The sequence below is a fragment of the Pan paniscus genome, chromosome 15 (genome assembly GCF_029289425.2).
Source record: "Pan paniscus chromosome 15, NHGRI_mPanPan1-v2.0_pri, whole genome shotgun sequence".
NCBI lineage: Eukaryota > Metazoa > Chordata > Mammalia > Primates > Hominidae > Pan > Pan paniscus.
Window position 1 is genome coordinate 105,379,272 of NC_073264.2, and position 142,547 is coordinate 105,521,818.

Genomic DNA, 142,547 nt, shown 5'->3' on the forward strand with positions numbered 1-142,547 from the left:
CTCTGGGTCTGGATTCCACGTCCATAAATATTTCGCCCCCGCCCCCCAGGAGGCCCAGCCTGCGGCGGTGGCTGCTTCCCCGAGACTCGAGCACGAGTGTGTGTGGGGCCAGCACTAGCCAGGAAGGAGGTGGCTACTGAACTGATGACAGCTGGTCCCTCTGATATATGGAGGCTCTGGGCTTGGGGATTATTCCGCCTGTGGATTTATTGCCCTTCCGGAAGGCAGCCCGATGGGCCTGTGGGCTTGGCCTCAAGGAATGTTTGGCTTTGGGGTGAGAGGGCTTGGAGGGGGATGGGCTTGCTCCTTTGGGGGCCAGGCTCATTCCCTCGGAAGCAGGACAGCCCCGAGGCCTCCCCAGGGTCCTCTTTTGGGATAAGCTCCCTTTGTCTTTGAGGACATGGGAAGACCCCGAGAGGGAGCTGTCGCGAGCTGCCGACAAAAGCCCACTTTACACTCATCAGCTCGGCGGGAGCTCTGCGTGTGGTCCAAAGCCGTGTCCCCTCTGTGGCGGGCGGCATGGCGGGGGCAGCTGGGGCCCCTCTATCCTCCCGCGGCTGCACGTGCTTCCCTGCGAAAAGCAGGGTGAAGCGGCGTCTCGGGGCCAGGACCCTGCTCTGTAGCGGGGGGGGGGGGTCCTCCAGAGGGAGAGGAGGAAGGAGAGGGCGTTGGGCTGAGGGGATTGGAATCTGGGGTCACAGGGCTCTGCCAGGGCTCCTTCGCCAGCCACCTGCCCCGGCTGGGAACTCAGCCACCCTGTGTCTCTGTTCCCATCTGTATCTGGGGACTGCAGAAACTGCCTCCTAGGAAGTCAGGAACATGGGGCACACTGGGGGCCCTTTGAGTTCCCCTCTGCCCTGCTGGCTCTCGGCCCATCCTGACTCTCCCCACCGGAGCTCCTGGAGCCGACCCTGCATGGGCCCCACCCAACTCTCTCAGGCTCGGACCTGCTGATGACTCTCCACGCTCAGGACCCACCGTCTCCGCAGGCCATCTGTGTACCCTGCATCTGCACAGGTGCCCTCCCCAGGTCCCCAGAACTCCTGCCTCTCAGGCCGGGCTGCCCCGGGGAAGGGAGCACAGCCAGGAACCAGGTCTGCAAATGAAACGCTGGTCAGAGCCTCCCTACCAGGCGACGTGGTGGGCGGCGTGCAGGCTCCCTGGGCTCTTAGGCACCCCCGGTGGCATTGACAGCTGGGGAGAGAGGTGGTCTCAAGGACTATGGAGTCCTTCCTGAAAGTCTCTGCTCCTACGCAGCGGAAACAAGTGAGACTGGGAGTCAGCCCATGGCGAGGAGCTGGGGTGGGGGAACATGGGGACCCGAGACCCAGGCAAAGGCCACCAGTGCTCCCCAGGCGTGTAGCCTGAGCCTTTGGCCCCCAGAAGGGGGTGTGGTGGGGGCACCCCCTGGGCAAACCTGCAGCATAGAACAGCACAGCGGGCCGGGGCCCGGGCAGGTGGATGTGGAGAGGTGTTCTGGAGGGTCTCGGATGCTATGAAGAGATGAGAGGCGTTCAGACGCCATGAAGAGGGGGGATGCCGCCCTGTGGGTGGAGGGTGGTCTGGAAGGCCCCAGGCTGAGGGGCAGCCCTGGTGGGTGTGGGCTGGGGAAGCCTCCGGGCAGTGGCTGGCCTGGTGCCCTTGAGCTGCTCTACCCCTCATGGTACCAGGACCCTTGGCGCCCAGATGTGCTGGGAGCCTGCACCCTGCGGAGGGGGGCCAGGCCCCTCCTCCCTGCTTTGTCCTCTGCAGCCACCTTGGGCCGCCACCCTCTGACCTGCTGGGGGGTTGTCTCTATGCGTCATCTGGGTGGCCTGAGCCCGGCTCTGATGACTTCACATGGAGCCACCTGCCAACAGAGACATTGGCAAAGCAGCTGCTCTGGGACCTGACAGAAAAGATAAAAATGATGGAATGTTTGTTCTCTGACATGGAAAACCAGGCTCCCACATTTAGGGCAATTGGAGAAAGATCTTCCTGCTCACCTCGGAGCACAGGTGAAAGACCTGCTCTCCTGCACACCTGCTGCTCCCTGGGCCAGGCACAGCCACCTCCCGTCTTCTGATGGTGCTGTGGCTGTGGCCTGGCTCTGCCTGCATGGAGCGTTGTGCGAGTTAGGGGGTCTCTATGGTGTCAGGGAGCTTCGGGCTCCCCTGGGCTCTGTGCACAGGCCTCTGGGTGGGGCTGGCAGGACAAAAGGAGAGGAAGAAATCGAAGTTAGTCTCAAACTGCTAGACCACAGATCCCATGGGTGGGTCATTCAATGTGGTGAGGGACGGTAGGTGGTGTGACCAAGGCCATCACGCAGGGGCACCTGAGGGTGGGAACATGCGGCCAGCCTGTCCCTCAGGCCTGCCTGGGGTCCTCAACCCAGCATGGGTCAGGGAGTGCTGGCCTGCAGCCCAAGAGACGGGGACTCCACTCCTGGCCTTCTGCGTCTTTGCTTGGAAGGCTCTTATGGCTTTGTGGCCCATCCCCAAGTGCCAGCTCCTTGGGTACAGCCTCCTGTGTCAGGGTCAGTGTGGGGTCATGGCACAGGGCTGCCCTGAAGGGTGCAGAGGAGACCAAAGCCACAAGCTGGGTCTCTTGAGGGCAGCTGCCTCTCGGACCCTTCAAAATGGGTTGGGCCCTGACCCTGGTCTTGGACCAACCCTGCCCCTCCCTGCCAAGGTATAGATGGAGGTGTCAGGGACTTGGAGGCCAGCGTCTTCTCCCCAACTCCCCGCTGTTGGAGGCCCCCAACAGACTCCCTCAGTTTTCTTGCTAAGGCCTCTGCCACGCGGGGTGGTGGCTGTGCACCCTACAGCATGTGCCCTGTACAAGCCCCTCTGGTCCCCTGCTGTGGCCTTCACCGTTGGCCAAGTTCCTGCTCTGGGTCACTCTGCTGATAGCTGAGGGGGCAGGGTGTGAGGGCGTGGTCCACTCCCAGACCCCTACTCTCCCCAAAGCCCCTCCCTGACCCTGCCCTCCCGCCTCTGCAGGCAGCCTGCCGCCCCTGCCCCCACCCCAGCTGCCTCCTCCTTTCTCTGGCAACCTCCTGCCTGGGGTGTCCTGGAACTGCAGCCAGGGGGACCAGGTGACCTTGGACACGGCGTAGCTGCCTGGGCCACCCCCTTTCCTTGGTAATTTGCGGAGACTCCGGAGGGAGCATGAGCAGCTGAGTGCTGGGGGAGGGGGCTTTCCTCTTCCTGTCTGTCATGTCCAGCCTGTGAAGAGCACGCTGGCTGAGCTGGCGAGAGGGGTGGGGGCGTCCTGGCGCTGCTTCTGCACCCACTGTCACTGTCCCGGCCCTCGCTGAGTGTCCCCGGACCCGTGGGCCCGCGTCTATGCCAGGCCTTGGGGAGTCCTCCAGCCTCGGAGCCTCTTCCCGTTCTCAGACCTCAGTGCGAGGAGGAAATCGGGTGAGTTGAGGTTAATGTTTCCATTAAACCTGGATGGATTTTCCCTGCGTGGATGGAGCTGTTACGCACCAGGGCTCCGAGCAGCATGGACGGGGCCCCAGTGCAGCCACGCTCCCGAACGAATGCCCTCCTGGGACGGCCCGGCTGCCTGCCCGCCCCGTGCCTCCGCCTGCCTGCCCCCTGTGCCTCTGCCGCCAGGCCTCGCCCTCCCTCCTCTCCTCTCTTGTGAATAAAGGGCCTCAACCCCACGTACCCCATGTGCTGAGGGTCCCGCTATACTTAAACTGTAGTTAAAGCAAAAACAAACAAACAAAAACAAAAAAAACATGCAAAACCCCTGTGGCAACAGCTTGTCCCGTGCATATCATCTCCACTAATCCATGTCTCCTGCTCGGGGTCCTGCGGTTTCCAGGCCTGTATCTGCGGGTACTTATTTTCCATTTCCTCCCGAGAGTTTAGCCTGCTAATGAGATTTTGGTGTCTGGTATCTTGGCACATGTCTCCAAAGAGATTTATGGGGCTTCCCTCTCCTGGCCCCTCACTTGTCCTTGGCAGGAAACTCAAGGGGTTCGATGTAATCTGCTCCAGGGCCCTGGGGAAGGGGCAGAATGTGCTGGAAGGCAGATCTGGGTGGGGTCTGCGGCCAGAAGCTGGATGTCTGCTGTGGAGGAGCCAGGCTGGTGGCGTGTAGTCTGTGGTGGCCCTGGGATAACCAGAGAGGGGTGTGGGTGTGGGTCGCCTAGACACTGGCCACCTTGGAGCCAGTCTACAGACTTGGTGTCTCCGCCAGCGCCAGTGATCTGAGCCGAGCGCCCCCTGCTGGTGTTTGGGCTTCCCAGTCCCACTTCACAGTGGGGGCTCCCGGCTCAGACCCACCCATCCATGCCACAGCACTCAGCCTCTGCTCAGGGGCTGGATCCGGCCGGGACCTTGGGTGCTCGGGGGCCCCATGCTCTCCAGGGACAGGGACCTTCGGCTCCACCTGCTGCCTCAGGTGGTCTCATCCATGTGGCTTCAGCCCATTTTCCAGGCAGGGGACAGAGCAGCAGTGACCACAGGGCTGTACAGACACCTGGGGCAGAAGGAGCTGTGGGCCCCTGCCTGGTCCAGAGGTTTCCAGGCCGCAAGCCGGTCCCTGGCTGCTGAACACCGGCTGGGCTCGGCCTGGGTGGAGGAGAGACCACAAGGCTTGGGTCAGGGAGGGCCTGACCTTGCTGTGACCTTGGGCACGTCTCCCTACTCTCAACAGAGTGGGGCTAAGAGCAGTGCTGTCCTTGGTGGGATGGAGGGAAGATGCCTCCCAGGGGGGTGTTGCCGACCCATGGTGGGTAGATGCCCACCATCACCCCAGCTGCATTTCCTCCTGGGATCTGGGGCTGCTCAGAGTGAAGGCGGGTGTGGTCCCAGGGGGTTGCTCGGAGTGAAGGCGGGTGTGACTCCCGGGGGCAGCTCGGAGTGAAGGCAGGAGTGACTCCCCGGGGCAGCTCAGAGTGAAGGCGGGTGTCACTGCCGGGGGGCTGCTCAGAGTGAAGGCGGGTGTGACTCCCGGGGGCTGCTCTGAGTGAAGGCGGGTGTGACTCCCGGGGGCTGCTCAGAGTGAAGGCAGGTGTGGCTCCCGGGGGCTGCTCAGAGTGAAGGCTGGTGTGACTCCCGGGGGCTGCTCTGAGTGAAGGCGGGTGTGACTCCCGGGGGCAGCTCGGAGTGAAGGCAGGAGTGACTCCCCGGGGCAGCTCAGAGTGAAGGCGGGTGTCACTGCCGGGGGGCTGCTCAGAGTGAAGGCGGGTGTGACCCCCGGGGGCTGCTCTGAGTGAAGGCAGGTGTGACTCCCAGGGGCTGCTCAGAGTGAAGGTAGGTGTGACTCCCCCGGGGGCTGCTCTGAGTGAAGGTAGGTGTGACTCCCCGGGGGCTGCTCTGAGTGAAGGCAGGTGTGGCTCCCCAGGGGCTGCTGTGAGTGAAGGTAGGTGTGACTCCCCAGGGGCTGCTGTGAGTGAAGGTAGGTGTGACTCCCCAGGGGCTGCTGTGAGTGAAGGCGGGTGTGACTCCCCAGGGGCTGCTGTGAGTGAAGGTAGGTGTGACTCCCCAGGGGCTGCTGTGAGTGAAGGCGGGTGTGACTCCCCAGGGGCTGCTGTGAGTGAAGGTGGGTGTGACTCCCCAGGGGCTGCTCTGAGTGAAGGTGAATGTGACTCCCTGGGGCTGCTCAGAGTGAAGGCAGGTGTGGCTCCCAGGGGCTGCTGGGATTGGAGGCGGGTGTGACTCCCGGGGGCTGCTTTGAGTGAAGGTGAGTGTGACTCCCAGGGACTACTCAGAGTGAAGGCAGGTGTGACTCCCGGGGGCTGCTCAGAGTGAAGGCAGGTGTGACTCCCGGGGGCTGCTCAGAGTGAAGGTGGGTGTGACTCCTGGGGGTGCTCAGAGTGAAGGTGGGTGTGGCTCCCAGGGGCTGCTCAGAGTGAAGGCAGGTGTGGCTCCCAGGGGCTGCTCTGAGTGAAGGCAGGTGTGGCTCCCAGGGGCTGCTTAGAGTGAAGACAGGTGTGGCTCCCTGGGGCTGCTCAGAGTGAAGGCAGGTGTGGCTCCCTGGGGCTGCTCAGAGTGAAGGTGGGTGTGGCTCCCAGGGGCTGCTTAGAGTGAAGACAGGTGTGGCTCCCTGGGGCTGCTCTGAGTGAAGGTGGGTGTGGCTCCCGGGGGCTGCTCAGAGTGAAGGTGGGTGTGGCTCCCGCGGGCTGCTCAGAGTGAAGGTGGTTGTGACTCCCGGGGCTGCTCAGAGTGAAGGTGGGTGTGACTCCCGGGGGCTGCTCAGAGTGAAGGTGGGTGTGACTTGCTTCAGATCTCATTGACATAGATCTTAGGCAAGTGGTTTTCATTCTCTGGAGCCAGTTTTCTTACCTGGGAATTGGGTTAAATCCCGGTGGCCTTGGGCTGTGGTGGAAGTTAGACAGGACAGCCACATGCCACACACTTGATAGATGTGTCACTGATGGTCACTGGTGGGTTATGTGGGGCTACTCCTCTGCCTCTGACTCTAGGATCCCGTTAGTTGTTTACCAAAGTAGCATGTCCACCAGGGTGCTTCCGGGTATACGGCTTGCTTCCAACTCTCTCACTGATATTTTAGGTCTGCTAATACTTGGAGAAATCTTTTGGTGTGAATTATTCTCAGCAGCTGCAGGGCACCCTGGTTCACTTTCCCGTTTCTCAAGCTCCAACGGCGCCCGACACTGTTTCCTGGAGAGGAAGCTGATGTGCCTTTAGGTGGACGCCTGTGTGAGGCCAGCCCGGGCCGAGCTGGAACTACCAGCCTTCCGCGGGCACACGTGCCTGGCCTGCCTCGCCTCAGCAAACACACGATAAATCCCTTTCCCCAGGCCGCCTGCTCCCACTTCCCAGATAGCCGGGCTGTTTCTCACATTTATGTTTCATTTTGTCTGGCTAATATTGTCTTAGATAAATTAGGGAGAGCAGATTAGTGTTTGATTTAGTGGTAGGAACTCTGATGAGCCTAACGTTTCGTTCTAGTGGTGCTGGGGATGGGATGAGGGTCCCTGGTTCCTCATAGCCCTTGTGGTGGTGGCTCCTGAACCAGGAGGGGTCATTTGCATGGGCCCAGGCTCTCAGGGCAGACCCAGCAGGTCTCCCTGGCCGCTGGTACAGTGGTCAGATGAGATAGCCCCTGTGGGTCCTGGGGGCACAGAGGTGCCACAGTGAGCCAGCCTGGCCCCTTGCTAGCAATAGGCTTGTGCTAGAAGAAAGACAGAACTGACCTGCAGGTGTCAGCAGCTGAGCCTCCTTGTCCTCCCTCCTCTGCACGCTTTCCTGTGCCGGTGTTATTAAGGGGGCCAGGCCAGGAAGTGCTAAATTAGTTATGAGATGCAGGGCTCCAGGGATTCAATGGGGTTGTGTCCTCGCTTCCTGTGCATTTCCTGTGTGCTGGGCATGGCCCAGAGAGACTCACAGACAGACGCCTGCCCTGGAGACTCCCAGGCTGCAGTGGCCAGAGAAGGATCCCAGGGGTCTTATGCATGTGCAACTTTGGGGGGTCTTCTTTAAGAAAGAAAATTTAAAAATAGAAATATCTAATTGGTTCTAGGCCTTGCAAGAACCCATGTCAGTGGGGGCTTTGCAGCTGAGCTTTCGTTAGGGGCTGGATAAATTGCCCCATGTAGGGCCGTCAGCCTGATGAGACCATCACTGTCTCCAGGGATGGGGACTCGCAGGTTAACAGTGACAGAAACTCTCACAGTAGCTGGGGCTGAAGGATTTGCTGGATGAGACCTGGGCATCCTGTGGAATCTAAGGATGGTTGGATCCCCAGGATGGGAGGCAGCTGGGATTTAGGGGCCACCAGGGCCAGGGCCCAGAGGTCTCCTTCCCAGGTCAGGCCTCAGCTCTCTCACTGGTTTGTTCCACGTGTGGCAAATGTGTGGCTGGAGGCTCCCCAATTTTGCACCTTACACCTCTGGCCACCAGAGATAAATTGACTTTTGTTTCCTAGTTCAAGTTCCAGTAACCCTGGAAAAGTGCTGTGATTGGCCCAGCCTGAATCAGGTGGCTCCCTTAGGATAACTCAACTGGGGCCAGGGCAGTGGGGTCACAGTGTACTAACCTAGCAGGTTTGCAATAGCTGTGGGGTGGAGAACAGGAAGTAGTTCCTGGAAAGGGGTAAGTCATACTGATCTCCTTTCTGACTAAGCCAAGGCTACTGTGGGGGCTCAGAGGAAGGTGTGACTTAACTCTGCTTTGAGAACAATGGACAGTTTCGTAGAGGTTGGGCCATTTGGGCTGAGTCTTGCAGTATCAATAGGAATTCACTAGGCAGAGCTGGAGACTAAGGTGACTCTAGGGGGAGGCATGGAGAGGTAGAATTGCTTGGGAAGAATAACTTGTTCAAGGTGATTGGAGCGTAGACTTTGGTGGTGGCAGGAGGGTGGAGTGAATGGGTGGGAAGCTGGGTACGAGGTGGAAAGGCCTTGGACTTGACTCTAGAAATACTAGGAAGCCACCAGAGGGCTTGAGCAGAGGTGACGTGACCAGATCCTTCCTGTGTTCCTGTGAGGATGGGTAGACAGAGCCCCCTGGGAGCTCACAGAGGTGGAGTACCTTGCCCAAGGTGGTGAGAGGGGACACCCGCAGCCTGGGTCCCAGTGCAGCCCTTGTTCCCATGGGTCCAGATTCCTGAGCCTCACCCACCCCTCCCTCACCACTGCCACCTGGCCAGTAGCCACAGGTGGCTTCCAGAGCACTCTCTTACCGTCCCCCGGGGTTTTCTGGGTACTGACCTTCTCTCTCTCACTTGGGATACCCACCCCTATCAGGGAAATCAGGGGAGGCACTATTGTCTCCTTTACAGAGGAGTAAACTGAGGCTGGGTTAACATTACTTGCTCAAGTCACTCAGCTGAGACGGCAGTGCTGGGATTTGAACCCAGCTCTGCCTGGCTTCTGAGCCTGAGCTGACTTCAGTGCCCGGCCCCCAGATCTGCACACCAGGGTGCCCCAACTGCCTGGTGAGTGGCCAGGCCAGAGGGAAGCAGGGAGCAGGGTGGGCCCAAGGCGAGGCTCAGCGAGAAGGCAGGAGCAGTAGCCGTGGGGCAGCACTTGGGGTATGTGGGCCATGGGGAAATGGGCACCAGGGGTAGAGCCCCTTTGGGGGGCTGTGGAGGGGGAGCAGCGGGGAGTGCAAGGGGATGTGACACAAGCCCCTTCTGAGGGAGGACTTGGTGGCCGGTTGCTCTTGAGTGGTGCCTGCCTCAAGGCCTGGGCTGTGTCCTGCCCTCCTGCTGCCCCGGCCACCTCTGACAGACCCTGCTAACTGTGGTCAGCCTGGCAGGGCTGGCATGGCAGAGCAGGCCTGTGGTGCCACCCTGACCTGGCAACTGTGGTCCTTATCCTGGGTCAGGAGCCGTCCCCGCCCCAGGCCCACGCTTTCCATCTGCCGGGGACCCTGCCCAGGAGGGGCACATGTAATGCTAGCCTTGTTGTGCATGGCGGCTCCTGGCTGAGGCCTTGACTGAACTTGCATCTACATTTAGACTGAAATGCACCGAGAGGCTGGGCCTGCTGTGTCCCAGGGGCTGCGGACGGGGTGTCCATCCTGCCTGGGTAGGATGCATCTGCAGGGTGCCTCCCACCACACGCTAAAGTGGGGTCATCACCCCTGGGTGGCCTGGGTCACCAAGATGCTACCCCACCGAGCCTGATGGGATGCCTGAGCTCCAAGCCTGCCCCCTCACAGGGGAGATGATGGCCCCACGAAGGCCCCCCCCGGGTGCTTGTGGTGGCCGCTCACTCAGTCTCTCTCTCCAAAGCGGCCTGCCCGTCCGCGAAGTCACTTAGCTGGGATCTAATCGGGTTTCACAGGGGCATAAATTACTCGGCTAGAGGTTGTTCCTGTGGTGTTTCCACCCCGGGCCTGTTATTTACACACCGTGCGGTAATGTAGTCATGGCCTTGGGTGCGCAGTATTTATGGTGTTTGATCGGCTTCCAGCCCAGGCCGCCTGTCCAGGAACATTTGGTGAGATGTTGTGCAGAGCCGCTGGGGACCTCTGCCACAGGCGGGCATCAATCTACCTGGAGCTCCTGCGGCAGCCCTGCAGAGCCTCAAAAGGGCAGGGCGGGCCTGTGGTGCCACCCTGAGCTGGTCACTGTCTGCAGATGGCAGCTCTAGGAGTGATGGCTGAGGACGAACAAGGGTGTGAACTGTCACTGACATTTCCATGGGGCGTGGACGTGACACATGCCGAATGCCATACCTGGCTGTGGACAGTCGCACCGTTAAAGGCAGCAGCGCTAACTGCCGTGTCTGCTAGGCTCAGTGGGAGATCCTTTGTTTTATTCTCTCCGTGAGTGCTTGTAGCAGCCCTGCAAGGTAGGTGTCCCTGATGGGAAACTGAGGCTCAGTCACTGCAGGTGACTTCCCAAAGGAACACAGCCTGGGAGCTCCATGTGGCAGCTTCCTCTGGCTCTTACAAGGGGAAGGATGAGCTCCCGTTGGTTGCTGGGGTCCCGCCCCTTTGCCTTCATGTCTGTGATGGTGGAAATGCTTCATAAGGAGTGTAAGGTGGTTTTTGTTCCTGACCCAGAGAGATCTGATCACGGTAATTCTGTATCTGCTTGCCTATATTTATCCCCCAAGTCCGGCTGGTGACAGGGAAGCAGATGATCAGTGCCAGGCCTGATAAATTGGACCCAGGGCTGAGGCGGGAGAGAAACCTTGTTTTATTGTTGAAGACAAAGCCGTCGGGCAGGAGGCATATGTTGTGTTGGAGCCCTCGCTGCGACGGAGGCCCTGGGCTTCAGAGCAATCAGGGCTTTCACGAGCACCCCCCACCCACTACCTACGTGGGTGGCAAGGACCCCCATTAGCCCGGCTGGCTGTGGGGGAGGGGCTGACAGAATGTCAGTGGGGTGGAGGGGAGAGGAGGTGATCAATGAGGACTTATTGACTTGCATCTTTCCCCACGACTTGATTAAGACCACTATGGAGATGAGGCCTGAGGAGGGGGCTGGGGCCAGAGCCCCGGGCCAGTGTGGCTTAGGGGATCTTTTATGTTTGGAGGGCAGGAAGGGAACAGAGAGCCACCGGCTTTGTCAGATGCCTGAAGAGTATTGATCCATATTAGAAATGATAATGAGCCAATTCTGCTGGGCTGGGAGGCCTTAACCATTTCATTGCTTACAAGGCTGTCCTGGTGGGGATGTTGGAGGAGGCTCAGCCTCTAGCTGCTCCTCACCATGTTTCTCCTCGCTCAGGTCTGCAGCTTCCCAGGCCACGACCTGAGTCCACTGATGGTCCTGGAGGTCTGGCCAGAGGGGCAAGGGCAGCAAAGGAGAGGAACACAGGACTGGGAACGGGAGCCTGGTTCTGGGATTGGCTAGACCCTGCGGGGTTTGCCAAGCACCTGGTGGGTGCCTGACATTCTGCGCATCTCCTCGGGCACCTCTAAGGTGGTCAGGATGACCCTTACTGCTATAATGACAGATGAGATGAAGGCATGGAGGCTCATAGTTGCCAAGAGGCCAGGCCTCTGCCCGCCCCTCCAGCACTCTGGGACGTGATGCTGCCCCTCAGACCTGCCACTTGCTGATGGAGCTTTGACTTCTGTTGAGTCATTTACCCCTCTGGGACCCACTTTCCTCATCTGTAAAATGACAACCACAACAGGCTTGCCGAGATAATTCAGAGAACAATGACAAGGGCTCATACAGTCCAGCCCTGCACCAGCACTTGGTGGTGGGGCCTGGCCTGAGCCTAAAGCTTGACTCTAGCTCTGTGTCCACTTTAGTGAACATTTAAAGTTGAGGAGTCTGAGTTTGCTCCTCCATGGAGGGAGGACATGCGATTCATCTTTCTAAATGGTTGTGAGAATCAAATGAGTCTATGCATGGGGAGTACCTAACGTGTAGTTGGTGGTTAACAGAAGATGGCTGTCATCATTGTCATTGTCACCATCACCATAATCATCATTATCACCATCACAACACCCTCACCACCATCATCATTACCATCATCATCATCACTATCACATCATCACCATCATTACCATCATCATTACCATCATCACTATTACACACCATCATCAACATCATCCCCACTGTCATCATCACCATCACCACCATCATCATCACCATCACCACCATCACCATCAACATCACCATCATCACCATCACCATCACCATCATCACCATCACCACTATCATCACCATCACCACCATCATCATCACCATCAACATCATCACCATCACCACCATCACCATCAACATCACCATCATCACCATCACCATCACCACCATCACCATCACCATCAACATCACCATCATCACCATCATCACCATCACCACCATCACCACCATCATCACCACCATCATCACCATCATCACCATCATCACCACCATCATCACCACCATCATCACCATCATCATCACCATCACCATCAACATCACCATCACCACCATCACCATCAACATCACCATCATCACCATCACCATCACCACCATCATCACCACCATCACCACCACCATCATCACCATCACCATCAACATCATCATCACCATCACCACCATCACCATCACCATCAACATCACCATCATCACCATCACCACCATCACCACCATCATCACCACCATCACCACCATCATCACCATCATCATCACCATCACCACCATCATCATCATCACCATCACACTCCATCATCAACATCATCACCATCATCGCCATCACCACCATCACCATTACCATCACCATCACCATAACGCTCCATCATCAACATCACCACCATCATCACCATTGCCATTACACTCCATCACCAACATCACCACCATCACCATCACCACCATCATCACCACCATCACCACCACCATCATCACCATCACCATTACACTCCATCATCAACATCATCATCACCACCATCATCACCATGACCATCACCCCATCATCACCATCACCATCATCACCATTGCCATCATCATCACCATCATCATTACACTCCATCATCACCACCACCATCATCATGACCATCACCATTACACTCTATCATCACCATCACCATTACACTCCATCATCACCACCATCATCATCATCACCATCACACTCCATCATCAACATCATCACCATCACCACCATCATCACCATCACCACCATCACCATTACCATCACCATAACACTCCATCATCAACATCACCACCATCATCACCATCGCCATTACACTCCATCATCAACATCACCACCATCACCATCACCACCACCATCATCACCATCACCATTACACTCCATCATCAACATCATCATCACCATCACCACCATCATCATCACCATGACCATCACCCCATCATCATCATCACCATCATCATCACCATCACCATTACACTCCATCATCACCACCACCATCATCATCACCATCACCATTACACTCCATCATCACCACCATCACCACCATCATCACTATTGCATCATCATCACCACCACCATCATTACCATTACACACCATCATCAGCATATCACCACCATCATTACCATCATCTTCATCACCATTATCATCACCATCACATCATCATTATAGCTATACCATCACTGTTATCAGCATTACTATCACATCATCATCACCATCATCGCCATCATCACCATCATCATCATTGCCATCATTATCATCACCATCATCACCATGACTATCATATAACCATCATTATAATCACTATCACTGTCATCATCATCATTATCACCATCACATCATTACCATCACATCACCATCATCACCATCATCATCATGGTCATTGTCATCATTATTATCATCCCTGTCATTGTCATCATCTCTTCATTATCATCAACTTGGCAGAGATTGTGGTTTTGTTCCCATCCCAGAGAGATCTGAAGATGCTAATTCCATCCTTGCCTCTATTTATCCCCCAAGTCCGACCTGCAAGGGAGGCTGCTAATCTGGCTGCTGAGTATGCCAGATCCATGGGATCCATGGATCAAGTGTCTCAACCCCCTGGGATCCATGCACTGGCATTTGTCTGTGGAGTCCAGTGGTAGGTCTTCCCACTACCAGGACACCAGGCTGGGTAGGCAGGCAGCATGGGGAAAGCTTGAGGGTCAAGGCTGTGAAGCTGTGGTGACTGATGTGGGGTCTGCTGATGGGGAGGGGGTGCTTGTGCAGGTGGTATGGGGCTTACTCTACTGCTGCTCCCCAGGAGTAGGAGGAGGGGCTCCAGCTTAGGATGACATATTTGGCTGCTTTCTACACAAAGAAGATGCCTTTGTTCAAGCTCAGGCTGGTGCTGGAGAGAGCATCATCCTGACCTGGGCACAGCTAGGGAACATCTCTTCTGGGGTATCATCTTATGAACATTAGAGGCTTTGACTTGGGCAGGACTGGGTTTTAGTTCCATCCTGACCCTGACTTGCTGATATGGTTTGGCTGTGTCCCCACCCAAGTCTCATCTTGAATTGTAGTTCCCATAATCCCCACACAGGAGGTAATTGAATCATAGGGGTGATGATTTTATAAGGGTCTTCGCCCCTTTTCTTGGCTCTCATTATCTCTCCTGCTGCCCTATGAAGAGGTGCCTTTTGCCATAATTATAAGTTTCCTGAGGGCTCCCCAGCCCTGCAGAACTGTGAGTCCATTAAACCTCTTTCTTTTATAAGTTACCCAGTCTTGGGCAGTTCTTTATAGCAGTATGAGAATGGACTAATACAATAAATTTGTACTGAGAGTGGGGTGCTGCTATAAAGATATCCAAAAATGTGGTAACAGGCAGAACTGGGTAACAGGCAGAGGTTGGAACAGTTTGGAGGTCTCAGAAGAAGACAGGAAGATGTGGGAAAGTTTAGAACTTCCTAGAGACTTGTCGAATGGCTTTGACCAAGTTGCTAATAGTGATATGGACAATAAAGTCCAGATGATGGTCTCAGATGGAGACGAGAAACTTGTTGGTAACTGGAGTAAAGGTCACTCTTGCTATGTTTTAGCAAAGAAACTGGAAGCTTTTTGCTCCTGCCCTAGAGATCTGTGGAACTTTGAACTTGAGAGAGATGATTTAGGGTATGTGACAGAAGAAATTTCTAAGCAGCAAAGCATTCGAGAGGTGACAGAGCATAAAAGTTTGGAAAATTTGCAGCCTGATGATGCAGCAGAAAAGAAAAACCCATGTTCTGGGGAGAAATTCAAGCTGCAGAAATTTACATAAGTAATGAGGAGCCAAATGTTAATCACAAAGACAATGGGGAAAATGTCTCCAGGTCATGTCAGAAGTCTTCACAGCAGCCCCTCCCATCACAGGCCTGGAGGCTTTGGAGGAAAAAATGGTCTTTTTGGCCAGGTGCAGGGCCTTGCTGCTTCATGTAGTTTTGGGACTTGATGCCCTGCATTCCAGCCATGGCTAAAAGGGGACAACATACAGCTCAAGCTGTTGCTTCAGAGGGTGCAAGCTCCAAGCCTTGGCAGCTTCCGTGTGGTGTTGAGCCTGCAGGTGCACAAAAGTCAATAATTGAGGTTTGGGAACCTCCGCCTAGATTTCAGAGGATGTATGGAAATGCCTGAATGTCCAGACATAAGTCTGTTGCAGGGGTGGAGCCCTTGCAGAGAACCTCTGCTAGGGCAGTGTGGAAGGGAAATGTGGGGTTGGAGCCCTCACACAGAGTCCCCACTGGGGCACTGCCCAGTGGAGCTGTGAGAAGAGGACCACTGTCCTCCAGACCCCAGAATGGTAGATCCACCAACAGCTCAGCTTGCACTGTGCCTGGAAAAGCTGCACAGCCCATGAAAGCAGCCAGTATGGGGGCTGTACCCTGCAAAGCAGCAGAGGTGGAGCTTCTCAAGGCTGTGGGAGCCCACTTCTTGCATCAACGTGACCTGGATGTGAGACATAGAGTCAAAGGAGACTGTTTTGGAACTTTAAGATTTAATGACTGCCCTATTGGATTTCAGACTTCATGGGGCCTGTAGTCCCTTCCTTTTGGCCAATTTCTCCCATTTGGAATGGGTGTATTTACCCAATGCCTGTAGCCCCATTGTATTTAGGAAGTAACTAACTTGCTCTTCATTTTACAGGCTAACAGGTAGAAGGGACTTGCCTTGTCTCAGATGAGACTTTGGACTTGGACTTTTGGGTTAATGCTGGAATGAGCTAAGACTTTGGGGGGACTGTTGAGAAGGCATGATTGCTTTTTAAATGTGAGGACATGAGTTTTGGAAGGGGCCAGGGCAGAATGATATGGTTTGGCTGTGTCCCCACCCAAATCTCACCTTGAATTATATTTCCCATAATCCCCACATATTTTGAGAAGGACCTGGTGGGAGGTAATTGAATCATGGGGGTGATGGTTTTATAAGGGGATTTTCCCCCCTTTGCTCAGCATTCATTCTCTCTCCTTCCACCCTGTGAAGAGGTGCCTTCCACCATGATTGTAAATTTCCTGAGGCCTCCCCAGCCCTGTGGAACTGCGAGTCAATTAAACCTCTGTAAATTACCCAGTCTTGGGTATTTCTTAATAGCAACGTGAGAGTGGACTAATACACTTGCCCTCACTCCACATCTTGCCATTCAGCAAGTCCCTAGGATGTCGACACAGCACTGCGCCTTCTCTGTTGCAGGGCCTGCCCTTCCTTCCTTCCTTCCTTCCTTCCTTCCTTCCTTCCTTCCTTCCTTCTTTCCTCTTTCTGTGTTAGGTTTGCAGCTCCTGTTAGCCCTTAAGTGGAGACATTGAATGGAAGGTGGATTTCTCAAGTCTGAAGCTCAGGGAGAGGCCCTTGCTAGAGGTGTGTACTTTTAGAGTCCTCAGTATGCAGCTGAAGTTTGAGCCACAGTCTTGGTGAGACCTCAAGGGAGGATGTAGACAGACAGGCGAGGAAGCCAAGTCTAGGAGCTGGAAGGAGATGAGAGGGCAACAAAAGGCCTCAGAAAGAGTGGCTGCTGAGGTGGGGGTGAGCCAGGTGAGTGTGGGGGACACCTGCAGGAGGTGGTGCTGCAAGGAGAAGAGGCCACCCACGTCACAGGCTACCCATGTCACAGGCTGTGAGAGATCAGGAGGGTGGGGCCTAAGACTGCTGGCTGGCTTGGTGGCCCTCACTGATGTGAGCCACTGGGGTCTTGGTGACCAGTGGGGTGGGGCAGGGAGGAAACAGGCTGGTGACAGTGGCTGAAGGACATGGGAGGAGTAGCTGGGACTGCGATGATGGACCATTCTTTCCAGAAGAAGAGCAAAGAAATGCGGGTAGTAGCTGAAGAGAGATGTGGGTGAGGAAGAACAGCATAAAGAAACAACTGGACATCAATAGTGGGAACAAGTAGAGGGGGAGAAACTGAAGTGCAGGAGAGGGAGGCTAATTGCTGGAGGAATAAGTGGGTTTTCCCTTCTCTCGTTTCTTCTCAAAATGTTCTTTTCACTCTTGGTTTTCAGTCTTTTGACTATAATGAGCTCAGTTGTGTGTGTGTGTGTGTGTTTATATATTCATTCTTTTTGGGGTTTGCTGATATTCTAGGATCTGTAACTGACATATTCTTCAATACTTTGAAAAATACTTGGCCATCATATCTCTGAATATTTTTTTCTGCTCTTTTACATTCTCTTTTCTTTTTTGATTCCAGTAACACATATCCCAGGCCATCTGAGACCATAGAGGCACTGTTCTGAAGTGTAGGTTTTGTAATTATTCAGATACAACAAGGGCAATAGACCAGGGGATGACCACCATTGAAATGGTTTGTTACTCACAGCTCCCAAGAGGAGGGGTCATGCCACACCATGCAGGGCCACACAGGGCAGCACCAGGGGTGGCCAAGGGGGAAGAAGGAGTGATGGAAAAGCACGGGAAGGTCCGGCCAGGCAAGCAGGCTGACAATTGGCTCGTTTCAGTCATTTTGGTGGGCTCTGGGGTACAGGTGCTGTCTCTAGTGGTCTGGTACCTGCCCTGGGGTAATCAGGGTGGGACTTGTGGCCACCCTGCTGAGTGTGAAAGCCCATAGAGGAGGTGGCATGGGTGCAGGTTCTGGATTAGCTGGTTTGCGTGTGGAAGGTGTGCCCCAGTGTTTACACTCTCTAGGAACTGACTAGGCCTGGGAGGTGGCAGAGAGCAGTTTCTCCAGGGTCAGCAGGGTCCTGGGTGTCAAAAAGATATGTTTAACACACTTATTTTTCATGTTCTAGAAATCTTCAATCTCTTTGTTCTTCAGATGACATAGAAATTTCTGTCTTTAAGCTTGCTGACTCTCCTATCTCCAATCTGTTGTTAAACCTATCCAGTGTTTAAAAAAAAATTCAGCTATTATATTTTTCAGCTCTGGAATTACCCTTTAAACCTGGGACGTATTTATAATTGCTGACATAAAGCAATTTTTCTGTTTCTTTGTTTGGCTAGTCATTTTTTATTGTAAATTAGACATTGTAAATGGTACCTTGTGGAAACTCTGGATTCTGTTATCTTCCTCTGAGAAGTGCTGATTTTTGTCCCAGTAGCCTGTGCAGATCTCGATTTTATGCTTCATTGAAACAGGTCCTGGAGGCCCATGGTGTTTCCCCAGCCTCTACCTTGGTGACGCGAAGTCCCCACACTCTGTCTCCCCTGTGGACCTGGGGGCTCAGTGTTGGCGTTTTGAGGATGTGTCTGGAGCAGGGCTCTGAGCATGGTTGTGTCTCAGCTGCCTGCTCCACCTGCCAGGCTCGCCTCCTGACTTGGGTTGGTCCTGAGCCCCACCACCTTCCAGTGCTGCTAACTGCTAAGCTCTCCGTCCTGCCTTTGCCCTGGAGAAGAGCACTTGGTCCTGCCCTCTGAATGCAAGGCCCCACCAGGGACCGTGAACCCTACACTCCCCTCCGGACCCTCTCTCTGGAATCCTGCCCCCCACATTCCTGTCCCCTCAGTGCCTGAGCTCTGGTTTCTGCCTCCTGAGCTCAGCTTGCTGCCACACCCTGCCTGGGCTCCACTCCTGCATGAGTGGTGGGGAAATTGTCCTGGGTGGAGGGCTGGGCCAACGTGGCACTCATCTCACAGGCTTTCCTTTTCTCCAGGATCACAGTCGCATGCTGCCTGCACCAACACCCGAAGACCATCACCTAGTATATTCCCCCAGCGCTGGGGTTGCTTATGGTGGGAGGAAATGCACGGGTGGCAGAGGGCAAGGGCGTGGTCATTCTGATAGACCACGGGTGCTGAGGTGGGCACAGGAGGAAGGGCGGGCAGGAGAGGAAGTGTAAAGTATCACTGGCTCAATGAGGACACGCGGTCCTGGTCGGGAGGAAGGCTGGGGGCTGGAAGTTGCAGAGGGTGGGAGTGCGGAGCGTGGCAGGTCAGCGGCCATGGAGTGGATGCTGGAGGTGGGTTTGTGGGTGATGACAGCCCAGGCTGCAGCCTCAGGAGGAGAGGACGGTCACTGGGTCAGGGGGCAGATGGACTGGCCGTCCCGTGATGCTCAGAGGCTGTGAGTACGTTGGCTGGCTGGGGTTGCCATAGCCAGTACCACAGACCGGTGGGGCAAAAGCAGAAATGAACTTTCTCACGATGTTGGAGGCGGGAAGTCTGAGGCCCTGGAATTGCAGGGCTGGTTTCCTCTCTGGCCCCGTCCTGGGCTTGCAGATGCCACCTCCTCCCTGTTCCTCAGGGTGGTGTGCCTATGTCCTAATCTACTATCAGGACACCCCTCGGATGCAAACAGGGCCACCCTCATGATCTCCCTTTAATGGAATCAGCTCTTTAAAGAGCCTATCCCCAAATACAGTCCCATTCTGAGGTCCTGGAGTTTAGGGCTCTGATATCTGAATTTTGGGAGGTGGATACCATCCTGTCCCTCCCAGCGAGTGGCCCAAAGCTGAAGCCATTGATGAGTGACTGACAAGCAGCAGCCATGGCGGAGGGACCAATCCTGAGCTGGAGCTGGGGCTGTGGGGGCCTGAAGGACTGTAGGGGTTCTGGGGAGAGCCAGATGTCAGCTGTAGCGAGAAGAGAAAGACTGCCAGATGTGCGGCTGAGGAGGAGCCAGGCTACGCCTGCCCTCGGGCCCCCGAGAGTGTGGAGGCCCCTGGCCATGCACCGGAGGAGCCTCTGATGGATGCTTCATAAGAGTGATGCCCACACTGCAGCCACCTCCGCTGCCAGGGACCCCTCCGGTGAACACGTTGGCTCCTCCTCAGGGAAGGGGCAAGTTTCGTGGCTTGACCAGAGGGCCCTAGGTGAGCAGTGCCGTGTTGTCTTCGGAGGAGTTTTCTCCTTTGGCCTCGGTTCGTCCTCTGTGTCATGGGGGTGATTGTCCCTGAACTTTCTGGCTGCTCAGGGCTGGATTTAGGCTCTGGGGAGGCCATGGGGTGTTTCTTGAAGACCGAAGCCATGCTCGAGGCTGTGACTCCTGCAAGACAGGGCCTGAGGGGAAGCCCCGGGGTGAGTGGGTCTATTTGAGGCTGGCTGGGTGTATGGGCCACTGTCTCAATCCCTTTGGCTCGAGCTGGTGATCATGAAGTGACCTCCCGTGCCTAACTTATTTTGGATGGGTCTGAAGGCCACAGCACAAGCATCAGTGTGCTGGAGGCACTGCCAGGAGGGGTGGGAGAACAAGGCTGCCCTGGGAGTCCTGGAGAGGGGCCCCAAACATGGGTGGAGGTGGCCTCTGGGCTGGCCCTGAAGGCTGCAGGGGTGGGGATGTAGTTGGCTTGTGCCCTGTGGGGGAGGGAGCTGGTGAGTCCTGGGCCAGGGCAGGGCAGGGGGCAGAGCTATGAGAAAGGAAAGCAGAAGGGGTGTGAAGAGAAAGTGAGGGGCTCGGGTGCCAAGGCCTTGGAGGTGGTGGGGCTGGGGGCAGGCGCTGCAGTTCTCAGCATGAGACGGGGGGCAGCAAGGACTCCACCTGCGCTGGCAGGCCCTGCTGCCCCTCTAGCCAGGAGGAGAATGCTTTTTCATAGGGGGAGGAAGGAGAAAAATGACTTTGGGCTCCTGGCAACTTCAGCAATCAGCTCCTTGTCAAGAAAATAAAATGCTTTTGAATGTCCAGATTAATGATTGATCAGCACAACGCGAGCCTGTTGGAAGCTTCCAGTTGGCCCACGTGGGGGTCCCCGCTGCAGGCGCTGGTAAAGTGACACCCCGTTAGTCACTTCTCTGCGTGTGCTCGGGAGAAGCCCACACACACATGCTGGTGCCTGACATGGGGTTATTTCTGTGCTGAGGAGGCAGGAAACGGCAGAGGAGGCAGCTTCCAGGGCAGGGAGCACTGGGGCGGCCTGGCCCAGGAGGGTGCTTGATGGCTGTGGGACAAGGCCCACACCAGGCCCTGGTGACGCTGGGCGAGAGCCTCTGTGTGGGCGAGGAGGCTGGGGCTGGCCAGTCCACTCGCCCAGAAATGCCAGAGGTGCCCAATGCCATGCAGCCTGGGGGATGCTTGGACCCGGAGTGATGACAGTGGCTGGTCATTTGCACCTTGAATTAAGCAGAATAAATCAAATAAGAGAACAAAGTCGATTCTTGTTTTGATGCTTATTTTATTTTTGAATGCAACACCCATACAGGAAAGGACATGCATCATAAACGTGCAACAGGATGTGTAACTTCAGAGCCCGCATCTGTGTGACTGCCATCCAGATCACCCGGTAGAGTTCCCCAGCCCCATTCTCCTCCCCCTGCACCCTTCCAGCAGAGCCCCTGCACCTGCGGTCACTCTTGCCTCCTCCTTATATGGGCAACACTTCTGTCCTAGCAACCCTAAACAAGCTGGTGTAGCTTTCCCCATCAGGGTCAGGGTGGGGGTTTATGTAAATAGAATAAAACTAGGTGATTGCTTTGTTCCTTGTTTCTTTCACCTGCTGTTTTGTCTGATGTGCAGCCAACCTTGATAACATTGCATCTTCCTGTATAGGGGTGTGAAATAATCTCAGTGTGTTGAGTTCTTGGTTTCTCTAGCTATAGTCCGTTGGCTTCCATGGCTCCACCATGTTCCGTCATGCGAACATACAACAGGCTTCTCATCCATTCTGCTGTTGGTGAACACTTGGGTGGTATCTGAATTGGCTGAGTGGCCCATGCTACTGTGAACACTCTCGCCCATGTGTCCACTTGTCCTAGGGTCCCTCCCCAGGAGCGGAATTGCCAGCTCACGAGATGTGTGCCTCTTCAACCCTTTTAGATAATGCCAATCTGTTATAGTTTCTAATTAATAGACTATTTTTTTAGTCTGGGCGCGGTGGCTCACGCCTGTAATCTCAGCACTTTGGGACACCAAGCTGGGCAGATCACCTGGGGTCAGGAGTTCAAGACCAGCCTGGCCAACATGGCGAAACCCAATCTACTAAAAACAAAACAAAAATTAGCTGGGCATAGTGGCACGTGCCTGTAATCCCAGCTACTTGGGAGGCTGAGGCAGGAGAATAGCTTGAACCTGGGAGGTGGAGGTTGCAGTGAGCCAAGATTGCGCCACTGCACTCCAGCCTGGGTGACAGAGTGAGACTCCATCTCAAAAAAAAAAGAAAAGAAAAAAAGACTATTTTTTGAGCAGTTATAGGTTTACAAAAAAAAAAATTCTTCCTTGAGGGTATCCGGGCAGCTCTAGGCTCTTTATGCTACTATTCACATTATACAGTCAGTTTGTTAAGCTCCCCATAGACACAGAACCAAGTCCTGTTGGAGTTTTGGGTGGAATATTATTGAACCAAAGCAATTCAGGAAGAACTGGCATCTTCACAGGTTGTATCTTCCAATACAGGAGCATGTTTTATCTTGTTATTTGGTGTTCCTTATTTCTGTCAATACAATTTTTAGTCTCAGATAAATTTGTTAGATATATTCCTAGATGCCCAATATTCTTTGATGCTTTTAAATTACATTTTTTTACTTGTTTGTTGATGTAGAAATACAATTTGAATTTGTTTTTCCTGTTTTTGTTTGTTTGTTTGGTTGGTTTTGTCTCCTGTTGCATTTTGGACACTGTCTTTAGATTGGTTTTCTAGTTTATTCATCTTTCTTTAGCTGTATAAAATCTGCTAATGTTAAAACTCATGCATTGGCCGGGCACGGTGGCTCACACCTGTAATCCCAGCACTTTGGGAGGCTGAGGCGGGCGGATCATGAGGTCAGGAGATCAAGACCATCCTGGCCAACACGGTGAAACCCCATCTCTACTAAAAAAAAAAAACAAAAACAAAAAATTAGCCGGGCGTGATGGCGGGTGACTGTAGTCCCAGCTACTTGGGAGGCTGAGGCAGGAGAATGGTGTGAACCTGGGAGGCGGAGCTTGCAGTGAGCCGAGATCGCGCCACTGCCCTCCAGCCTGGGCGACAGAGCCAGACTCTGTCTCAAACCACAACAACAACAACAAAAAAACTTAGGCATTGAGTTCTAATTTTTGGTTAATTTTCAGTTTTAAATATTTTTATTTGGTTCTTTTCCAAATCTTCTCTGACATGTTTTATAGTTTTCAGTCTCCTGTAGATATGTTTGAATTTTTAAATGTTTTAAACTTAGCAAGCATCGTTATTTGATGTGATCTGATCTGCTTATAATTCCAAAACCTGAAGTCTTTGTGCATCTGTTTCTATTGTCTTTTGTTTTTGCTGGCTGTTGATTGTGAATTTAATTTCATTTTGTGTGTGGTTATCTTTGTGTGCTAGAGATTGTATTTGAAAAATTGCTTGTAAGAATAATTTGAGCCTTAGGATGATAGTTCCTCTCCTCTCCTCTCCTCTCCTCTCCTCTCCCCTCCCCTCCCCTCCCCTCCCCTCCCCTCTCCTCTTCTTTTCTTTTCTTGATGAGTTTCACTTTGTTGCCCAGGCTGGAGTGTAGTGGTGTGAGCTCAGCTAACTGTAACCTCCACCTCCCGGGTTCAAGCGATTCTCCTGCCTCAGCCTCCTGAGTAGCTGGGATTACAGGCATGTGCCACCATACCCGGCTAATTTTTGTATTTTTAGTAGAGGCAGAGTTTCACCATGTTGGCCAGGCTGGTCTCCAACTCCTGACCTCAAGTATACCAAAGTCCTGGGATTACAGGCATGAGCCATGGCACCTGGCCAATAGTACCTTTCTTTAAGGATGGTGTTGGTTTGCTTTTTTCAGGTGCCTAGTGGGGCACTACCTGTCTGGAAGTATTTTACACGAAGTTTAAGCCTTGAGATTTCCTGGAGCAGGACCTCTGAAGTCACCATCACAAATGGCAGGCCCACACAAGGACTGATTTACTTCTGACTCACCCATGGCCTTCAGGCTTAGAGTTGGGGCCTTGTCAGATTCCTCTCTCTTACCAACTCTGGGCTTTGACTCTGTTGTCCCTAATGCCATGCTGATAAATAATTAATAACTGGCTCTTCATAAAAAAAAAAACAGTTTTGATCTGTAGCACCTGCCAATTCCCATGGTGTAAACACTCCTGCCATGGCTGACTTCAAGTTACCAACACAACATCACTGAGTGTGGGATTGGAAAAAGATGCCCATGGCTGGCTCTTAAGAGTCCTCTGAGCCTTGCTGGTTCTCCCTCACCTGCCATTGAGGGGGCCGATGGGTGCAACAGTCATTCCTGAGGCTGCAAAGTTCTTTAAAGCAGAAGCAGCTGACTCTTGCTTATGTTTTGCAGTACTTGCTGGGCTCTCAACTCCTCCAAGGTTTTGGCCTGGTAGTGCATTCTTTGCTTCCTGATTTGCTCTTTTCTGCTTTAAAGAAGATTGGAAAAAAAAATTTTTTTTTGAGACAGGGTCTCACTCTGTCACCTAGGCTGATCGTGGCTCACTGCATCCTCCACCTCTCAGGCTCAAGGGATCCTCCTACCTCAGCCCCCCAAGTAGCTAAGACCACAGGTGTGCGCCACCACATTAGGCTAGGTTATTTATTTATTTATTTATTTTTGTATTTTTGGTAGTAGAGACGGGGTTTCACTATATTGTCCAGGCTGGTCCTGAGCTCCTGGCCACGAGTGAGCCACCCACCTTGACCTCCCAAAGTGCTGGGATTATAGGCATGGGCCACCATGCCTGGCCAATTGAAATATTTTAATCCAGCTTTTCTAGTTGTGTTCAGTGGAAGAGTTGGTCCTAGTCACTAATCTGCTACTTATGGACAGAGACATCTCCTATTTTCTGTTGTAAGGACAGGAAAAAGCAGAAAATATAGAAAAGGAAATAAAGAGCAACCATCTCTCAAGAGTACTGCTGCCCAACAAGAACACTGCTGACATTTGGAAACTGTTTTCCGATTTGATTCTTATTGGAAAGCATAACAACCAGCCAGGGCCTGTGCTGCTGGAGCGGGCAGTTATGTGCAGGGAGACAGCTGGTTACGGCTGGCTCCTGGCCTCGACGGAGCTTCTCAGCCTCTTGGAGCCTCTGTCCCCTCAGCTGCTGAAGGAACACATCTCCTGCACTTCTCAAGTTGCTGCCGGAGCGAAGGTGACTCCAGATTCTGCAGTTTGGGCTCCGTAGCTGCTCAGCAAATGTCAGCAGGTCCAGAAGCAAGGCTCCTCAGCTGCAGAGTGAATGCAAATGTCCCCATTGTAAATGGCCATGGGGCCCAGGGCTCTGCAACCTTGGATGCCCAGGATCAGACCAGCTGTCAGCCGCTTTGGAATCTGGGTTTATGGGGGACCTGGGCCTCATAAATGTCAAAGCGTGCATTCTCGGCAGTCCAGGAGTCGGAAAACGTGTCTCTGAGGGGAGCATTCCTTCCATGCACACAGCTGCCTGGCTCACGTTTTTATCCTCGAGCCATAATTAGTCCTTTCCCCTGACCCTGAATTCCTGCCCCGGCCAGAAGCATGCTGTGGCCCTGGGGCCCGTGGCTCCTGGTGGTCAGTGCCCCTTCTGCTCTCCTGCAGCTGTGGCAGGTGGAAGAGCTGTCGGGGGTGGGAAGGGGGCTTGGAGGGATAAGGATGGGCTGGGGAGGGCTCCCGAGGCAGTGGACACTGTGGGCTCTGGGGACTGCATAGCTGTGGAGGGGGCATGTGCTGCTGGGCTCCCAGCCTCTTGGGGTCCTCTCTGTGCTAAGATAGAGCCTGTTACCCTCCCTGAGCAGGTGTGAGCAGACACCTGTCCCCTGCCCTGCATGGGAGGTGAACGGTCCACTAAGTGGGGAGGTCAGGGTCAGATCCCCGGCCTTCCCATACAGGATGACTGCTCAGGCCTAGGACTGGGTGGTCAACAGAAACCCCATCCCTGCCCATAGAGGGTGCTTCCCAGTTCACAGTGACACAGCCTGGCCTGCTCCTCTTCCAGCCACCCAAGGCAAGACACAGAGCAGGAGGCTGAGGCTGGTGTGAGGGAAAGGGGGATGCAGCAAGGGGATACCTCAACCTTGCCCGAGCTACAGACAGGTGAGGACTTCTCCCTCACCTGGTGTTTTCCACTGCATTCTGAAGAGCAGGTGACACCCACCCCAGGGTGGATCCAGGATGGATCTCTGGGTTTCCTGCCATCTACAATGACCCTCCTCATTTCCCCTGGCTAGCTGCCCCCTAGGATGGAGAATGCATCATGGTCACTGACACTTGGTGCCCTTTTCCAGCCTCAATGGCCTGGCAGAGCCAGTGGGGACATAGCAATAATGTGGGTGGCAGTAATAACAGCAGCTGAACCACCTGAGCACCATCCTGACGAGACATAGCCTGAGCTCTGTGAACAGTGAAGTCCATCTGGTCTCTCAGTGGCCTGAGAGTGGCTCTAACTATTATCCTCATTCTCTGAAGGAGGAAAACAAGGCAAGGGGATTTAAATAATTTTTAAAGGTCAGATACCTTCACAAAGGCTGAAGTGGGAGTCAGATGATAGTGTCTGGGTGGAGACCCCATACTCTTACCCTCAACTCTGAGCCATCTGCTATACAACATCTATTTGCTGAGTGGAAGGTGTGTAGCCTGAACCATGCTCACTTCTGGTCCAGAGCTCTTTCCTCAGGGCCCTGGGACATTCACGTTTAGTGTACAGTGGTATATGTATGCTGAATTCCTACATTAGGCCAGCCACATAGTCAGCACTGATTGCTAAAAGAATAACTGAATAAGGATAAATGCTTGAGGGGATGGATACCCCATTCTCCATGATGCGATTATTTCACATTCCCTGCTTGTATCAAAACATCTCATGTACCCCATAAATATATACACCTACTATGTACTCACAAAAATTAAAAATTAAAAAAGATACAAGTTAAACATCTGGCCAGTTATAATGATATGAAAAGTAATAAGGACAAAATATAAATAAAAGATTATAAGCAACAATAGCAAAAAGCATAATTGGATAAAAGGAAAAAAAAATCCCATTCCATGATGAAGAAACTAAGGTTCTAGGGAGCCAGGAAGTGGGGTCTGGGCTCCTGGCTGAGCTCTTAACCCAGAGCCCTAGCAGTTACATTTTCCACAGAAGGACAGAATGAGCACATGGGAGAGGCTTACTTGAAGTCCCCTTGCCATCAAGGGGCAAGGATGGCACCTACCTCTCTTTGGGCAGGGCCCTGATCCTGCTGGATGGGGGCTGCCAGGGCTGCTGCTGAGCAGACTCCTAGGCTGATTCCTGGACCTGATTTTCATTGATGCTGCGAAGACCTCAGCAGAGCGCCTTTGCGCCCTGATGAGATTGACACACAGCTCAAACACACTGCATCCTTGTGGGGGTGGAGGAGATGCACAGACCCTGGCAGAATGCAAGAGAAGCCTGTTTAATGTGTCGACAGGAAGTATCAACCTGCAGCAGAATTGCAATGCAGTCTGTCCTGGGAGGCCAGGGGCTGGGCAGGCGGGGCAGGCGTTTGCCTTGCCTCGTGGGCCACTCCCAGGATGACTCCTGGCCTGGCCTGGATGAAGGTTTTGGCCAGCGTTGAGGCTGTTTCCCAATGCAGAGATCGCTCTGACACAGGCCAGCATTGCCTCGGAGGTGGCCCAGAGCTGGGCGGGAGGGAGACAGGCAGATAGCAGGGAAGAATGAGCCATCTCTGTCCCCTCAGCTGGGGTGCCCAGATTCAGAGGTCTTATGGTGTTGGCTGCCTTCCTGGACCTGCTCCTGGTTGGGCTCAGAGACTGGTCCAGGGAAGGGCCTACACAACACTCTACAGTGCAAGAGATGCCGTCTTGGCCCTGGGGCCTTTGAGAGTCCACCCCTCCAGAGGAGCTGGGGCCACAGGGTGCCCTGGCCGGGGAGTCAGGAGGCCTGCAGTGCCAGGGCCCTCTTGCTGGCTGTGGGGTGTGTGCCACTGTGAGCGAGCGGAAGTGTGTGCATGTGTGAGTGGGTGAGAGTGTGTGTGTTGTGCATTGGTGTGAGTGTGAGAGTGTGTGTGTCCCTGAGGAGGGGACAGATGGCTATGGGAGGGCTCCGCTCTGGACTGCAGAGCACAAGTCTGTGAGTCAGGACCTCCCGGAGCCGTGGTCCAGGGCTGTGTGCTTGGGGTGGTGAGAGGCCCTTGGCACCTCCAGTGGCTCCCAGTCCTGTATGGGTCCTGCAGCCTGTGGTGCACAGGGCAGCGGAGAATGGTCCTGGGGGCCACACGAAGCCTTGGGGAAGTGCTGCATTTCCAGGCTGCAGAGGGCTTTGGGGTGCTGACTGCTGAACGAGGGGCTCCCTGCACTGCGGTCACCCTGCGGCAGTGTCGGGATGGGAGGACAGGGCCTTTGGGGGCTGCTGGGCCCTGCTCACCCTCCCTGGGCAGCCTGAGCCGGGAGGTCAGGTTGGGGGTGCTGGGCTCCCAGATTCAGCCCCAGGAGGCTTCCGGGCTGCCATGCTCACCCCGGCCCCGCCCGGAACAAGGGCTCAGAGGGAGAGTGAATGGCAGCCGCCTGGTTTGCACATAATTTGTTCTGCGGCAGAGTTGCGGCTGTTAAAAGCCTCGGTGAAAAAGCCTCTGGGAATGTGACAGCCTGAGACAGGGAAAATCAGCCCAGGGTCCCTCCTCGGGTTCACACTGCTGGAACCTCTGCAACCTGCCTGGCAATTTGGATGTCACCAAAATCTGCCCTGCGGTTGGACGCTGGTGGCTGAGGGTGAGTCCACGGGGCCTGCTGAGGAGGAGAGCGGAGCAGGGCATCATGGGCAGGGGGGTGCTGGAGAGGGCTGGGGGGCGTGTGGGGAGCAGCTGGCCCCTCTGGTGGCCCAGGGCACCTCTGGAGAGGGAGAGACCTGAATGGGGGCTCCTGTCTCCACCCAAGGCTGTGGGGAGACCAGGACTCCCCACCAGTGAGGAGGGGCCATTTTCGGAGCTGCCTGCTCTGCCAAGTGAGCTTGTGGCAGGCACAGAGTGGACAAAAAGACAAGCATCTGAGTGGTGGCTGCCCAGGCCTCCAGGCCCTGGGGGACAGCAGCTCCTTGCTCAGGAGGAAATGCTGTCCCCTCTGGGCAGGGGTGTCTGTATCTGAAGGAGTTGGGACACCTGGGCTCTGCCGGGGCTGGCGGCTGGGCTGGTTCATGCCCCTCTTGGGGGTCAGACAGTGGCAGGGCCTGCAGAGCCTGGGTGTCCTCGTGGTGCTGGCAGGTTGCAGAGGGTGGTGCATGAGTTTGCAGGAGGACCACAGCCGGCGCCCACACGGCAGACGTGGGTTCTCTCATGTCATGGCTTGAAGATGGCTCAAGGCGTGGGCAGGGCTGCTTTCTCCTGAGGCCTCTCTCCTTGGCCTACGGATGGCCACCTTCCCTCTGTGTGCGTCCCAGTCTCCTCTTCTTACAAGGACCCCAGTCAGACTGCATCAGACCCCACCCCAGTGACCTCATTCCACCTTAATAACCTCGATAAAGACCCAATCTCTAAAGGCAGTCGCACCCCGAGGGCCGCCTTCAGCATAGGAATTTGGGAAAACGTAATTCAGCCCAGGAGAGGTGGGAAGTGGGCCAGGCGCTCAGGGGCGGGGATATCCAGGAGGCCTGGCTTGACCTGGCCTTGCCGCAGGCATCGCTGGTGGGCCCTCCTCAACCTCTGCCTGCAGGCTCAGGAAGTTTGTTGTGAAGCAAACAATCCCTGCGCTCCGAAGGCGCTTCTTCAGGCCGAGATCCAAAAATCTGACCCCCAGAACCTCCAATGACCAACTCTTTTTCCTCATGATGCCACCACCATCCTCACCATTATTGTCATTGGCGTCATTGTCACCTCCATTAATTGAGCCCCTACCAGCTGCCAGGGCTGGGCAGGTTCCTTCTCACAGGTGGCCTCATACAACGCGCCAGCAGCCCTGGAGGTGGGGCAGCTGTGCCACTGCCCCATGAGAGAACAATCTGTCATGAGTGGGTTCTGCCCATGAGGACCCAGCCAAAGCGAGGTGGCCAGGATCAGGCAGGGCCAGCATCAGAGCCTCAGGCTTGGGCCTAAGCCTACCGCGGGGACCCAGGCTATCCTCTCCACAGCTCAGGCTGAGGCTGGATCTTCCTCGCTGGTGGGCACGCACGCAGGCGGGCAGGCTGAGAGATGGGTGCTGGCCTGGTCTGCCAGGAAGGGTGGCCTCAGCTGCCCGCCCCAACCCTCACCAGTGGAAGAGAGGAACGAGGAGAGGTCATGAATGACTGGAACTGCCCTCCCGTGACCTGCCAGATGACCATCCAGGTTAAATTGAGATCTGAGTTTCATAAAAGCAAATTAAATAGACATACATGTATATTTTGATAATTAAAAGTTTTGAACCAGCCATTCACTCAACGGTAGTTCTGGGGAATTTGTGCCCATGAGACCCTCCCCCTGGTGGGACAGAAGGAGCTAGGAGTGGGAGGCCAGGGGAGGCCTGTCTCCCTCATCCCCCATGTCCAGGGAAAGCTGTGTGGGCCTGGGCCAGTTCTCTGGCCCCATGGGCACCCTGTGCCTGGTGACAGCAGAGGTCCTGCTCTTGGGAGGCTCTGACCCCCCACAGCGGGGCTGCTCTGGGGGAGTGCTGGGGAGCTGCAGTGTCCGGGGAGGGAGCTGGGACCTGCTCCCTTGTGCTGGTGGTGTACCTGCCTGGCACCTCCCTGGCACCAAGCGTCTCATAGGACCCTGCAACAGTCCCGGCTGGGGATGCTGCCTGCAGGTTTCAATGGGGAAACTGAGGCTCAGAGGTGGGATGGGACCTGCCACCCTGTGTGACTGGCAGGACAGAGATGGGGCTGGATTGGGCCCCAGCATGGCTGGCCCTAAAGTCCCCTCCTTTCATGCTCTGACCATCAGGCTTTCCTCGTGGAGGTTGCTGGGGAGATGAGTGGGGCTGTTGCACAGGCCTCCCGGGTTTAGGCCACACCTGGGCAGGGACCTCCCAGCAGAGATGGTCCCCCCATTTGGTGTGGAGGGACCACATGAGCAAGGCAGGGTAGGAGGTGCATTGGGGATCTCGCGGTGTGGGGGGTGGGGCCTGCAGGGGGCGGCTGGGATGGGGAATGGGGCCGAGGCCAGGGGGTGATGGTGAGGGTGGGAGTGTGAAGTGGCAGTGCCCCCACCTGGGCAGCTGGAATGCATGGCCCTGAGCATTGGGTCCTGCATGGTCCTGCGGTGGCCTGGTGGGCCCAGGAGACCAGAAGGCCTGGGCTGATCCCTGAGGGTCTGTCTGGTGGGGGTGGCCAAGGGCACTCAGGGTCATGGTGCTGCAGAGGGGTTGTCAGAGGGCAGTGTTGGCAGGAGTTCTGAGTGAGGAGGTGAGAATGCCTGGTAAAGGTGGAGGGGGAGGGAGGGGAGGGAGAAAGAGGGGGTGAAAAGGGGGAAGGAGGGAGGGAGGATGGAGAGGGGAGGCCCAGTAGACATCCTCACCTGGGGGGCAGTGAGGGTTAGGGACCCTGCCCTGCGTGAGTGATTGGGCAGGGGATCCTGAGGGCGCTTCCAGCCCCTGCATGGTCAGGAGGTCACACGCCCACTCACCCGCTCATTCATTCATTGCGTGGTCAGGAGCTCACATGCCCACTCACCCTCTCATTCATTCATTGCGAGGTCAGGAGCTCACACGCCCACTCACCCGCTCATTCATTCATTGCGAGGTCAGGAGCTCACACGCCCACTCACCCGCTCATTCATTCATTGCGTGGTTAGGAGCTCACACGCCCACTCACCCGCTCATTCATTCATTGCGAGGTCAGGAGCTCACACGCCCACTCACCCGCTCATTCATTCATTGCGAGGTCAGGAGCTCACACGCCCACTCACCCGCTCATTCATTCATTGCGTGGTCAGGAGCTCACATGCCCACTCACCCGCTCATTCATTCATTGCGAGGTCGGGAGCTCACAGGCCCACTCACCCGCTCATTCATTCATTGAGAGGTCGGGAGCTCACACGCCCACTCACCCGCTCATTCATTCATTGCGAGGTCAGGAGCTCACACGCCCACTCACCCGCTCATTCATTCATTGCGAGGTCAGGAGCTCACACGCCCACTCACCCGCTCATTCATTCATTGCGAGGTCAGGAGCTCACACGCCCACTCACCCGCTCATTCATTCATTGCGAGGTCAGGAGCTCACTCGCCCACTCACCCGCTCATTCATTAATTTCGTGGTCAGGAGCTCACACGCCCACTCACCCGCTCATTCATTCATTGCGTGGTCAGGAGCTCACTCGCCCACTCACCCGCTCATTCATTCATTTCGTGGTCGGGAGCTCACAGGCCCACTCACCCGCTCATTCATTCATTCCTCCGCGCATCATCCATTCACCACAGTGCTCACTGTGGCCTCTGGGAGGATGCTCCCACTGTGTTGGGGGAGCCTGTGGCTGAGGAGCCCCCTCCTCAGACTTCGTCTTGCTTCCCCCAAACAGCTGCCCTGGGGCCTGCTGGGCTGGAGCCTGCAGATGGGTGTGTGGGGAGGGTGCGGGTGGGCAGGATCTCTCACGCCTATTGAGGCCCCCATGCAGGGGGTGCCGACTCCCGCCTGCCACCCACCCTTTGTCCACGGCGTTCCTGGCTGCTTTGGCTCCCTCAGCCTCCAGTCCTTTCTTCTCTTTTCACCTCCTTTTCCAATTAAGAGCCCACCCTGCCTGCCCCACAGACACCGTCAAGCCTGGCCCCATTATCCAGTCCCCTGGCGGGTGGTCTCTGCACCGTGCTGCCCTCCATACGCAGCAGCCTCTGTCTCAGGGGTCTCACTGCCCCATCGGGTGCTGCATCCTGGGGAGCGAGAGGGGCTGGTGTGACTGTGCCTGGGCCCCACACCTGGGCTCCAGCAACCCCCGCAACACCTATCCTGGCTCTGTTTGGCAACCTAAGGGTGGTGGGCCATGAGCGTCCCAGGACATCAGAATTCCAGCTCTTGGAAAAGTGCCCAGGGCATGAAATTCCCTTTAGAACACACCCTGGGCCCACTGTCCCTTTTGGGCACTCTCAGCTCCCAAGGCTGGTGGCACTCACTCCCTGCCCTCACAAAGGCTGCTGCTCCCACCTCCTGGCCATGCCTGGGGCTAGCAGCAAGTGCACTGTGGCCACAGAGCCGGGCAGTCAGGAAAGGCCAGAGTGCGGTAGCACCTGTCCCACCCGCTATTCCACAGTAGGGGAGAAACGGAGCTTGGAGGGGTTCAGATGGTGTCTTGAAGGATAGAGCAGGTTCCTATCCTTGAGGCCTCCTCCTCCTGCTTCCTGACTTCTGGGTGGACCTGACCATCTCCTCGTGTTGCAGAAAAGGGCTCTAAAGCCCAGTTGTACCACCTACCAGCCAGGGAACCTGGTGAAATAGACACTGTACAATGTCTTCCAGCCTCGTGCTTCCATTCTACAGATGGGCACCATTACATCACTAGGAGGAGTGAACCTGCCTCTGGCAAACAGGTCCGGCCTGCAGCACCCATGGCGGGTGGTTTCCTTTCCTACCCCACAGCCTCCCCTGGGGCCACTGTGTGCCCTGAAACCCCCTCCTTCCAGTGGCCCCACAGCTCCAGCTGTCTGGGCAGGCTCTCCTCTGACTCAGGTTGAGACTTGCAGCCAGGCCATGCCCTCTGCTGTGGGCACACCTGCTGGCATCACCCCTCTCACTGGGCCCAGCCACCCCTCGGCCTGGTGCCTCCTTGGACAGTGGGCATGGCTGCCCCTGGCTGCAGCTGGTGTCCTGGGGCTGGCATCCCAAAGCTCCCGCGTTCTCCAGCACCGGCGGAGAGAAAGCCCCGCTGTCCAGCCGAGTTCTGATGGAGATGGTGCCAGGCTGCTTGTGCCCTCCTCCGCCCTGGTCCTGGGGTCTCGTGGTGAAGTCAGCTGCCTTAGAAATCAGGCGGGAGCTGAGGGAGTGGAGGGCTGGGGGCCACGCCCTGAGCTTCCCTGTGTACCCGCTGACGGCTGCTCTTTAGGAGCCAGGCTGGGACTTCCAATACACCACGAGAAGCCAGCAACCTGGGCTTCGATCTGAGATCTGTTTAGAAATGTTGGCAATGAATTCAATATTTTAAAAACCAAGATGTAGTGAGGGAGGCTATGGAAAGGCTACCAGCAGGGGTTAACTGGCTGCCTGGGGTGAGATGGGGTCCAGGTGGAGGGGGTGAGAAGGGAGGGGAGCAGGGGCGGGATGGGAAGGACTCTGGTGAGGCACGCGGGTCCATCTGTGCAGAGCTGCTCGTGGAGGGGTGTGGAAGCCCACCCCATCCACTGCCCTACTGGGCCTGGGCAGTCAGGCGGTCCCCGGGAGCTGAGTGAGGGGGCTCTGAGGAGAGGGTACTCAGGACGGTTGGGGTCACCAAGCCCAGAGGAGGCTTCCAGGCAGCCAATTTCAGACTTAATTCATGCAGCCCTCTGGGGCTGACCGAGTGCCCTTCTTTCCCGCATTGGCGAGCAAGAGGCAGGCCCTGGTGTGCTGGTGCATCTCCTGGTGGGCTTATGAGGGGCTGGAGCCCTGGGGAACTCTGGAGCAGCCCCTCTAAAGGACGCCATGGGCACAGATGCTGTGTCTGGCTACAAGAGGCACTTGGATCCCCAGGTTTGCTGCTGTGTGTGCATGCATGCGGATGTGTGCATATGTGTGTATCTTTGTTTGCGTGTTTCTGTATCTCTGTGTGGGTATGTGTGCGTCTGTGTATATCTCTGTGTATGCCTGCATGTGTGTCTATGTGTGTGTGTGTATCTTTGTAACTGTGTGTGGGCACACAGACATATGAACATGTGTATCCGTGTCTGTGTATCTGCCCACATGTGTCTGTATGTGCATGGGTGAGTGTGTGTCTGTATCTGTCTGTGCATGTGTGAGTGTGTGTCTGTATCTGTGTGTGTGTGTGTGTGTGTGTGTGTGTGTGTGTTGGTTCCTTCAGCAGGGATGTCAGCTGTGGCCAGGGGGCCCGCAAGCCAGCCCTAAATTTGGGCAAATTTGGCCTGACCTAGGGAAGAAGGAAGCTGTGTTCACTGCCGCTGAGGGTGGGTGGGAGAAGGGCTGAGAGGGTCAGAATTGAGGGGCCCCAGGGGGCAACAGTTACCCTCAGTGGTGCAGGTGGGGAACTGAGGCTGAGCCAGAGGCTGGGAGACAGGAAGAGGTGGGAAGTGACCGGAGTGAGGCTGAGCAGAGGGAGCGTCTGCGTTTCATAAAAAGTCATAAATCCAGCCGAAGCTAACTGTGGAGGAAAGGGTACTGGGCCCCTCCTGTCTTCCCCGACCCCGTACACTGACCCGAGGCTGGACAAACCCTCAGTTCCTGCCCACCGAGAGCACGCATCTGTTCATGCCCCTAAAATATGGGTGCTCAGGACACTATCAGCCTTGGACAGCTGCTGTTTCCACTTGAGCTGTGAAATTTATGCCGTTGGGAAGACAAATGTCCTTAGCCAGGGCTGGGGGAGATTCATAAAAGGTATGAGCAGCCCCCCTTCCCTCCTGTCCAATTTTGGAGGCTGGGAATATTGGCTTCACTCTGACAGCTCCCTGACTGGGTGGCCCAGAAACGACGTATGGCTGGAGAATTCCCAGCCTGTAGGCTGAACACCTCCAGCCTTTTTTTCCTATTGTATTAAAATATACATAATCTTTATCGCTGTAAACATTTGTAAGTCTGTAATTCAGTGGCCCTGAATACACTCTCAGTGTTGTGCAACCATCACCTCTATCTATACCCAAAGCTTCTCATCTTCCCCCAACACCTCTGCCCCCATTAAATAACAACCCCCTCCCCCAACACCTCTACCCCATTAAATAACAACCCTCTCCCCCAACACCTCTATCCGCATTAAATAACAACCCTCTCCCCCAACACCTCTACCCCCATTAAATAACCCTCTCCCCCAACACCTCTACCCCCATTAAATAACAACCCTCTCCTCCAACAACTCTATCCCCATTAAATAACAACCCTCTCCCCCAACACCTCTACCCCCATTAAATAACAACCCCCTCCCCCAACACCTCTACCCCCATTAAATAACAACCCCCTTCCCCAACAACTCTATCCTCATTAAATAACAACCCTCTCCCCCAACAACTCTATTCCCATTAAATAACAACTCTCCCCCCAGTGACTCTCTCCCCATTAAATAACAACTCTCCCCCCTCAAGACAATTCTGTCCCCATCTAATAACAACTCTCTCCCCCGACAACTCTATCCTCATTAAATAACAACTCTCTCTTCTTTCTTCCCTCAGCCCCTGATCACCTTTATTTTACTTTCTGTCTTTATGACTTTGCCTACTCTAGACACCTCACATGAGTGGAATCATGCAGTATTTGTCCTTTTATATCCGACTTATTTAACTCAGCATAATGTCTTCAAGGCTCAGCTCTGTCTCAGCACATGTCAGAATTTCCTTCCTTTTCAGGGCTGAATAGTATTCCACAGTATGAGTGGACCACACTGTGTTCCACTTCATCTGTTGATGAACACTTGGGTTGCTTCCACTTTCTGGCTATTGTGACGAATGCTGCTATATGCATGGGTGTATAAATATCTCTCCAAGACCCTGCTTTCTTGTCTTTTGGGTGTATGACTAGGAGTAGAATTGCTGGGTCATATGGCATATTCAACCTTTTGAAGAACTGCCAAACTGTTTTCCACGGTGGCCACGCCATTTTATATCCCTACCAGCAATGTGCAAGAGTTGCAATTTCTCCACATCCTCACCCCCAGTTCTTTTCTTTTCTTTATAGCTGTAGCCATCCTAGTGGGTATGAAGTGTTTGGGTTTGCATTTCCCTAATGACCAGTGATGTTGAGCATGTTTTCATGTGCTTATTGGCCATTTGTAGATCTTCTTTGGAGAAATGTCCATTCAAGTTCTTTTTTCATTTTTAAATTGGGACCTCTAGCCTTATTGAGGTCTTTCTTCCTGAATCATAAAGGGTAGGAACACTGCTAGGCTGGGTCACACTGGTATGGGTTTAAAATGCAGGGGCCCTGGATCCAAGCATGGTGAGGGATTCTGGAGTCTGGGCTCTGGGAGGCTGGGGAGCATTAGGACATGAGAGATCTCTTGGGAGGGGCAGTGATGGGAGGTGGGGGTGCCAAGGGGTGGCAGAGCCTCCCTGGCTACAAGGGACCATGGGCAGCCCCAGGTTTTGGAGAACTCCCCTAATAGAAGGGAGCATGGCATCAAGGACCCTGGCTGTAATGCTTGGGAGGGGAGGACTTTGGGGACAACTTTTCTGGAGCTCTCTTATCCTCCCCCAGGCCCAGGGCTTATGCTCATTACACTTTTCCTGTGCACATTCACTAAACAAACATTCTTGAGCACCCAGGCTGTGCCAGTGGCTGGGGCACCTGGAGGGAACCAGGCCAACATGGCTCCTGTCCCCACAGAACCCACAGTCTTGAGCTGTGCTGCTCAGTTTGGCAGCACTAGCCACTTAGTTACTGAAATTAAAGTTAAATACAGTTAAATAAAGTTGAGGCTTCTGCTACCAGCCAAGATGGAGTAATGTGAATTGGATTTATCCTTCCACCTGCAGTAAGCAAGAAACGGACAAAAATACATGAAAAATCAGTTCTCAAGGCACTGTAGGCAATGGAGTAGAGTAAGAGGCTAGAAACAAATCAGATGAACTCCACAGCTGTTTTATCTTACTGCTGGAGAGAATGTCCATGCCGTGGAGCAGGAAGCAGGAATCCAGGCAGAGCCAGCTGGACTCCCTGAGTTAAGGAGGAGACCAAGGTGGTGAGAATTGGCAGGACAGAGGTGCTGCAGAGGAGAGAGCTGAACACAGAGAGAACTCTGAGATCCATAGAGGGTCCCTTTCAGGATTCAGCTGAGGACTGAGCATCCTGTGAGTATGAGGAAACTACCTGAGTTGGGAAAGAACCATCAAAAAGGCTCAGAACTAAGGCCTGGTGTTCACGCAGGGCCAGGAATAGTGCCTGTTCCTAATGGTGGGGCTGGAAAACCTCATAATTTCTGGGGCATTGGTAGAATGCCTTGCTTCAGTCGTGGGATATAATTTGCCCTAGGCTGAACACTGCTCCAGTTCTTCCTAAACTATCTTAAAAGCAAGACCCTGAAGAATCAAACTGTTTCCAAATGACTTAACTGAATCTCAGGAAAAGCTCAAGAATCCAACACCTAACAATATAAAATTCACAATGTCTGGAGTCCAGTAAAAATTAACAAGTATGCAAAGAAGCAAGAAAATGCAACCCATAATAAGGAGATAAATCAGCAAAGACAGCCCAAGACTGACACAGATGTTAGAATGAGCAGGCAAGAGCATGAAAATAGTTATGATGACTGCGTTCCATATGATGAAAAAGTTAAGTAGAGACATGGAAGATATAACAAAGACCCACATCATATTTCTAGAGATAAAAACTGCAATGTGTAAGATGATAAAAAATACACTGGATGGATGGAATTATTGTCAGATTAGATGTTGAAGAAGAAAAGATGATCACACTTGAAGACATAGCAATAGAAATAATCCAAAATGAAACACAGAAAGACAATATTATTTTAAAAGTTAACAGAATATCATTGAACTTTGGGAAAATGTCAAGTGGTCTAATCTGTTTAATTGAATTATGTGAAAGAGAAGAGAGAGATGGGAACAGAAAAAAAAATACTTGAAATAATGGCCAAATATTTTCCACATATGAAAACTATAAACCCATAGATTCAAGAAGCTCAAAAAAGGCAAAGTACAAGAAACATAGAAAAAACTACACCAAGGAGCATTATAATCAAATTGTTCAAAAGTAGTGATAAAATTTCTTGCTTGCAGCCAGAAAATAAAAGGCAAGATTTGTATAGTGCAACAAAAGTGAGAATAACAGCAGATTTCTTGTGGGACACAACGTAAGCCAGAAGAAGGTGGATCAACATCTTTAAAGTTCTGAAGGAAAAAATATCTTTCAACCTAGAATTCTGTGACCATTAGAAATATCTTTCAAAATCAAAGGCACAATAATGACTTTTACAAGTATACAAAAGCTGAAAGAATGTCTCAACAGAGGACCTGCATTGCAAGAAATTTTAAAGAAATTCCTTCAGGCAGAAGGAAAATGATACTAGTTGGAATTATGGCTCTACAGAAAGGAATGAAAAGTCCTGGGACTGAGACTTTATAGGTAAATATATAAGATTTATTTTTATTATTTAAATTTATTTAAATGATAATTAATTGTTTAAACAAGAATAATGTAGTATGAGGTTTATGGCATATATAAAGTTAAAATGCATGACAACAATAGCACAAAGTTTTGAAAGGGAGGAATGAAAATATGCTATTAAAATGTTCTTATCTTGCATGTGAAGTAGTATAATAGCACCTGAAAGCAGCCTACGATAAGTTAAAAATATATGCTATGAGCCATAAAGCAACCAATAAATTACAAAACAAAGAGAAATAGCTAATAAAACAACAAAACACATAAAATGGAATTGTAAGAAATATTTCATTAATCCTAAAGAAGGCAGAAAAAGATGAAAAAGGGAAAAACAAATGGGACAAATAGAAAATAAAGAGCAAAATAATAGACTTAAGCCTACCAATAATACATTAAATGTAAACAGTCCAAATATTCCAATTAAGAGACAGAGTGACTAACAGAATTAAAAAGCAAGACCCAACTATATGCTGCCTATAAGAAACACACATTAAATATGAAGATACAGAACTCTTGGTTTCTGGCCTGGCATGTGGCATGTAAACAGCTTGGAAGTCATCACTCCATTCTCATTACAAGTATAAAGCTGAACAAACCACAAAAGCAACTCTTCTTAGATCCTTAAGAGAAGTGAGGTCACAGGACAAACTGCTGTCCTTCAAATTGGATAGACAGACAGACAAATACAGAGAATTACAACTTACTGGAGCAGAAACCTCTGCAGGAACCAGTGCTGGAACAAGAAAACCTAAAGTGTAATCAACAAATTGCCAGAGGCTCAGTGTGGATAAGCCTGGGAGTTAAAAACTCCAGAGAGACCCAGTCACAGTCCCCCTTCCCCCAGCTTTTGTGAATTTTTCCTCCTTGGTCTTTCCTCCAGGTTCACACAGTGAATACCAAAGGAAAATCCCTTTGTGCTTTCCAGCAGGGAGAAGGGGAAAAAGAGCCATTTTGAGATATACCAGACTATCTGTTCTTAATAATGGTCTACCTTCCAGAGAAACTAACCAGATCCTAGCCTTCTGGAGTTTTATCCATGCTTAATTGACCTGACAGAAGGGAAACACCCACCTCCAGCCCCCTCCAGCCATCCTGTCCCACCTAAGGAGGGGGATCTGAGACGCACTAGTGAGTTTCACAGTCCAGGGGCACAGGCTCACTAAAGGTAAAGATACAAATAAGCTGCAAGAAAGGGAATGGGAAAAGATATACCACACTAACATTAATTAAAAGAACTCTGGAGAGGCTGTATTAACATCAACAAAGTAGATGTACAGAATATTACCAGAAATAAATAAAATCACTTTGTAATGATACAGAAGTCAATTCATCAGAACATAACAATTCCAAAGATGTATGCACCTAATGACAGAGCTTCAAAATAAATGAAACAAACACTAATAGAACTACAAGGAGAATTAGACACATACAATTACAGCCAGAAATTTTAATACCCCTTTTTCAATAACTGTTAGGGCAAATTGACAGAAAATCAATAAGGGCATATAAGACTTGAAGAGCAGATTGAACTGACATTTATAAAATACTCCACTCAACAACAGAATACCCATTCTTTTCAAGTGCACATGGAACACATTTACTAAGATAGACAATATTCTGGGCCGTAAAACAAGTCCAAAAAATATAAAAGGATCCAAGTCATAAAAAGTTTTATCTGGTCACAATGTGATTAGATTAGAATTGAAAAATGGAAATATTTCTGGAAAATTCCCCCAAATTTGGAAATGAAGTAACATATTTCTTGGTAACTTATGGGTCAAACGAGGAATTAAAAGGGAAATTAGAAAGTATTTTGAACTAAATAAAAAGGAAAACACAGCCTATAAAATTTGTGGGATTTAGTTAAATCCCACTATTTAGGGGGAAATTTGTAGCATTAAATGCCTATGTTAGAAAAGAAGAAATATCTTAAATCAATGACCTTAAGAAACTAGAAAAGAGCAAATGAAACCCAAAGTAAGAAAAAAGGAAGTAGTGAAGATCAGAGTGAAAAATCAATGAAATCATAAACAGAAAGACAGTAGAGAAAATCAATGAAACCAAAAGCTGGTTCTTCGAGATGATTGAAAAGATGAACAAACTTTTAGCTAGGCTGGTCAGTAAAAAGAGAGAGAAGACACAAATGACCAGTATCGGGAATGAAGGAGGTTACATAAGAACTGATTCTACTGATATTAAGGAATGATAAGGGGATATTATCAACAACTCTATGTCAATAAATTCAACTACTCAAAATGGACAAATTCCCTGAAAGACACAAATTACCAAGGATGTGCAGGATGAAGTGGATAACCATACAGCCCTATAACTATTAAAGAAACTGGGTTTGTAGTTAAAAACCTTTCTACAAAGAAAACTCCACGGTCAGGTGGCTTTACTGATGAATTCTACCAAATGCAAGGAAGAAAATACCACTTAACCAATAGTAACATGCGGAGCGCAAATAAGCATGTGAAACTGCTCAATATAGTTAGTCATTCAAGTGGAAACTAACCCATAGTGTGAGAACACCACACACCTAGTAGAATGGCTAGCATTAAAAAGACTGACATACCAAGTATTGGAGATGATATGGAGGAACTGGAACTCTTCTGTGCTGCTGGGGGAGGCAGGGTGTGTAAAATGGTACAACTGCTTTATAAAGCAATTTGTCAGTTTCTTAAATCATTAAACATATACCTACCATATGATCCAGTCATCCCACTTCAAGAGAAATGAAAACAGTCCACACAGAGTTGTATGTGAATATTCACAGCAGCTTTATTTGTAACACCCCAAAACTACGCAGAACCCAAATGTCCATCAACAGTTGAGTGGATAAATAAAAGGTGGTGTGTCTGCACAATGGCTGCTACTTGGCGATAGAAAGTGATGTATTATTGATGTGCACGATGACGTGGATAAATGGCAGGTAATATACTGAGTAAGGGGGACAGACAAAAAGGAAATGTAATTCACGATTTTATAAAGAATATGTATGTAATTCTTGAAAATGCAAACTAATCTATAATGACAGAAAATAGATCAATGGTTGCTTGGGGCCTGGAGAAGCGGGCAGGGAAGATGGAGGGCAGGATCTCCAAGGGGCACGAAGAAGGTTTTTGGTGTGATGGGAATGTTCTTTACTTTTGTGATGGTTTTGCTGGTGTATACATGTGTTAAAACCTATCCGATTGTATACTTTAATTATGTATAGCTTATTCTATGTTAGTTATACTTCAGTAAAGCTATGGAGTACAATTTTTAAAACCCAGGTCTGCGGTTACAATAACCACATTTCGAGTGCTCAGTAACCACAGTGGCTAGTGGCTGCCACACTGGACAGTGCAGATACGGAACGTTTTTATTACTGTGGACAGTGCTGGTCTCAAGGGAAAGACACACGACCTGGACCATGGCGTGGGCTTTGTCTTTGCAATGGGAGGAAAACATCAGCGGAGTAACAAGAAGGAAGGGACTCGAGGGCCTTGGCAGATGTTGGTTGGGCTGACCAGGTCTGCACCCAGGCCCTGGGGGACCTGGTGGGGAAGAGGTCCTTCCTCCCCAGTGGGGTGAGGGGAGAGGTGTTGGCCCCAAGCAGGATGGTGGCGATGCCAGGTGGCTATGGTGGTGAGCGGCCCACGCTGCTGTGGACCAAAGCCAGAGGGGAGGGTGTGAGGCCTGAGGTGGGGAGCTCAGATGCTGCTGAAAGAAGGCAGGCTCAGGGCAGCCCAGGCAAGAGGGGTTGAGCCAGTGATGCTCCCTGTCCTGCTGGGATGCTCTCCCCGTCCCCTGCTGCTCTGCCTTGGGGAGCAGAGAGAGGAGGCAGAAAGGGGTCTCTGGGGAAGGTGTGCCCACCCCAGCCAGTGTAGTTTGGAAGGGAAGTGGCATCCCGGGTGTCAGGGCCCCCCACCCTGGGGGAGGAGCTGACCTGGGGAGCAGATGACAGCCCAGGGCTCATTAAGGCTTTGGGGAGCCCCTGGTTCTGAGCCCTGCCTTCCCCCTCCCTCTGCCCTGGGCTGGGACTCTGAGCTCCTGCTTCCTGCACCCCCATCACTGTCTCCTTTGGGGACAGGGACCAGCTCTGGGGGTCAAGTGCTAGGGTGAGGTTGACAGAGGTCCCACTTAGCTGCACGGCCCCCACATGTAGACAGTGAGGGGGAGTATTAACTGGCAGGGGAGGCACACCCCAGCCCCCTGGGGAGGGGGCCAGCTGCATGCCGGGGACAGGCTGCAGCTGGGGTGACGGGGCTGGGCTCATTCCGGTTGGGGACAACACGGCTCAGATGGGTCCCACCTGCAGGCAAGCCTGTCCCGAGGGCCTTGGTTCCAGTGCAGGGGTGGCAGAGCCTCCTGCTGCACAGGACAGGGCTGGGGCAGGCGGGGTGGCTGGGCGGGGCTGGGGCAGGCGGGGCTGGCCACGTCCACTGCCGGGCCTGGAGGACGGGTCTTGGCTCGTTCCCCACCTGAAGGATGGGGCGGGGGGGACTCTCTCCTTTCGTTGTCCCATCTGTCCCTTGGGCAAAATTGAACAAACCCATAAAAGCCAAAAAACTCTCATTGTAGAGGACGGTCCACCGCCCAGGTCTGCACAGCGGCTCCTGAGGCCGAGTTGATCAAAATGTAATCAGTTCTAACGCAAGACCTATTTGATGACAGGTATGGTGTGGCCGTGTGTAACTATCCTTACAATTAATTAACTGTTCATGTTGTTCATTAAGCTCCATAACTTATGAGGCCGGGCACTGTACAGTTGGAAGTCACAGAAGGGAAGACTGGAGTTAAACCGTGCTAGGGTGTCCCTGGCATGAGGGGCACCCTGCGTGGCAGCTCCCAGAGCTGGTGTCTGTGCACAAGCATGGTGGGGCTTACCCGACCCCGGCCCCTGGCTCAGCTGGGGACTCATGGTGGAGCAGCTGCAGTCGCTGTAGGATCATTCCCTTTGTGACTGGAAATAATTGCATTTGTGATTTGCACAATGCTGCAACATATTGATTTTTCAATTACGCCGGGAAGAAATCGAGAATGAGATGGAAGGGAGTGGCGGCTCCTCGAGGGGCTCTGAGTTGGGGTCTGCAGCATTGCAGCGGGTGACCCTCAGCAGGGGGCCTTGGGCCAGTGACCCCCAGGGTCTTAGAGCTACAAGTGACCTCAGACATACGTTCTTTGTCCAGCTGGGGAAACTGAGGCCCAGGGTGGGGACAGGCCTCGCCCGAGGGCTGGCAGTGAGGGTGGTGCCAGAGCTTGGTCCCTGCCCCTGACTTTAGTACGTGAGGCCCTCACCTTGCCCTGGCGTGAATAAATGAAGTTGGGACTAGCAGGAACCTTCTGAGAGGGTCCACTGGGCCTGAGCCGTCCGGGAAATGCGAGGCTGGCATACAAACTTGGCAAATCTGTTCCTCATGCCAACACTCTCCCTGGGGCTTGCCTTCGGGCCTTGCCTCTCTATCTCCGTTTTAAAATGTTAGTCTTGGTTGAAGCGTCCCTTCCTCTGGATCTTCTCAGGGCCTCTCTGTCCTGGCTGCCCCCGCCCCAGTATTGGCATCTTGTGGGTCTGGCCGGCCTGGGCTGCTGGGAGGATGGGTGAGCCCCTGAGGCAGAGCCTACTGTCTGCCTTCTCCACCCCCAGGGGCAAGGACCAGGTAAGGCATGGGAGCTGCAGAGCAGGAAGTGGCTAGAGCTTGCTCACAGGCAGCGCTGGGTGCCGGGCTTGGGGATGAGCTCCGGACAGGGGGCTCTTGGAGCGCTGGCCCAGGCAGTGGTGCTAACGCAGGGGTCTGGTATCCCAGGCAAGAAGGGTGGCTGGAGGTGTCTGTGGGTCACCCCCTTTCTGCCCTTCCCTGTCATCTGCTCCTGTCCCTAGGATGGGGTTCTGGGCCTCCCCAGCCTTGGGTAAGGACGCTGGTGTTGGCATGAGCCGAACTGGTACTTGGGAGAAAGGGCTCCAGAGCCCCCAGCTTGGGGGAGGCTGGGCAAGCCAGGGCAACAAGCCCAGGGAACTGAACCCACCAGGGCAGTGCAGCCCCGGGGTGGGGGTGCTTCCTGGAGGGAGGCTCCCAGCGGGGCCTGAGGTTGGGCCAGCCCTCCCAGCTGCCCGTGGCCTCTGTGGCACATGCCCAAAGACATAATTCTGCAGCACCTCTATGGGCGGCAGCTGGGGATGATGGTGCCACTGAGCCCGTGACAAAGCCAGTGGCTTTTTGAGGGTCAGGCACAGTCCATACCAGGCTTTAATTTAAAAATCAAATTCAGCCAGGCGTGGTGGCGCAGGCCTGTAATCCCAGCGCTTTGGGAGGCTGAGGCAGGTGGATCACAAGGTTTGGAGTTCAAGACCAGCCTGACCAACATGGTGAAACCCCATCTCAACTAAAAATACAAAAATTAGCCGGGTGTGGTGGCGGGCGCCTGTAGTCCCAGCTACTCAGGAGGCTGAGACAGGAGAATCGTTTGAACCCGGGAGGCGGAGGTTGCAGCGAGCTGAGATCACGCCACTGCACTCCAGCCTGGGTGACAGAGCAAGACTCCTTCTAAAAAAATAAAAAATAAAAATATTAAAAAAATAAAAATCAAATTCAGCCTGGCATGGTGGGTCAAGCCTGTAATCCCAGTACTCTGGGAGGCTGAGGTGGGTGGATCACTGGAAGCCAGGAGTTCAAGACCATCCTGGCCAACATAGTGAAACCCCGTCTCTACTAAAAATACAAAAATTAGTCGGGCATGGTGGCGGGCGCCTGTAGTCCCAATCACTCGGGAGGCTGAGGCAGGAAAATTGCTTGAAGCTGGGAGGTGGAGCTTGCAGTGAGCCGAGAGTGCGCCACTGCATTCCAGCCTGGTGACAGAGCGAGACTCCGTCTCAAAAAAAAAAAAAAAAATCAATTTTTTTTTTCTCAGAACCTGCCCTGCTCATTTATAAGCTCATAGAAAGCTCTATAGGCAATTGCATTTCCTGGTGCGTGTGTGTGTGTTTTAAAGAAGTGGAAACCACATGGGAGGGAACACACGGGCCGCCGCCTGCTGGCTTCTGTTCCAAGGAAGCTCCTGGTTTCTCCTAAGATGAAGGAGCCACTTTCCTGGGCTCAGGCCCTCTGGGATCTGACGGCCAAATTTGGGCCTACAGAGTGGGGAGTGCGGGTGAGGGCAGGGACCAGGAGGCAGAGGCAGTGCTTCTGGGGTCTGGGGCGCTCACTCGGGTACAGGACACCTGGCTTCTGGGTGTGGCTGGGGAGGTGGGAAGTGAGGGCACTTGCAAGGCCTGTTCTGGGAGACCTGCCCCCTCTCCCACCCTGAGGTCCGGAGACTCTCCACTCCTCCTGCCTTCCCTCCCACCCTAGGGTCCAGAGCCTCTCCACTCCGCTCCTCCCGCCTTCCCTTCCACCCTAGGGGAGCACGAGACAGAACTTAACACGCACCTCAGGCCGACACCTACCCTCATGGCCCTGCGAGGGAGCCGAGCTCGTAAATGACCGCACAGGTGAAGGATTTAATTTTCTCTCATTCGTCCGCGTGTTCCGGCTGCCTCATAAATCACGGCTGTTTATGACTCTCTTCGACACTTTTGTGATGGCCGATAATGGCTGAGTAAGTGGCAGAGAGGATGAATTCTGCAGCGGATTTTAAACAAACGTGCACACTGGAGCCACAGATAATGTGAAGCATCGCAGCCGTTGGGGGACACCTCGCAGGTCACCCCCAGAGCGCAGCCCTGGCCTGCTGGGAAGGGCCTGCTCTCTGGGGGCCTGGCCTCCCTCCTAGAGGTGGGCAGGGGCCAGGGGCAGCTTCTTCCCAGGGATATTTTAGTCACAAGGAGCAAACCCCACCAAGGCTAGTGGGCACCTGTGTGTTTGAGAGTGTGTGCAAATATGTGCCTGAGTGTGTGCGTGTGGGTATGACTATGTGTGCACATGTGTGCACGTGTGTGTGCATGTGTGTGTGCGCGCATGTGCACGCAGTCAGAGTGCGCAGGCTCCTCACCTGTCCAGGGCGCAGGGCCCAGAAAGACCACTGCTTCTTAGGTCATAGTGCACCTATCTGGAGGATGGGGCGGCACCAGAGCCCCAGGTCAGAGTTCTCAGCAGCTGCAGGGCCTTGTTCAGTGACTGAGGGTCAGGCTCTGGCCTGGAGCCGGCTCCCGGAGAAGTGCCACCCTCTGTCCCCTGCTGGGGGCTGGTGGCTGCTCTCCCTTTCCAAGGGTCCCTCCCAAACTCACCTCCCCTCCCCCCAGACCTCCTCTGTGAGGAACTGATAAAGCCATAGTGGAGGTGCACACACACTTCACACGTGCACACACACGCACATGCCCACACACGCCCACACACGCACACACCCCCCACACGCATACACATGCACAAACACACCCACACACACGTGCACTCACACACACGCATGCACACACATGCCCATGCCCACACACACGTGCACACACACTCCCACGCCCACACATGCCCACAAGCCCACTTCCCCGAGACGGTAGCCATGGGTTCATCTGGAGCCCATTCCTCAATCACCATCTGGTCTCACAGCCCCCGGGCACTGGGGGTGGTGCCCACCACTGTTTATTTTCTGCTAAGACGCACTTTGCCATCCTAGGGGTTGGAGCATCTCCTCGTAAAGCCATAAATGTAATTGATATTCTCAGCATTTCGAGAAAAAATACGAGTATTAAAGATATACAGTACACCTCATAAAATTCTCTCATATTTCTTCTTTATGGTGGGTTCTAAAATTGGCAAAATAAATTCCCATTATGCTCAACGTACAGTGTGTTTTGGAGGCTGGGAGAGGCTGGGGTGGGGGCTGCACGCTCCTCTCCTAACATGGCCTCAGTCCCCGCCTGGCCACGAGGCCTGTTTTCCTAGAAACCTGGTAAAAATGGGAATGGTGATTGCCCAGCTCATGGTCTGTGACCGCGGCCGGGTGCTGGGAAGCTTAATCTCAATGCTTCCCCCCAGAAAATAAATGCCTTTATGATGCTCCCCACGCAGGTTCTGCCTGACTCCGGGATGCTGCCGTCCCAGCTCTGGGCTGAGCCCCTTTTGTAATTACATGGGGACCCTGTCCTCATGGGCGCAAACACTGAGGCCTTAGCTAGCAGAGAGCACAGGCTTCAGAGCGGCCGCTCCCAGATTCCTGCACTGCCCCCCTCTGCAGCTTCACAAACCTCCGCTTCCTCTTCCGCATCCCGGCTCCTTCCTTCGTAGTGATAGTCACGACTCCTGATTGCAGATGCACGTTTTTTCTTTATTATCTTTCTATTTCAGGAGATGAAAGCTCCAAAGAACAGGCTACCATATTAAAAAAACCATTTACAGCCAACTTTATCGAGGTATAATTTCCATGTAATAAAATGTATGCCTTTTTTTTTTAAAGTAGGCTTTATTTTTTAGAGCAGTTTTAGATTCACAGAGAAATTGTGAAGATTGTACAGAAAAACGCCACCTACTCCAAGCCCCATCGTGAACACCTCCCAGAGTCTGATGCGTTTGATACATTAATGAATCAATAGGGATACGCTGGTACCAGCTAAAGCCCACATACGAGGCAGATTTCCTGAGTTTTTACCTCGAGGCCTTCCCCTGCCTCAGGGCCCCGTCCAGGACACGCCATGCCTTTTGGTGGTTGCGGCTCCTCCTCAGGGCCCCCTCAGCTGCCACAGTTTCTCAGACTTTCCTTTGTTTTGATGACCTTGACAGTTTTGGGGAGAACGGGTCAGGTATTTTGTGGAACCTTTTTTGGAATTTGTCTGCTGTTCTTCTCATGATTAGACTGGAGTTACGGGTTTTTGAAGGAAGACCACAGGGGCAGGGCAGAGGGCCACTGGTGCCACACCCTTCCCAGGGTGCGTGCTCTCAACACGGCTGTCCCCGTTGACGCTGACCTTGGTCCCTGGCTGAGGTCGTGCTGTCAGCTTTCTCCTAGGTGAAGTTACCGCCCACCCACCAGCCCGCCACGACCTCCCGCACTCTTTGGAGGAAGGTCACGGTGCACAGCCCACACCGCGGGGTGGGGAGTCATGGTCACCTCCTTGGGGGCAGAGGATCTGCATGAATCCTTCCGAATCCTTCTGCTTGGAGACTCGTCCTTCTCCCCTGTTGGCTCATTTGCTCAGTTTTTGGGTTCTATCAGCAACGACTCACGGACACTCTTGTCAGATTTCGGGTGTCCCAGTCCTCCTCCATTTTGTTGCTCAAGCTGTCCTGTCTTTGGTGGCGGCAGCTCTTCAGTCGGCCTGTGACCCGTCCCTTTGGTTTTAATGCGTCCTTATTTTCTGGGATGAGAAGAAGCTCCAGGCTCATCCTGTATGTTTCCTGCCTCAGCCCCACATCAGCTGTTCCTCCAAGGAGCCCGGTGCCTTTTGTTGGAAGGTCCCATTAGACACCAAGACCTGGGCACCGGGCGTGCTTGCTGCTTGGGTGTGGTCGCTTCCAGGCCCTCTTGGCCAGCGGAGCAGGGAAGTGTCTGTGCGTGTACTAAACTGGGCATGAGCCCATGTCTCACGTGCTTCTGTGTGTGACCCTCCGTGTGAGTAGGGGTCATCAGAGAAACAGATGCAGCGGGACGTTCACACCCATTCCTGTTTGAGATTGCTTGGAAGCCTGGGCGCAGGTGACCACGCAGGCCGAGAGGTCCCACGCCCGCGGAGACCCAGGGAAGCTGGTGGTGCAGTGAGGTCTGAGTCCGAAGCCCTGAGAGCCGGAGGGCTGATGGCGTTAATCTCAGTGTCAGGGCCAGAGAAGGTGAGGTGAGTGTCCCAGCTCAAGCAGCGTGGCAGGAAGAGGGGGGCAAATTCACCTTTCTCTGCCTTCCGCGCTATTCAGGTCCTCAGCGGATTGGGTGACGCCACCCACCCTGGGGAGGGCGGCCTGCTTTACAGAGCCCACTGATTCAAATGCTAATCTCATCCAGAACACCCTCAGACATCCCCAGAAATAACGTTCAACCCAGGCCAGGGGAGCTGACACATAAAGTTAACCGTCACACCGCCCGCATGGAGAGGGAGCCCACAGGAAGGAGCTGGTGCTGCTGTCTCGACTCTGACCCTCGGCCGTGTGGGTCGTTCTGGCCCCTGCCCCTGCTTGTCTGTAGCTCCCACCCCACAGTGAGGAACCTGCCCCACCACCCACCATCCATGGACCTAATCACTAAGCTCCAGTGTGCAGGGGGAGCGGTGTAGGAACTGCTCACCTGTACCCCGTGGCAGAAGCGTGTGTCTACCAGGGTACAGGGCTCATGTGCGGGTCCATTTGCTTTTGGCTTCACAGACTTCGTCATTTGTGAGGGTACCCAGGTCAGCCCCATCCCCCAGCCCCTCCCTACGTCTGTAATACAGCTGCTCCCTGGGTCTGTAATACAGCCAGAGGCTCTCGCCACACACGGCCCGTCTTCCGTCCTAGACCCCCAGCCTCTTGACTGAGCTTTAAAATTTGCATACATTAAGGCTCACTCTTGCTGTAAAGTTCTGTGGGTTTTGACAGATGCATAGTGTCCTGTCTCTGCCATTACAATGTCGTTCACATTAGTTTCACAGCCCTAAAAACCCCCTGTGCGGCCGGGCGCGGTGGCTCAGGCCTGTAATCCCAGCACTTCGGGAGGCCCAGGTGGGTGGATCACGATGTCAGGATATCGAGACCATCCTGGCTAACACGGTGAAACCCCGTCTCTACTAAAAATACAAAAAAATTAGCCGGGCGAGGTGGCCGGTGCCTGTTGTCCCAGCTCCTCGGGAAGCTGAGGCAGGAGAATGGCGTGAACCCAGGAGGTGGAGCTTGCAGTGAGCTGAGATCGTGCCACTGCACTCCAGCCTGGGCGACAGAGCGAGACTCCGTCTCAAAAACAAAACAAAACAAAACAAAACAAACAAAAAAAACCCTGTGCTCCACCTATCCAACCATCTCCTCTCACCTGGAACCCCTGGCCAACACTGATCTTCTTACTGTCTCCACAGTTTTGCCTTTTCCAGAAAGTCATACAGTTGGAACCATACAGCACTGTAGTCTTTTCTGATTGGCTTCTCTCGCTTAGCAGTATTCATCTAAGGTTCATGCCTGTCTTTTGGTGGCTCGATAGCTCATTCCTTTTTATCAGTGTATAATATCCCATTGTATGGATGGATCTGCCAGAATTTGTGTATCCATTCACCCAGGACATCTTGGTTACTTCTAGGTTTTGGTAATTATGAATAAAGCTGCTATAAACATTTGCATACAGGCTTTTGTGTGGACCTAAGTTTTTCAGGCCAGTTGGGTAAATACTTAGGAATGCAACTGCTAGATCATATGGTGAGACTATGTTTAGCTTTGTAAGAAACTGCCAGACTGTTTTCCAAAGTGGCTGTGCCATTTTGTCTTCCCACCAGCAGTGAATGGGAGTTTCTGTTGCTGTGTATTCTCATAGCAATTGGTATTGTCACTTTTTGGAATTTAGCCATTCTAATAGGGAGAGTGGTGTCTCGTTGTTTTAATTTGCATTTCCTTCATGAAAAATGATATCAAGCATCCTTTTATATGCTTATTTGACATTTGTCTTTTTTGAGTGAGGTGTTTGTTCGGACCTTTCCCCCATTTTAAAATTGCGCTGTTCGTTTTCTAGTTGTTAAGTTTTAGGAAGTTCTTTGTGTGATTTGGATACAGGTCCTTTAATCTGACTTACATTTTACAAAGGTTTTCTCCCAGCCTGTGACTTGTGTTTTCATTCTTTTAATGGTTTCTTTTGCCGGGCAGAAGTTTTTAATGAAAAACACATCTTAACAATTTTTTCTTTCATAGGTTGGGCTTTGGGTGTTGCAATCAAAAACTCATTGTCAGACTCAAGGTCACGTAGGTCCCCTGCTTTCTTCTAGTTTTATGGTTTACATTTAGGCCTCTGATCCGTGTTGAGGTGACTTTTGTGAAAAGCGCCCTCAGTGTGTGTCTAGATTTATTTACTTATTCTGCATATGGATGTCTAAATATTACAGCACCATTTGTTGACGAGACTTTCTCTGTTAGAGACACATTTTCTCCTTTGTCAAAGATCATTGGCATTTGTGTGGGTCTACTAGTGGATCTCTGTCCTATTCCACTGATCTGTTTATCCATTCATTCATCAATATTTCCCGTCTTGATGCCATCATCTTATAGGAAGTTTTGAAATTGCGAAGCGTGAGTCCCCTAGCTTTGTTCTGCACCATTGTGTTGGCCATTCTATGTCTTTTGGCTTTGTGTATAAACTCTAGAATCAGTGTGTTGATATCTACAGGATAGTTTGCTGGGATATTGATTAGGGTTGATTAGATCTATTGATTCTATAGACCACATTTGGAAAAGTAGACACCTTAACAATATTGAGTCTTCCTATGTGAACATGGACTATCTCTTCATTCATTTAGATTTTTTGGATATCTTTCGTCAGAGGTTTGCAGTTTTCAGCATACAGAGCCTGTACATGTTTTGTTAGATTTGTGCCTAGGTATTCCACTTTTGGGGGTTCTGCTATAACTAGTATTGTTCTTTAAATTTCAAATCCTGATTGTTTATTGCTGGCATATAGGAAAGGATCTGACTTTCATATATCAACCTTGTATCTTGCAACCTTGCCGTGTTTGCTTATTTCTTTCAGGAGATAGATTCATCCATTCATCCATTTAATCATTTACATGTTGCTATGGTTTGGCTGTGTCCCCACCCAAATCTCATCTTGAATTGTAGCTCCCATAATTCCCATGTGTTGTGGGAGAGACCCGGTGGGAGATAATTGATCATCGTGGCAGTTTCCCCCATACTCTTCTCAAGGTAGTGAATACGTCTCACGAAATCTGATGGTTTTATAAGGGGAAACCCCTTTTGCTTTTCTTTCTCATTCTCTCTTGCATGACGCCATGACTGTGAGGGCTCCCCGGCCATGTGGAACTGAGAGTCAATTAAGCCTCTTTCCTTTATAAATTACCCAGTCGTGGGTATGTCTTTATTAGCAGCGTGAGAGCAGATTAATACACACATCTTAGATTGATTTTCCAATGTGAAAATCATACCTCAAATAAGTCCCTCGTGGTCATGCTGTGTAATTGTGGTTATACATTGTTAGATTTGATCTGATAATATTTTGTTGATTATTTTCATATCTACATTCATGAGAGTTATTGGTTTGTAGTCTCAAGTTTCTTTTCTTGTAATTTCTTTATCTGTTTTGGTATTAGGGTAATGCTGACCTCTTACAATGAGTTAGGAAGCATTTCCTCTGCTTCTATTTTTCAGAAGAAAAATTAAATCACTTAACTTAATGATCTCCAGTTCCATCTGTGTTATTGCATATAAAGACAGACTGTAGAGAATTGGTATTTATTCCTTACATAGTTGGTAGAGTTCACCAGTGAAGCCATCTGGGCCTAGTGCTTTCTTTTTTGAAGATAATGAAGTATTATTTAAATTTCCTTAACAGATATAGACCTATTAAGGCTTTTTAAAAATTTTAAATTATTTTAAAAAGTATTTGTGGGTACATAGTAGTTGTATATACTTATGAGGTACATGAGATGAAGATGTTTTGATATAGGCATACGATGTGAAATAAGCACATCATGGAGAATGGGGTATCCATCTCCTCAAGGATTTATCCTTTGAATTACAAACAATCCTATTACATTCTTTATTTTAAAATGTAAAATTATTATTAACTACAGTCACCCTATTGTGTTATCAAATACTAGGCTTTATTCATTCTTTCTACTTTTTTTTTTTGTACTGATTAACCACTCCCACCTCCCTCCCAGCCCCTGAGTATCCTTCCCTGTCTCTGGTAACCATTCTTCTATGCTCTATGTCATTGAGTTAAATTGTTTTGATTTTTTAGCTCTCACAGATAAGTGAGAACATGAGATGTTGATCTTTCTGGACCTGACTTATTTCACTTAACATGATAACCTCCAGTTCCATCTGTGTTATTGCAAATGACTGGATCTCATTCTTTTTTTTATGGCTGTAGAGTACTCCGTTGTGGATACATACTGCATTTTCTTTAACCATTCATCTGTTGATGGACACTTAGGTTGCTTCCAAATCTTAGCTCTTGTAAAAAGTGCTGACCATCATAGGAGTGTAGGTATCTCTTCCATATACTGATTCCCTTTCTTTTGGGTATATACCCAGCAGTGGGATGTCTGGACTATTTAGCTTTTTAATTTCTCCTTGGGTAGTTTATGTCTTTTAAATAATTGGCCCATTTCATCTTAAATTTCAAATTTGTAGAGATAGAGCTGTTCATGGTATTACTTTATTAGACTTTTAATGTCTACGGAATCAGCAGTGACAACCTCTCTTTCATTTCTGATATTGGCAATCTATGTTTTCTCTGTTTTTTTTTTTCTTAGTTAGTCCGTTTCATTGATCTTGTTAAAAAATAAGCTTTTGATTTTTTTCTATCGCTTTCATGTTTTCAGTTTCATTGAATTCTGCTTTACTTTTTATTATTCCTTTTCTTCTGCTTGCTATAGTCTTAAATGGTTCTATTTCTAGTTTCCTACAATGGAAGCGTAGATGATGTATTTTAGACTTGTCTTCTTTTCTAACATGTACATTCATGCTATAAATTTCCCCTGAGTACTGCTTTTGCTGCAGCCTGCACATTTTGATAAATTGTCTTTTCATTTATTCCTAAATATTTAAAATTTCTCTTGAGACTTCTCCTTTGACCCATGTGTTATTTAGAAGTATGTTGCTTAATCTCCAGATATTTGGGGATTTTCCAGCTGTCTTTTCTGTTCCTGATTTCTAGTTTATGCCATTGTGTCTTAAGAGCACGACTTCTCTTCTTTTAAATTTGTTATTGCGGGTCCTGCGGCCCAGAACGTGGTCTGTCCTTGGCAAATGCTCCACGAGAGCTTAAAAGAACGTGAACCTGCCCGTATTCTGTTGTTGCTGGGTGGAATGTTCTAGAAACATCAGTTGATGACGTTGATTGATAGCATTCTTCATGTCACCTCTGTCCTTGCTGACTTCTGATTGCTTGATCTACCAATGACTGAAAGAGGAGTGTTGATGTCTCCAGCTATAGAGGTGGGTTTGTCTGTTCTCCTTGCAGCTCCTTGAGTTTTTGCCTCCGGTGTTGTTTGGAAGGACGTGTCTGGAGCTGCTGCAGTAAACCTGAAGAAGTGGCTGCGTGCAGTCCTAAGCCCCTGTGGCCTCTCGGTTGCCAGCAAGTCCTTTCCTTGGTTGTGGGCCAGTGACTGTTTGCAAGACCGCAGAACGGCGAGCTACATGTGATCAGCCGGTGGAGGAGCCTCTTCTCCCCGGCTCGCCAGCCCCACACGCCCACCCTGTCTCAGAGAGACTTATTTTTCCTTCTTCAATGTCATCAGGCTTTGCCTCCTGACTTACCTTGGCCGATGGAACGTAAGCAGAAGCAGAAGCGCCTCTTTAAGAGAGTGAAACGGTCCTGGAGGGAGCGGCTCCTCCAGCCTGGATGCTCAGCTGTGGCAAGCGCCCGGCTGACCTACAGGAAACGCGGAGCCCGAGTGGAAACACACGTGTGTTGTAAGCTGCTGAGACGCCGAGATTGCTGGGGCCACAGCCCGGCCTGGCATCAGCTGACTCGAGGAGAAACTGGCACCTAGAATTCGGTGCTGTCACACACAAAACCTAAAATTTGTGGCATTGGCTGGGGTGGGGCAGGGGAGGGGGAGAAACTATAATTAGAGGCTGGGAGCAGCATTTTTATGTGGTGAAACATTTGGCAAAACCGTCATCTATATGTTTTCTTGGGGGCAGAAAACATAGGAGGCTTTGGGCTGGGCATGGTGGCTCACACCTATAATCCCAGCACTTTGGGAGGCTGAGGCAGGTGGATCACCTGAGGCCAGGAGTTCGAGACCAGCCTGGACAACATTGTGAAACCTCGTCTCTACTAAAAATACAAAAATTAGCCAGGCATGATGACGGATGCCTGTAATCCCAGCTATTTGGGAGGCTGAGGCAGGAGAATTCGCATTAACCCTGGAGGCGGAGGTTGCAGTGAGCCAAACTTGCACCACGGCACTCCAGCCTGGGCGACAGAGTGAGACTCTGTCTCAAAACAACAACCATCACCACCAAACAGAAAACAGGAGATTGTGGATTTAAGCAAAGATGTTTGGAAACCAAATGTGACTGGTGTGTCTTGGTTGCTATTGGAGATAACGGATGAGATAATACAAGAAAGATGTGCTCAGATGGAAATTGTCTGGTTTGCAAACAGCCTTGAAAGAGGCAACTGCTTCTTAGCTCCAACCAGTAAAGGATAAATGGGAGACATGCTTGCTCCACAAAAGCCAGTTAGGCTCAGGCTGGTGGCAAAAGCCAGGTGGAGAGTGTGACCCCCGGGGGTTATGATCTCTGAATAGATTAAGGTGGCAGCCCAGCACATTTCTTTCTCTTTCTTTCTTTTCTTTCTTCCTTTCTTTTCCTTTCCTTTCTTTTCCTTCCCTTCCCCTCCCCTCCCCTCCCCTCCCCTCCCCTTCCCTTCTCCTTCCTTCCTTCCTTCCTTCCTTCCTTCTTTCTTTCTTTGACCAGTTCTCACTCTGTTGCTCAGGCTGGAGTACAGTGGCACGAACACAGCTCACTGCAGCTTCAAGCTTCTGGGCTCAAGCTATCCTCCCACCTCAGTCTCCCCAGTAGCTGAGACTACAGGCGTAATTTTAAAATTAGCCCAGCTAATTTTTAAAGTTTTGTAGTGATGCTGTCTTGGCATGTTGCCCAGACTGGCCTCGAACTCCTGGGCTTAAGAGATCTGCCTGCCTTGACCTCCCAAAGTGCTGGGATTACAGGCGTGGGTCACTGTACCCGACCCCAGCAAATCTTTTGAGTCAGGTGAAATTTTGTAAGAAGAGAAATTGAGGGCATTGCTCTCCCAAGGAAGCCGCAGAAGTTAAAAGTAGCTGCCGTAAAGTCAAGACAGTGAGACGTATCTCCTCACCTGCCGTGAACTGCCCAAAACAGACGTGAAGCCAGCCACGTGCTGAGGGATCTGCACACCCAGCTTTGCCTTGCAGTGACTGCGAAGGTGCAAGATTTAAAAATCACGTCTGAGCCTCCAGCATTCTGTGGACAGAAAGCAGGAGTGGTGCGGGCTCCCTGAGGACATAATTTCCAATATCCTCTTCAGATGTAGCCCAGAGGGTGATGGAAAAGGAAGAACCTCCCAGAGGCGAGCTCGGTGATGGGCCAGCAATGGATTAGGGGCTCACACCACGGACTGGAGTCAGCTATGTTGATCAGCCCCCTGGGGTTTGCCTGGGACGTCGCTGGCTTCAACACTGAAAGTCCCACCTCTCAGGAAACCCACTCGTCCTGGTGAACCGGGCCGGATGGTCACCATGAGAGCCTGGTTTGGAAACATTCCCCACGCCCAGGTATGGGGCTCTCAAAAATCTCTGCCCAGCAGGAGCACAGGGCTGCCATCCACGAGCAAACACAGTGCCGCCCTTTCCCTCTCCAAAAGGGGTGCTTCTTCTGTCCATCCGGGGTCTGTCCTGCCGTGGTATTTTGTGTTGTGAGTGGAAGCTAACGTTCCCTTTTAGCTCCTGGATCGGGAGGAGATGTGTTCAGATGGGAGGCTGAGGCTGTTTCCCACATGTTCTGTGTGCAGACGTGAGGGGAGTGAACACGAATGGTGAGGTGTATGGGCTGCTGGGTTATGGTCACCAACGTGGACTCCTCTTCTGGGACTTTCCCGCCTTACTCACAGCAGTCTTAACCACGCGACTCGCCCAGAGTGAGCAGATGTTAGCAGCAGTGGGCCGGGCTGTGTCCAGCACCAACCTGAAGAGCACCACGTGGTCCTGCCACATTCTCTCTCCCTCGGCTGCGGGAGGGCCTGGATCCCAGGAGAGAGAAGATGCATGGGGCAGACCCACAGCCGCCTGCCGCCTACACGGAACACCAGCCAGAAAAAAACCTTGTGTTGAAAGAGAGATCAGAGGCATTGCTCAGTGATTCCAATCCTGAATTGCTGAGCTTCTGGGGATGTTTGTCATGGCAGCAGAATCCAGCATAGCTGACTAACACAGACCATGCCACTACCTTCTCCTGGAGACCCTCACTGACTTCAGGTTGACAAGCACAGGGGCCTCCTGCCTCCCCTTGGGCCAGTCCTGGCCTTGCAGGCACCGTCTATACCCTGACTCTGCTGCCCTGCACATTATCTTATCTGCCTCCTTTTCTATCGAAATATTTTAAGCAAGGGGAGAAACGAGGGTGGAGCAGCAACCAGAGGAGACCCTTGCCCAGGGGATGCCTGCCCGGGGTCTGTCCTGGGCAGGGAGCAGCACAGCCCTGGTGGCTTGGGTAATGTGGCAGCCCCCTCCCCAGGAGTCCCTGCACTGGCCACTCCAGGCACCAGGATTCTTTTTGCCTTAATGAATTCCCCTCAAGTCTCCGGTTAGAAGTTTCCTGCTCCAATCTTGAATATGCATCTTTTAAAATACTCTGCAAATTTGAGGGCCTCTCATGTATCATTTCAATCCTCCAGCTATTAGAGAAATTGGGGTATCATATAGATTACGGAAAAATTACTTTGGGCAGAGAAGGAGGTAGAAGATCAAACGCTTATCTGTACAAATAAATTCAGTGTGATCCACAATTAAGCAGCATTTGACATTTAAAAAATATTTGATCCATGTTTTGGCTTCCAGAGCTGCTTAAGGGAGCTGCGATGTGTAAATTACATTCAAATCAGGGTTAAATATAGTTCCCGGAGAAAGATTGTATGATTTAAATTGCCTAATTATTTGGGGGAAAAATCTGTTCTCCAATAATTAAGAGAATGAGGATGTTCGACTTATTGGGGAGAGAGATCAGAAGTGGCTATTCCCTTCTGGGAGACCAGGAGATGCTGGCTTGGGGAGGGGATGGTCACCCCTCTGGGGTGGGGGCAGGCGATAGAGACCTAGCAGGCAGGCCCCAGGCAGGGGGAAGAGGCTGCCCTTATCTGGCCCCAGGCAGCCTGCTGGGGTCTGTGGCCAGGCAGGACACCCAGTGCTCAGGAACCAACCAGAAACCAACTAGAAACTGGCAGCCTGGGTGCTGAGCCAGGGGCCCGCAGCCGCGCCAGGCAGGGAGTGGGCGCCAGCTCTCTCTGGCAGGGCTGGCCGGCATATGGGAGCACCCAGGCTGGGGCCAGATGCCTCGGGAGGGGGATTTGGCAACACTGAGAGCCAGCAATTAGTTAATTAGCTGATATGTCTTAAAAGTCAGTGTGGGGAGGGGTGTGGATGGCAGCCTGCCTTCAGGAAAAATTCCAAACCCCAGCAGCCCCTCCCTCCAGACCCAAGAGTGTGTGTGTGTGTGTGTGTGTGTGTGGCCCTGGGGCAGCAGACAGCACGGGCCCAGCTAGGCAGCCTCTGATCCCTGCTTGACATAAGTGCACATGAGGCGTGCAACCTGGGCCAGCGCAGAAGGGCCCTGAGCCCCCGTTTCATCTGTGACATGGGACAAATTGCCCACACCTTTCAGTCCGCGCTGAGGATTAAATGTCAGCATAGACAGGAGTGCAGTGGTCGGAATCTGGAGGCAGACCTGGCCCTGTGCCTCTGCTGTGTGAACTTGGACAGGTTACCTACCTCTCTGAACCTCAGCTCTCAAGATAGTAAGAACAGTGACCTCCCAGGCTGCCTGGGGGGTTCATCGCAACCCCATTCATGAGGCAGGTTTAGCCAGGTCAGTGGTCGGGCAGGCAGCAGGCCTGGGCTCCTCACGCCGCAGATACCCACTGATGACCTGTGAGGGGCCTGGTGTCCGTCCAGGTTCCAGGACATCCACAAAGGGGTGGCGAAGGCTCCTGCTCACCTTCAAGTGCGAAATCGGGTCATTCACGAGGAAACGGGATCTTTGCAGGAAGCTGTTTGGCGTGTGATCTAGAACCACAGGTTCCACGGGGGAGCGGGGGCCTGAGTCGGAAGAGGGGCTGCAGGCCGGGAGGCAAGGAGGAGCCATTCCCAGGGTGGGAGAAGAGGGCTCCAAGCAGAGGCTGGTGGGGGCATTTGCTGTGTTCCCGGAACTGCGGGGGGCCGCTGGGACCTGGCAAATGATGGGAAGCCATGGGTGGGTTTTGAGCAGGGACCACTGTGGTCTGATCAGATTGAAGGGAATGGCACTGGCCAGGGAGGAAGCAGGGAGCGGAGCAGTGGGCTGGGGCCAGACGAGGTGGTCGCAGTGGATGAGTGCGCACGTGTGTGTACGAGTGTGTGCGTGCAAGTGTGCATGTATGATCTGAATCGGTCTCCTGACTGCAGCCGCCCGCCACACACACCTGCCTGTAAGATAGAGAAGGCGGGTCAGTGTGGCGGCTGACTTTTGGGGATGGGGCCTATGGGGCTTGTGGAGTGATTGGGTGGAAGGTGGGCGCTGGGGAAGAAGCGCAGCTGCCTCGTGCCTGCATCACTGGCAGCAACTCAGTGCCCTGCGGGGCACACCCTGGGTGCCACTGCCCAGTGGCGGGCTCCGGGCCATGGGGAGGGTGCCCTGCAGGAAGCCCCGTACCCAGTGCTGTGAGCTTGGATGATGCACGTCCAGGCCCTGGGCCCAGCATGCAGGGCTGCCCCAGTCCAGCACACAGGCAGCTCCTGAGGGTCTGGGCCACCTCCACTCAGCACCAGGGATGGTGTGGAGGCTGGTCCTGGGCTAGTCTTGGCTCCAGAAAGCTTCAGGGGCCTGAGGTGACCTGAGCGTGTGCTAAAATTCCTAGGCCAACCTGCCCCGCAGGGCAGAGCTGAAGGTCCTGCCTGTCCTGGATCCCAGGCCGTGGGGACGCGCGGGAAGAGAGGCCGTGGTAGGCAGAGTTCAGGTCTGGGGACACTGACCGCGGTGTCAGGTCACTTCTCTGCCGGCCTAGGCAGGAAGGGAACCCAGCAGGCAGAGCCAGCATGGGATGGCGGGGCTGGCCATCTCAGGCATGATCAGGCCCACGGGAAAGTCGGATGTCAGGGCGCCAGGGCCTCTGGGTGGGGGCTTCAGAGGAGTTGCAGTCGACTCCTGGAGCAGAGGTGAGTAAGCCCCTGCCGCCCTCCCCCTGCTCAGAGCCTGAACTTTGAGACGTTCACACTCAGCCACGGACCCCGAGAACCATGTAAGGGGGTCTGAAGCCTCCACCCCCACCCAGCAGAGCCACCCTCTGGCCCCAGACTGAGCCCACCCAGTGGGTTTGCCCCCAGGTCCCTGCTGCTGTTGTGTGCCCCCATGTCTTGAAGGACACAAACAGTTGAGTGGGGTGGGTCTACCTGCAATGCTCCGCTCCCTCCCATCTGTTGAGCCCCCACCCCAGCATCTGAGTGAGGAGATCATCCCTGAGCCCCCAAGCCCTCCCAGGAGGCCCTGAAGGGACAGCAGTGCTTGGGGGGATGCAGGAAGCCTCCCTCTCCCCTCTGCTGGTGTGCACATGGCTTAGACATCCTGCCCCTGCCCCTGGGGGAAGTGTGTGGAGCCTGCTGGTGGCTTTTGGGCGGGAGGAGTGTGAGGTTTCATTGCCCAAGAATCCAAAGGGCAGAGCATGGAGGGAGGCGTCTCACAGCGCCAGCCCTCACAGAACCCTGTGGCCACTAAGGCCAGCGGGGGCCCTTGCCCTCTGCCTCTGCCTCAATGCCAGCGGTCCTTGAGGCTGGGTCGGCTGCCCCTGCTCTGGTCATGGGGGCTGAGGGATGGCAGCCTGTGCTGGGGGGCCCATGCTCACGGCCTCCATGCTGTCTGCTGACCTACACCGGCAGGGCCCAGGCTTCCTGAGGACTTTAGACATCCTCTCTTGTCCCTGTCATCCATGGAGCCAGGCCTGGGTGGGGCACTTGCCTCCAAGAGATGCCCTGGAGCCTGCTCTACAACATGCCCATTCTGTGTCTGGGGAATGAGAAACACTGAGACCGGCTGCCTGCCTGCATGCAGCGAGGCCACTGAACGCCAAGGCCAGGCCTCCTGGGGGGCACCTGGGGTTCCTCTCTCACCTCTTCCCCCAGATGGACCATTGCCAAGGAGCTCAGGTGCTGGGGACACTTCCTGGGGGTGATGCAATGAGGAGAGGGCCGTGTGGCTGGGCCTAGGGGACCTCCAGCTAGCCTGTCCCCGTCTTTCTCTTCTGCCCTCGGGTGGGCCAGATCTATGCCCTGAGACTCACTTTGCCCCAAAGCACCTGAAACCCCATATGCCTAAGACTCTCTGCTGGGGGAGGCCCCTCTTCTTCCCATCCCAGGGAGAAACCAGGAGCCCTGGCTGGTGCGGGTCATGTGTCCACTCTGGGATAGCCCACTCCGGCCACAGGGCAGGATGCCAAGGCCTGAGCCCCAGGACCGTGGGGCAGGAGTGGAGGCAGAGGCAGGCAGTCAGGGTGGCGTGCTGGGGTGGCTGTGTGGGGCCGTGAGCACACACACCACGCGGGCTCTCCACATCACCCGAGGCATGGTGGGCATGCCTCCCTGTGCCAGCCCTGCTCCTCTATAATTCCAGGGCACACGGAGTGGCATGCCAGCATGTCCTCTGACCCTTCCTGTGCGTTCAGAACTGGCTTCACTCACTTTGGGCTTCCTGGTTCCTAGGAGAAGGTGCAGGAGGTAACTTTGGCCTCTCCGCCCTCCCCAGCGCCCCTTGGCATTTGAATGTGCATGACAGAGAGAGAAAGAGAGAGAGAGGAGCCAGCTGGCACGGGGTCACGTCTCTCTGTCAGAGCGCAGTGAGCGCTGCTGGTCTTATAAAACCTGCGATGGTAATTGAATCCGGGCAGGAGTCCTTGACGGGGGCTGTTAAACACAGGAGCAGGGCTGGGCTTGGGTTTATGGGCTCCTGGTTCCCAGCTCCTCTCCAGAAAGACCAGGGCTGAGCTTCTGCCGGGGTCTGGACGTGATGGAGCAGGGGGATGGACGCGATGACCCCCTCCCCGAGAGCAGCCAGGGGACTGGCCTAGTAGCCACAGTCTGTGCATTTCCACCCAGGGGCTCAGGAAGGCCCCGGGAACTGGCTCCCTCCGTGGGCGGGTGGTCACCCTTCGATCTATGCTCCTGTGGCCCGGGTTCCACCCTGCAGTGGATGGGGGTCGGCCCTGTGCCTGCTGCTAGGCTCCTAGAGGAGGAGATGGTGGGACACTGACCTTGTGGAACGCCAGGAAGGGAGGGAGCCCAGGATGGGCAGCTGAGGCCCCTGGAGTGGTCAGGCCAGTGCTGAGGCTGGGGGCAGAGAAACTGCTGCCTGGGAGGGCGGATGGGGCGTGTGCAGAGCAGGCGGGAGTGTTCCCTGCTAGTCCAGAGAGGTTGACCGTTGTCCCCAGGGTGGCCTGGCACACCTGTGGCTGTGCCCAGGTAGGAAGGCTACTGTGCCTTCTGGAAAGGCTGCTCCTGAAAAGGACACGTCACCAGGCATCTGCCCTTCGAGGGGCCTGTGCCTTGGAACTGTGGAGCTGTGACCTCCCTGCAGAGCTGGTGGGGGCGGAAGCAGCACTGGCACACCTGGCTGGGTGAAGGGGGCCGGGGTGGTGAATTATTTAGAGTCGCCAAAGGTGTTGAGTTAGAAGCTAATTAAACAAGCTCTCCGCAGAGCAGCACTGTAAAAGAATCATAAAATTCCAATCTCATTTGTTCTGCTCGGCTTGCGCAGGCGTAGCATCCCCATAAAAGGCAGCCAGCGCTGCACAGTCTGTGGGCAGCTTGCAAGTGTGCGGCCTTCAGGGGTGCTCTGCCGGGCCGTCCTGCCTGGTTGGGGCTGGGCCAGGCTGGAGAAAGCACTGGGCGTGTGCTGGCAGCTGGGAGGCTGCGGCCCCCCAGGTAGCCCCCTGGTAGGGGCGGTTCTCACTCAGGGTGAAAGGGGGACCTACGGTGGAAAGGTGAGGTGGCCTCGCTGGCCAGCAGGTGGCCCAGGGCCCCTCTGTGGTGCTGCTGTCCTCCCGCCTTGGGTCTTGGAACGAGGCCTTCTGGTGCCCAAGCTGCAGTGGGCAAAGCTGCTGCACCCTTGAGTTGTCATGGGTGGGGGCGAGAGGCTGGGCTTGCAGAGGAAGGGGAGGGGCTTCTCCGTACTGGGCTGAGACAGGACTCTGGGGTGGCGGTGTGGGCCGGGGCCCTGCTGGCCTCTGCGGTGCACCTGCTGTGTGCAGCTCTGCGCCAGGAGCCCAGACTGCAATGTGTGCAACTCCCACACATCTGCCATAGCTTGTCCAGCAGAGCTCAGCAGGGGGTCTGCCTCTCTGACACCTGAGGGAGGGGTGCAGGCAGGAGGGGAGGGGCTGGTGCTTCTAAAGCCCGCCCCCTCAGGCATGGGGAGGTGCCCTAGGGCTCAGGGTGAGGTGGGGGCTCAGAGCTCAGGCCTGTGTGAGGGGCTGCCTAAGCCCCAGGCTTTGCTGCGAGGGGTTCAGGTGGGTATGTTTAGGCAAATCCCTTTAGCATCCGGGAACTTGGGCTGCGTCCTCTGCAGCAGACGCCGTATTGCCTCCTGGACCTCCCTCTACTGTGCCTCCGTTCCCTCGTTTCCACCATCGTCACGGAGGCAGCGTGGCTGGTGACTGTGAGGGTGCAAGGTGCTCACTGCGTGCTGGGCTCCCTCGTGGCTGGCAGAGGCTCCACATGCCCGGCAGGTTGCAGTTTGCAGACAGAGCTCACATGGTTTCCGGGACCTGTGCGTCCCCGCAGCGCTCCAGGGCGTCCACTCAGTTGAAGGATGGGATGGGACAGCTGGAGGTAAAATGGGCACCAGGGTCATTCATGCTACAGCCAGGTCTGTCCTTCTGGGTCTCTGACCTTCCAGAAGGACAGCTCTGCCCTGTGGGCCCCTCGGCACTCGCATGAAGCCTCTGGGGCCTGGACCACTCCCGTCCTACTGAGGGAGGACGCAGGGTGTAAAGCGCTCCCCCAGCGAGGATGAAGGAAAAGCCGGTGGCCGTGATTTGCCATCGTCACTGTCACCTGGATGTCCTGAGAACCCCCTGGGGACCAGCCTTGGAAGGCCCAGCCTTAGCCGGAGAGGCAGTGTCTGGCCGTCCTGGTAGATGGCCCAGCTCCTACCCTGGGTTTCATGAGCCTGCCATGCACCGTGCGTACAGGGCAGGTCTGGTCACATCTGGAGTTTGGAGAGCCCAGCTGTGCCCCTCCTGGGCAGGACTGGGGGTCGCCTAGGCCTCTCTAGAGCTCTGGAGGCCGAGGCAGGGCCGTGAGCAGTGGCCAGGGTCCTAGTGCTTATCTGGGATCCACAGTCCAGCTTTGAGCCCCACACACAGAGCCCAGGAGCCCGGGCTTCATCTGCAATGACAGGCAACAGGCGGACAATGTGGGCACCCGGAGCGTGGGTGTGCCTGCTGTGATTTATTATCATCTCAGCACAAAACAGGCTGATTTCTCCAGCCTGGGTGGCCTGCCGTGTGGTGTGGGGCCAGGGGACGCCATCGTGCGGCATGTCAGGCCTCTTTGTCTCCTGGTTGGAAGATGTTGATGGATTCTCTATTGCTTGTTTGATCAAATTGTCCAGAACACAAAGGGGGAGATTGCGGCAAAAGCCACATTTGGAAATACAATTCCTCATCCTGACAGCAGTCCCTGGAGAGAGGGCTGGTCCCGCTGGGTCCCCAGCACAAAGACCACTTGGAAATCTGGCTGGCAGGCGAGACCTGTATTTAGGGCCAGAGTGGGCTCCATGGCCAGGAGCAGGGCAAGGAGAGGCAGCCCACCAAGGAAGATGCCCTGAGACCCTACCCTGAGATTCAGGATTTGTTGCAAGCGTGGCCTGTCATATGGGAGTTACCTGCAAGTTCACGGGCAGAGGAATGCAGAATAAAGTGGTGTGATCTGCCATTCAGGCTCCTGTAGCAAAACACCCCGAGCAGGGGGCTTATACATTGAGATTGACGTCTCCCAGGTTTGGAGGCTGGAGGGGCAAGGCCCTGGCAGACGCCTTGTCCGTGAGGGCGGGCTGCTTTTGTTTTCCAGTTCACGGATGGCCGTCTTCTGGCTGTGTCCTCACATGGAGGACGGGGTGACGGAGCTCTCCAGGGTGTCTTTGTTAGGTCCTTAATCCCATTCCTGAGGGCTCCACCTCCATGACCTAATCAACTCCCAAAGGCCCTGCCCCCCAGTAGCATCACGTTGGACATGAGGACTTCAACATGGAATTTGGGGGTGACTCAAACGTGGAGACCATAGCAACGTCTGCCCTGCAAATACTACACAGCAGATAAAAAGATGAGCTAGGTCCTCAGGGAAAGACAGGCGACGGCCATAGCATCTGGGGCATTCTGGCCGCGGTAAGCATGGATTCAACATGCTGCTCCTTGACTCAATAGACGTTGGGTCTTGTTGGTGGCGCAGTTCCAGGTGGGTCTTCTTGGTTGAGGGCCCAGGGCCTTCCAGGGCTCTGCCACCCTGTTGGGTCTCACTCGTACCCGAGGAGGGTGGAGAATCCTGACAGGTGGTGGAAATGGCCACATGGAGCTGTGAGGGGTGGGGAGTGTGGCTGGGTCATGTGGACACACGCAAAGGCAGCCTGGGTGCTGCGGGCAGTCGGCCCTGTCCTCAACAGTGTGCATAACTGAGTCACTGGGGAAGAAAAGAGAAACCCCAGAGTGACGTGTGCCATTCGATGCCATCTAAGGAAACACACAAAGCACAGCTGCGTTCCCCCAAACACAAATGCACGAGGTGCACAGGGAATGTTCTGGAATGACACACACCAACGGGAGAAGGGCTGTCACCCTGGGGAGGCCACTTGGACCGAGGAAGGGGAACGGGGGATTTCTGTGTCTATAAAGTTTGAATTTTTATTATACAAATTTATTCACAAATCATTTGCATAATTAAAAAACCAAACTTGAATACATTTTAAGAGGGTTGGTGATAAGAGGAATGAATTCAGAAGTGTGGTCTTACAGGGGGCGTTGGTCCAGCAGCCTGGCCATCTCCAGCTCTCCCCTTCAAGCCACCTCCCAGGCCCCCAGGGTGTCAGGGGCCCCAGGCCAGGCAGGTGACCGGAGCTTTCCAGTTCTGCCAGACTGAAGGGGTGGGCAAGGGGGAGCAGGTGCCTCTCCCATCCCATGGTCCCAGCTCCTCAGGCACCATCCTCCACGGACAGCCCCTGCGACACCTCTCTGGGTGTAGTCCCGCACTGTGGACTGATGCTGGGGCCTGGCCAGGTGCCGAACACGGGTGATGGAGCCATGTTCTCCTCTCTCCCAGGATTCACATCTGCAATATAGAGGGGAGACCCCTAGGAGCTCGGGGACTGCGGAGGCCCCTAGGCCCAGGTGAGTCATGCCAGGCTGTGTTCCAGAGGGCAGACAGGAGGTGATGTGGGCCTCAGGGCTCTGATGGTAGCAGCTGCTGGAGAAAGAGTGGCATCAAAGTGGAACTGGGAGAGGGCTGGGGCCAGCTGCGATGCAGGGATGGGTGAGGTGCTGGCTGGCTGGGAACCCCAGCCTGTGGGGGCTTTGGTGGTGAAGGTGTCTTCTGGTGGAAATGTCTTGGGGGAGGTGGCCTGGGGCGACTCAGAGGCTGGCTGTGTCTTCCTGGCCCTGTCATCCTTAGCATGGGGCGTCCAGAGTTGTTGCCTTGTGGACCAAGACAGCCCACAGCCCATGGCAGCTTCCAGAGCCAGAAGAAGGGGAGTCATCTCTGAAGAGCCCTGGACTACCTCCTTGCGGATCTCATTGGCCAGAACTTTCTGGCTCTCATGCTCACCACAAGGCCAATCACTAGCAAGATAAAAAAGGAGCACCCCGAAGGGCCGAGACCAGCTGTGCCTCTGGGCAGGGGAGGGGCTGCCCCTTCCTTACCTGAACTCAATTCATTTTATTTTTATTTTTTAACATAAAGAAAAGGCAATGGGAATTCAGTGAGTGGACAGCTAGCCACCTCTGTGGCTGCCTGCCGTGTGAGCACGGGCCATGTTCTGTCTTTGATCTCCTCTGTGAAACGGGAATAACAGCAGGGGCTAGGTTCTGACCCCTCAGACCTCACCCCTGAGCTTTCCAAGCCTGCTTCCATTTGCTCTTCATCCCTACTCTCAAGACTTTCAGCATCCCATCTGCAGATGAGGACTCAGAGGCCCCAGGTTCCATAGCTGAGCTGAGGGGCCAGAGGTCCAGCCCAGAGGCCGTTGGCTCCGTGGAACCCCGGGAGCTCCAGGCTCCCAATAGTGCATGAATGTGCATGCGTGCATGTGTGTGAATGTGTGCATGCACGTGCATGTGTGTGTGCATGCATGTGTGCATGTGTGTATGTGCATGTGTGTGCACGTATCACAGACAAATACACATTAAAGTGTGAGTGGCACGGCCGTCCCCCCTCCGTCATTCACTCACAGCCACATATGCATATGTGAGTGAATGTGTGCATCATGCATGTGTGCATGTCTGAGTGTGTGCATGTCTGTGAATGTGTGTGTGCACGCATATGAGTGCATGTGTGCATATCTGTGAGTGTGTGCATGTCTGTGAATGTGTGCGCATGCATATATGAGTGCATGTGTGCATATCTGTGTGTGTGTGTAACTGTGTGCATGTCTGTGAATGTGTGTACGCATGCATATATGAGTGCATGTGTGCATATCTGTGTGAGTGTGTGCATGTCTGTGAATGTGTACATGCATGTGAGTGCATGTGTGCATATCTGTGTGAGTGTGTGTGTGCATGCATATATGAGTGCATGTGTGCATATCTGTGTGTGAGTGTGTGCATGTCTGTGAATGTGTGTGCATGCATATATGAGTGCATGTGTGCATATCTGTGTGAGTGTGTGTGGGCACGCCTGTGAATGTGCGTGTGCATGCATATATGAGTGTGTGCGCATATCTGTGTGTGCGTGAGTGTGTGCATGTCTGTGAATGTGTACATGCATATGAGTGCATGTGTGCATATCTGTGTGAGTGTGTGTGCATGTCTGTGAATGTGTACATGCATATGAGTGCATGTTTGCATATCTGTGTGAGTGTGTGTGTGCATGTCTGTGAATGTGTACATGCATATGAGTGCACGTGTGCATATCTGTGTGTGTGTGCATGTCTGTGAATGTGTACATGCATGTGAGTGCATGTGTGCATATCTGTGTGAGTGTGTGTGGGCACGCCTGTGAATGTGCGTGTGCATGCATATATGAGTGTGTGCGCATATCTGTGTGTGCGTGTGTGCATGTCTGTGAATGTGTGCATGCATATGAGTGCATGTGTGCATATCTGTGTTAGTGTGTGAGCATGTCTGTGAATGTGTACATGCATATGAGTGCATGTTTGCATATCTGTGTGAGTGTGTGTGCATGTCTGTGAATGTGTACATGCATATGAGTGCATGTGTGCATATCTGTGTGTGTGCATGTCTGTGAATGTGTACATGCATGTGAGTGCATGTGTGCATATCTGTGTGAGTGTGTGTGGGCACGCCTGTGAATGTGCGTGTGCATGCATATATGAGTGTGTGCGCATATCTGTGTGCGTGAGTGTGTGCATGTCTGTGAATGTGTACATGCATATGAGTGCATGTGTGCATATCTGTGTGAGTGTGTGTGCATGTCTGTGAATGTGTACATGCATATGAGTGCATGTGTGCATATCTGTGTGTGTGTGCATGTATGTGAATGCGTACATGCATATGAGTGCATGTGTGCATATCTGTGTGTGTGCATGTCTGTGAATGTGTACATGCATGTGAGTGCATGTGTGCATATCTGTGTGAGTGTGTGTGGGCATGCCTGTGAATGCGTGTGCATGCATATGAGTGTGTGTGCGCATATCTGTGTGTGCGTGAGTGTGTGCATGTCTGTGAATGTGTACATGCATATGAGTGCATGTGTGCATATCTGTGAGTGTGTTTGTGCATGTCTGTGAATGTGTACATGCACGTGAGTGCATGTTTGCATAACTGTGAGTGTGTTTGTGCATGTCTGTGAATGTGTACATGCATATGAGTGCATGTGTGCATATCTCTGTGTGTGTGCATGTCTGTGAATGTGTACATGCATATGAGTGCATGTGTGCATATCTGTGTGTGTGTGCATGTCTGTGAATGTGTACATGCATGTGAGTGCATGTGTACATATCTGTGAGTGTGTGTGGGCATGCCTGTGAATGTGCGTGTGCATGCATATATGAGTGCATGTGTGCATATCTGTGTGTGAGTGTGTGCATGTCTGTGAATGTGTACATGCATGTGAGTGCATGTGTGCATATCTGTGTGTGAGTGTGTGCATGTCTGTGAATGTGTACCTGCATATGAGTGCATGTGTGCATATCTGTGTGTGTGTGGGCATGCCTGTGAATGTGCGTGTGCATGCATATATGAGTGCATGTGTGCATATCTGTGTGCGTGAGTGTGTGCATGTCTGTGAATGTGTACATGCATGTGAGTGCATGTGTGCATATCTGTGTGAGTGTGTGTGGGCATGCCTGTGAATGTGCGTGTGCATGCATATATGAGTGCGTGTGTGCATATGCATGCACATGTATGATGAGCCCAGCTACCAAGGCACCTGCTAAGCACAGCACCTGCACCCTGGAAACCCTCCCACATGCCATCAGTGAGGGTCATGAGTCAGCAGATATGATGTGCCTGACGTCAGTGCTCCTAAGAGAAGCCTAAACAATTTTCATAGGAAATGCACCTAGGGACTGCATTGTATAAATGCAACACTAATGACAGAAAATTTCAAAAATACTGTGCACAAAGAAAAATAGTCTCCCCTGTTATCACATCCCCCATGTCACCCACCGTAAACATGTTGATGTCAAAGGCTTTCGGGTTTTGTCTGTGCACGTGTTCATGTTATTAGGTCATTTTTTTTTCTCACAGGTTGAGACTGTGCTGCGCTGCTGCTTTGTAAACCTGGAAGATTTTTATCGTGAATAAATACCTGCCGCAACAATGCCTAATGCTTTTGTGGGGTTCTGTTATTTGGATGTGCCACTGGCGGTGACGGCTGGCCCCTGGGTGGCCATGTAAGGTGCTTCCAAATCTCTGCGATGGAGACGTCACCTCAGCTGCCTCTCCAGCCACGAGTCCTGGCACCTCCCCTGCCTCCTGCTTCCTGCTGCTTCTTCTCAGCCCCCAGGCACACTCCTGCTGCAGGGCCTTTGCACATCCCGGGATTCTGGGGCTGTGCCCTCCCCAGGTCTTCTCACAGTCTGTCTGTCACTCCCCTGGGGCCTCTGTTCCATTGTTTCTGGTCTGATGATACCTTCCAAGTCAGTCCTCTGGAGTGGCACATTCGGGCCACATGACACGCCGGCCTACACTGTCCCCAGGGACGGTGGCCACTTGCCCTCTTGCCGCCTCTCCTCCCATGCCCACCTCCCAACCCTGGCCAGCATTTGAAATCTCCAGTTTTGGAGTTTTTTTCACCCCCCATGGCCAGCTTGGTGAGAAATGACTTCTCATTGTTGGAGTGTGTCTGGCTACACGCGATTGCGCGTTTCCGTGCCTCTTGTCATTTGCCCTTGTTTTATGAATTGCCACTTTGACCTTTTTGCTCATTTGTCTATCCAGTGCCCATCTCTTCCCAATGATTCCTGTGTTCTCAGTGTAGGTGGCTGGGGATGAGAACGGGAGCTTGTCCTTCCCCACGCTGAGTCCAGCATTCAGGATGGAGTGACATCTGGATGGCCATCAGCATGCAGCGGGGCTGGGGCTCCTCGAGGTCAGCAGGGTTTGAGGGTTGTCAGGGCTGTGTGCCACCAGGGCTTGGCAGGTCCCCAGGTGCGGTGTTTGCCATGCTGGTGTCCCCTGCGCCACGGCACCTGTTCCCTGTGACCTTCCCCTGTTCCTGCTTCTCAGGTGAAATGTGGCCTGGAAGCTTCTGGTTATGTGGAAGACAACAGCTGTAGAGGCTTCCCCGTGACCTCAGGGACCAAGGGCTGTGGAGAGGGGCTCACCGGGTGCAGACAGGGGCAGATGGCCTGGGGGTCCCGAGCCATGACATCGGTCCTCTGTTCAGCCGGAAGGGTGCCTGTCATTGGCACCAGCAGGCACAGGAAGGAGGGACCTTGTGGAGGGGTCTGCGTGTGTCTCTTCCTGCCATGGCAACCTGTCTGCCCCCGTCCACCCTGCCTTCAAGTGCCAGAGGGTCAGGGGACAGCAAGGGCCACAGTGGCAGCAAGGACCCTGCAGATGTTGCCCTGCAGTGCCCTGGAGATCTGTAGACCTGGGGCCCCACCTGCAGAAGCCAGGCCTGTGTGTCAGGTTTCGGGGGCTCTGCGGCCGGCTCCAGTGCCATTACTGAGGCTGATAACTGTGCCCCCCTTCAGGGGTCCCTGGGGCGGCCGCTTACTCCTGGCTGTGCAAACAGCCCTTCTTTCCCGAAGGCCGCCAGCCTCCTCTGTCTTGCTAATAGCCCTGTTCTTTTAATGACCGATAATCAGTGTTTACCCAGAGCCTTCACCAGCAGCTCCTGACGCTTGGCTTCATTATGCATGCAGGCTTTGCGGAAGCTGCTTCCAGCTGCCTGTGTGGCCTGCTGCAGGGGATGTCCGGCTGGAGGTCCCACCTTCCTAAAGGCCCAGCACCCTCCAGGCCTCGCTGCTGGCCCCTGGGGCGGCTTCGGGGCGCTAGGGTGGTGACAGCATCTCGAGACCCCGCCTGGGCAGACCTCCTCCTGTCAGCTCCTCCTCTGTCTAAAGAGCCCTGCTTGCTGGGAGGGGCAGCACCTGCCTCGCTGGACAATGTCCAGGACACAGGAAGCACCCGATCAATTATAGCCAATAAAATGTTCAGTAATGGCCACTAGCACGTCTGCAAGCCGGCTGTGGTCTGGGTACTGAACTGGACACCTCATGCGTGTGTCAGGGACAAATATGTATTAAAGTGTGAGTGGCACAGCCATCCCTCCCCACCTCTGCCTCCACCACCTCATTCCCCCTCCACCTCCGCCCCTCCCTGCTCCCCCCCACCCCCCCACCTCCCGCCATCAGTGGGGGCTCTTGCTGCTGCTCGGCTCTATGGCCTTTGATAGAACCCGGTGGGTGGTGGGTTTTGGAGCAGAAGATGCCCAAGAAGGAAGAGAAGGAAAGGCACACGGGTGTGGGTGGGGGAGGGAGGGGGGTTGCAGTGGCAGCGGGAGAGGTGGGGCAGCTGAGAGAGGAAGGTGGGGGGGAGGGCACTTTCGGAGGCAGAGGTCACCAAGGGCCTTCAGCTCCTGCCTGGGGCCAGGCCCTGCAGGGCCTCCCAGCGCAGCCCTTACCAAGAGTCACTGGAAATCAAGACAGGCCCCCCCCTCCTTACTTCTGCCAATTTAGAGTTAGATCTGTACTTGTTTCTGGAAGCTTCTTATGTGAGGGACTGGCTGGAAGGTACATGTCTGGATCTCACCCTCGCCCAGTGACCATTCCACCTTGGCCAGAAGGCGCTGATGTCATGGGCCGAGGGCCTGAGCGAGGGCCTGGGAGTGCCCACCCCACCCTCTGCAGCCTCCTCTTTCCCACAGCCTCTCTGTCCTCCAGTATCCAGAGGCCCTGAGCTGGTCACCCCATTGTCACTTTGTGTTGCTAAAGCCCCGGGCCAGCCATGCCACCAGCGTTTTGGCTCCCGCGTGTTGGGGCGGGGCCCGGCAGAGCTCTCGGGGCGGCTGTTTGGAGTGGGCGCGGGGCACACAGGCACGATGTCTCTGGTCATCTGTTCCAGGTGTCCACAACGTTGATCAGCTTTGAGAGATCACGTTTCTGCGTTTCTCAGACCTGCCTTGGAAGGGGTCTTGCTGGGGCCGGGAGAGGGGCTCTGCTGGGGAGGGGGGCTCTGCTGGGGAGGGGGGCTCTGCTGGGGAGGGGGGCAGGGGTGTGGGAACGGGGGTGTCGGCAGCTGGGCACGGAGCAGAGTCCCTCAGACGTGCTCCCCGCTTCTCCCCGTGACTCGCCGCCTCTTTCTGAAAGTGGGTTTTGTTCTCCCCAGCATCTGTGGTTTCTGATGGATTCGAAAATATTTAATAAATATTTGGCTTCCATTTTCAAAATGTTCTGTGCTCTTTTTAGGTTTCCTTATGGAAAGAGACTGAGATATTCTTATTTCAACTCCCAGGAGCCCATGGGTGCCTTTTACTTCCTCCCACTCTTACCCCAGACTGCCTGGTTTGTCCTGGTTTGGAGGTGAAGGCTCTGGCCCGGAGCTGCAGAATCGGTTCCCCAGGGCTTGCAGGAGTAGGCCAGGGGCCTGGAGGGCCAGGGGGCTGCAGGGGCCAGGGGGCTGCAGGGACCGGGGGCTGGAGGGACCAGGGGGCTGGAGGGTCCATGGGGCTGCAGGGACTGGGGGCTGGAGGGACCAGGGGGCTGGAGGGGCCGGGGGGCTGGAGGGGCCGGGGGGCTGGAGGTCCCGGGGGGCTGGAGGGCCAGGGGGCTGCCTGGGCCAGGGGGGCTGCAGGGGCCGGGGGGCTGGAGGGGCCGGGGGCTGGAGGGGCCGGGGGCTGCAGCGGCCAGGGGCTGGGGGGACCAGGGGGCTGGAGGGGCCAGAGGGCTGGAGGGGCCGGGGTCCTGGAGGGCCAGGGGCCTGGAGGGGCCAGGGGGGCTGGAGGGGCCGGGGGGCTGGAGGGCCAGGGGGCTGCAGGGGCCAGGGGGTCTGCAGGGGCCGGGGGGCTGGAGGGGCCGGGGGGCTGCAGGGGCCAGGGGGGCTGCAGGGGCCGGGGGGCTGGAGGGGCCGGGGGGCTGCAGGGACCGGGGGGCTGGAGGGGCCAGGGGGGCTGCAGGGGCCAGGGGGCTGCAGGGGCCAGGGGGGCTGGAGGGGCTGGGGGGCTTGAGGGGCCGGGGGGCTGGAGGGCCAGGGGGCTGCAGGGGCCAGGGGGGCTGGAGGGGCCGGGGGGCTGGAGGGCCAGGGGGCTGCAGGGGCCAGGGGGGCTGGAGGGGCCGGGGGGCTGGAGGGGCCGGGGGGCTGGAGGGCCAGGGGGCTGCAGGGGCCAGGGGGGCTGGAGGGGCCGGGGGGCTGCAGGGGCCAGGGGGCTGGAGGGGCCATCTGCTGCTGGCCTTTTCCCTTGAAAACAAGCCAGTGCTTCATCTCCCTTCTTTTAGCAGCAGCTGAGCTGGCCGGGGGCCTCAGGGCGCTGGCCCAGGTGTGAGGGTCACGCTTCTGCGGGGACTCCAGCCAAGCCTCACCCATCCCCAGAGATCTCCTGTGAGGCCCCAGCGTGACTCAGAGCCCAAACGAGATTGTCTTGGGAGGTGCAGAGTTGGGAGATGCGGGCTGGGATGAACCCTGGGGGAGGGGCAAGGCCAGGCAGAGGTGAGTGCAGAGAGCAACAGAGGGAGGGGGCCGCCAGGAAGGGGCCCTGGGCAGGATGGAGGCTGTCCACAGCAGCAGCCTGGTTGGTAGCTGGGCCCTACCCTCAGGCATCCTCCTCCAAGGCAGGACGGAGCAGTGGTTAGGATCACCCCATCCTCCCAAAGCAAAGGCATCCTCTGTTCTGGGAGCTGAGAGCACCAGGGAGCTTCCTCCTGCTGCCTGGCCCGGGCGAGTGTCTGGGAGGGGCTGGGGCAGCCTGGTTGGTCACCAGAGTGTGGTCATTGTCATCTGCATCCCGGGGTGAGAAAGGACAAGAGGGCTGCCCTCTGCCTCCCTCCCGTGCTCCCTGTCCTGAGGCTGGCAGCTGTGAGAGAGAAGATTGTCACTCAGCAAACACTATTTCCTCATCCACTGTCCCCATTGATGGCAGGCTTGGCCACCGGGCTCGATTTAGCCGGAAGTGGCCATGTGCCAGCTCCCAGCTGAGGGCTCTGGTGACCCTCCTGTGAAGAGCCTGCCTTGGGGGCTGCAGTCCCAGGGAGGAGGCTGGACTCAGCCCTCGTCCTCCAATGCAGCTGCAATGAGCCTGCTCCTCCTGCTGGTGGAAGATGCAGGTAGGCACGTGAGCCACCAACCCTGGGGGCTCAGTCAAAATCCTGAGGACCCCCAAGGGGCAGAGCCCCTTGTCCTTTCTCACCCCGGGATGCAGATGACAATGACCACACTCTGGTGACCAACCAGGCTGCCCCAGCCCCTCCCAGACACTCGCCCGGGCCAGGATGCCCAGAATGGATGGCACTGGGGGACACAGGCTAATTGCGGGGGAACAGGTGAAGGTGGGTGAAGCAGCTGCGTGTTTGGGGCAGAGGGAGAGGTATTGTGAGGGTTAATTTTATGTGTCCACGCGACTGCAGACGTTTGGTGGACTCCGATTTGGGGTGTGTCCGTGCAGGTGTTTCTGGATGAGATTCAGGCTGGAATCCGTAGACTGAGCACAGCAGATGTCCCTCCCCCATGCGGGTGGGCCTCGCTCAATCAGGTGAAGGCATGATGAGGAAACTGGTTGCCTTCCAGCCGGGAGGGCGGCTGCTTTCCTGCTTTCAGACTTGAGCTGGAACATCGGCTCTACCCAGGTGTCGAGTCTGCTGGTGTCCAGCCTGATTTGCCACCATCAGCTCTCCCAGGGCTCCAGCTTACTGACTCGGTGCAGATCTGCGGACTCAGCCTCCATCATTGTATGAGCTAATTCACTGCAATAAATCTCTGTTTCCACGGCCTGTTGATTCTGAGTCTCTGGAGAGGAGAGTACAGCAGCAGTGGGTGACAGACACCAGGGTCCTCATCGGCACTAAGGATTGTCCCCGACCGGAATGCGGAGTCCGGGCTGAAGGAGGTGACTCCCCACCTCCCTGCCCCGCCCTGTGGTGGGGATGGGTGGGGGGAAAATGCCCAGTTCCTGAGCTGGACTCTGAGTGAGAGTGGCCCTGGTTAGTGGGGGCCCTCTGCTGGGCGGTGGCCGGAGGGAGACAGGGTGCCAGGCCGGGAGAAATGTTTGGAGGGCATCAGTGCCAACTTCCTGGGCACGGTGCAGGTGTGGAGAGAGCTGCCCCGAGCCTGAGAGGATGCTGGGTTGGGCTTATCTCCACTCGGAATCGAGAGAACTCACCGTCCCCAGAGCCGGACTGGCTGCCGTGGGAGGCCACCCCCCGAGAAGAGAGGAGGAGCCGAGGCCTGTTGCTGAGGGTTGGGGATGGCAAGGAGGAGGACACAGAGGGGCCCTTCCCAGGCCTCTGTCATCACGGCTCATTTCTGGAGTCCCAGAGCCGGGCAGAGCCAGGCTCAGCACAGCAAGGATGACGGCCCAAGTGGAAGCACTGGCAGGGAGAGCTGGGACAGACGCAGCCCCAGACAGGCTGGACCCCAGGGACGGTGCAGGGTGCACATCGCTTGCCCCACTCGTACTCTGCGCCCAGCAGCTCCCTGGACGGTGGCCGGGCAGGAGGCTGTCCTGACTGATCCCGCAAATGTATTTACAGCTATTGACGGCCTGAACGTGGCCTATTGATCCACGCCTGAGCCTGGCCGGGCGGCGCGTGCACTTGGCCAGGGCAGCCCTGCGTGACGAATGGGCAGCTCACAGCCCACCCTCTCCGACAGGTGATTGTTTCAGTGAAAATGAGAAATGATGATCAGGGCTTAAGGCTGATGATTGAGGAAGATTTCCAGTGACTTTGCAGGTCGTCTTGTTGGTGCTAGTAGCCAGGGCCTCCTACAGAGAGGCATGTTCCCCGACTAGGCAGGTCACCATGGATGTCTGCAAAGACGCTGTCCTGGCGTGGGGACCCGGGCAGGGGCACAGGAGGCACAGACGTTCCTGCCCCTTTCCCTGGCTGGGTTGCGCTGCTGAGGTGGGCCAGGTGGGGTTCACTCTTTCTGGCTTCTAAGGGGGTTCCAGACCCCAGATGGGCCTGGGGAAATGAAGGGTTTGTGTGGACAGCCCCATGGGAGAGGGGCTGTTCCCAGCCCTGGTGCCCACCTGCCTAGGCCTCCCTGGGACTCTGGGCCCAGCCTTATCATTCCTCTCTTCTCTTCTAAGATGAAAAGAGGATTCCTGCAAGTGGAGACGAATCCTCGGGCCCCTGAGCTGCAGGTGGTGAACAAGGAGCTGAGGGCCTGCTGGTTCCCCAGGAGGGCAGGCAGGGCTGTGCTAACGAAGAGAAAGAACCGAGTGAAGGAAGGCACGGAGGTGCCAGGGAGAGACCAGGAACCTCCTCAGCTTCCTGGCTTCCTTCCTGGCCCAGGCCCGCTGTTCCCGGGGCCCTAGGCTGGGCTGAGGTCCCCTCGCCCTGTGCAGGGCCTGGGGCTCAGGTTCTACCAGCTGTAGCCTGGGGCCTGAAGGTCCATCTGATATTTAAAGGACTCAGAAGGCCCTGGGAGGGTGTTGGCAGGAGTAGCCTCAGTGTTGATTTCCTTGATGGCCCCTGAGCCAGGTTCAGGAGCACAGAGAGACGTGGGTACCACCTCTCCCGAGCTTGGAGCTCACTCTTGGGGGTTGAGATGGGGCCAGGAAGGGGTTAAAGCAGGAAGCATCTTGCAGGGCTGTTAGGAAAATGATATTCTGCTGTTTGACGTCATTTTAATTCCATTTCAAGGGCATTTAATCTTATTTGCCCGATGACTAATCCCCGGCCTTGAGTGAATTAACGTGCGGCCCCTTCTCTGAGGGGAAGCGGGACCCTTTCAGTGGAGACATCGCGTCACCGCGTCCCGCCTCTTGCTTGGCTTGGCGGGCAGGGCTCCTAGCCAGAGGCGGGGGCAGCCACTGGGTGGGGGCTGTGGTGAGGACCTGACCCCTGGGTGAGGAAGAACGACTCGGCATCTCCTTAGCCCTGGAACTTTCCAGAAGCATGCCTGCCTGCAGTTTCTCCTTTGTGCCTATGGGCAGAAAATGCCCATTTCCCAGGCCCAGGACAAAAGCTCCAGAACTGGATGCTTCGAGGCAGGTGCAGGGACCCAGGTGGCAGGGTGGGGAGCAGCGAGAGCCAGCTGCTGCATGTCCAGGGCTGGTCCACCCAGGCCATCCAGCAGGGGCCTCAGCCAGGGCCGCAGGGGCCATGACAGACGCGTCAGGTGCTGGCATGCAGGAAGGAGTCACCAGACTTGTCCACCCAGTTGGAGAGGGCCAAAGAGAAACTGGAAACTGAAGCACAGCCGGGCAGGGGCTTGCTAGATGCATTTTTCAGAAGGGCTTGATCTTGTCCCTGGACTTTCTCTGTGATCCCACCTTGACTTTCAGCCTCACGGGACTGGGACCCCCTCCCCTGCCCCCACCCCTGCTTTGCCTTCAGTGGCCACAGGAGAAGAGGACTCATCTGCTGGGTGGGCAAGCTGAACTGTCACAGCCCCCACGCAGTCCCACGTCCCCTCTTGCTCAGGCCACAGACGTGCACAGGAGATGCCAGGTCCTGTCTGCCTTGCAGAGTCAAAGGAAAAACTTTCTCGTTGTAATTTCAGGCCTTGGGGAGCCTCTAGGAGGAGGAGAGGGGGCCAGGGAGGCTCTGGTGGATGTGAGTGGAGTCTCGCCATGTGGACAGCCCTATGATTGGTGAATATTCCAGTCCTCACAGTGGGTGAGGCTGAGTGGTGGCTCCTGGGGACCAGAGATGGTCCTGGCTTAGCTCTTCGGCAGCAGCCTCTGACCTGCCTGTGCTCAGTGGGCTCCCTCCTGCCACCCCACAGGGCTGGGTGAAGCTTCTGCTTCTGCTTGGAACACGCTGGCCCCCGGCCTGACCCTTGTGGGGTGATGGGTCCTTCCCTGAATCCAGGCTCCCCAGACTTTAGGGGCCCGGAGGCCTGGGATGGGGGAGCAGGCAGGGCCGCAGCCCCAGGAGGCGAGATGCCCTGGCTACCTTCCTCCCCCTGCCCCTGCATCTGCTTTTGCCTCTGCTGGTGCCTCTGAGCTTTGAGGAACTTCTGCTGAGTGCTTTAACCACCCACGGCCTGGACCTGGTTGAGCTTTTGGGTCTTCTGGGAGCGAGCATGTCCTGTGAGTACCCCAGGGTGTGATTTGCACACAAGAGGTCTGTATGGACCATGGGGGGCTGCAGGGGCTGCAACCTGGGTAGCCTGGACTTGTGGGAACTGCAGCAGCTCCTGGACCTTCCCAGGTGGTCTGGCAGGGACTGGAGGCATAGGAGGGGCTCAAGATGCTCGTTCCACCAGAATGAGCCTCCTAACACCTGGACAACCAGGCGGCACAGAGGTCAACCTGGTGACTGAAGGACAGTGTGGCCTGCAAGTTGGAGATGTTGGAACATCTGGGTTCATCAGAATGGCCCTACAAGCACGGCCATTGTAGCTGGCATTGGGGTTGACCCCAGCATCCATTGTGCCCCAGTGTTGCCCTGAGTCTGTCACCATGGCACCTACTTCCTTGCCATGGGCTCGGGGTGGCAAGGTGTGAACCAGCCAGGCAGGCTTGCCCACCCTCTGTGGGCTGCATGGGAGCAAGGAAGGTCATACTTCATGGTGGTTGGCAGCCACCGTCTGCTCAGAGCGGCCCCTACCTGACACAGAAGGCAGTACCGAGAGTGGTACTTCATCTGTCCATCCACCAATCCATCCATCCAATCTCACACTCACCTACCCATGCTTCCATCTACCCACCCATCCGTTTACCCATTTATCTATCCATTTACCCATCTGCCCACCTACCCATCCATCCATCCATCCATCCAACCAACCATCCATCTACCTTTCCATCCATCCATCCATCCATCCATCCATCCATCCATCCATCCATCTACCTTTCCATCCATCCATCCATCCATCCATCCATCCATCCATCCATCCAACCATCCATCTACCTTTCCATCCATCCATCCATCCATCCATCCATCCATCCATCCATCCATCCACCCATCCATCCATCCATCCATCCATCCATCCATCCATCCATCCAACCATCCATCTACCTTTCCATCCATCCATCCATCCATCCATCCATCCATCCATCTACCTTTCCATCCATCCATCCATCCATCCATCCATCCACCCACCCATTCCATCCACCCACCCACCCATTCCATCCATCCAACATTTACTTTGATCCTGCTGCATTCCTGTACTCAGACTGAGTGACAGTTCTCTGTACATAGCGTCCAGGGTGGTCACAGAGGGAAGTTCTGGGGTGGGGATGGGGCAGGCCGTGGCAACTCAGAGGAATCCCCTGGCCCTAGCCAGGTAACAATAAAACAATATTTTTTTTCAAAAAAGCCACCTATGAAATGTGTTATTAAACCCAATTTAATACAAATGTTTTGAAAGTCCTTGCATATGAAATTTGAAGACTAAACGATTATCCTTTGCCAGATCCCTAGTTTGGTTCTGGAAAGTAGAGTCTGTGCAGCTCGAGGAATTTCTTAAAAATTTCCTTAGAAGTTCTGACAACTGGAACTGGGTCCCCAGAGGCAGCTAGAAACAGGGTGGGTGAGGATTCTACACTGATAATAATTTTAATAAAAAATGCTGTGACTTTATTTGGGTACCATAGGCATGGAGATCTGTTTTGCCAAACAGTGAAGCAAAAAGTCTGAGCGTGCTGAGCTGCTCTGTTTGCTTTCAGCTGTGTGGCACTGGCAGGCAATGTGATCTCTCTGAACCCCAGCTTTCTCCTGGGCAAACGGGGATGCTGGTTCCAGCCTGCGGGTGGCTGGACTCAACAGGCATTGCTTGCATCCTACTGTGGGGCCACTCCGCAGGTAGGTGTTGCAGGAGAGGGACTGAGACGCATCACCCCGGGTGGCCGTGGGCGGAGAGCGCTACCCTCGCGTGGCCTGGTCTGTCCCAGCTCCTGGCTGGCCCCGGGGGAGGAGGGCAGGGTGGGTTCTCTGCTTCGGCAGGGAGCTGGCTCTGCTGTTATTGGGTTATCTCATTTGCAAACAATAAATGTCATGAGCAGGAGACCCTTGTCAGCCTCCCCTTCCAGGATGCAAATGTAGCCTTTATCCGCCTCTGCCCTTTATTAAAACAACCACGGAGCCAGCGGACAAACAAGACAATTAGCTGTGAATGATGTCATCTCCTTCTACTTTCTGTAATGAGGCCCAGGCCCTGGCAAGGGCGGTGGCGGAAGCTGGGAGAAGCCAAATCTGATTAAAGCGCGATCAAGAGGCAATGCTGACCTTTCGCTTTCAGCCACTGACCCAGCGCCTGAGAGCTGGTGCGACAGTTGGGACAACGGTGCGATGTCACAGCGATTACCTTTAACCAGGGGATGTTAACTGTCCCCCGTGAGGAGGCACCAGTGGACGTCAGTCCCCAGACCCGTGGGGTGCGCTAGGCAGGGGCCGGGTGGTGGCCGAGCTTTGACACATCTCCTGGGGAGGGCACCCACCGAGTGCCACTGCATGGTGCCACTGCCACCATGACTATTAGTACTACAAAGGCCACCACTGCTGTGTCACCAATACCACCACCACTGCTACCATCACTACCACCACCACCATGACGACTACTACTACTACATGATGACCACCACTGCTGTATTACCACCACCACCACCACCACCACCACCGCTACTATTTTTTTTTTTTTTTGAGATGGAGTATCACTGTGTTGCCCGGCTGGAGTGCAGTGGCGTTATCTCGGCTCACTGCAACCTCCATCTCCCGGGTTCAAGTGACTCTCCCGCCTCAGCCTGTTGAGTAACTGGGATTACGGGTGCGCACCACCACGCCGGGCTAATTTTTGTATTTTTAGTAGAGACGGGGTTTCACTGCGTTGGCCAGGCTGGTCTCGAACTCCTGACCTTGTGATCCACCCGCCTCAACCTCCCAAAGTGCTGGGATTACAGGCGTGAGCCACTGCTACTATTACTTTCACCACCACCATGACTACTACTGCTGCTGCTGTGATGAGCACCCCTGCTCTCTTAGGACCACCACCACCAACACCACTGCTATAACTACCATTATTACCGCTGCCACTGCTGCTGCTATTACTACCATTACTATGGTCACCACCACCTGTATTAATACCACTACTACTATCACTCCTGCCACTATTACCGCCGGTAGTGCTGTTACTGCTACTGCTGCTACCACTGTCACCACCACGTCCACCACCCCTCCTACTTCCACTGGCAATATTATCACTACCACCACTGCTATTACTATCACCCTCCTGCACCCCCACTGCCACTGTTACTGCTGCTGCTGGTAACGGTGGACACACTAACCATGTGGACGACCTGCCAGGACTTCCTAAGCACACGGTACTCCAGCTGCGTCATTTCCTGGACTCACGACGGTGCTGTGATGAGGTGGTGGCCACATCTCCATTTCACACAGGGGAAGCTGCACCAGGGCCCTCAGGGGATCTGCCCCAGGCCGCATGGGCGGGGAAGGGGAGCTGAGCCGGAGCCACTCCACCTGGTGCCAGGCCTGTGCCCTTTCCAGGGCAACTGATGTCTCAGAGTCCTGGCCCCAGAGCAGAGAGCCTCTGAACCCTGGAAGGTCCTGCTTGCTGGAGTGAGGTGCCTGCGAGGACCGGCCCTGTTCTCAAGCCCAGCTGTGGACCTGCGTGGGCTGCCTGGCGGGCCTCATTCTCTCTGCAGTGGGAGAAATGTGCAGTCAACCCTGAGCAAACGTCTAAACCTCCAAACACACCACGACATTCAAAGCCTCATTTTCTATCCCGAACAGCCTCGCTCTGTGAGACGGGCCCAGCTGCTGTGTCCGTGGCCACCTGCCTGGACTGGGGTTGGCTGCTGCCGACACACATGTGCTCTGTGTGAGTGTGCATGTGTGTACCACGGTTGTGTGGACAGGAGGGTGGGCACGGACCCTCGGGGTGGGTTCTGTTTCCTGGGGAGAGATAGCACCCAGGCTCTGTGGGATGCTGAGTGGAGCGGGAGGCAGGCAGTGTGTGTTCACTGGGACAGAATTCTTCCCTCCCCACATCCCTTTCTTCCTGAGACTCACCCAGATTGAGCGCTGACGCTCTGCAGCCCTGGGTGGCCCCAGCAGCACCCCCAGCCCAGCATCAGCCTTGGGGAGAGTCATGGTTAACAGCACAAACTGTGAACCCAAAGGATTCGAATCCCAGCTCTGCCTCCCATGAGCTGTGTGACCTTGGGCAGCTGACTTAAACTTTCTGAGCTTCTGTTTGCTCATCTGTAAAATGGGGCAAACGGCAGGATCTCCCTCATGAGGTTGGTGTGAGGGTGATACGCACTAAGCGTAGCTAGCACCCAGCAAATGTTTATGTTATTGTTACATTATCACAGAAAAATGCACCAGAATTTAAACAACGCTGACAATAAATATGCAGTCGATGATGACTTCCCAGAGTTCCAGAAGCAACTCCAGCACACGGAGAGGCGCTGATGTGCCTGTCAGCTGCTGCTACTGAGGAAGCCGCTGCTGGTCTCCGGAAGCTCTTGTATCCCCAGGAGTGCCGTCTGCCTGGCCTCCCCATTCCTGCAGTCCCGGTTGTCATCTATGTGGGCCAGGCCATGAGCCCTCCAGGCAGGCGGTGCTTCAACCCATCCCCTGCACCAACAGCAGCCTGCTCATCTCCAAGCTCAGCTCAGCCCAAGAGCAGAAAGGGAATGTGCTGGAAGCAGGTTCAGGAAGATGAGCGTTCATGGGCCGTCTGCATGCCCTGGGCTGGGGAGCTCTCAGTGGGAGCCACATGGGGTCGAGGATTGGGGGAGGCTATGCAGGCCCAGGGGCCTCGGGCTTTCGAGCTCAGGCTCTGGAATAGCCTTCTTCATGCACCCCCACACAGGGACTGACACTGATTTGCAAGAATGCCATTTCGAAATTTCACATCACACTTCCACCATGGCCCCAGACAGCAAGCCCGGCCCAGCCCCAGACAGGCAGGCAATGGGCATCTGCTCATCATCCAGCACCCTGGAGAGAGCAGGAATGAGTGCCGTGGTCCAAGTGCGTTCACTGGACTCTAAGAGGGGAGTGGGAGATCTTTCTGGAGACCCTTCCCTGGTGTATCAGTTTGCCAGGGCTGCCATAACAAAGACCGTAAACTAAGTAGCTTAAAACAACAGAAATGGTGTTCTCCCACAGGTGTGGGAATCCAAAGCCCACCTTCGAGGTATGGACGGGGTTGGTTTCACATAGGAATTTGGGGGGGACACAGTTTGGCCCAGAACCCCTGGAGAGGAAGCCTAGAACCCACAGAGGGTTAGCCCTGAAGGCAGGTAGAGTAGTGCCAGGTGGGTGACCCATCCCCTAGGGGTGCCCCTCTGGATCCTGCTGGGCCCTGGGAGGAGATGGCCCCAAGTGGAGCTGGTGGCAACTGGCCGTCCCCTGCCAGGGTTCCCCTGCTGGAGACCGTGGTGGCTGAGTCATCGCAGGTCCTCAGGGCGGTCTGGGTGGACGTGGAGGGTGCTCAGGATGTGTGGCTGGATGCACCAAAGAATGAACGAGCGCCCTGCGGGAAACACGGGGAGGTGAGCCGGAGACCCCTGCTCTGCAAGCTGCCCGGGTCTGGCCAGCGGGCACTAGTGTGGGAGTTCAGCTGGCAACCCCCGACAGCCTTCTGAGCACGGCCCCCTTACCAGGTGCCGCAGCTTCCCAGCCTCCAGCCCCGCCCCGCCTCGGGGATCCTGCCCAAGGTCTGCTCTGCCGGGAAGTGAAGGAGAAGCCTGTCCTCTTCCCCCTCGGGCTGGGGAAGAGCTCACGGCCCAGGTCACGCCACAGAAATCCCCTCCTCATCTGGCCCTCTGACTCCACCTTTCCACGCTGTCTGTGGGACCAGGGGCTGAGCTGTCAGTGGCCGTGGACCTTGCCTTGACCCCACACTGGGCCCCGAGCCACTTTCTGCGCAATGATCTCTCCCAACCGCATCATCGTCATCTTCTTCCCAAGTCCCCAGTGCAGCCCTGGGGGCCTGTCCTGTGAGACCCCTGAAGAGAGAGACCCCGGCAGGGACACTCTCACTGTGACAATGTTGAATTTACCTGAAGGTTAAGAAACCCTCTATTCTGGTGTTCCGGAAAACAGCTGATGGCAGCGGGGAGCCCCCTTGCCCATAAGACTCTGGAAAACACTCCCAGATGCTCCTCATTTCCAGGGCCAGGCCCGACACATGCCCTCGAGTTCTTGTGTGGCCTCACGAGTGACTGACTGCTCAACTGGAAGGAAAGGCGTGTTACTCAGCCTCGGTTCAGCTCCTCACTCCCCTCGAGCCCCGAACCTTGGCCGCCCTCACTCGAGCCAGCAGATGCCCTCCTGAGAACAGGCGCACCAGGGCCAACCACGCTTGGCTCTGACGTCCTGCAGACTGTCCCCGCTTCCCCACGCCACCTCCTCCCAGCTCTGTGGACGCCTCTGTCTAAGAGAGAAGCCCTTTCCCCTTACCCTGGAGAAGCCTGCAGCCCTTTGGTGAGGCGGGGGCATTCTCCCACTGGATTGCCCTTCCAATCCAGTGTCACCTGTGGCGACAGCCTGCCCCCCCACTTGCAGTAACCCTCTTGAATAAACGCCTCTCCTTACCAGTCTGCCTCTGTCCTTTCTTTGATAATGCAGAGGAGACAGAGGAGGCCAGGTGCAGTCCGACTCAGGGGTGGCTGCAAGGTTGGCAGGGACTTCGGTGACCCCTGTATTAGGGTTCTCCAAAAATGCCAACAGAGCCTGTGTGTGTGTGTGTGTGTGCATGCATGTGTATGCATGTGTGTACCCATGTGTGTGCACATGTGTGTGTGTGTGGATGTGTGTTTATTATAAGGGATTGGCTCATGTGGTTATGGAGGCTGGGAAGTCCCTGGATGTGCCGTTGCCAACTTGGAGACCCAGGAGCGCCGATGCTGTGAGTTCCAGTCCCATCCAAAGGGGGAAGACAGATGTCCCAGCTCGGCAGTCAGCAGAGTCAGTTCTCCCCCGCTTCACCTTCGTGTCCTATGCAGGCCTCCGACCTATTAGACAGGGCCGCCCACATGGGGAGCACCCCTGCTGGACTCAGTTCACTGACTCCAGTGTTGATCTCCTCCGGAAGCAGCCTCACACATACCCAGAGTCATGTTTGACCAAATGTCTGGGCACCGTGTGTCCCAGTCACATTGACACATGTAATGACCCATCACAACCCCTGAGAGCACCGGCTTTGTGGCCTGGGCTGCTGCGGATGGGGCGGGGTGGGAGGTGTCCCAGGGCTCTGGAAACCTGTGTTTCAGGGTCACATGGGTGCTGAGGTCACCATGCCACTCCCTGGCCCTGGTGGCTGTGTCAGCCCTGACCCCGGACTTGACTTGGGCCTCAGCCCTTGTGTTGGAGATGCCAAGTGGCAGCCCCTCGCCTGCTCACCTTCACTCTTAGGGGCAGGATGCTTCGGCCAAAGCCTCTGCCTTGACGGTATCGCCTTGATGTGAGCACACGTGGCTCGGAGAAGCTCAGGGTCTCGCTGCACTTGGGCCTGGCTGCAGGTGCGCGTGTGGCTGCCCTGTGTGCAGGGTGTGCGTGCACAGCGCTCTGACTTCCCGTGCGCTCCCAGCTCCCCAGCACTCTGCTCTGCTGCATCCTTGGGGCCACAGCGAGATGTGAGATCTGCAGCCGGGATCTGGGAGTGACCATGTGACAAGAAGACCTCGGCCCCTTCCCTCCCCTGGGGAAGCCCGGGGGTCTTTGACTGCTCAGGTCTGCTGGGCCCTTGTGGCCACAGTGAGCGGTCATTTCCACAGCAGGTTTTGTGACCATGTCGGCACTGCCCGATGCATGGGCAGAGCCGCCAGCTGTCGGGCAGACGGGCAGCTGAACCCTGGTTTTGACCCTGGGAGATGGGTGCCTTCATCAGCTGTTTGCCGGTAGCTGCCCTGAGACTTGCTCCTGAAACAGAAGAGGGCCTGGAGCCCGTGCAGACGGCCTGGGGAGGCTGGTGCGAGGGCGGGCGGTGGGGAAGGCAGGGCAGGCAGGGGCACGGGTGTGCTGGGATCTCTGAAAGCACCAGCTCCAGTATCTCTTTTGTCAAAGGCAGGCATGTGGTTTGGTCCCTAGAATAAAATCCCCCCTTTAGTTGCCAGAGGCTTGGATTTTCATGCCTGCACTGGGGGTGAGGCTCCGAGGCCGATTCTTGACTCCTGGAGTTTTCAGCCCCTCTGGGGGCTCCTGGGAGGGATGAGGCTGCTTCTGCCATGAGGCCTGGACCCCTGCAGAGTTGGAGGTGTGGCCCAGAGCGGGGTGGGCTCGGTGACTTTCGACCCTTGCTGTGAGGTGAGCTTAGGAGGGAACTTCAGGACTGGGGGCATAGGAGGGAGTGAGAGGTGAGTGGCCAGGGCGGGACGCGAGCAGAGCAGGGCCCTGGGAGTCCAGGGGCATGACTACAACCTGGGCTGGAGCCTGGAGGGCACGTGAGTGGCTTCACCTGGGAGCCGGCTGGTCAGAGGTTGAACTGGTGGTGCGTTCCTGCAGGGCCCTGGCAGCTGGGGCAGTGAGCCACAAAGGGGCCACGGCTGGTGAGGGGAGCACATGCAGCCAGGCGCAAGAAGCAGGGAGCGCCTGGTGGGATGGCGAGGCATGGGCTACAGGGGCCCGTCCTGGCCCTGGGGGGTGCAGGGGTGCTAGAGTCATCAGCTTCCCTCTGTACCACATTGCAGTCCTCCCAGGGAGCAGAAGTGATGGTTCTCGGGGCTCCAGGGTGTGGTGGCGGTGACGGTCCCACAGGCTGCTGTCTGTGGGTTTTCCTCTCCTTGCTTGGAGCCACCTTTTCCCCTGCTGACTTTAGCTCATGGTCCCTTCAGTCTGGGAAGTTTTTATGGGCCTCCTTCTGGGTGCCGGGGACTTGGGCCAGATCAGGTGGTCTTGCCAGAGGGCTGACGGTGGGAATGGGAGTGATCCTGACATGCAAACAGGAGTACCAGGCAGGGCCAGAGCCGTGGGGTCTGGGATTCAGCCAGCCTGGGGGCCTCTCCTGGGAGCTGTCCTGTTGGGGTTCCAGGGGTATGAATGCCCCTGGTGGGTGGCCCTCAGTTTGTTTGTCTTTGAAATGGGCTGTGACCAGGCTCCCCAGGGTGCCTGCCCAGTGCCAGGATGGGGTGTGAGGTTGGGATTGCAGCTGCCACCACAAGCCAGGCAGTAGGACAAACATGGTCTCAGAGGGTACGCCTGGGCACAGGGGACCCAGACACCATGTGGGGCAGCCGAAGGGGGCAAGAGCCTGGGGCTGGAATCCCACCAAAGGTGCCTGGCAGCCTGGGCAGGAGAGGGGTGGGGAGGGGGCTGCCCTCTGCCCCAGTGACCCTGCATTGGGCAGTCCCTGGGCCCCAACCTCAGCACCACCCCTGGCCCGGCACCTCGTTTTTCCACTTGGACCCCTCCCTGGCTTCCTGGTCATGCCATCACCTCATCCAGCCCTTCCCTGGGCTATCAGGGCTGGGCCTGTTTATGCAGCTGGGGCCAGAGGAACCAGCTCCAATGCCGAGACAAGGCAGGGACAGCCATTAGTCATGGGTGGAAATCAGAAGTTAGACGGACCAAGGTCCGAACGTCAGGGATGGCGTTCGGGAGCGCAGGCGTGGGGCTGGGCTGGGCCGCAGGCTCCTTGGTGGGAGCCCCAGACTTGGGCCCATGGGCCTCCATCAGCCCAGCCACACCATCACCTGCACTGAGCCGAGCCCTTCCCCGGGGCTTGGATCCGCTGGGTGCTGATAGGACCCCGTCCTTGGCTCAGGGCAACTCTGGGGAAGTCTGGAATCCTTTGAATGGTGCAGATTGCTGTGACTCACAGCTGTGGGGCCATGAGGGACTGGCGGCCGCCCAGCCTGCAACCTCGTTTTGAAACCTCAGGGTAGACCCCTGTGCAGCCCCAGGCCACCCTGGTCACTGCCCTCAACTGGGTCCTCATGCCCGAGCATGCTGTCCTGGGCCATGAACCTGCCCACGGGCTCTTCCTGCCCCTAGCCCAGGGACTCAGAGTCACACAGTGGATGGGACCCCACAGTCATGTAGGCCACATTCTGATTGTGTGGTGGCCCACACGCCTCCAGAAATGGGGCTTGCTGTTTGCCAGAGGCCAGAGGGCACAAAGAGGTCTCGGATTAGGCCCCTATATCGCAAAGAAGGATGGCTCTATATCCCAAAGAAGGACGGCTCTATATCCCAAAGAAGGGTGGCTCTATATCCCGAAGAAGGACGGCTCTATATTCCAAAGAAGGACGGCTCTATATCCCAGAGAAGGGTGGCTCTATATCCCGAAGAAGGACGGCTCTATATCCCAAAGAAGGACGGCTCTATATCCCAGAGAAGGGTGGCTCTATATCCCGAAGAAGGACGGCTCTATATCCCAAAGAAGGGTGGCTCTATATCCCAAAGAAGGACGGCTCTATATCCCAAAGAAGGACAGCTCTATATCCCAAAGAAGGATGGCTCTATATCCCAAAGAAGGATGGCTCTATATCCCGAAGAAGGACGGCTCTATATCCCAAAGAAGGACGGCTCTATATCCCAAAGAAGGATGGCTCTATATCCCAAAGAAGGACGGCTCTATATCTCAAAGAAGGGTGGCTCTATATCCCAGAGAAGGGTGGCTCTATATCCCGAAGAAGGACGGCTCTATATCCCGAAGAAGGACGGCTCTATATCCCAAAGAAGGGCGGCTCTATATCCCAAAGAAGGGTGGCTCTATATCCCAAAGAAGGACGGCTCTATATCCCAAAGAAGGGCGGCTCTATATCCCGAAGAAGGACGGCTCTATATCCCAAAGAAGGACGGCTCTATATCCCAGAGAAGGGTGGCTCTATATCCCAAAGAAGGACGGCTCTATATCCCAAAGAAGGGCAGCTCTATATCCCGAAGAAGGACAGCTCTATATCCCGAAGAAGGACGGCTCTATATCCCAGAGAAGGACGGCTCTATATCCCAGAGAAGGGTGGCCCTATATCCCAAAGAAGGACGGCTCTATATCCCAAAGAAGGATGGCTCTATATCCCAGAGAAGGGTGGCTCTATATCCCAAAGAAGGACGGCTCTATATCCCAAAGAAGTCCCCCTTGGCTGCCCACCCAAGGGAAATGGAAAGTTGATTGGCAGCATCTGCCAAGTCCTGGGGAGGGTACCCTATCCCGGAGCCCTGTGGGATGGCAGCTGATGCTGGTGCCCTGCAGCTGACCAGGCCCAGGCTTGGGCTGCTGGCATCCCTCCTGAGGGCACCTGCGTAATGATAGCACGATTAGACCCGTACCCTGCAGGGACAATTCAGAGAGGCAGAAACTGTCATTGCTAATTGGTAATTCCATAAATTAGACAGTAAAGACAGATGTTGTGAGTATTGGAAAAACGCTGTCAAATAATTGGGTTATTCTCATAAGAGGAGAGGCGATTTGCTACCTGTCAAACAGAATTTCACCCCTGCCTGTTGCCTGCCTATCTGGATAGATGCTGGCTGGGGAGGGGCCCCAGGACCCAGGGCCCCTTAGAATTCTCCAGGGCCCCAACATCAGGGGGCAGGGAGCCCCACTGCCAGCTGGGAGAGGCCTAGGCTTCCCCATTCCCCATAGGCCCCTTCCTTACTGTCTTTCCCAGGGTGCCCCCCAGGCTCACGTGAGCAGCCCCCTTGCCCGGAAGCTCTCTGTCTTCCTGTGCACCTTCTAGTCCTGGGAGACCCTACTGATGGCATGCCTCCAGCAGGAAGCCTTCCCGGCCCCATGCAGATGTGGGGCCTATAGCCTCAACTGCAGCTTTGGGGAAGCTTCAGGGCCTGGGGAGTCTTGTTACTTCTTTCCCTCAGCATGAGCCCTGCCTGCCCAGTGCTCCTGGAGGTGAGGAATCACATCTGCACAATGCCGTGGCCTCCATCCCACCTCCCACAGACCTGCCCTGATGCCAACTGGGAGATGAAGTTGCAGGTGAGAGGGCTCGTCCTGGGGCTTCAGCTCCTCCTGCAAGGCTGCAGACTCAGTGTGCATGAGACACATCTTGCCTGTGAGCAGACAGCCTCGGGACAGGGAGCTCATGCCTTACCTGGAGAGTTTGGCCTTCAGCTCGATGCTCTGCCTGCCGAGAAGCTTGCTTGCCCCCCTGGGGCCTCCCCTGTTAGAGCCTTCCCTAGCATGGGGGAGTGAAGGGCCCTGTAGAGAAGGCTGGACGTGGGCTTCACATGGGACCTGGACAGGGGCTGCCTCGCCTCCCTGTGTCGAGTTGAGCTGCTTCTCCATCCTGGGCCCCAGGCCACAGGGAGCTGCACCCTGGCCACTTGGCAGATTCTGGGCCACCCTCAGGCAGGCCAGAGTTTGGACAAGGAGAGGGCTGCTCTGGGGTAGGCAGTGGCCAGGCATTGCTCTCTGCTGCGTCCCTCCAACTCTATGCACAGTTGGCAGGAAGCTGGGTCTCTGGGCCTGACAGCCCTGAGTGATCTGTGGGAGAGACAGTGTGGAGAGATGGACAGGGCTGCAAACATATCTGAAGAGAAGCAGGAAGAGACCTGGGGTGACCCCAGGTGAAGCTGCCTCTGCCCTCCCCTGATTGCCTGCTCTGGCCCATCTTCTCCAGGTAACAAATGGCCCTGAAGCCCACCTCTGGCCTGCTTGCAGCCCCTTGGCAGTGCTGGGATGTAGGCTGGGTAGGGAATCCTTTATAGAAGCCCAGAGCAACAGATGAACTTGGGGAGGGCTCCCCTATGGAAGCGACTTTGGGACTGAGTCAGGGCAGGGAAGAGCACTGCAGGCAGGGACACGGCAAGTGCAAAAGCCTTGGGGTGGCAGGGAGTGGCAGGGAGTGCCAGGAGCATGCAGGGCTGTGGTAGGGTGGCAGGCAGTGCCAGGAGCATGCATGGCCGTGGTAGGGTGGCAGGCAGTGCCAGGAGCATGCATGGCCGTGGTAGGGTGGCAGGGAGTGCCAGGAGCATGCAGGGCTGTGGCAGGGTGGCAGGGAGTGCCACAAGCACGCAGGGCTATGGCAGGGTGGCAAGGAGTGCTAGGAGCATGCAGGAGTGTGGTGGGTGGGGTGGTTGAAGGGAGAGGGACAGTGTGGCAGTGATAGGGGGCCCCAGGGGTGGATGGAGCAGTTCATTTGGAAACAATACAGTCCATTGATCAAAAAGAATCTCAAAGGAAATTTTAAAATTACCCAAAACAGTATAAAAAACAAGCGAACTACAAACTAATAACCCCTCATGAATACAGACATAAAATCCTTACCAAAATATTAGCAAACAGAAGTCAGTAGTATATAAAAAGAATATATACTATGACTCAGTGGGTTTATTCCAGGGATGCAAGGCCGGTTTAATATTTGAAATCAGTCAATATCATTCATCATGTTAACAAGCTAAAGAAGAAAAAAAATCACATGATAGTATCAATCTATGAAGAAAAATCATTTAACAAAATCCAGCACTCATTCATGATAAATTATCAGCAAACTGGGAATAGAGGATGATACAGTTTGAATATAGTTTGTCCCCTCCAAAACTCATGTTGAAATTTGATTGCTATTATGATGGTGTTGGGGAGTAGGACCTAATGGGAAGTGTTTGGGTCATGGGGATGGATCCCTAATGAATAGATTAATGCCGTCTAACCAGAGTGCATTCTTCTTCTCTCAGGACTGGGTTAGTGATTGTGACAGTGAGTTGCTATAAAGTGAGATTTCTCTTTGTGTTTGCTTTTGCATTGCACATGCCTGCTTGCCTTCCCGTTTCACCATGTCTCGATATAGCACAAGGCCCCCACCAGAAGCTGAACAGGGGCTGATGCTGTGCTCTTGGACTTTCCAGCCACCAGAATCATGAGCCAAATAAACCTCTTTTCTTTATAAATTACCCAGCCTCTTAGGTTCTGTGATAACAACACTAAGTAGACTAAGACGGAGGTGAAGTTCCTCATTTGCTAAAGAACATCTACAAAAACCCTACAGCTAACTTTATATACTTAAAATTATAACTAACTATGTAATTAATACTGAATCTCTTTCCCCAAGATTGGAACAAGTATATATATATACTTAAAATTATAACTAACTATGTAATTAATACTGAATCTCTTTTCCCAAGATTGGAACAAGTCAAAGATGTCTAATTTCAATATTCTTATTCAACATAGTGCTGGAAGTTCTAGCTCTTGCAATAAGACAATAAAAGCAAATAAAAGACATAGTATATATATCTGAAAGGAAGGAATATGACTATCCCTACTTGCGGAGGTTGTCTACATAGAAAATCTGAAGGAATTGACAAAATATTCCTAGAACTAATCAGGAATTCAGCAAAGTTTCAGTGTACAAGATAAACATACAAAACTCAATTGTATTTCTATATCCTAGCAATGAACATGTGGATGCTGAAATTAAAAATAGAATACCATTTACAACTACTCGAAAAATGAAATAGTCATAAATTCAACAAAACATGTACAGGACTTGTGCTGAACAGTATACAACATTGATGAAAGAAATCAAAGATATAAATAAGTAGAGAGAATGACTATGTTATGGATTAGAAGACAACATAGTAAAGAGGCCAATTCTCCCCAAATTGATATGTGGGTTTAATGCTATTCCTATAAAAATCCCAGCAAGCTTATTTTGTAGACACAAACAAGATAATTATAAAATTTACATGAAAACAAGAAAGACTTAGAATAGCTGAAACAATTTTGAAAAAGAATAAAAAAAAACATTCCATCCAATTTCAAGACTTTTTAGATAGCTATATTAGTCTAGATGGTGGTATTTGGTCAATTGGCTGAGGGATGGACCCACAAACCAATGGACTAGAACGAGAGAACTCAGGAGTGGAGCTACACAATAGTACCCAACTGATTTTTGACAAAGTGAGATTTCACAAAGTGCAAAAGTAATTTAATGGAGGACAAATAGCCTTTTAGCAAATGTTCCTTGAGCAGAAAGAGAGCCTCAGTCTAAACATATCACACGTTATACAAAAATTAACTCAAATTGGACAAATAGTTTAAGTGTAACAGGTGAAACCAAGAAACTTTTAGAAAAAAGCATAGGAGAAAACCTTTGGGAACTAGGGGTAGGCAAAGAGTTCATAGACTTGACACCAAAAACATGGTCCTTAAAGGAGGCATTGATAAATTGGACTTCATCAAAATTAAAAATTGTCACTCTATGATGGAATCTGTTAAGAGGATGAACAAGCTACAGAATAAGAGAAAATATGTGAAACCACATACCCGACAAAGGATTAGTATCTAGTATATACAAAGTGCTCTCAAAACTCAACAGTAAACAAACCTTAACAATCCAATTAGAAAATGTGCAAGACCCCTGCAGAGACATTTCATTGAAGAGAGAAGATAGATGGCAAATAAACAGATGAAAAGATGTTTGACGTCATTAGCCACGGAGGAAATGCAAATCAAAACCCAAGGAGATGTCACTACACACCTATCAGAATGACTAACTTTTACAAAGAATGAAAACACCAAATGCTGGTGAGGATGTGGAGAAGCTGGATGGGAACGTAACACAGTATTGCCACTCTAGAAAGACAGTTTGGCAATTTCTTTAAAAACTCAATTACCCTATGATGCAGTTGTTATATTCCTGGTCTTGTATTCCAGAGATATGAAGACATGTTCACATAAAACATGTACATTACTGATTAGAGCAGCTTTATTCACCATAGCCCTAAACTGAAGTCAACCCAGATGTCCTCCGATGGGCAAATGATTAAACAAACCATGGTGCCTCCACACCATGGAGCACCACTCAGCCAGGAAAAGGAGCGAGCTAGTGACACGTCCAGCCACCTGGGTGAATCTCTAGAGAATTATGCTGAGTGAAAAATGCCAGTCCCCAAAGCTTACATACTGTATGTATGGTTTCATGTATATAACGTTCTTGAAATGGCAAATTTATAGAAAGGGAAGAAGAGACTGGTGGTTAGCAGAAATTAAGGAGTGGGTGCAGGGGGTGAGAGGAAAAGTGGGTGTAGCTACAAAAGAGCGCCCTGAGGGTCCCTGAGGGGTGGGTGCTCTGTGTCCTGGCTGCATCCATCAACACCCTGGTGGGGATACCGTGCTAGAGTTTTGCTGGAGGTTTCCACTGGGGGGGACGGAATGAAGGACACATGGGATCTGTTTGTGTTATTTCTTGTAGCTGCTTGGGGATCAACAATAATCTCCGAATAAAAAGTGTAATAAGTAAAGCAATAAGAACAACTAATAAAGGCATATGTATCACCAATTTAACCTGCCTGGGACATGGCCCCTCCCTGTTCTCACTCTCTAGGTCTTCTTCTCGGCTGGATGTTGGGTTTGGGGGAGGGCAGAGGTATGGGAGGGAGGGGCTGCTCTCAGAGCATATGGAACTGCGGGCTCTTCTCATTGAAGGAGATGCATTTCCATGTCAAGGTTAGGAAACTTCTGAGGACGCATCAGAGGAACCTGAGGCCTCTGAGGCTGGGGGAGTCCCCTTCTCTCCCCACGTTCCCCGGGGCAAGGCCCAGCTTCGACCTCAAGGTCCCCCGTGCCAGGTCAGGCCCTGGATGGGCCTCTGGGCATGTCCTGGCTCCATCTGCCTCCATCCCAGCCTGGATGCATGTGTGGAGATCCCAGCCTGGATGCGTGTGTGGAGATCCCAGCCTGGATGTGTGTGTGGAGTGGACGACAGGCCTCCCAACTGCTGAGCAAACTGCACGAGCCACACGCCTTTCTCAGCATCGTGCTTGCTGCCTGTCTCAGCACAGCCTTGAGGGGGGGCCTTTGCTGAGACCCTGGGATGAAACCCTGCAGCCAAAGGACAAGCCCGGAACAGGCCTGCGGGTGCCACTTCCAGAACGCCTTACTGCTCCTTGTCCAAGGAGTGGCTGCAACTCCACCTTTTCCCTGGAACAGGCCACCGGGGTACGTGGGTGAAGCCTGAGGGTCACTGCACCAGGCGCCCTGCCTTGGGGTCAGCTGGACCTGTGGCCTCGGAGGACTCGCTTCCTGGCTCCTGCTCTCTTCTCTGGCCTGTTGGGCTCACTGCTGCAGGCCCAGCGTGGACTCTCACCCAGAGTCAGCGCCCGGCGCCTGGGGGCCCCTAGGGTGGAGGAACTCAGTCAGTCCCCAGGTGGTCTGAGCCGCCCATTGGATGCCCAGCCCTGCCCAGTGGCCCTGCCCCGCCCTGCCCAGCCCTGCCTCTGAGGTCTCCACCTGCCTCGGAACAGCCCAGTCATTCTCATCCCCAGTGTTTTAATTGAAATGCCCTACCAAGGGCTTAAATTAAAAACCAAACACTCAAAGCACCAGTGCCTTTTAGATGACTAAAATAAAAACCTAATTGAATTTTCCTAGGGAAAAATATCTCGTGTAAATTTAGCTAAGGGAGTGAAAGAGTGGCTCTTTAAAAATAGATATATATGGTTTTTAATTCAGAGTTATTTGCAAAGCAAATTAAAGAAATTAAAAAAAAAAACCTGCTCTGCCAATGGGGAGACTGGATCCAGACAAAGAGGAGCTTGCGAGGCTTGGTGAGCGCGGGGCGGAGCCAGGGGCCGACCCCACAGTCCTGCCCCTGCCAGCCTGGCTCTGGGGCAGCCGGCCCTGGACCGGGCTCCTCCTGCAGGGCCGGTGCTTCCATCCCCGGCGTGAGTGCCCATGTCCTATGTTCGTGTGCTCTTGTTTTTCAGGCTTTGAGCTGGATCTATGGGGTCTGGGCTCAGCTACCGGCTCCTCACCATGGAAGCCAAGATGCTGGGACCCCAAAGCCAACGAGGCAGAGCCGCCACCTCTCAGCCCCTCCCCAATCTCGCCCTCACTGCACCCCTGCCCACCTGAGGACAAGCCTGGCCTCATTTCTTTTCTTTGCTGACCCTTCTTCTATTTGGGGAAGGGATTTAATAAAACAAAACAAAACAAAACTGAAGCTCTCTGCTGAGAACCAGACTAAACTGAAATCTCATTCCTGCATGGGACCCTCCCATCCACTGCCCCAGCTCCCAGAGGAGCAGAGCAGGCCTGGCTTCAACCACCAACACCCTGCCTTTGCCTCCATAGCACCATGCCCATGGCAGGGGCCACCTTTAAGACATGGGACGAACTCCCCACCCCAAATTTGGCCCAAATGTTGAGGCTTCTGACACCACACACACCCCATGGGGGAGTGAAGGGCTTGTCACTCATATGGTGGGGCTTTCTGGGGACAGCAAGGCAGCTCCCAAGGTCTGGAAATAGCTTGGGAGAGCAGGAGGGCCCTGGCTTTGGGGTTTATGTGGCCGAGTGGGGAGTGGGGCCGGGTGGGGGGTCCCCAGGCTGGCCCAAGCTGGGGCATTTGGAGTTTTCCAGGGTGCCAAGGAAGGAGCCCCCAGGACATAAAACGTGAGCCCAACTTTATGGCCTGTGACCTTCCAGCCTGGCTGAGCACCTGCCCGGCCTCAAGGGTGCTTCTGCCAACCCTGTGTGCGATGCCCAGCAGGCGGGGCTGCGGTCTCCTTGGCCCTTGCCATGGGCAGCCCTGGCCCATCTTCTGGGACGCAGAATTTCCCACTGGGCCCTCTATCTGCCTCCAGGGCCAGTCCCAGCCTGGCTGCCACAGGCCAGGAGGCCCTGCCCCATGCAAGGAACTCACCAAGGACACTGCCCTCCCGTCTGTTGCACTGCTGCTTTTGCCTGCCAGAGGGCGTGTGGGGAGCGGCTGTCCGTGCCTCCTCTCCAGGAAGACAGGCACTGCAGCCCGTCACAGGTGCTTCCAGGTTGGCGGAGGGGCGGGGCTTGGGCTGCAGGGCCGCTGCAGGTGAGACCTGACAGGTGCAGGCGGGCACCTTGAGGGAAGCGTGCGCTGGGGCCCAGCCTAGGCGCCTCCCCTCCAGGGACACCCATTTCCACCCTTCCTTTGGAGGCTTCCTGTTGGCTGGAAATTCAGAGTTAACTCCCACAGGCAAAGGTTGAATCGCTGATGCTGCGCCAGGCGAACGCCATGCACCGCGGCCCCATCAGGGACGCATTTTAATTAAGTGAGGACAAGAGAGGTGCCCTGCCGTTCCTGGGGGGACCCTGGACTGCCACCAGCATCTCATGACACACCTGTCAAATCATCACGGTCCTGGCAGGAAGTTCGGAAGGGCTGGGGGGCAGGGGGCTGGGAGAAGAAGGGTTGCCACTAGAGTCAGCCCGGCGTTTTCTCAGCTTCCAGAAGGAGGTGTGTCTTGGGAGGATGTGGGCAGAGCAGAGGCAGGGAGGCCCGGGTGCAGGCAGATGGTGAATGGCCCTTGGGGCAGCCATGAGATGTGTGGGGCTTCAGGACCCCAAAGGCCTGTCTGCTCTGCATCTTTGAGGACACCCACCCTCAGTCAGCCTGCAGCCTCTCCATGGGGACTTGCCCTGCTTCCCTCCCGCCATCCTGCAGCTGGGGCCCCTGCCCTGCAGCCCCCACCCCAGAGAGTGCCCCGCACATAGGCCACAGAGCTCCAGCCCCGGGCTAGCCGGGGAAGCTCAGCCTCTGGGTAACAGTCTTTTGTGCCTGCATCCCGGAGCCAGGGATGGCCTTTTGGGACCCAGCCTATTTATGCCAGGGTTACTCCAGGAAACCCGAGCCTTGTCCTCTTCTGAGCCTCTCGGACTAGGGGCTCATGGAGCTGTTGCTCAGTGAGGGCATTTGGGGCTTTCCCCTGCAGCATGGACAGGCCTGGTTTTGACGGACAGGAGCATCTCCAGGTTCCCCCGAGCCACACACTGCTAGGGAGCACCCTCTGCCGCATGGGATTGACTTCTGGGGCTTGGCCGGAGGAGCTGTGTATCCTTGGCACGCGCCTGTTCATGAGGAGGCAGCGTTTTCTTCCGGTGAGTTCTGCTCCCTGGGAAGACAGCGGTTCATGGCAGGCAGCCTGGGTGGACTGCAGCCGTTGCTCTGGCCTACTGTGGACCCGACAGGTACTAACACGCTCCGTGCACGCTCTGCTTCACCCGAAAATGGGGTTGTGGGCAGGGGCAGAGTGACGTGAGTGGATGTGTGTGTGTCTGTGCCCAGCACGACGCCAGCGTGTGCTCTGGAGATGAATGCTAACAGGCACAAAACAATTGATAAGGTAAAATCAGTTTCTTAATAAACACTGCCTTGTCCAAGGTATGGACACTAACGTGAGAGGTGAAGGCTGAACTGCAGGGATTTCAGGGGTTTGCACATGAATCCCTGTTTTTCAGGCTCCCCAAGACATTGAGCATATGGGGAGCCCTTTGCAGAGCACCTGAGTGAAGTGAGTCCCCTGACTTTACTGGGGAGTCACAGCTGTCACCCATCATGGCTCAGCCTTCGGTCCCCTCCACGGCACACCTGTGAGCAGCCGGGCCCAGCCCTCCTTGTCCTGAGTGGCCTGGCCCGAGCTGTGGCCAGTGCTGCTGGGGCAGCCCCACTAGACCTGGGGACAGAAGAGGACTGGGAAGGGCCCGTGTGCAGCTGCCTACACTGGGGGCTCGAGGAACACCCCCCATCCCAGGCCTCCTCCTCACTGGGGGCCTTACTTGGCACTTGGCCTCTTGGGCATTTGGGGTGGGAGTTCCAGGTTCCTGGCCTCTCTCATGCCCAGCCCTGGAAGTTACGGAACCAAGGGAGTATCGGCGAGCGGGTTTCCACGCTGCAGCCCACCCCGGCGGCCGCCCATCTGTCCCTCTGCACCCTGACTTCATTTTCCTGCTGCAAGGAGAAGCCTGGTGCCTCCTCTGCGGTATCTGCAGCCTGTGACTGGCTGGAGAGTGAAGAGGCTGGAGAGATTATAAACAGACCATGGGTCCACCAGAGTGGCCCGAGAGCTTGCCCAGAACCGGCCCCACATCATCTCTGTTTCCGCCCAGGCCTGCCCACACCCAGCCTCAGCCGGGGTGATGAGCTTCCTCCCGTCTCGAGGGGCCTCTGCCCGCCCCTTGGAGGACGCGCCCCGGCTGCGGCAGCACATGCGTGGGCTTCTGTGTGAGAGGCATCCCTGTTAAGTCGGAGGGGTGGGGAAACTGAGGCCCAGGGAGGCCCCGGGCAGAGGAGCTGGGCTGTGGCCCCTGCCCCCTCTCCTGCCCCTCCTCTCGGCCCTGTCCAAGACTGCGCTTCTTCATCTTCAAATGAACCCATGAGCCTCCCTGTGCAGGGACCCGTCACCCAGGCCGGCCTCAGGGCGCCTCCCCACTGTCCCTCCTGGCCTCCTGGCCCCTGTGGCCACCAGCATGGGCACGACCCCTCACCCCACCAGCACACGGGGCTCCAAGCTCGCCCGTCCTGACCCTGCTGGCTCTGGCTGCTGTGAGTTCTCCTTGGCCAAAGGAACGTCCTAGGCCCTGGCTGTGCTAGCGCCAAGAGTGGGGCTGACACCAAGCCAGCTCCCCACCAGCAGCTCCAGGGAAGTCAAGAGATGGAGGATCAGAAAGCCAGCCAGCGCCTTCCTCCCCCAGAGCCCTCTGCTGCCCCGTGAGGCCTCTCCCAGCACCATGGGAGCTGAGGCCCTTTCCCTCCCCATGGTGACAGGAGGGCCACAGGCTGCTGGGGCTGTGGTGGCCGCCTGGAGAGGGCTTTTGCTCCTGGGGCTCCCTCCGTCTGTGTCCCAGGCTGGCCATTAGGAGGGTCTGGTCATCTGTGGCACATGCCAGCCAGCAAAGGGCACTGGGGCAATAGTGCCCCCCTGGTGTGGGCACAGAACTGGGCACCCACTGTGGTCTCAGGCAGGGCAGGAAGGGGACTGGAGTCACAGGGTGGGGAGAGGGTAACAGGCCTGACTCTAACAGAGCCTCCTCCCTCGTTCCTCCTCCCTCCTCCCTCCCGTGCCGTCTTTCCCTCCCCAGTGTCTCTGGCCTTGTCTCTGAGGAGCGGGCTGCACGGAGATGGGCCCCGTTCTGTGTGTTCTGTGGGCAGAAGAGCCGGTGTGCCTGAGGGTGCGGGCCTCCTTGGTGCCCCAGCCTGTACATGGGAGCCACCCGCATGGTCCCTGTAGCGTCCTTTGGTGACAGGCAGGCCAAGTCAAGAGGTCCCAGGGTGTATTCCTGGGGCTGAAAGGGAACAGGGGCGAGGGACTCCTTGCCCCCAGCCTCCGGCTCTGCCTCTGGCTTCTGTGGGGAGCTCAGGGTGCACAGTTGGCTGCCAGCAGCCCTAGCAGTCTCGATGCCTCTTGATAAGACTTCTATCCATGCGGGCCGCAGGGCGGAGTATGGGAGCCTGCAGAACCCAGGCTGGCCTGGGAAGCCCCGAGCCTGGTGTGAAGCCCCGGAGAACCTGGCTTTCCCACTGCTCTCCTGTGGAATCTGCCAGGCACCATTTATTCCCCGTGCTCAGGGGCAGCTCTGTCCACACCTGCCGGCCACGCTTCTGCAGATTCTCCCAGCAGCCCCTGCGTGTGTCCGGGATGCACCAGCCCCTCGGCCTGGCCTGAGCAGTGTGGAGAGGCTCCTCCCGGCCCAGCCCCCTAGGGTGAGAGCAGCCTCAGCCCCTTCCCCAGGCAGCCCAGGAGGACAGAAACCTGAAGGTGAAGGATCTCTGCAGAGTGGGGCCTGGGCACCAGGAGTGAAGAGAAAGTAGCTTAGGGACCTGGAAGAGAGACCCTGATCCCCAGACACACACCCTCCACCCCTCCCCCTCGCTCCCCCACAAGACAGACTCTGGGGGTCTTTAGAATTCATCAGGTCCCCACATGTTGAAGTGAAGGATGGAAGAATGGGTTTTAAATTAGTGAAACCTTTTTACAGGGGATGGCTGTCAAGGATAATTTTTAATTGCAAATAAAAAACTATAAGAAAAAAAGTCTGTCAGAAGGAGGCCAGCCCTGGAAAGGGCATTCTGACGGCACCTGCTCCAGCAGAAGAAGGGCAAAGTCACCCAGGCCTGAGCACCAGCGCCTTCTCTGCACCCACCCACCCACAGCCCCTTCCCCTCATCACCACCCACAGCCCCTTCCCTCATCACCACCCACGGCCCCTTCCCCTCATCACCACCCACGGCCCCTTCCCTCATCACCACCCACAGCCCCTTCCCCTCATCACCACCCACGACCCCTTCCCCTCATCACCACCCACGGCCCCTTTCCCTCATCACCACCCACGGCCCCTTCCCCTCATCACCACCCACGGCCCCTTCCCCTCATCACCACCCACGGCCCCTTCCCCTCAGACCACCCACGGCCCCTTCCCCTCATCACCACCCACGGCCCCTTCCCCTCATCACCACCCATGGCCCCTTCCCCTCATCACCACCCACGGCCCCTTCCCCTCATCATCACCCACGGCCCCTTCCCTCATCACCACCCACAGCCTGTTTCCCTCATTGATGGCCCCATCCCCTCACCCACACTGCCCTCCTCCGGGCTGGCCGAGTCTGGCCTCAGGCCCCCGAGGGTACTTGGAGCTGGCCCTGTCACGCCCAGGGCTGCGTCCTAAGGAGCAGAGTGCCCAGAACATGGGAGTTTCGGTCTTATTGGCCCGAGAGCTGCTGTGGCCGGGGAGCCGCCCACACCCAGCTGGAGAGGAGGAGAGGAGTCCCAACGCCGGGACTCTTGGCAGAGGCTGGGAAAGGGGGTGCCTCCAGAACTGGCCTGGGCTCCACCAGGGAGGTGGCCTTATTTTCCTCGCCCGTCTGAGCAGGGTCAGGAGGGTCTCGGGGCAGGCCCGGGGGGTGGTGAACGGGAACACCCTCCAGTGCCGGGGGTTTCTGGTCCCCGGGCTCAGTGCGCCGGGGGGCAGGTTATGGCTCAGGGAGTATTTTTTTTCAGAGCCTGCCACAGAGATAATAACACCTCTTAAGACGTGGTAATTAAAATCCTCTCTGCACACAGCAATAAATCCATGCAGCACAACTTTCTTGTAAAAATGACCTTGCGAGATGATGTTTTCCAGCCGCATGTTTTATCAATATCACACTTCCCACAGCCTGACAGCGCACGGGGTGCCCCCTCCATCTTCTTGCCGGGCTGCCCGGCCCAGATGCTCACTCCTTCCTCCAGTCCTCCTGCGCCTCTCCATGGCCCCTGGACGCTTGGACACCCCCTGTGCTGGACGCTGCCCACCTTTCCTGCCCCCTCCTGAGTCTGGGTATGGGGCTCCAGTCCCCACCCCACCACTGACCTGCCCCGGAACTTTCCTGGCTGTCTGCAGGGCCAGAAGGCTCCCCAGAAGGAGTCTGGGGGTCCCCACCGCTGGTCTTATCCCATCTTGGGGGACAGTTAGGAAGCAAAGGCGTGCGCTCATCTCCGCCATCATCATGACGTAACAGCCACCATCTAATGTTCCCTGAAAGGGCAGGAGTGTGCTGTTGGTTTTGACCAATGCCATGGTGACGGTGGCGCCTCTCCTGTGGGCAGGCTCTGCGCTAGCTCCTAGATCCTAACAGCCTGCTTAGCAAGACCACGAGTATCCCCATTTCACAGATGGGGAAACCGAGGCTTGGGGTCCAAGTCGGATGTGAGCCGGTCGCAGAGATCAGGGCTGGGGCCCACCAGGCACGAGCTGTCTGGGAGGGTGAGTGGCCTCGGGGATGGAACACATTGCACAGCACTGGGGGTGGGGGCGGCTGGAGGCATCCAGCATGAGGAAGGAAAGGTGGGACCCCTTCCTGCAGGATGGCATGGGCGTCCCTGTGCCCAGAGCCCTAGGCCTGTGCTCCTGCCTGTCTCTGCTCCTGACTTCTGGTAGGGACCCAGGAAGGATCTGAGGAGGGTGGAGAAGGGGCTGAGAAGAAGCCCCGTGAGCATCCAGGCATGGCCGCCCCCCCTGCACTGCCAAAGCCTGTCCCCCCATCTCTTCCTCCAGACTTATAATAAAACGCAGTTTATTAGCCAGGTGCGGTGGCTCATGCCTATAATCCCAACACTTTGGGAGGCCGAGGCGAGCAGATCACTTGAGGTCAGGAGTTCGAGACCAGCCTGGCCAACATGCTGAAACCTTGTCTCTGCTAAAAACACAAAAATTAGCCAGGCGTGGTGTCAGGCGCCTGTAATCCCAGCTACTCAGGAGGCTGAGGCAGGAGAATCGCTTGAAGTGGGGAGGCAGAGGTTGCAGTGAGCCGAGATCATGCCGCTGCACTCCAGCCTGGTGACAGTGCAAGACTCCGTCTTAAAAACAACAAACAAACAAACACCACAGTTTATTTAGCTAAAATTCCTGTACCATACAATTGACCCATTTAAAGTGAACAATTCAATGACTATGTGCTCACGGACGCGTGCACCATCACGTTTTAGATCGTTTCCATCACCTCCCAAAATCCCCTCTCCATTAGCAGTCACTCCCATCTCCCCACATACTCCCAGCCCCTGCAGACCCTCTGTCTCTGTGGATTTGCCTGTTCTAGGCATTCATTTAAATGGCACCTTCGTGGCGTGGCCCAATGTGTCTGGCGCTTTCAGTGAGCACAGTGTCCTCAAGGTTCTCACATTGCAGCGCGTGCCAGCACCTCATTCCTTTTTATAGACAAACCACATCCCATTGTCTGGATGGACCGCATTTGTTTATCCATCCACCCCTTGATGGACACGGCTGTTTCCGCTCTGTGGCTGTGTGAATGGCCCTGCTGTGAATGCTCGCCTGCGTGTGCTGTGGGGACGCGTGTCTGCCTTTCCTCCAGGACAGCACCAAGGCGGGGAGTCACCAGGTCGCGCGGTTCCACTCCAGCCTTTGTCAGCTCCCCTCACGCAGAGCTCTCCCTTCTGGGCTCATCCATGCCGGCGGTGCCTAGAGCTTCGAGGCTGGCCCCTTTGGCACAGCAGAGCCTTCTGTGAAGTCTCTGAAGCGGACTCTGAAAGCCTCCGACGCCCTTGCTGGTGGCTCAGGGGCTGAAGGGCTGTCTGAGAGCGATGTGTTCATGAAGCATCACCTCCCCCATGTTCCCTTAGCGTGCTCTTGCTTGAGAACATGCACAGGGCCTTTTAAGTGGTTTAGGAAAGCACGGTGGTTTAATGTATTACAGGAATATAATTGTATTTTTATTGCTCATTACATTCTGAGTTAATTACATAGCAACCAGGTTTGTACTTTGTAATATTCCAACGAAATAAGCGTATGCACTCCTGGTTCAGAGTAGGCGTCTTCTAGCCCACACACCTTGGGGTTAGTCGGCTATGGCTCAGTTTGTCCCACAAACAGTATCAGAACTATCATTGGTTACTGGGGCACCCAAGAGGGTGCACCGTCCTGGGGCCCAGCCTTTGCTTTAGGGTCCACCTTCCACATCATTCCAGAAGGTTCCACCTCTTTGGGGTCAGGTGCTGCCTCACCCCTCCTGCCCATGGGCTGGCCCTCACCTTGGCTCAGACTCCGCCCTCTGAGACGTGCCGTGGGGTCTTTCCAGGATGAGGACCGCTAGTGCTGACATCTCAGTGGAGACATGCCTGCTGAGAAATAGACTCGATCTGGCCTCACGTTGGGGAGGCAGATGGAGAGTCGGTTGGGGCGGGGAGGACAGATTCGGGCTGAGGGATGGGATCCCCCCAGCCCTGAAGCACTGAATGCCAGAGGCCCTGACAGTGGCCCCTGCGTGGGCAAGGTTCCATTGAGTTCTGGGGACTCCTGGAGATGAAGGTGCTGCAGCCGCTGACAGACAGCTACCTGCTCCTGGGTCCAGAGAGCATCCCTGAGGCTTGTGTGCCTTCTGTGGTGCAGGGCTGCCTTCCGGAAGCCTCTTCTTCTGAGAGATGGGATGACAGAGAACACACCAGTAATTTATCCTAAGGCAATCATTGGAAGAATACACAAAAATATATTTCCGAGGCTGTTGCTTCTCTTGCTTATTCGATGTGAATAGTCACTACTGGGATGAGTGTGAATATGCATTAGTGGGAGTGTGGATACGCATGAATGTGTTTGAACATGCATGAGTGGGAGTGAATATGCATTACAGTGAGTGTGAATGTGAACATGCATGAGGGTGAGTGTGAATATGTGCGACTGTGTGAGTGTGAATATGCATGACTGTGGGCATGAGTGTGCATGTGCATTACTGTGAGTTTGTGATTATGCCTGAGTGGGAGTGTGGATATGCAGGAGTGTGAGCGTGGATATGCAGGAGTGTGAGTGTGGATATGCAGGAGTGTGTGATTATGCATGAGTGTGAGTGTGGATATGCAGGAGTGTGTGATTATGCATGAGTGTGTGATTATGCATGAGTGTGAGTGTCGATATGCCGGAGTGTGAGTGTGGATATGCATGAGTGTGTGATTATGCATGAGTGTGAGTGTGGATATGCATGAGTGTGGCTATGCAGGAGTGTGAGTGTGGATATGCAGGAGTGTGGATATGCAGGAGTGTGTGATTATGCATGAGTGTGTGATTATGTATGAATGTGAGTGTTGATATGCAGGAGTGTGAGTGTGGATATACAGGTGTGTGAATGTAGTTATGCACAAGTGTGAGTGTGGATAGGCATGAGTGTGAGTGTGGATGGGATGAGTGTGTGATTATGCAGGAGCGTGAGTGTGGATATGCATGAGCATGAGGGTGATTATGCATGAGCGTGAGCATGGATATGGAGGAGTGTGGGTGTGATTATGCATGAGTGTGAGTGTGGATATGCATGAGTGTGAGTGTGGATAGGCAGGAGTGTGAGTGTGGATGGCATGAGTGTGAGTGTGGATATGCAAGTGTGAGTGTGGATATGCATGAGTATGAGTGTGGATAGGCATGAGTGTGAGTGTGGATAGGCATGAGTGTGAGTGTGGATATGCAGGAGTGTGAGTGTGGGTAGGCATGAGTGTGAGTGTGATTCTGCATGAGTGTGTGTGGATAGGCATGAGTGTGAGTGTGGATATGCATGAGTGTGAGTGTGGATAGGCATGAGTGTGAGTGTGATTCTGCATGAGTGTGAGTGTGGATTTGCAGGAGTGTGAGTGTGGATAGGCAGGAGCATGAATGTGGATAGGCATGAGTATGAGTGTGATTCTGCATGAGTGTGAGTGTCATTATGCATGAGTGTGAGTGTGGATAGGCATGAGTGTGAGTGTGGATAGGCATGAGCGTGAGTGTGATTATGCATGAGTATGAGTGTGATTATGCATGGGTGAGTGTAAATATGCAGGTTTCAGTGTGAATACACATTGTCAGTGTGAGTGTGATTATTCATGAGTGTGTGACTATGCCTGCGTATGAGTGAATGCATGTGTCAGTGTGAATATGCATTACGGTTAGTGTGAGTGTGATTATTAATGGGTGTGAGTGTGTGCATGCACACCCCCAAAGGAACATGCATGGAGGGGAACACCAAATGTTCCACTGGGACCTGGTGTGTATGGAGGAATCTCAAGGGTCCTTCCTGGAATCTTTGTCGTTCCTGGGCCTCCGAGTTGCTCTAGGTAGAGACGTGTTTTTCAGTGACCCAACACAGCCTCTAGCGCCCTGCTCCTCTGGAAGAGGAAGGCGTCCACACCCGGGCAGCTTCTCCAGCCTGGCCTCACCCAATATGTACCTGGGCTGCTTTGAACCCTCAGAATTTCTTCAAGGGGTTCTCCCATTGGCACCTGCTTGTCCATCCTTTTTTGTGGGTGGAGCTTCAGGAACAAGCTTTGCTCTGTTTCCCAGGGGTCCCTCTGGGGTCCAGGTCTCAGTGGCCCAGTGAGTCTCCACCACCGCTGCTGACACTAGGGAGCCCCTGGCCTGTACTGGCTCCCTGCCTTCTGGAACGTGTTGCCTCACTCAGCACCTGTGTCCTGTCTCACAAGAGATTTTTTAAAATTGTGTTTTCTAAATGTTTTAATAGGGAGCTTTAAAAAAGACACAGAAGCAATGTAATGAGAGAGTGTGGTACCTGGATGCTCACATGCCCATCCCCCAGCTTCAATAACGAGCACCACCAGGCCCCCACTGGGTTATTTTAAAGCAAATTATTCCATATTTAAACTTTGGTCTTGGGACCCAGAAGAGTTCCTGCATAGATGTGGCCGATTCATGGCGCCTGTCTTCTTACGGCTCTGAGTGGCTCCAAACCTCTTTGCTGGTCTGGCTATGTATGTGTTGAAGAAATCAGCGTCTTTGCCTGTGGAACTTCCTGCCCTCTGCACGGTCGTTTGCGTCCGAGCGGAGAGCCTCATGGTGCCCTTCACCCTGCACTTCTGCCCAGCAGTGCCACGAATCTGTGCTTAGCCCTGAGGCTGGGCTAAGCAGCCACACACACCTGCTGTGTCACTGCACACGCTGTTGGGATGGGGCTGCCGGCTGGGGCCACTAGCCTGGCTAAGCAGCCACACACACCGGCTGTGTCACTGCACACGCCACTGGGATGGGGCTGCCGGCTGGGGCCACTAGCCTGGCTAAGCAGCCGCACACACCTGCTGTGTCACTGCACACACCGTTGGGATGGGGCTGCCAGCTGGGGCCACTAGCCTGGCTCCACCTTTATAAGGTTTCTCATGGGCTTCTCACCGTGGTGTGAGCAGCCTCCAGGGGTGACGCTAGTCACCATTCTAACCCGCTGCAGCTACCTCCTGGCCTTCTTCCATTAGGGACATTTTCCTTGCCAATGATTTGATGACTTTGACAGACAGTTCACACAGAAAAGGCAGCCAACACCTGATCCTCACCCATGTAGCTCTGTCCACAGGGATGAGATGGTGCCGTGGTCCTTCCAAAGGGGCCGTGAGGTTTTTCTTCAGTGTTTTGTCCTTATGGTATCATTTAATTTGGTTTCAGTTCATTGCAGTCATACATGAGATGTGTAAAGGTATAAATTGTATTCATTTCCTGGGGCTGTGTAACAAAGTGCCACAGACCAAATGACAGCTGTGTCTTGTCCCACAGCTCTGGAGGCTGGAAGCCCGAGGTCCAGGTGTCGGCAGGGCTGGCTCCTTCGTAGGCTGCGGGGGAGGCTCTGCTGTGGCCTGTCTCTGCGGCTTGCGATGGTCCTTCCTCACCGTGTCTCTGCTCACAGTCCTCCCCCTGTGCGTAGTTGGGCCGCAATCACTTCCTAAGAGGACATCAGTCAGATGGGATTAGGGCCCACCCTGAAGATTTCATTTTAACTTTATTGTGTCTTTAAAAATTTTCTCCAAACTATGGTCACATTCTGAGGTACTGGGGATGAGGACTTCAACATATGACTTTGGGAGACACAGTTTGGCCCCTAACATAGACGTGGACTTTTGCGATGTGAATATCGTGCCATCCTCCTCTGGAGGGAGGCATCCTGGTTGCCTCCAGACTCTCTCGCTCAACCTGGTCATCCTGAGGGCTGTTTATTTTCCTGTATGACAAGATGTTCGAGATTCATCTCGCACGTTTCCTGCTCCAGGTCTCACAGTGGCCATTTCTCTAGGCAGCCCTGTTTCCTTTAGTGGAAAATGGCATTTCATGGTCACAGTCGGGAGCTAAGGGGATTGCGGCTGCTAGGCAAGTCATTCCTTCTAAACCTTTCCTGTGGCCAAAGCTGAGAAATGCATTTATTTTTTGGGTTTTTTTGGCAAGAGAAAAATACATCATGAATTCATACTAATATTTCCCATTTAAATGTAAGATTACAGTGTTTGTGCAGCTTCTTTGATTTTTTAATTTCTATCTCTCTCCTCTTATGCCGAAAATCTTGGTTCCTAATGACATCTGCATAATGACTTACCTGCTTTCTCTCACTGCACATGATCTGTGCGGCTGTATTGGAACGTGGGGGAGCCAATTTGGCCATGAGATTTTTGCTCTGTCCCCGTCAAGAGGGAGAGTCTGTTTTCCCATGTTGTGCATCCGGACTGATCTTATTTGCTTTGTTCTGGAAGGTGCAGCAGACGTGATGTGGTGTGACCTTGAAGGCAAGCCCTTAAGAGATCTTACAGTTCCTGTTTTCCACTCTCCAGGATCCTGAGACCGCCAGGCTATGAAGAAGGCTGTGATGAAAAGCTCTTTTATCCAGAGTGGGCCCAGCTTTTCCAGCTGCTCCAGCTGGGCCTGGTGCCTGGGCCTTCACCTGGCTGCAGGCAGGTGGGAAGCCCCTATGAGGACAGCAAGGGAGCCGGTGTCGACCCCCATCATTGTGAGACGTATAAAGCATTGTTACTTGATGCCACCATGTTTCAGCATGTCTGTGGTGTAGCAAATAGAAAAGTGATCCAGACATTGGTACTGCCAGTGGAATGGTGCCTTGACAAGCACCTGAGACGTGTGACGTTGGCTTTGGGCCCAAGGGTGGGTAATGGCTGGGAAGGGGGAAAGGGACCTTTGGAGGCTGGAGAAACAGTGACCCTTGTCATTTAGGAATAAGTGGCCAAACTGTCACCTATGGTAACTTGGAAGGTAAAAGATATACCTTATGAACGTGTAGGATCCGGTGGAGGGTCTTGCCTCTGGACAGAATGTCAAAAGTGCCCATCAGCTCCATCTCACACATGTGATAAGATACAGAAAGAAAGGTGAGCTGGGCCAGGTGCAGTGGCTCACGCCTGTAATCCCAGCACTTTGGGAGGCCGAGGCGGGCAGATCACAAGGTCAAGAGATCGAGACCATCCTGGCCAATATGGTGAAGCCTCGTCTCTACTAAAAATACAAAAATTAGCTGGATGTGGTGGCACACGCCTGTAGTTCCAGCTACTCGGGAGGCTGAGTCAAGCGAATCGCTTGAAACTGGTCGGAGATTGTAGTGAGCCGAGATTGCTCCACTGCCACTGCACTCCAGCCTGGTGACAGAGCAAGACTCAGTCTCAAAGAAAGAAAGAAAGAAAGAAAGAAAGGTGAGCTGGAGAAGGGATCATTCAATCTGCAATCAGAACTTAAAGACAAAAGGCCCAGGACTAGCTTGCATGGAAAATAAAACTGTCACTCATCCCCTTTCTCTCCAACTAGTAAAAATATGCAAAGTGAAATGAAGCCAGGGCCAAAGATCAAATTAAGGATGTATCTGTAAGATCCTTTGTTAAGGCTTTTGAAAGACTTATGGCAGTACCTAATAGGCCCGCTCAGCCACACAAAAGGGATTTTAAGAATCCAGGATTGTTCCATAACAGCCATACATGGCCCAAGACAGGGAAAGATCTGTCTCAAAAAATAATTATGCATGTGGCTTTTGAGATATGGTGTAAACTTCAATTAGATTCATAAGAAATCCACAAAGTTTTAAAGAGAGTTGTATTGGTAAAAACACTGTCAGCTTAGACCACAGAAGACGGTTTAAAATGAAAAGAAGCTTCTGGGAAGAAAAAGGTTGAGAAATTACTCAGCTACAAATATGGGTCACTTCTTAAGGAAAAGAAAATAAAACTCAGAGGGTGTAGCCAAGAACAAAGGAGAACAATAAATTAGAAAACCACTCCCAAGGAGGAGAGCTGGACCTAATCAAGGAACATTCTTTGCCCTTGGAGTAGAGGACACTGGCTGTGTTTCATGATTGCCAGGATTGGTGACTGCGTGTGCCTCCTGTTCCTCCCCTTTTTGAAGGGGAGTGCGTATAGGAGTTTTCCTGTCCCTGACTCATCAGTGTACAGGCACCTGTCAGAGATAGTGTGAATCTGGTTCCAGATCATCTCAGTAAAGCAAATAGCTAAAAAAGAGTCACACAATTTTTTTTTATTTTTGCATTTAAAAGTTATGTTTATACTATACTGCAGTCTGTTAAGTGTGCAGCAGCATTATGTCTACAAAGCAGTGTAGATATCTTAATTAAGAATTTTTTTAATTGCTAAAAATGCTAACAATTTTCTGAGCCTTCAGTGAATTATAATCTTTTTGCTGATGGAGGGTCTTGCCTCAATGTTGACGGTTGCTGTCTGATCAGGGTGTTGGTTGCTGAAGTCTGGAGTGGCTGTGGCAATTTCTTAAAATAAGACAATAAAGTTTGCCACATTGATCGTTTGACTCTTTTCATGAAAGATTGCTCTGTAGCATGTGATGCCATTTGATAGCATCTTACCCACAGTAGAACTTTCAAAATTGGAATCCGTCTTCTCAAACCCTGTCACTGTTTCGTCAACTAAGTTTCTGATCCTATTTGAAATCCTCTGCTGTCATTTCAACAATGTTCACAGCATCCTCACCAGGAATAGATTCCATCTCAAGAAATCACTTTCTTTATTCATCTATAAAAAGCAACTCCTCATCCCTTCAAGTTTTCTCATGAGATTGCAGCAATTCAGTCACATCCTCAGGCTTCACTTCTAATTATAGTTCTCTTTCTATTTCTACCACATCTTCATTTCCTTCCTCTGCTGAAGCCCTGAACCCCTCAAAGTCATCCATGATGGTTAGAGCCAACTTCTTCCAAGCTCCTGTCAATGTTGATGTATCTTCAATCACAAATGTTCTTCATGGCATCAGAAGGATTAATCTTTTCCAGAAGATTTTACTTTTCCCAGATCCATTTGAAGAATCACTATCTATGGCAGCTACAGTCTTACAAAATGTATTTCTTAAATAATGAGACTTGAAAGTTGAAATGCCTCCTGATGCATGGGCTACCGAGAGGATGTTGTATTACCAGGCATGAGAACAATGTTCATCTCTTTGTACATCTCCATCAGAGCTCTTGGGTACACAGTCAATGAGCAGTCATATTTTGAAAAGAATCTTTTATTTCTGAGCAGTAGTTCTCAATAGTGGGCTTAAAATATTCAATAAACTATGCTATAAACAGATATGTTGTTATCCTGAATGTGTTGTTAAGCTTTGGGATTTTGACAATGGGGTAGGTGGCACACGGAACCTTGGTGTGGTTTTAATTTGCATTTCTCTTGTTATGGGGGAAGATGAGCTTCTTTTTACATCTTCTAGGGCCATTTGCATTTCTGTTTCTGTGAACTGTGTGTTCCTATCTCCAGCACAGCAGGTGTTTAAACCCAAAGGTGATGTGATGACAAGAAACCCCCTTCCCAACCCCTAACCCCAGGCAGACTGCTCTCCCAGGCCAGGGCCTCTTGGACCTTAAGGAATGAGGACAGAGCATCCTGAAGATGGGGAGTCCTCGTCCCCCAGGTAAGCTCAGGTGCCCTTTCCAGTGTGCCAAGCGTGTTGCCTGTGTCCTGCCCTGGGGGTTCAGGAGCCTCCTCTTAGAGGAGAGAAGCCTGCAGGGGCCTGGCCTGCCCAAGGCTGCATGTTCAGCAGTGGTGCAGCAGTGCAGTGGGGCAGCGGTGCAGTGGGGCAGCGGTGCAGTGGGGCAGTGGTGCAGTGGGGCAGCGGTGCAGTGGGGCAGCGGTGCAGCAGTGCAGTGGGGCAGCGGTGCTCCTGCTGGCAGAGCCTGGTATTGGCGGAGCCTCGCGTCATGTGAGCCTTGGAGCTGTGGTTAGTGTTGTCTGATGACTGTGAAAGCTGGACCCTGGAGGTAGCAAGAGTTGGGCCTGTGAGCCCCCAGGAGACACAAGGCAGCCATGCAGCACAGAGAGAACATCCCGGAGGAGGCCTCTCCTTGGGAACGTTGACACGCAGGCTCTTCTCCTGTCACGCCACCCTCCACTTGCCCATACCTGTGCGGTCGGACGGCAGGGACACCAGCCCCCCACGCCTCAGCCTCTGCTGCTGCTGAGTCTCTGTAACCCCTGATGGCCCCTTCAGGAAAGGCCCCTTGTTCTCCTTGTTCAGATGTGAGCGTGAGACCCGGGCTCCAGACATGCTGTCTGCATGAACCCTGAGAAGGCTTGGGATGGAGCTGCCTGCCTCCTGGGAGCAGAGTCACAGCCTGAGCTGGACCGTCCCGGTCTTCCCAGAGGGACCAAGGTTTCCTTTTCCTCTCTTGGCTGTTTGGGGAGCCCAGGCTTGAGAAGGCAAGGCTTGTCCAGCAGGAGCAGGAAGGCATGGTCGTGGGGCTAGAACCTGCCACCCAACCCATGCTCTGGTGAACGACAGAGTGGCGAGGGGAGGTGGTAGTTAAGGTCTGGCCAGAGGAGTCCGTGGACCAGCCTGCTGGCCACGAGGGCTTGCTCAGACCGAACCCAGAGCTGGGTGCACTGAGCCTCCCAGTCCAGGGACTGCTCCAGCTGGCAGCCCCTGAACTAAGGCAGAGCCAGTCCCCGGGGGCCCCGTGGAGGACTCCGCATCCTGGGCAGCTCAGCCCCGAGGAAGAGGGAGAGAGTCAGACCCAGTTCATCCTCCCAGCGTCATCCTCCCTGGGGTCCCAGAAGCTCAGGCTCACAAGGGACCATGAGCCCAGGGCTTGCCAGCTGCCTTTCCCAGCACCAGGAAACATCCACAGCAGGAGGAAGTGTCTACATGCCCACGTGGGGGTCAGGAGACCGAGCTCCCTCCAGCTGCAGGCTCGCCCATGCTTCCGGCTGTCCCTGTCACCACCTCAGCTCTGCCCAGCTGGCCTTTCAAATGCAGCAGAGACTGTTTCCCCGGCCAGCCCAGGAGACCCCACCAAAGCTTCTTCTCAGGGTTCCTGGGCACGAAGGGCTGGGACAGGCTGGTGGTGGGGGTGGCTGCCTCTTATGGGGAGGGGGTTGCGTTCAGGCCAGGCTGAAGAGGCACCAAGAAAGAAGAGGGGGGTGTAAGCTGAGCCAGCACCACCTCCACACCCTCCACACCCCCACCTCCAGCACGCCCTCCACGCCCCCTCCATGCTCCCCGGGGCGATGCCTTCCCCACCCTCTCCCCAGGCTCCAGCTTCCCCACAGGGCTGGTCTCTGGAAGCAAAGACAGATTCGGAGCCCCGTGCTGCTCCCCAGGGAAGGATTTCACACTTGTCCCTGGAAGGGCCTGTTGATGATGGTGTGACCACTGGAAACTGTCCCTAAATAGCTGTCCGGGAAATGCTGCTGGTTGCGACGATCCGTCAGTCACATACTTTCTATGTGTTAGGGGAAATACCTTAAAATCTTTTTAAAATTGTCATTTATTTAGACATTTTTAAAAGAAAATCTAAGGGAAAAGTGCTTTGTTTAAAATGCAGGGAGGCCATTTGTTTCCAGTTACAGGCACATTATTATACCATCGACAAGGAGAGGAGTAGCTTAGCATTTTCCCTCCGCTTCTTTAAGAACTATTGGGGACTTTTGGCTTTAAAACGGGATCACTTAGGTCGAGGCATTCTTTGAAGCCAAACCGCTTAGAAACCAGTATTTTGTGCCAAGGGAAGAAATCTCACGGAACAGCAAAGCACTTATATGTTCCACTTTAAGAATCTGAAGGCACAGATCGTTCACATCGGTTCCGATTTTACGTTCCATGAATGTCAAATGGATAAAGCCTCCTTGTTACAGCTGTACCAAATCAGGGCTAACGACTGGTTGGATTTCACGCTTCTTTCAAAAGCTCATGTGGTTACACCATCTTTCACGTGGCCTTTAATATCCCCACGTGCCGCGGCTGCATTGGAACCCAGCGCCACGCTCCCCAGTCTCTCGTGGGTTCCGGGCAGTGAGTGGCAGCCGGAGGGCCCAGGGCAGGTGCTGCCTGTCAGGACCTCAGCCTGTATGTGCCGGGGGATGTTCCTGCCCAACAGAGGCCACTTGTCTCTGGGCCGGGGAGGCACCGGGTGGCCGTGCCTGTCAGGGCCTCCTTAGACAGTGCCTTCTCGGGCCAGCCGGCGGCTGCCCAGGTCAGGAACAGATATGTCGCCGGCGACACCATTATCTCCCGGGCGAATGGCGACGTCTCCGCAGCCAGGCAGAGCCCAGGCTGCCGTGTAATTGGACCATTCAAAAGTAAATTATCTGCAGCTGGAAACAAGACACTGCCTTTTAACTCGGGCATTATAAGGTCAAGACTCGAGACATCGCTGGGAAAAGCAGTTATTGAAAAGCGATGGGAAAATGAAATTTAAAATTCAAAGCCACCATGTGCGGCGAGCGTGGCAGGAGGCGTGCGTCACCGGCGGCCCCAGGAGCCGGGTCAGGAGGTTTATTTGCATCTTTATTTTGCTGACGCTGGAGAGCACTGCGTGAAGTGACTCTAATATCAATCTGATGAAAAAATAAATCCTGGAACAAAAGCTGCAAGACACTCGTGGAGCCCGGGCACTGTAGAAGGGGCCTCGCAGCAGACCCCGGCCGGGTGGTGGGACGTAGGCCCTGGGCTCTGGGCACCAGGCCGGCCTCTGCCCCACTTCCTGGCATTGGGATGGCTGTTCCAGGGAGGGTGACTCGGTCTCCCCCATTTCATCCCTCCTCTCTGCGTGGGGCAGTCTCCTCCCAGTTCCGCCCACAGCCCTCCCCACACACCCCTGCACCTGCCTATCCTGTGGCCCCTCCTGCCACAGGAGTTTGCCCTCACCCCCACCCCGTTCAGGTGGCTCCCTCGGCCCTCGGCACCCTCCCTGCCCTCAGCCTGAGCCGAGCCTCTGTGACCTCATCCTGCTGTGTCGTGTGCACCATTGTGGGCCCTTCTGGGCAGTCAACAAGTGTGATGTGCTCACCTGGGCCCCGCTATGTGGGGTGCTTACCTAGGGCCCGGGTACCACACCCAGTCTCAGGCTCTTGCCCACAACTCATACTCCTTTTCTCCACATCCTTTTCTCTTCTTGTGCCTGGCATAGAGCCTAGCCCAAACCAGGGCGCACAGGAGCAGGAGTGGCCCTCAGAAATGGCCGTGCCCACTCCCTGTCCCTGCAGCCCAGTGGAGACTGGGGAGTGGGGAGGCCCAGTGGGGAGGCCCAGCCTGCGGGGACAGGCAGCCACAAGCAGACACAGCCTGAAGGAGAAAGCACCCCAGCCCCTCCCTCTTCTCTCAACCCCGCACCAAACTGCCCTCCCTCCCCAGCCCAGCCCAGCCCCCAGGTCTCTTCTGCTGCCAGCTCACAGTGGTCACATGCCTTGGGCCTGGTGGACCATGTGGAGGAACGGAGGATGGGTATTCGCAGGTGGAGGAAGCGGGTCCCTGCGAAGTGGAGAGCTTTGTCTGGGGTCACACAGCGACTTAGTCTGGGGGTCCTGAGACCAGAGCCCAGCCTAGTGCTGGGTCTTTGGCAGCTTCCATTCCCAGACGCCAGGGTGGGGGAGATGTTCCCTCACATGTCTGCCAGCATCCTGTTGATGGCCTGAGACTGTCTGCCCACTGTCTTCTGCGGGACCCTGGGCCCTGGACCCTGGAAGAAAGGGATCCGTTTGGAGAGGAGCAGAGAGCACCAGCCACATGGAGCCCGAGGCACACTGTGTGCAATGCCAAGCAAGCCACGCACCTTCTGTGGGACTCGGTTTCTTGTTCTGATAAACAGGGGACATGTGTGCTCCTCACAGGGCTTCTGTGAAGATTAACCAGTGAGCACAGAGCACCCAGCCAAGGGGGCAAGTAATGGGCTGGAAGTTTCTGCATTTGTTTTCAGAGGATTTTCTGCTGCCTCTCACTCCTATATCTAATTAGAATTAGGTTCTGCTGGATAGAATAGAAAGCTCCCAAATAATCATGACTTCAACATGATAGAAGTGTATTTGTCTGTGTGTTTGTCTGTGTGTTTCTGAAGCTGGAAGGGGGCAGGTCCAGGGCTGCTGTTGTGAACTTGGCATCAGGAGCCGTGACTGCTTCTGTCCTGTTGCTCCACCATGCATCGCCTTTATTCCTGAGGTTTCCTTTCCATCGCCAGATCTTAGTCACATGGCAGACCGCACTGCAAACAGGGCTGGGCAATGTAGCCTTTATTCCTGGAAGACACCTGCCCAGTGAAAATTGTGTGTTCTATTACTGAAGAAGGGGACCACAGATATTGGGGGCAACTGGTAATCTATGCATGACCTACAGTCACATGCCTGAGAAAAAAAATATTTTTAAGACCCGGAATGAATAAGGATATTTTCAGCTAAAAGTGGGAAGAATTTGTTAACAATAATCCCTACTTTAGGAAGAGGGAAAATGATCTAGGAGGATGTTCTAAAGCAAAAGAAAGAATAGCAAGCAAAGAAAGGTGAGACATGTGGGTACACTTCAGTAAACATTGACAATATGAAGCCATGGTGGTAATGTCTGACTAAAAAGAACAAGGTGGAAATAAAATGCTTGATAATAATTACATATAGATAGGAGGTCAGTGTTGGGAGTGAAAGTATTCTCAGATCCTGTATGGTTGGAGAGGAGAGTAAGAGGATTACAGTATTAACTATTGCATTTTGCTTATTTTCTTGCTAATCATTTTAATTTTATTAACATTTTATATAGCATATATAAGAGTATAAAATGTATGTATATGGTTTAAAGAAGGAGAAGAAGATTAATAATCATGTAAACTCCTCTGTAGCCACCACTTGGATAAAATCCTCCCGGAGCCTCAACAGCCCACGGAATGCTTCTCCCTAATCATACTCTCTTCTTCAATCCCCAGTGTTCCTGGGTAATGCGAACTTGAATTTGTGTTCATCTTTCCCTTGTTTTCCTTGATCGTTTTTGCCATTTATATCTGTGATCCTAAATAACATATTGTCTTGTTTGAGCTGCTTTTAGACCTTATGTAAATAGAAACTTCTTCATATATAACGTTTGTGTCTTGCTCTTTCATTCAATACTATATGCATGAGGACTATCCATTTGAATGTTTACGGTGCAGTTCATTAGTCTTTATTGCTGTTGGGTACTCCGTTGTGTGAATATGTCACAATTTGTTGATCAGTTCTATCGCTGATGGACATTTATGTTGTCTGCAGGCTTTTTACAATCACAGTGCTGCTATAAGCATCCTGGTATACATCTCCAGGTGCGTGTGCGTGAGCCTTTCTCTGGGTGAGCCTGCTGGAATGCTGTGATTGGGGTGCAGGCATGTTTAAGCAATGGGGCCCCACTCTGTCTGAGCAGCCAGCAGGGCTGGAGCAGCTTGGACCCTGGACTTTCTGTCTGGCCTTGCAGCCTGGAGCAGCCTCGCCCATTTACTCCATTGTGTCATATAAGTACTGCTGTTTTCTGCCAGGAGTTGGAAAAGGTTTGGGGTCCTCTAGAGATGGCACCCGGTGAGGAGTTGCTGGCTTTTTAGTTATGTGCAAGTCACCTCTACTAGGTGTGAGAAACTGTTTTCCAAAGTAAGTGTAGCTCTGACAGCTGTGGCTGAGACATCCTACTGCCCACTCATCCTTTCCAGTACCTAGAATTGATCTGCTTCTTAATTTGTGCAAATTTGGTTGTAGTAAAATGATATCATAGTATTTTATTTTGACTTAATAGAAAAATACAATTTAAATCCAGTCCAATCCTATCTAATCCAATTAATTGTCTATTATTGAGCATGTATATAGCTGAAACAACAAAACTCACACAGTACTAAATGGTATGTTCACTGATCTTCTCTTCCCTGATCCTGCCAGTGTCATCTCTAGAATTAACCATGATTGACTTAAAATTTTTTTGTTCTGGCATTTACACATCTGCATTTTTCTAAATATTGTGTATATATTGCTGCCTTTTTATTAATTCATTTAGAATATAATTTTTAAAATTTCCTGTTACAGTGATGAGAATTTAGCCCTTGCATTCTGCTAGCTCCTGTGCTCTCCTTTCTTCTCTTCCAGTATAGTTATACTATAATTTTTGCTTAAATAAAGTTTGTACCTTTACATTGTCCATATAACATTCATAGCTCAGCCTAACATTATAGTATACTCCAATTATGTTTCCTTTTTTACTTTCTGTGTTTCCTAAAGTTATTCATTGCCTTGCTTTTTGATTTGCTTGCTTTTTTTTTCTAACCTATTACTAATTCTTCCCACATCTTCAAATATCCTTTTTGTGCACTTTTCCACATCACATATTCCTGTAAACCCTCTGCCTGAAGATCTCTTTCTCCTCTCATCTGGGCTGGCTGCACACTCCATCCCGGGACTTGCCTCTGCTGATGCTTTTCTCCCAGGTGGAGATCCCTGTTTCCTGGATCTCATTCATGTCTTCCTTTCTTGGTTTGCTCCCTTGTTTGGCATGAACCATTTTGTGGGTAAATGATGTGAAAAGATGGTTCATCAGCCCTGACAACCTTCAATATTCTGGTGTCCTGAAAAATCTGCTCTTATCTAGACTGGTTGCCCTGTATGCCTGGATCTTCCCTCACCACCATACTGGATAGTCCTTTCACTTTTCTCCTATTTTCTGGAGAAAACTAGCAACCACTAATCTTTTTCCGATCTCTATAATTTCATCATTTTGAGAATGTTGTATAAATGAAGTTGTAAAGCATGTGACCTTTTGAGATTGTCCCCCCTCTCAGCACAATTCCCTTGAGAGCCATCTGAGTTACTGCATGCATCAACAGTGCTCCTTCTTATTGCTAATACTCCATAGCATAGATGTACAGCAATTTGTTCAACCATGCACCTATTACAGGAAATTTTGGTTGTTTCTAGGTTTTGGCTATTACAAATAAAGCTGCTATGAACAACAGTGTACAGATTTTGCATGTGAATATAAATTTTTATTTTTTAGGGTAAACGACCAAGAGTGTAATTGCTGGGTCATAGGGTAAGAGTACGTTTGGTTTCATAAGAAATTGCCAGACTGTTTTCCAGGTGGTTGTACTACCTTAAATTCTCACCAGCAATGTATGAGTGATCTCCAGTTTCTCCACATCCTCCCCAGCATTTGGTATTATCACTATTCATTTTAGGTGTTCGACTGGTATGTAGTGGTATCTCATCATGGTCTGAATTTGCACTTCTCTAATGGCTAAGGATGTTGCTCCTTAAGTGTTGTGCTCTGGCATCTTGTTAGCCTCATCCTAGTCCTGGCTCTGCCACTCCCCCTTCATCGTCAGTCCTAGAGACACCTGCTGCTGCCAGTTCCTGAGATTTTAAATATTCTTGGGAGCAAATCAGACTTATTCACAGTTTTTCCCTTGCTGGCTCAGGAGTTGTCTTTCTCAAGTCTGCTAAGGCAGTTAGCACTTGTCTATCTGCTTTCCAGCTTCCAAAATTTTGTTGTGTTTTACTGTTTACTGTTAGTTGTTTATGATTTAGTCTGTCATAAAGTACGCTTCCCCTCTTCCTGTTGTGTTCTTCTCATCCCTAAGAGTTTATGTCATTAAAAAACCTCTCATTATAGTTTTAGTAGGAGTGTGGAGAGAAAGTGAGATGCATATGTTCAGTCTATGATCACAATTAGAATTCCCTAGAGGATTTTCAAAAGGCATTTCTGAGTAGGCACAGTGGCTCAAGCTTGTAATCCCAGCACTTTGGGAGGCCAAGGCAGGAGGATCACTTGAGCTCAAGAGTTCAAGACCAGCCTGGGCAGCATAGTGAGACCCTGTCTCTACAAAACTTTTTGAAAATTAGCAGTGAGTGGCGGTGCATGTCTGTAATCCCAGCTTCTTGGGAGGCTGGGGCAGGACAATTGCTTGAGCCTGGGGGATTGAGGCTGTGGTGAGCTATGATTGTGCCCCTGCACTCCAGCCTGGGTGACAGACCCCATCTCAACCAAAACAAAAACAAACAAACAAACAAAGGCATTTCTTTGATTACTGAAGAGGTTGAACTTACTTCCAAATGTTTATGAATCTGCGTATTTCCTCTTCTGTGAAATGCTAGTTCAAATTTTTTGCCCATTTCTTCCCACGGGGATTTTTGCCTTCTCTTATCGATTTGTAAAAGCTCTTCATATTTTTTGTATGCTGTTGGTCAGTTAGCTGTGTTGCAGATACTTTCTCGTAGCCTGTGACTTGTCTTTTCACTTTTTGTTGTTGTTATTGCTTTTTGTAGAGAAGGGGTCTTGCTATGTTGCCCAAGCTTGTCTTGAATCCCCAGGTTCAAGCAGTCCTCCCACCTCAGGCTCCCAAAGTGTTGGGATTATAGGTGTGAGTCACTGTCCTCAGCATTCTTTTTCACTTTTTAAATGGTTTCTTTTGCTGAATTGAATTTCTTAATTTTAATAAAATTGCCTTTTGTTACAGCTTTCCCTTCACGCTTTGCTCTTTTTGTGTCTTGAGAAACCCTTCCCTCTTCAACAGTCTGTTTAGTTATGCCTTTCATGTTTAAATCTTTGATCATTTGGGATTTATTTCTGAGTATGATGTGAGGTAGGGATTCATTTTCTCTACTTAAAAAATGTATGGAGAGCAAGTTTCCCAGCATCTTATCAAAAAACATCCTTTCTACACTGATCTGCACTGTTTATTCTGTCAGTTATACTTCAAGTTTCCATTAGTATATATTTTTCTGTGTTCTCAGTAATCTTCTGTTGGTCTTTTTGTCCATATCTGCACCCATACCATACAGTTTAATGACTTCAGCTCTGTGCTAAGTCCTGCTGTGTTGCATAGGTCCCAGCTTGCTTTCTTCTTCAAGAGCATCTTGGCTAATCTTAGTCCTTTGCTCTTACATGAAAAAACCTCTTGTGATTTTTGTTTAAGTGTGTTAAATCTTTAGGTCAATTTGGGGAAAACTGACATGGTGATGAAGTACATAGTATGTTTCTTTATAAAATATATGATACATCTCTCCTTTTACTTACACCTTCTTTAATGTCTTTGAATAAAGCTTTTATTATTTTTCCCATAACGTGTTTGCACATCTGTTGTTGGTTTTATTCTTAGGTATTCAATATTTTTAATTGCTAGGGTAAATGACATTTTAAAATTTATATTTTAAGACCATGGTTGGTATAGAAATCGGTTTGTATAGATTGTGATTGTATTGAAATGCAGTTGGATTGGGGTATTGATTTTGTGCCCAGCAAACTTGCTAACTATCTTCATTCTAATTAATATTAGTTTTTTTCCCTTCTACTTAAACAATCATATTATCTGCAGACCATGATCACGTTTTCTCTTTTCTTTCCTCATGCATTTATTTCTTTGCTTTACTGAAACTGGTCTGGCCCTTTGGTTAACTTTTGACTTTGTAAAAAAGCCTATTAAAATTATGAGTAACAACTGCCTTAGTGCATGCAGGCTACTATATCAAAATACCTCAGACCAGGCAATTTATAAACAGCAGATATTTATTGCTCACAGTTCTAGGGCCTGGGAAGTCCAAGATGGAGGTGTCAGCAAATTCAGTGACTGGTGCGCCGGTTTCTCACAGATGATGACTTCTCCCTGTGTTCTCATAATGCAGAAGCCGGAAACAAGCTCCCTCCAGCCCCTTCTGCAAGGGCACTAATCACCTCCCAAAGGCCTCATCACCTCTTGATACTATTGCATGGGGGTTAGGCTTCAACATATGAACATTGGGGGGATGCAAGGATTCAGACCACAGCAACTACTGAGACAATGTGAATAGTACACACAACCTCCAACCCGGTACAGAAGGAAAAATCAGGAATAAAAAATGTCTAATTCACATGAAGGTCAGAAAGGAAGAGGAAAATAAAGGTCAGAGGCAAAGTATGGAATTCCAAACATGGAATGCCGAAATGGAGAACTCAGGTCTGGAGCCGGTGAATTGCCCTCCGCGCTTATGGAGATCGCCTGCAGCGCCACCTGCAGGCTGGAGGAGCACTCCGGGCCCCAGTTCACCGCCCTGGACCCAGCTGGCGCCACCTGCGGTTCCCAAGGACGCATCCAGTAAGGGGCGGGGCGGGGCGGGGAGGGGCGGGACTCACCACCCATGTGACCTGCACTGGCCTGGACGAGCTGCCTGACTGCAGAGGACTCTGCCAAGAATTTCAAGAGGTGCAGTGGTCCAGTCATAAAGCAACGTGAAAACGCTGTAAAAAGAGTTTAATCGCGCACACGAGGCAGACATTGCATTTAATTTATCACTCTGCAAAATTAAAGCCGTTCTGGGCTTTGCTATCACTCATGCAGGGTGGAGTTATTTATTGGACACTGTCAGAGCCGAGGGGATCTGAAATTCAGGTCAGGGAAAGTCAAGTTTACAAAGGCCCGTCCGGGTCCCTAGGGGCCCAGATGGCTCAGGGCAATGTTCCTGTGTCTTGCTGCTGCAGAGGCTGAGGGGAGCAGGCACTGTGTTCACATCCTTGATGAGAAAGCCGAGCTCCGTGTGGGTGCGTGCAATCCCGCCTCCCCGAGCTCCACGCTCTGACCCTCTAACTCCTCAGACCACTAAGTAGGCTGTCCCCTCACCTGCCCCTTTGACGATGTGCTGGGTGCCAGGTGCCTGAAATGCGTGCTCCTACCTGCCCAGCCCTGTAAGGAAGCCCTGCATGGTGACCCCCATGTCACAGATCTGAGCCCTGGCTGAGTTGATCACTGGGCCTGGCGCTGTCCACCCAGTCTGTGCTGAATCTATTTGAAGAAACCCATGGGGTCCTGGGCTTGGACCTTTTGCTTGGCCCAGGGAGGAGGGGCAGGGCAGGCGTGAGGCCTCCTAGAGGAAGGATGGCGGCCGGTTTGAAATACACCTGGGAAATGGCTCTGGGGGACACCACAGATTCGCCTTCAAAGCACTCGTTCAAGCAGTTACTCACTGGGACTGATTGCAGAGGAGGTGGGCAGGGGGCGCTGGCCGGGCCTCTGGGCTCTAATTAGGTAATAAGGCTGTTTGTGCCAATTTGCTGGGCCGACAGGCTGGCTGCTCACTGGCTGCCTAACGAGGTGGGGAGTTGGGGTGAGTGGCCCAGGCAAGGCCCATTGACTCACCAATGGGCTGCGGCTGCCCCTCCTGCTCCTGTCTGCAGGGCCCAGGAGAGGTGAGTGGAAGCCGGGGAGGCCGGGGGTCCCTGGTGTGGGAGGGCCACAGCAGTCATTGGCACCCAGACCAGCAAGACCAACCCTCCAGCTGGAGGCCCTCTGTCCCTCCGAGGACTCGCTGCCCGAATTGCCAGACAACCTGCCAGGAGTCCCGGCACCCACACCTCCTGTCCTTGTGGGTCTGGGTTGTTTGCACTGAGTGCAGAGCTCTGCGGCTGATGTAGGGAGAGAACAGAGGGCTTAACCCCTTCCTGAATCCTCTCATTCTGGCCCCCACCACTGCTGAGTTTAACACCATCCTGACACCCACTTTCCAGAGAAATCAGCAGAGCCTGGAAGAGCCTCAGGGAGTTGAAGGAGAGATGAGGAGAAGGGGCTGCCGCTGTGGGTTTTCTGTGTGACCTCGGGTGATGGCCTGCCCTCTCTGAGCCTGGGTTCCCTGTCTGTGGTATGAGCTGGTGCTGCAGGTCAGCCTTTGTGCCTCTCAGAGACAGTGTGTTGGGTGGCTGAGGGGGGCGCTGGGGGTGTGAGGGGAAGGAAGAAGCCCAGCAAATGCATGCGGTCTGCTTCCCCATGAGTTGTTCTGCTTTCTCCCATCTCTGCCACACCCCTTCTCCTGGGGACCCCCAGCCCAGCGCCCTGGACCCAGGGCCATGCTGACAAGGGATCCTGTGAGCAGCCTAGGAGCAGGCGCACATTCCACACATACTTCTGGAGCATGTGCTCAGTGCCAGATGCCACAACAGGGGCTGGAGACACTTGGGGAGCTCCAGGCTCACATCCCTGGGGAGGCAGGCGCCAGCCCCACAGTCCTCTGAGTAACTGTCCTGCAGGGTGGTGCTCAGCCGTGCCTGCCCACACCTCCATCGACTCCAGGTGGCACATCAGGGCAGGGTCACCCTCACCCTCCAGTTCCCAGAGGCCTCCTCGGTCAGGCTGCACCCTCTGTGAGTCCCTGGAGGACCCTGGGCTGAAGTCAGGCCTTTTTCCTCTCTCCTGCACAGATCTGGCACCTTCCAGCTCCTGCCCACAGATCTGTATTGCACCTGCCAAGCTCCAGTCTCCCACCCCCAACCTCTGCAGACTCTTCCAGCCTCCTCCAACTCCAGGTTCCTGCAGGATCCCTCCCTGTCCACCTAGACTGGAGTGACTCTGAAGTCACTTCTACAAGCCTGCATTGGGCTCCCGTGCAGAAGTCCCATGTGCACAGAGCCTCGGTTCTGGCTGCAGAGGCAGCTGGCACCAGATGTGCAGACACAAGTTGCCTGGGCAGGTGCCCAGACAGAAGCCTCAGTCTGGGGCCATGAGGTGAGCACACTCCCGAGGGAGGCATCAGCCCAGGACCTCAAACAACGATGGTGAGAACACCAGCCCGCACTCTTCCTCATTAGTTGGAGTCAACTTGGATGCCACCTTCTTGGGAAGGTCTCTCTTCCCCACCATACCTCTGTGCCTCCATCTCTCTCAGCCTTTCGCCCTACCAAGGAAAATCTTCCTTGTCCTTCCTTTGTATCACTGATCATCACCCAGCATGATGTATTCATTTGTGAGTAAGCTTTCTGCTCTTTCCCCTGCGATGCAAGCTCCATGCAAACAGAAAGATTTGTCTGCATTTCTTTTCCTGCCAAATCTTTAGCATAAAGAATAGTGTCTGGCATGTAGGAGGTGCTCAATAAATATTTGTTGAGTAAACAAACGAATGAATTGGTTGTACATCCCCTTCGAGGCAATGTCCACACAGCACATTTATCATTGCTGCACTTGCAGGACAAATGGCTTCTGTGTCCTGCTGGCTTCCCTCCTTTTGGATACCAGTTGCCCATGTTTCCATTAGATCTTCTGATTTTTCACTAGCGCTGCCCAAGTGCTATCGACTGCCTGATGGGTGCCTTCCCAGACTCTTCTGCACATTGCACAATCAGGCTGTCACCAATACATCACTCCTCCAGACACCATGGAGAGGGGCGCCTTAGTGGCAAAATTTTTCCAATCGGGGGAGCAATTTTCTCAGGATAAGTTCCCATGAATTGCAATTACCTGATAGAGGAGCCCTTGCTATTGCTCTCGCCATGTGTTGCAAATTGCATCCTAGAAGCTATGTGCTGCTCACGTGCCACCAGCTCACAGTGCCACCAGCAGTGCAAGCACCTGCTGGGGGAAGTCCAAGCTGCACCTGCCTGAAGCCAGCATGAGGCTGAATCCCAGCCCTGAGCCTCCAGGGAGAGGCATGACCCAGACATGAAGGCAACAGAAAGATATCTGTGACCTGCCCACATGGAGGGATGGTGCCATCCAGGGTCCTTTCCAAAGAGGGCACTCAAGGGCAAGGTCCAGTGTGCATGGAGCGTAGGGCCAGGGAGGGTGAGGAGTGCTGGTAGGACCCCCTGGAATGAGCACCAGTGCAGAGAAGCATTGCCTCCCTGCTAGAGGAGGCCCCGAGGGATCATCCTGACCAAGGGGGCAAGCTCTAGATGAAAGAGTAGGACAAAAAGAGAAAGGAGGGAGGACCTTGGAGAGAAGAGAAGGAAGGTGAGCAGGCCAGCGGTCACTGAGCTGGGTGTCCATCTGTGGCTTCATGAGCCTGGTGCCCCTCTCCTCTCTTGAGGTGCAATGGCAGACCCTGTAGGGTCCCCTACCCCCACTGCATGTGCCCCTGCTGGGGCTGCCCATCCAGGGTCCAGGGCTGCCTCCTTCCCTCCAGGCCCTCTTGACAACCCCGCTCCCCTACCCTAATTTGTGGGAGGATTGGATCCTAAGCCAGTTTAGCCAACTCTGAGACTCACTCTGTGCCAGACGGAGGCAAGGTGTGGGGCTCAACCCCGCTCCCCTACCCTAATTTGTGGGAGGATTGGATCCTAAGCCAGTTTAGCCAACTCTGAGACTCACTCTGTGCCAGACGGAGGCAAAGTGTGGGGCTCACAGGCTCCAAACTGAAAAAGCAAGTTCACAAAACGGGGGGCACCCGGCACCGTGAGAGGTGTGCAAGACATTGGATCCGACTTCACTGGAGGGCATTGCGAGAATGTTGGAGATGGGGAATGAGAGAGACCGGCAGTGAAGGCGGCACACCCGCCCCACCCTCAAGGCACCGTGCACCGCCCTGTCCTCGGATCTCCCCTCCAGGGCAGGAACGCACCCACCTGACCGAGTTGCTGAGGACAGGCTCCAGTGTGAGTCATCTGGGCCACGCTTGGCTCCTTTTCGGTGGGGAGTGGAGGAGGCAAACTCTAAATTTTATTTTTGAAGTGAAAAAAGCTGCCATTTAAAAAAGTTGTCAGTCAAGTTCCACTGCTGTGTGTCCATCAAAGCTCGAATTGGACTGATCCTGCCATAGATAATGGTGATAACCTCTGGACAAATAACAAAAATAAATCAATCAACAGAACTTCCAGTTTCTGCTGCAACATGTAAACAGCTTGGAAGTCACTCCTCTCCTTACAATAAGAAAAAGGCGGAAAAAGTGAAAATCAGTGACTTTTCTCAAACCCATCAGAGAATGGGGTTGCAAAGCAAACTGCCACCCTCAAATCCCGGGAGACACATGAATATGGAAGAGCAAGTCTGAGATCTGCTCACCTGGAGCCGAAGCCGCTGGAACCAGAAACCCGCAACTTGACTGGCAGCCTTGATGAACTGCTGGGGGCTGAGCGTGGAGTAGCTTGACAGGGAGCAATTTCCTGGGGCCACACTCTTTTTTTTCAGATGGAGTCTCGCTCTTGTCGCCCAGGCTGGAGTACAGTGGCACGACCTTGGCTCACTGCAACCTCTGACTCCTGGGTTCGGGGCCACACTCCTTATGGGGGGCCCATTTTCGTGGGCTTCACTCCCAGAAACCAACAAGTCTTTCATGGTGAAGATCTGAAAATGATCCCTGTGTCTCTGGCAGTGGGTGGCGAAGGCAATCGCGTGAAATATACGCAGTGCCTTCTTCATAACCAAGGCCTGTTCTCCGGGAAACCTTATTGCAGGTGGGGGAGGGATTTTCTCCCACTCCTGCCCCCGCCAGTGTGTCTGTCTCACCTTAGGATAAAAACAAAAAACATAGTAAACGAGGGCCAGAGAGCTTCAAAAGAATAGATTGGGAATATTGCAACCAGGAAAGGACTTGCAGGGATAGGAAGCTATACCCATGCAGAAACACGTGAAGGTAACAGCCTAGGGTCACAGGCCCACTACAACAGTGACATGTAATTGGAAGATTATAAAGAACCTCCTCCCCAACACCTACCACGGCCCCAACAGGGCTCCCATATAATAGCAGTGGATTCTGGGACAGACACAGACTCTCTAAGGAGGATTTCTCAGGGAAGCCCAAAGTCAAAAGTGGCGGACACAAACAAGGATACTAGAGGAATCTGACGCTTCTGGCACCCATAGCTACAGCAAACATTAAACATGGACCAACTCCTAGCAAGGTTAACATAAAACTTCACACTAGGCCAGGTGCGGTGGCTCATGCCTGTAATCCCAGCACTTTGGGAGGCCAAGGCAGGAGGATCACCTGAAGTCGGGAGTTTGAGACCAGCCTGACTAACATGGAGAACCCCCATCTCTACTAAAAATACAAAATTAGCCAGGTGTGGTGGTACATGTCTGTAATCCCAGCTACTTGGGAGGCTGAGGCAGGAGAATCACTTGAATCCAGGAGGCAGAGGTTGCGGTGAGCCAAGATCCCGCCATTGCACTCCAGCCTGGGCAATAAGAGTGAAACTCCGTCTCAAAAAACAAAACAAAAAACTTCACACTAAAGGCTTATTTCTCTCAGTTCTTACCACCCAATACAATATGTCAGGTTTTCAGCAAGAAATTACAAAGCATGCTAAAAAGTAAGAAAAAAACACAATCTGAAGAGACAATGCAACCATTAGAAATGGACTCAGATGTAACACAGATGATTCAATCATTAGACAGGGAAGGTAGATAGAACTATAATTAATATGCAAAGGGCTCTAATGGAAAAAGACAACAGCAGAAACAGATGATTAACCTAAGTACAGAGATGGAAACTCTCAGTAAGAATCAAAAAGATATACTAGAAATTTTAACAAACAAACAGTTATGACAGAAATGATAAATGGCTCATCAGAGGACTGACACATCCAAAGTAAGCATCGGTGAATTTGAAGATAGGTCAATTAACACGTCCCAAACTATTCTCTGTGTCTCTTAATATCTCTTTTGTATTTTCTACCTCTTTTCTCTCTAAGATGCATTCTGTGTAATTTCTTCAGTTCTCCTGTCTAATTTAGTAAGTCTGTCTTTGACTGCATCTAATCTGCTACTGTTTATATCCCTCTTCCCTCTTTAGCATATTTGTTGAGTAAACAAACGAATGAATTGGTTGTACATCCCACCAACCCATTGGTTGTACGACTGCCACCAACTGAGTCCTGGGGGTTCTCTTCCCTAAAGGCAGGTTGTGGGTAGCACACAACCTCAGGCTCTGCTTACCTTGACTTGAAAACCTAGTGACAAGAATGTAAGTCTTGGCAGAGAGACAGTCTCTTTATTCACTTTTTAAAAAATTATTAATATATAATTAATATACCATGAAATGCACCATCAGTTTTCCTTTGCTGTGCAAGACATCACCGACAATCTAGCAGCTTACAGCAACCATTCATGTTGTGCACGGTTCTGTGGGTGGTTCTCCTCTGGTCTGGTCAACTGACCTCAGCTGGGCTCACTCATGCACCTATGGTCAGCTAGCAGGTCAGCTGGGAGCCAGAAGGTCCAGGGTGGCTTCACTCACACGCCTGGTAGCCAGCAGACTGTTGGCTGAGGTGATAGGGCTTCTGGGCAATGTGTCTCTCATCATCCAGCAGGCTGGTCCTGTCTCCTCCATATGTGGTCACAGGGGTCTGAGAGCAGGAAGAAGTCAGGCCCCATCATGCCTATGTCACATTTGCTATTGTCTCATTGGATAAGCCAAGTCATGTGGCCAATCTCAGATTCTGTATGGGAAGGGACTGCATAGGGATATGATGCAGAAAGATGTGTGACTGCAGTGATCTACCCAGATGTTAACTGTTCTACGGCCCCGGTCCTGCTTTCTCTGCTAACAGTCCCTACTCTGTTATCTATTGGTGTGAACAAATGACTCCAAAACTTAGTGGCTTAAAACAGCTATTTTATTTTGATGGGCCAAGAATTTGGAAAAGGCTTGGCTGAGCGATTCATCTCTCATTCAGTTGGTGTCAGCGGGGGTGACTGAGGCTGGAGACTCTACTTCCGAAATGCCTTCTTCACTCCCATGTTTGCAGCCCCAGTGCCTCTGTTTCTCTCTCTCCTCCACACACTGTCTCATCCCCCAGGGCCTCTCTGCATGGCTTGGGCTTCTTACAGCAGGTACATCTCAGGTTGGCTGAATTTACATGACTGCTGGTCTCCTGGAGCAAGCATTCCAGTGAGTGAGGCAGAAGCTGTCAGACTTCACAGGACTTAGTCTAGAGGTCCTGGCATGTCATGCCTGCTGCATTCTGTAGGTCAAGCAAGTCACTAAGGCCAGGGCAGATCCAAGGTAGCAGCAGATTCGACTTCATTTCTCAACGAGAACAAAGAATTTCTATCCATCTTTAATCTACCACAGTCTGCCCTGTGGCTACAACTGTTGATACTCCTTTCAAATGCAACACACACTGAATCTCACTGAAGGCCCTCGCAATGTGCACCCAGCCCCACTGGAGACCCCCGCTTGTCTCATCTGTTTGGCTTTGGCTGGAGGTCCAGGACCCTCTGGGCTAATGAACTCCAGTGCACATGGGGTCCTGGGTCCTCCAACACAGTTGTTCTGATCTGAAGAACTGCAACACAGATACTAGCCATGGGGCCCTTCCGCCCACCTAGATTCTGGTGGTGAGACTCTGGGGACCACCAGAACGAACACCCATTCAACAGAGCAGAAAGCAGGAGTACATCGCAGTCATTCCATGGCGATCCTGAAATCCACCCTGGCATGTTGCCAGCTCCTGCGCCCTGATGTGATGCAGAAGGAGTGTGACTGCAATGACCCACCCAGATGTCAACTGTTCTGGGGGCCCCTGGGTGAAGAAGATTGTGCCTTCTGGGCTCCTGGCATCATCCTCTGAGTCACTCTTTCTCTTCCATATGAGCTGTCCCTGTTCACAGGTAGGTCCTCAGCTCGGCCTTCCTCCTACCTTAGGAAGATAGAGAACACCACTGGTACAATTTTGTTAAAAGGTTTGAGAGGTTCTTCCAGACCAACTAAAAATCAGCTGGATTGGATCAAAGCTGCCCTGGCATTGCCTGCTGAGGCTGGCCTATCTTCACCCTGGGCAGCCGGCTATGGAACAGCACCCAAACATGCCGGGGAGCCTCATTGACTGGCTGGGAGCATCGGTGGGGCACCCCCTGAAGATGTTTAAAGGCTCTTTTGTTTAGCTGAGAGGGCAGTGAGCCACCCCCTTCCTTCTCTCTGAGGTCTGGACAAGAGCGCTTCCAGCTGCGCTGGCTTGCAGCCACACATTTCTGCCCCGAGATCATTGTTTGTACTGAGAATCTTTGTTGGGAGAGCTTGAGGGTGACACAGTTTTGTTTTTGAACTGAGCAAGTCCTGGGTCTTTTATGTTCACTCTAACTTCTGCTAAGAATTTAACTGTTCCTTAAGCTGGCCCCCTCTCTCTTTGTTTTATCACAGGCAAAGCCGGCTGCCTGGAAGGGTCCCCTATCAGATCCACCGGTGGGTGAGCTGCCCTTTCTCTTTTGCAGGTCAAACTTTCCATTACTGTCACCATGTAACAGGGGCCCTTTCCTCCAGCCTCCAGTAATGTCCTCGCCGCCCTCACCCTTAGAGCCCTCACCAATGATTCCCCATGCTGCCTCCCATCATCTTGTCCCCAAACCAATGACCCATGGTGAACTTTTCCTTATTAACATTTTTAAAATAAAATTGTATGTATTTAAGATATACAACATTTGAACATACACATAGTGAAATGATTACTATATCTTTCATTGTATATATTTAAGATATACAACATTTGAACATACACATAGTGAAATGATTAGTATATATTTCATTGTATATATTTAAGATATACAACATTTGAACATACACATAGTGAAATGATTACTATAGTCAAGCCAATTAACAGAGTCATCACTCCACAGTTACCTTTTTAAAATGAGAGCACCTGAAATCTATTCTCAGCAAATTTCCAGCATATAATATAGTACTGACTACAGTCCTCATGCTGTACATTAGAGCTCTAGACGTATTCATCCCACATAACTGCAATTTTATACCCTTTGATCAACATCCCCCCATACCCACTCTTGCCCCTGGTAACCACAGTTTCTCTTTCTGATTCTATGTATTCACCTTTTAAAGATTCTACAAATACATGCAGTATTTTTCTTTCTGTGTCTGGATCATTTCACTTGGTACGATGTCTTCTGGATTCATCCATGTTGTTGCAAATGGCAGTCTCTTTTCCTTTTTATGGCTGAATAGTACTCCATTGTGTATATGGACCTCATTTTCTTTACCCATTCATCCACTGATGGACACTTAGGTTGACTCCATTTCTTGGCTGTTGTGAATGGTGTTGCAATAAGCATGGGGGTGCAGATATCCCTTTGATATGCTGATATCATTTCCTTTGGCTACATACCCAGCTGTGAGATTACTGGGTCATACAGTAGTTCTAGTTTTAGCTTTCTGAGGAAGCTTCATACTGTTTGCCACGATGGCAGTACTTATTCCCACCAGCAGCATGCAAGGTTGCAAGGTTTCCTTTTCTCCACAACCTCAACACTGCTATTTTTTGTCTTTTTGACAACAGCCATTCTAACAGGTGTGAGGCGGTATCTCATTGTGGTTTTAAATGTGTCAGGTTGGTGCAAAAGTAATTACGGTTTCCCATTACTTTCCATTGCAAAATCTGCAATTACTTTTGCACCAACATAACACATTTCTCTGATGATTAGCGATGCTGAGCATTTTTCATGTACCTGTTGGCCATTTGTATGTCTTCTTTTGGGAAATGTCTATTCAGACCCTTTGCCCATTTAAAAATTGGATGATTTGTTTTCTTGTTATTGGATCATTTGAGTTCCTTGTATATTTTGGATGTGAGTCCCCTAGTGGGTGAATGGTGTGTGAAAATGTCCTCCCGTTCCTCAGGCGCCTTCTCCTGGTGCCCACGGCTGCCTTTCCTGCACTGGAACTTTGTCGTTTGGTGCAATCCCGCCTGTTTATTGTTTTGTTGCCTGAACTTTTGGTGTCATCTCCAAAAATCCAAGTTCAGGAGCTTCCGCCTGTGTGTTCTACCCATTTAATGGTTGTAGGCCTTACATCTAAGTCTTTAATCCATTTTGAGTTGATTTTTGTGGATGGTGTGAGATCAGGGCCAATGACCCATGTCTAAAGATTTTGTTACAGCAGCGCCCCCACCTTCCAGGTATCAGATTATATTCTGGTGACTTATTGCTGTGTAATAAATGACCCCAAAATGTGGTGGCTTAAAACACCCCCCCCCCATTTTATTTGGCTCCTTATTTTGTGGGTTCAGGTTTGGAAAGGGCTCAGCTGGGAGGTTTTTCTCGGATCCACATGGTGTCCACCGTGCCCACTTCCCAGATGGCATCTTCTCCCACATGCCTGGTGCCTGGGTGCCACGTTGTTCCTCCTCCTCTACATGGGAGTCCAGGGCTTCTCACGGCATGGCCAGGGAGTAAACATGTTACCCTGAAGATTTCCAAGTGAGTTGGGTAAAAGTCACAGGACTCTTGATGACCCAGCCTTGGGAGTCCCAGATGTCACTTCTGCCAAATTCCATTGGTCAAGCAAGTTGCCGGTTAAGGCCAGTGCAGACTCAACGGGGCGGGTGGATCAGAGTCCATTTCTCTAGGGAGGAGAAACAAGAAATTTGCTACCATCTTGAATCTACCATGGTCTCTGGAGCCCGGCCCCTTGCCTCCCAAGCTAGATCCTAGCTTCTTTGGCCTCTCTTTGCTGTCTCCGTCCCACCAGGAGAACAATAGGGGTGGGTGCCCTCCAGGCCTGGAGAGACCCAGCCAGTCTCTCCTAACCTGAGCAGCTCTGGCCCAGAGGGATTGTACATGGCAGTCCAGGGGTAGGGGGCTGGGGTGGTCAGGCAGGAACGGGAGCGGCCAGGGGCAGGGGACGGGAATGTGGGGGAACACCGGTCCTAGGGAAGGCCAGGAGGCCTGAGGAGGAGGCCAGCGGATCCCAGCAGGTGAGGGAGACAGTGGGGCAGGAGGGGAGTGAGGATGGGGGATTGTGACGGCCCCTTCTCCCAGCATGAACCTCCCAAGCCGGCTGTGGATGTCTTGCAGCTTTGCTCCTTGGAGCTGGGGCCCCCACTGTGGTGACTGGCCGCTGCCTCCTGCTGTGGTCCCTCCCCCAGATTCCAGCATTGCAGATAATAAGTGAAGGGGCTCCCAGTGCCAGCCCTGCCCACTTCTGAACAATAGTGAGTGTCCTCAGGCACTCAGAGCCCAATGAGGAAGAAAGACACATGACTGGCTGGCAAAGCCCTATTGTGAGGGGCACGGAGGGAAGGGACGGGAGGACCCCGGGTCGGCTGCTGGGTGGCCTCGTGGTACAGAGACCTAAGGGGTGAGAAGGAGGCCCTCAGGGAGGAGCAGAGGCTCTGCACCGACAGGTGGGCTGGCCCCTCATCCACCCATGTCCTCTCCTGGAGCCTCAGTCTGTCCATCTGTCAAATGGGCAGAGGGACAGCACCATCTCACGGAGCTGTCGTCGGGGCTGCAGGCTGTGAATCTGAAGGCTTGGCATATGGGAGGTCCTCGCGAGGATGAGATTCTTCGCTGTGTTGTCGAGTTTTCCCAGCAGAGGGAAGCGTGCAGAGGCGCAGCAGAGCCTGGTGTGCTGGAGGAACAGATGTGTGGTCGGGGGGCTGGAGGCATGGGCTGTGAAGTGAGGTGGGGGTTGAGGGTCAGGTTTTGCTGGGAGAGCCTTGACTTCTGTCTCACAGCGGAAAACCAGAGTCCTTCAAGCAGGGAGTGACTGGAGTCCCAATTTGGTTTCTCAATTATCAGGGAGGAGGGTGGGCTCTAGGGGCTGCCAGGGAGACGGGGGTCTCCGTGGTGGGTGCAGGGCTTGCTGGAACTGTCCTGGAGGTCCCTGGAGATAGAGGGGCCCTGGGTTGGCCCTGGAGCCCCCGGTGGTGCTAGAGAACTTGGCATCTGGGTGTAGGCTCTGCCTGGGGCTGTGTCCCTGCCCAGTGGCCCTGGCTGGCCTTGTCTGGAGAAAGCTCCACCATGTTTGGCCCTGGGTGGCGGCTCCATCAAGGCCACTGCCAGCCGCTGGCCCTCAGCCCTTCCAGGAGCCTGCTTGGGAGCTGCCGGGACATTGCTCTGCATCGTAATGACGCATGCTGGCTCTCGAGGAAGGATGTGACATTCAGCATCCAGGAAATTCATTGTTATTGCCACACACTGAATGTCAAATGAATCCATAACAGTGGTGGGGCTGAACTGAAATATTATCCAGGTTTCAAGTGACTCTGGATTATTGCAACCGCACAGGGCAGGGGGAGTGGGTGGACGGGTTGTGCAGACGCAGGTCTGGGACAGCGGCTGGCAACAGGAAAAGGGGACAGAGTGGGAGGCAACAGGTTGCAGCTGCTGGGGGCAGGGGGCTGGGGGCTGGGTGCAGGGGGCAGGGGGCTGGGAGCTGGGGGCTGGGGGCTGGGGGCTGGGGGCAGGGGGCTGGGGGCTGGGGGCGGGGGCTGGGGGCAGGGGGCAGGGGGCTGGGGGCAGGGGGCTGGGGGCTGGGGGCAGGGGGCTGGGGGCTGGGGGCTGGGGGCAGGGGGCTGTGGGCTGGGGGTTGTGGGCTGGGGGCTGGGGACTGGGGGCTGTGCAGGCTGGGGGCTGGGGGCTGGGGGCAGGGGGCTGTGGGCTGGGGGTTGTGGGCTGGGGGGCTGGGGGCTGGGGGCTGTGCAGGCTGGGGGCTGGGGGCTGGGGGCTGTGCAGGCTGGCGGCTGGGGGCTGGGGGCAGGGGGCTGGGGGCTTGGGGCTGGGGGCAGGGGGCCGGGGGCAGGGGGCCAGGGGCTGGGGGCTGGGGGCTGGCGGCAGGGGCTGGGGGCTGGGGGCTGGGGGCTGGGGGCTGGGGGCTGGGGGCTGGGGCAGGAGCCTCTCTCAGTAGCTCTTTGCTGCCCCAGGGAGGTCCTGGTCACAGCACGTGGGCTGAGGTGGCTGCTCAGAATGGGGGTGCGTCCACCAGCGGTGGCTCCCCGGCACAGCAGGCCCCAAGTTGGCCCCGCCCCTGAGGCCCGCCCGAGGGTGAAGGCTTCTACAGGGGGTCTCCGATGGCAGCTGCCTGACCAGTGCAGCACCCGCAAGCTGCACTCCAGCTTGGGGCTCCCTTCCCTGTCCTCCCGTCCACTGTCACCTTGCACAGCCTTCGACTCGCTCCCCTGACTGGGACCGGCCTCTCCCAGCCAAGCTGGGCCCCTGGGAGAGCCCCCACACTAGGTCTGCACCCCCTGGTCTCCCATCCCTGACTCCGTCCCACAAACCAAGCTCCTGGGTGGGGAGAGGGGGCCTGTAGCTGCGTGCAGTGATGTGGGGGCCAGTCCCCCACCTCCCCAGGCTGTTGAGAAGGCAACAAGGACCAAGGGTGGTGAGTGGCTGTCCCCCTTTCTCAGACCCAGAGCCAGTGGCTGCCGCGTGGTTACTTTGTCCAACAGAGGTGGGTTGGCCGGGGTTGGTCTCTCCTGCACTGGGGCAGAGGCTGGGGGGACAGGCAGCCTGGATGCAGCCTCTGAGCCTGTCCCTCTCGGGAATGGCAGCCCAGAAAAGGCTTTTTTCTTCCGTTCTGTCTTCTTGTATTTCCACTTTTTTTACAAAAGAAATTGCTCAGAAATGATTTAGAGCTTTTTGCTAAAAGTGCATTTTGTCATTACATGGAAAAAGCATTGATAATTATCCCAGCTGCACTCTGCTCCTGGGAGGATAGATGGGTCCCAGCTGTACCCCACTCCCACGAGGATAGATGGGTCTGACATCCACATCCAGCCCTCATTGTCCTCACTGCCTGGTGCCTCTGCCAGGATGCCAGACCACCCTCGTCCCTGGCCAAAGAGAGAAGCTCCTTCTCACTCCTACCATCCACCAGAGGCCCACTCCCTCCAGGTCCCAGGCCCCCCGTTTTTTTGGGCCCCTCCATTCTGGGTTGTGGGAGGCATTTGGGGAGCCGGGCCTGGTGTGGCCTTGGGGATTCTGAGTCAGTCATGGGGCATCCTCACAGGAAGGCAGGCAGGGAGGCAGGCAGGTAGGCGTGCAGGGAGGCGGGCTGCAGCTGTCTTCACCGTGGGCCATGTCCTGCTTCCCCTGCCATCTGCAGGACGCTGGGAGAGCCAGTCAGATGAGGGAAGGCCCCGGACGGCTCCCCTGTCCCCACCCGCCCCTGGGCTCCGTGTAGGACAGTCCCCACCCACCTCTGGGCTCCGTGTAGGACAGTCCCCACCTGCCTCCAGACCCCAGGAGACAGAGAAAGGCCTCCGTCTTTCTCATTTGTCCGTGCTTCTCCTTTCCCAGCTCTTCAGGAGGGAATCACCAGCTCACTGCTGGGCGAAAGTTCTGGCAGCAGCTGCCTGGGCTGGGCTGGCTGAAGCCTCAGCCACTGCTCCTGGTGGGAAGCTCACATGGAAAGCATTCCAGACCCAGAGTCCCAGCAGGGCCAAAAGGTGGGCTGTGAGCACAGGCCGGGGCCCAGCAGCTCCAGGGTAAACAGAAGGTGGCCAGCTGCCCCTTGGTGCTGGGTGGGCTCCTGGATATTCCAGGGCACGAAACATAAGACTGGCCTGATTCTCCCTTGGATGCGTCTTCTGCAGGCCTGGCTCCCTAAGGACATAGCAGGGAAGGTTCTGGCCACGGTGGGACCCCAGGAAGCCAGCAGGCAGCCCCGTGCAGCTTAGGCTGGGCCTGGAGAGCACCGAGGAGGCCACCCCAGGCACAGCTGGCGCTCACATGCTGCGGGGGGTTGGATGGTGCCCCTCAAGGATATGGCCATAGCATAATGCCTGGAGCCAGTGGTGTGGTCTCACCTGGAACTAGGGTCTTTGAGTGAAGGATCTCGAGGTGAGGTCGTCCTGGATCGTCTGGGTGGGCCCTAAATCCCACGGCTGGCGTGTGTCCTTACACAAGGAAAGCCGAGGGAGATTGGACACAGAGAAGGAGGCCCTGTGAAGACGGAAGCAGAGACTGGAAGGATGTGGCCACAAGCCAAGGATGCCCAGGGCCTCTGGAAGCTGGGAGAGGCAGGAAGCAGCCTCTCCTGGAGCCTCCAGAGGGAGCAGAGGGTGAGTCTCCTCCAGGGCGGCTGGAGGCTCTGTGGGGTTTGCACTCGTGGTGGACGGCCACCCCTGCTGGCAGCCTGATTTCAGACCTCTGACCTCCAGAGCCCTGAAAAAATGCACTTCTAGTGTAAGCTCCTGGCCTGCAGACGTTTGATGCAGCGGTCACAGGGGAGCAAGGCAGATGCTGGTCTGGGCGCCTCAATCACCATCTCTGGTCCCGTCCGTCTTGCTCCCGGGACCCCAGGGCCTGGTCCTTGGTAGCACAGGGAAAACACCAGAGAAAGGAATGCAGGAATGAATGACAGGGCAGACCCAAGCACTGGCTGGAGGGTGGTCACCGTCAAAGACAGGGCCCAAGAGTGAGAGTGCGGCCACAGGAGCCGAGAGCTAGGAGGGCCAAGTGTGAATTGCAAGGGCCGGGGCTGTCCTATAGCAGGGCTCAGGGCCCCAGTGGATGCAGCCTGACACTCGTGGTCCAGCTTCCTGAGCACGTTCTTCGAGCCACCTATTTTGAGGACCTACTGCGTGCTGGCCAGTGCTCGGAGGCTTACGTGGATCATGTCTACCTCGGCAGCCCTGTGGGCAGCATCAGAACCCCGGCTTTGCGGGTGAGTGAAAGTCCAGGCCCACATGTGGCTGGGAAGTGGCAGGCTTGGGCTTGGACCCTGGACCCCAGACCCACGTCTCTGCCCCTGGAGAGGCTTCCTGCAGTGCCGCAGCTCTGGAGTCGGATGGAAACTAGAGCGGGGACAGTGTTGCCGCAGCAGAGCGCTGCAGTCCCAGGAGGTGAGAGCCCTGGTAAGCGTGGGCGGCGCAGGAGCCCGTCCTGGAAGTGTCCCTCCATACCCGTGTGCAGTCACTAAACGCCACAGGCCGCAGGACTCCTTCGGCCCAGGGCCACTGTCCTGCAGTGGCGAGAAGCCTGTCTCCACTTGGCAGGACCGTAATTAACCAGTCTGGAAGCTTCCGTCAAGCTCTGTATAGAATCAGCCCCAGGCAAGGCACCGCACAGTGGCCATGGGCCTAGCGCACTCCATGGGCGGAGAATACACTGACGATGGCTGAGCCGACGATGGACTGGGCACAGACTCAGCGTGCCAGGGCCTCCCTGAAGTCCAGACAGAACAACTGGGACGCTGGCTTTGGGGATCTGATGATCATAGATCTTTAGCCGCAACTGTTGGAGGATACTGGAGTAACTCACAGCTGTCAGTGTGGAAGGAGACATCCCAGAGTGCAGAGGAAATCAGCATCTGTACAGAGAGTGGCGGGCACATGGGGCTTCATGCTCCCCACCTGCTTCCCAGGCACTGGGAGCCATGGGTGGCTCTTGAGCACGAGAGTGGCAGGACAAGCCTCTCGTCTGGGAGCCGAGGCAGGCGCTTGCAGGCACAGGCCAGGTCCTTCAGGAGCATGAGGAGGTGGGGGTACAGGGCAGTGGGGGGCCAGGGCCTCTCTGTGGGCTTTGGCATTCCCATCTGTGCCACGGGATGAGCACCCTGCTCTGGGATGCCAGGCCGGGCAGGGGCTCACTTGGCACTGGGTGGACTCTTGAGAGGAATGAGCCTGGTGTTGGGCTCTGGCCCTGGCCCCTGACATTTGCTTCTTGCCTTGGAATTGGGGGCAGTGGCCTGGCCCACTGGAATCGTGGTGACAGGGTGGTGGCTCTCCCTTCACCAGAAGTGTGACCTCCATGGAAAGTCCAGGAAGCAGGGATGAAGGAGTGCCTCATTCTCCATGCTGGACTCAGGCGGACCTGCGGCTCCGAGGGCTCCATGCTGGATTCAGGAGGATCTGCTGTTCTGAGGGCTCAGCGGCTTCCTCCAGGGCCATTGCTGGGAGGAGAGGACCTGGTGTCAGGTGGGGATGTGCCAGCTCCTGTGCCCCCAGCTCCCCTCCTCCTGGGGCCGAGGCAGCAGAGTGGATGGGGAACATGCCCTCCCTTGCCGGGCCAGCCAGCTCCCTGCCCTCGTCTGAGCAGCCTCTCAGTGGGCAGTGGCCTTGGGCCATCCCTGCTTCCAGAGGGTCCCCCATGGGGCCCTCGGCCCCTGGCAGAGCTGGGGAGGGCAGCTGCAGTGGGGTCGCGTGCCTGGGGGGCCGCGGGAGGTATCTTGTCCGGGGCTGTGTTTTGGATTCATTTATTTCCGCTCTGCCTGGAAACCCACTCTGTCCCCTGTCCTCCGGGTGTACAGTGCCTCCTCAGAGATTTTGGGGGCTCTGCAAGGGCGAGGACAGCTGTGTGTTTGCCGGCCACATGGGGCAGCCTGTGGGATGGACAGCCAATGAGTGAGGTCCGGCAAGCAGGTCTGGGCCCCAGCTCAGCTGGTGGCCATGACACAGGCTCCTAGAAGGCAGAACCATGTGTGTCCATCTGGGCCAGAGGTTGGGAGTCCGCAGCATCAGGTTGGGTTCAAGGCCTGGGAAGCCTGTCCTGACAGCTCCCCCTGCCTCCGGCCGCCAGCCCTGACCTTAAGCCCTCACACCACCATGCAGAGGCCCAGATGGTGCAAGCCACTCTCCTGGCTCCCCGGCTCCAGCACCTGCTGTGGCTCCCAGATAGACAGCAGCTACCATCCCTGCAGCCCTCCTGCAAAACACGGCCGTTCACACTGCAGGGACCCGGAGGGGACAGTGGACCCACAACCTGGCCTGGAGCTCCCGAGGTCTTTCATCATCTGGCCCATCAGCCCCTCCAGCTCGTGCCCATGGTTCCCTTGCACACCCTACAAAGTTCAGCCAAACTGCCACTCTGGGCTGACCCGAGCACCTGCTGCTACCTGGGCTTCCCTGGGCTATCCCAAGGGTGCTCCCAATCTCCAGCTCCAAGCCAAGGCCTCTCTGGGGCTGAGCATTTGGTCCTGTGTCCAAATTCCTGTTGTCCACGTTGGATCCAGCTCCTGTCCCTCCTCCTGCAGAGGGGCCCAGCCCTGCAGTCCAGCAAGATGTTGGCGAGTGGGGATGGGGGCAGCAGCCCTGGCTTTTGCTGGAATAGGAGGATCCCCCCGGCCGATCCCACACACCCTGGGCTCCACAGAGCT

The 142,547-nt window shown here is 53.8% G+C and overlaps 1 long non-coding RNA gene across 1 annotated transcript; it reads left to right on the forward strand.

Moving 5' to 3' along the window:
* The first annotated feature begins 2,736 nt into the window (after window positions 1-2,736).
* Window positions 2,737-68,019, forward strand: LOC130540812 (uncharacterized). Its single transcript, XR_008954814.1, has 3 exons — window positions 2,737-3,401; window positions 67,397-67,464; window positions 67,745-68,019. It is a non-coding gene; the product is annotated as an uncharacterized LOC130540812 (long non-coding RNA).
* The last annotated feature ends 74,528 nt before the right edge of the window (window positions 68,020-142,547 follow it).